Source organism: Silene latifolia, chromosome X (assembly GCF_048544455.1).
Source record: "Silene latifolia isolate original U9 population chromosome X, ASM4854445v1, whole genome shotgun sequence".
In the NCBI taxonomy this organism is placed as follows: domain Eukaryota; kingdom Viridiplantae; phylum Streptophyta; class Magnoliopsida; order Caryophyllales; family Caryophyllaceae; genus Silene; species Silene latifolia.
In genome coordinates, this window is record NC_133537.1 from 324,242,938 (window position 1) to 324,387,116 (window position 144,179).

The 144,179-nt window shown below is 36.6% G+C and overlaps 12 protein-coding genes and 1 pseudogene across 14 annotated transcripts; 4 read left to right on the top strand and 9 right to left on the bottom strand.

Annotated features, from left to right (window-relative positions):
• Nucleotides 1-7,496: 7,496 nt before the first annotated feature.
• On the top strand, nt 7,497-18,241 carry LOC141618169 (mitochondrial intermediate peptidase, mitochondrial). Of its 3 annotated transcripts, none has more exons than XM_074435275.1 (17): nt 7,497-7,830; nt 8,502-8,583; nt 8,665-8,717; nt 8,808-8,862; nt 10,125-10,263; nt 10,382-10,436; nt 11,231-11,438; nt 12,223-12,318; nt 12,581-12,700; nt 13,002-13,127; nt 13,285-13,440; nt 13,862-13,978; nt 14,835-14,960; nt 15,049-15,116; nt 15,508-15,643; nt 17,056-17,221; nt 17,669-18,241. In XM_074435275.1, the coding sequence occupies exons 1-17, from the start codon at nt 7,652-7,654 to the stop codon at nt 17,908-17,910; spliced, it is 2,124 nt and encodes a 707-aa protein (XP_074291376.1). In that variant the 5' UTR covers nt 7,497-7,651; the 3' UTR covers nt 17,911-18,241. The 3 variants fall into 3 exon arrangements, with proteins under 3 accessions (XP_074291376.1, XP_074291377.1, XP_074291378.1); XM_074435276.1 differs by lacking the exon at nt 17,669-18,241 and adding an exon at nt 17,420-17,574; XM_074435277.1 differs by having other exon boundaries at nt 7,563-7,830; nt 8,808-8,867.
• Nucleotides 18,242-18,811: 570 nt separating this feature from the next.
• LOC141622052 (putative carboxylesterase 1) lies at nt 18,812-20,483 on the top strand. Its single transcript, XM_074438120.1, has 2 exons — nt 18,812-19,440; nt 19,911-20,483. Exons 1-2 carry the CDS (start codon nt 18,909-18,911, stop codon nt 20,399-20,401), a joined length of 1,023 nt encoding a protein of 340 aa, XP_074294221.1. The 5' UTR covers nt 18,812-18,908; the 3' UTR covers nt 20,402-20,483.
• Nucleotides 20,484-35,718: 15,235 nt separating this feature from the next.
• LOC141618170 (putative carboxylesterase 12) lies at nt 35,719-38,104 on the top strand. Its single transcript, XM_074435278.1, has 2 exons — nt 35,719-36,329; nt 37,349-38,104. Exons 1-2 carry the CDS (start codon nt 35,846-35,848, stop codon nt 37,840-37,842), a joined length of 978 nt encoding a protein of 325 aa, XP_074291379.1. The 5' UTR covers nt 35,719-35,845; the 3' UTR covers nt 37,843-38,104.
• A 16,238-nt stretch (nt 38,105-54,342) lies between these two features.
• On the top strand, nt 54,343-55,596 carry LOC141620733 (putative acetyltransferase At3g50280). The gene has a single exon (XM_074437531.1). It carries the CDS (start codon nt 54,343-54,345, stop codon nt 55,594-55,596), a length of 1,254 nt encoding a protein of 417 aa, XP_074293632.1.
• A 325-nt stretch (nt 55,597-55,921) lies between these two features.
• On the bottom strand, nt 55,922-58,357 carry LOC141618173 (small ribosomal subunit protein uS10z/uS10x-like). Its single transcript, XM_074435281.1, has 4 exons — nt 58,245-58,357; nt 58,003-58,121; nt 57,147-57,260; nt 55,922-56,353 (listed from the first exon to the last, which is right to left on the bottom strand). The coding sequence occupies exons 2-4, from the start codon at nt 58,109-58,111 to the stop codon at nt 56,211-56,213; spliced, it is 366 nt and encodes a 121-aa protein (XP_074291382.1). The 5' UTR covers nt 58,112-58,121; nt 58,245-58,357; the 3' UTR covers nt 55,922-56,210.
• Nucleotides 58,358-61,587: 3,230 nt separating this feature from the next.
• Nucleotides 61,588-62,337, bottom strand: LOC141620734 (uncharacterized). The gene has a single exon (XM_074437532.1). The coding sequence runs from the start codon at nt 62,335-62,337 to the stop codon at nt 61,588-61,590; it is 750 nt and encodes a 249-aa protein (XP_074293633.1).
• Nucleotides 62,338-69,200: 6,863 nt separating this feature from the next.
• Nucleotides 69,201-72,844, bottom strand: LOC141618175 (chloride conductance regulatory protein ICln). The gene is made up of 7 exons (XM_074435282.1): nt 72,538-72,844; nt 72,309-72,432; nt 70,531-70,636; nt 70,373-70,438; nt 70,212-70,286; nt 70,060-70,127; nt 69,201-69,561 (listed from the first exon to the last, which is right to left on the bottom strand). Exons 1-7 carry the CDS (start codon nt 72,705-72,707, stop codon nt 69,490-69,492), a joined length of 681 nt encoding a protein of 226 aa, XP_074291383.1. The 5' UTR covers nt 72,708-72,844; the 3' UTR covers nt 69,201-69,489.
• A 648-nt stretch (nt 72,845-73,492) lies between these two features.
• On the bottom strand, nt 73,493-74,896 carry LOC141620736 (protein ANTAGONIST OF LIKE HETEROCHROMATIN PROTEIN 1-like; annotated as a pseudogene).
• Nucleotides 74,897-75,056: 160 nt separating this feature from the next.
• LOC141620737 (uncharacterized) lies at nt 75,057-76,185 on the bottom strand. Its single transcript, XM_074437533.1, has 2 exons — nt 75,841-76,185; nt 75,057-75,761 (listed from the first exon to the last, which is right to left on the bottom strand). The coding sequence occupies exons 1-2, from the start codon at nt 76,183-76,185 to the stop codon at nt 75,057-75,059; spliced, it is 1,050 nt and encodes a 349-aa protein (XP_074293634.1).
• Nucleotides 76,186-83,982: 7,797 nt separating this feature from the next.
• On the bottom strand, nt 83,983-87,681 carry LOC141618176 (putative calcium-binding protein CML13). The gene is made up of 2 exons (XM_074435283.1): nt 87,070-87,681; nt 83,983-84,289 (listed from the first exon to the last, which is right to left on the bottom strand). Exon 1 carries the CDS (start codon nt 87,530-87,532, stop codon nt 87,089-87,091), a length of 444 nt encoding a protein of 147 aa, XP_074291384.1. The 5' UTR covers nt 87,533-87,681; the 3' UTR covers nt 83,983-84,289; nt 87,070-87,088.
• Nucleotides 87,682-90,588: 2,907 nt separating this feature from the next.
• On the bottom strand, nt 90,589-93,093 carry LOC141620738 (uncharacterized). Its single transcript, XM_074437534.1, has 3 exons — nt 93,005-93,093; nt 91,285-92,191; nt 90,589-90,647 (listed from the first exon to the last, which is right to left on the bottom strand). The coding sequence occupies exons 2-3, from the start codon at nt 92,189-92,191 to the stop codon at nt 90,589-90,591; spliced, it is 966 nt and encodes a 321-aa protein (XP_074293635.1). The 5' UTR covers nt 93,005-93,093.
• Nucleotides 93,094-104,369: 11,276 nt separating this feature from the next.
• Nucleotides 104,370-105,561, bottom strand: LOC141618177 (uncharacterized). Its single transcript, XM_074435284.1, has 2 exons — nt 105,352-105,561; nt 104,370-105,146 (listed from the first exon to the last, which is right to left on the bottom strand). Exons 1-2 carry the CDS (start codon nt 105,406-105,408, stop codon nt 104,529-104,531), a joined length of 675 nt encoding a protein of 224 aa, XP_074291385.1. The 5' UTR covers nt 105,409-105,561; the 3' UTR covers nt 104,370-104,528.
• A 3,416-nt stretch (nt 105,562-108,977) lies between these two features.
• On the bottom strand, nt 108,978-114,254 carry LOC141618178 (hypersensitive-induced response protein 4). Its single transcript, XM_074435285.1, has 6 exons — nt 114,225-114,254; nt 113,423-113,765; nt 111,556-111,676; nt 111,378-111,469; nt 110,581-110,677; nt 108,978-109,749 (listed from the first exon to the last, which is right to left on the bottom strand). Exons 2-6 carry the CDS (start codon nt 113,615-113,617, stop codon nt 109,379-109,381), a joined length of 876 nt encoding a protein of 291 aa, XP_074291386.1. The 5' UTR covers nt 113,618-113,765; nt 114,225-114,254; the 3' UTR covers nt 108,978-109,378.
• Between the last annotated feature and the right edge of the window lie 29,925 nt (nt 114,255-144,179).

Here is a 144,179-nt window from a genome sequence, read left to right on the forward strand (position 1 = left end):
CTCAAAATTTTATGAATGAAAGAAAAATAAAAAAATATGGTACATAAATACGGAGTATATATAGTAATGATGAAAAAAAAGTTAAAAAGTCATTTCATTAAATAAAGAAAATAATGGTTAAATAAATAAGGCAAATAAATAAAAAAAATTATGAGAGGAGATCAATGGTTTACAATTTTTTTTTCTTTCTTTTTTTGTGTTATACCTTTTATTTTTAAATTTTTTTTACCTTTTATTTTTTAATTTTCTTAAATTGGTAATCCATATCACTTTTTTTTTTTAAAAGTTGTCACGTCACAATTAAACTTGCAATGTCACATTTTTTAAGTTAGCCTTTTAATAAGATTTTATAGATAGAAACTATTATAGGTTTTATAGCCATTATACAACCATAAATTCCAATATTTTAGTTTTATTTTTAATTTATTTTGTGGTATTATTTAATTAGATAATTGATTGCCGAGAAACTCAAGAGGTGAATTAAATAGGAAAAAATGTTAATGAAAATTATGGGTGTTAAGTGTTAACTGTTAAGTAATATAAAGAGTTTTAATCAATTTATTAACATATTATATTATAAAAATTAATTAAATAGGAATAAATTTTAATTAATTTGGTGGGTGTTAAGTATTATGAAGAGTTTTAATCAATTTATTTTCATGTTTAATTAAAAAAATGAATTAAATAGGAAAAAAATGTTAATAAAAATGGTGGGTGGTAAGTAATATGAAGAGTTTTAATTAATAAGTTTTAATTAATTTATTAACATATTTTATTACAAAAATTTCAATTTTAATTATAAATTATAAATTTTATTAACATGTTTTATCACAAAAATTTAAATTAAAATGTCAATATTAACTATAAATTATGAAATTTTGATGTAAATTTCTAAGGTTTACATAAATTTGGGAAAACAATATATTTAATATACAAAAATCATTTAAGAATATAGATAATATCTTTTAATATTATAGATAAGTGAACTAAATTAATTTATAGATAAATGAATTAAATTAATGCCATGTAATAATAAATTAATGCCGGTTAACGAAATGAACGGAAAAAGGGGAATTGTCGTTGTCGGTAGGAACATTGATGATAAGAGACGGAGTAATTGGGTATGAATGTGTGTGTGGCATTTGGGTTATGCGGCTGACGTGAGCTTCAAATGTCTGCGTGGCTTTTTTTATCCTACGTGGCATTGTCTACGTGGACTTAATTGGACATTTTAGGGTAGCCTTTTAATAGTATTTATAGATTTATAGATTATCATATAATAAAACTTGTAAGCAGGGAAGTAAACAAGATCGTGCCACTACTGCTACTCAAGTGTGAATTTAATGCTCTCTCAATCTCAAGAATTATTGATGGCAATTAGAAATTTCATAGCGCTATATACCATTGTCGTCAATTTCTTGCCTTTACGATTTGGTTTAGTTTGATTGCTTAGTGAAATGACACTAAATAGTGGGAACATATTTTAACAAGAATGCGTGTTGCAATCCAACAAACTACCCATGGTTATGGGTTTTGGAACTTGGGTAAAGATAGTCGTTAGCAAAATTGTTGCTACAAATATGGTCACTGAGTGATTGAGGAATTGCCCCAGCAAAAGATCTACTACTTTTCTAACGTATCGTGGCCTAAGTATTTCTGTTTCTTCTATTTGAGTATGTCGTTAGCGAGACCGTAATATGTGTAAGAAGGTGTGAAACTAACTATTGTTAAAAGATAATACTTATAACATGAAACTGGACGATTTTGTGCATAGAATACTCTCATAAAAATTTGTCCCTTTTTCTATGTATTCATGACATCATCTGATGTTTTGGCGATTTATCCGACCGTCTATATTGTTATGGTGGAGAATAGTAAAATAGTTTGCTACTGCATATATTTAAATTTTTAAGCAACACTTCTTAGGTGCAACTCTTAATGGGTTTGTTAACATAAAGGTAAAGGGGTAAAGTTGCGAACACTGGACATCCTTTATCATGCTATTTACAAGAGCTCATCTTGAGCGACTGAAGTAGGTAATATTTTGTGTATCGTAACCACAATACACTAAAGACTGAATGCTACATCGCCAGCAGACATGAAATAGCACCTGATAGTTCAATTTCAGATGACGACTGAACAACTACGAACATGACGGTATCAAAATAATAATGTTAATAGAACATAAAGAATACAATTATTGTATTATATATCCCGTGTCTGTTTACTGTGTACTTTGAAAAAGCATTTCAAATCATTTATGAGATACCGCGTGCTGCGCACGCGCATTTCCAGCTAGTTCATAACAAAATATAAATAATAAAAATCAAAGATTTGCTCCACAAAATATGGGTCCACCACTTTGACAAGTTTAATTGGATAGAAAAAGAGGTATTCTGCCTCAATTTGTCAGACTTGTCCACTTTACGCTCAACGTTTTCATCCGCGGAAATGCGTTGTGCGCTTTCTTCCTTGGTACACTGTTGCTCATTCCGCATTGTTGAACAACTTTACTTCCTCAAGTTTGCTCTTCCTCAATTTTTCGAGGAGTCAATTCCTTATGGTTGAGGATGGTCTAAGTGAAGTCTTTTGGTATAAATATGAGAAAAGCATGTATAATGTGTTAAATAATTTTTTGTAATGTAGAGTAGAGTAAAATAGAGTAAAGTTTGATATACGGAGTATTAACGAATATTATGGGACTTTTTTTTTTTTTAAATAAAAGATACCTTAGTTTAGTGGTTAAGACCAATGTACTAGAGTACGTCTTCTAATTAAAAGACGACCTCTTAATAAATTTTTTGAGATTAAACCCTATTCCACTTATATTGTACTTCGCCGTGTGCCTCCTTTAATTCATACATTAGAAAAAGGGAGATTTAAGTCGGTAGTTCTATTGATAAACTTTATGATTTTATACATCTGTCAATCACAATTGGTTTTTAGTTCGACCATGTTATCATATTATATTATGGAGTCATGGCGAGTTTATTTGTAACAGTTTTTGTAACACGTATTCAGTAGACACACGCTAATGATCTAAAAAATAAACATGTTTTGAAAAGTTTTCTTATTTGTATATTTGATTTTATTTTTGGTACTTAAGAGGGCACAACCCGAGAACTAAGGAATAAAGCGAGGGGTAGCTACACCCAATAAATCTTCATGAAGAATTGATCGAAGGGTGTGGGAGGGACGTCAATATAACTGACTAACTCCTTGGATGGCGAGCCAGTCGCTTCCCCTGTTAGCTTGCCAGAAAAACGTGTTATGCCTAGACCTCCCAACATGCATCTCAAATCAACTCTTTACACTGATGAACTAGGCAGCGAAGGCTATTACTAAGTTGCCCCTCCAAAAACAAGCTTAGCACAAGTCTCATTATCCATATGAACCAGAAGTTTGTCGATGTGTCGATGTGGAGTATCTTTGCTCTTTCGAAACCAGTGACCAACGCAAGCATTTCAGCGCGATCGAAGTGCAAAGCCCGCATGAAAAGAAATAAGTTGAAACGAAATCACTCTTATTGTCTCTAAAGATGCCGCCACAAGGCCCACAACTAGTTGGGCTCGAGTTCCCTTTAGATGCCTCATCCGTGTTTAGAAGATGTCAATTGTGGGAAGGAGGATGCCAAATTGTCAACAAATAAACACCTTTCCGTGTAAAGAATCGACAATAGGAATAAACTTTATCGAAAACACTCTTGAAGTTTTCTTATTTGTAAAAGTGATTTAATATTTATGTTTTTCATTATATTTTTCGATACGAATATTTTTGAATCGTTATTGTGTGCCTAATAAACATCCAATTGAAAACCTATTCTACAATAACATGTTTTTTTTCGCAACATACAACATATGAGATTAAGCTTTATAATTACCTAATATGTTCTTTTTTTGTGCTGATCAAGCGTTCTCTCCTACCAATAGTTAGATCAATCTTCTTCAGGTTACTGAAGACAATTGAATAGTACATGTTATATGCATAGTTCTATTTAAGTATTTATACAAGTTAGGTGAACTACTTAAAGAGATCACTTTATATTCTACATCATAATCTCCACATATTTATATTGCCAAAAAAAAAAAAAAAAAAATGTTCATCGGAACTCATCACCATTTTACCGTTCTACTATCTCTTTTATTTTATAAAGAAAACTTTTTAATACATAAATTCTCATTATAGACTTAAGATATCCGTTTATAGTTATAGACAGGCCAAATATTCACTCACTTTAAGCCTAAGATAAGCAGCAAGTTGCATGATTGGTCCAAAAATATTACTACTTTAAACATATTTGACCCTTCGGGCTCCGCTATAGTGAGACTAATTGTTAATGCACAAATTATTTGCAACAATCACGACACTTTCTTTAGCATTACAATCTAGGGAAAAAGGAACATACATCGGAGGTATTACCTCCAACTTTTTTGTTTTTGAGCATATATGTATAATTTTTGAGCTTATTACCTCAAACTTTATTTGTTTTTGAGCATACGTAGTTTTTTTTTAGCTTATTAAAATTTATAAGTTAGATTTTAATTTTTTTTTCCGTCAAAACTCAAATTTTACTTAACTTATATGTAATGTTTTTGAGTTTTATTGTAATTTTTTAGAGCTTAATGTTCAAGTGAATAAACTCAAAAACTTTATAGTAAAACTCAAAATTTTTAAAACAAAACTCAAATTTTTTATCCTAATGCTCAAAAACTATAGAATTGGTGGTAATACATCAGATGTATAATCCACCTACTGTTACAATCTACAAGGGAGAATTTTTCTTTTGTTTTGTTAACTAGTGTAGTTCCCGTGCTATAGCACAATACTTTTTAGATTTATTTTATATATAGATATTATCAATTAAATTATTTGCATAAATGAAGTATACTTTTAATTTAATGTTATAATCTACTAAATATAATATTAATAAGAGGCTAAAAAAAAAGTTTACTACCATAAGAAGACCTTTTAAGTTAAGTTATTTTTTTACTATTAAAAATAACACAATAATTTTATACCAATACATGCAACTAATTTATGACATTAATAGTACAATTATTAAGTTAGTTGTATAATTTTATTCGTATTGACCTTAAAACGAAAAGCAGTAAAAAATATTCCTCGCATCGAAAAAGACGATTTACAAATTATTAAAATAATGTTTTCACTTTTTTATTTCCGAATAGAAAATACATAAGTGTTTTTACATCCTTCAAAAAATAGTCCATATTACTAAGACAAAAATTTACATAATAAATAATTGATGATTTCTTACAAAAGAGGTAACATATAAATCAATACTATATATTAATTCTAGAAACCAAGAGACTTCAATGTAATTAAAGAAATTTATACAAATTAAATATATTATATAATTTTAAATCGATAGTACCGTGTGACGGACCTGGTAAAGGTACTTCAATGTAAATATTATATAGTTTTGGTTAAAAGTATAAATTTAGAGAACATCATAATATGGTGATTTTCCTTAAAATAAACATGTCACACTTATGGTATATTAGTATAAAGAGTATGTTAATTATTTAACATACACGAATATAATATAAGTATGTTATATTTTGGTAACTATTAAAAGGTAAATAAATCAAGCTAGATTTCCAAAAAAAATATAATATTTCATAATTATTTTGATTTGTAGTTTAATTGATAAATAATAATGATTCTTCTTAAATAATATTTTAATTTAATATTTCGGATGAATTTAAAAATATATAACTCTAATACAACTAGATAATCAACTAATATGATAGTAACTACCCATGTGATTAGTGAAAGCAACACTTATAGAAACGGGAGTAGTGAAAGTCATACTAACAGCAACGGGAGTAATAAAATTAACAATAATGAATACGGGAGTAGTGAAAGAAAAAATAATGACGGCGGGAGAAGTGAAAGTAATAGTAGTTACAACACATGTAATGAAAGTAACAGTAGAAACAACGGAGAGACTATGAAAAATTAACTAACAATTCGATTTTAGGAAAATATTAATTTATTTAAATATATGAGTTTGAGTAAATTAACGGGTTGACCGTAAAAATAGCAGGAGTAGTTAAAGAAACAACAGTAATCTGAAGAAGTATTGAACGTAATAGTATTAGCTGGGGATGTAGTGAAAGTAGTAATATTGTGGTAAACGTGTCTCATAAATTGTTATTAATTTTACATTTCATCAAAATTTCAAGATATAAATTTTAAATGTATGTGTTAACCAAATTTAAGGAATCATATTTCATAGAAAATAAAATTAAATGGTAAATAAAGATAGCTCAGGCGGCCCGGGCGTAGCCGGGCATCAAACCTAGTATAATATAAATTTAAATTTATACGAAATCAAGTTCACTCATCTATCTAATAATATGACATGTAGAGTCAAAAATTATGGGCTATTAATAACTTTTACTTTGATAGATGAGATAGAAAAAGTGGGCTATAAGGTTCACAATTTACAATCTATCAAATCTTGTTGTGTTTGTAGTATCCAGAAAAATAGGCCCAATTAAGAAGAAGTCTCTTTAGGCGGGAAAACCAAGAGAATTTTTATTCTCTTAGTAGTAGGGCATGATTGCAAGGCTTAATATCTGATTAGATTAATCTTTAGATAAGATTAAGACCCACAACCAAATACACTCCCTTTGACCAAAGTCCCCGATCACACCATTTAACGGGGAAGTGACAAATAAGCCCCAAACGTTTGTCCATATGTGCATTTTAGCCCCATCTCTTTCTTTAAGTGCAAATTCACCCCATTAGTTATCATTTATGTGCAATTAAGCCTAACACAATATTTTCATATCAATTTATCGCCGGAGAAGAGTGACATGACATCGGAAATATGACTAGGATCAAGTGAATTGGCTTAGGTAAGATAATTTAAAAAAAAAAAAACCAGGTCCGTTCTCACTTATCACCACCTATTGTCGTATATTTCAATTTTACATGCAATTTCCCATCTCTCTCTCTTCCAAGTTTTTAACAAATTAATGATCTCTCTCCATTTACACCTCAATTTTTCTTCAGTTTACAAACAAATTCCCATAAGTCCATCCCTATCTGGTAATTGAAAGTTTGCCCCAAGTACCAAAAGAAATTCCAAAGCAAAATTGGGGAAAAGCTACGTTGAGTTTTGTTAGTAGTTATACAAGAAAATTGTCTCTTGACTTGTGGCCTTGTGGGTAAACATGACTGCTAGAAAGGAATTATTCTGGAATTGAACTACTGATGGAATGAAATAATGACAAGTGTGGAGTAGATAAACGGACGCAAGAATGGATGGAAATACCTAGATTGTTGTAAAGAAAATAAACGACTTTGCCAGCTTACAATATTAAAATCATATTTTTTTTTAATTAGTTAACCTAGTCTTAATCATATTTCCTGCGCCATGTCAGTTTTCTCCGGCGAGAAATTGACATGAAAATCTTGTGTTGGGTTTAATTGCACATAAATGATAACTAATGGGGTGAATTTGCACTAAAAAAAGAAATGGGGTTAAAATGCACATATGAGCAAACGTTTGGGGCTTGTTTACTATTTCCCCGCACCATTTAACAAAACTACCAACACAACACTCACCTTCAGCCTTCATCTTCACAAATCTCTAAATTAACCTTCTTCAAAACCCTTAAAAATGGCGGCACTCCTCACATTTTCCAGAAAAATCTTCCACCATAAACATATTCATTATCGCGTTCAATTCTTCCGTACATCTGCTGCTGCAATTGATCCTAAACAAACCGGACTCTACGGTTTTTCTCACTTGAAAACTCCTCAAGGTTTTCAACGCTTTGTCGACGATGCAATCGCCAGGTTCATACATTCTTCCCTAATTATTTGATTATTTTCGTTATATTACTTTTTATTAATTTAAATAATACTGTCATCAATTTGTCCTTGATTTTTGCTACATGCTCAATCTATTTCTCTAATAATTTCGAAAATTACTTGTTTAATCTAATACTGTGATCAATTTGTTGCTGATTGATGTTAAGTTCATTCTATTTCTCGAATTGTTTTGTTATATACGTTGTTTAATGTAATACTGCGATCAATTTGTTACTGACTGATGTTAAGTTCATCGTATTTCTCTAATTATTTCGTTGTTTAATCGAACATTGTGATAAATTTGTTGTTGATTGATGTTATGTTCATTCTATTTCCTTAATTGTTTCGTTAATTACATTGTTTAATGTAATACTGTGATCAATTCGCTACTGATGATGTTATATGCTCATTCTATTTCTCTAATTATTTCGTTATATTACGTTGTTTAATGTAATGCTGTGAGCTAATATGTTACCGGTTGATGTTATATGGTCACACTATTTCTCTAATTATTTCGTTAATATGTTGTTTAATTTATTACTGTGATCAATTTGTTGCTGGTTGATGTTCTAAGTTCGTACATTTTCTCTAAAGATTTCGCTATTAGAACTCGTTTGATCTAAATTTGTGACTCTTCTTGATTGATGTTTCTGTAGGTCTGGTGAGCTAATTAATTACATTTCAAGTATGCCTTCTTCCGTCGAAGTTATTCGTGCTATGGACGAAATTTCCGACACCGTGAGTATTTTCGATGTAAATTAGGTTTCGTATGTGTTGTTTCGGTTAGTTTTTGATTAATTAGTATTTTTGATTGGCTAGGTGTGTTCAGTGGTAGATTCGGCTGAGTTATGCAGAAACACCCATCCTGACAGGTAAGTTGTGATTGTTTTTCGGTTATTTGATTTCGATTTTAGTTTGGTTGCAAATGAATGAGGATCTCGGTTGTATTTGAATGTTGTTAGGGAGTTTGTGGAGCAAGCTAATATGGCATCTATGAGAATGGATGAATATCTACATGTGAGGTGGCTTCTTACCTGCTTTTTGTACTTTTGCACTGTTCTTTTGTTTTCCATGGCTGCATTTGGATATGCATGGAGAGCTTCTGATTGTAGAACTCTGCGCGCGCGCGCGTGTGTGTGTGTGCGCGCGCGCGTGTGTTTGCGATTAGAAAATTATTCGATGTTCTAGTTTCATTTGAGTTTAGTGACTTCTAGTGAATATGCAAATAGTGAGAACGACAACAAAGCCCATTATGAGAAACCTGAAATAGAAGGAGGTAAATAGAGAATTGGAGAAAGAGCGAGACATAAAAGAGGACAGTTGAAAATATTTTAATCCTCTATATTGCTTGTTATCCGCAAATAATGTGAATGAGAAAAATATACGGAATACTCCGTCCGTCTCATTCATTTGCTTACCTTTTATTCTTTGTGATGACTTTAATCAAAGCTTCTGATGGAGGGAGTATAATATAACAAAGCCATGGGCTTGTTGAGGTGAGTTACGCATTGGCCTAGAAGCCTTCACCAAAGGGTGACTGACCAAGGCGACGATATTGTTTCTGATTTAGGGGAAGGACTGCAGGTGTGAACAATGCTAAAATGGCCTCACCGGTCCCAGAGGGCCAGAGTACTGGCTTGTGTCTAAATATAATTTGTGACTGAATTCTTGAATAATATTTCAAATTATAATAATATTCATTATTGCTTAGTGATCGGCTGATATGCATAATAGGTTAGCTTTTGGCCCTTTTTTTTGAAGATGGGGGTCTGACAATTTCTTGAATAAATCTTATAAAGCTCGTCTTTTTTGTAGTTATATACGGAGTAGAATTTTATCTTCATTACTATGCTTGTATGTTACTCTTTCTTGACTTCACTCTTTTATGGAAATTCAAATGATTCAGTTTCTAATCCTGCTCAGCTGCCACATACTCCTTCAGTTTCAAATTTTTGGCCTAATTTAATTAGGATTCACTATGAAGATAATGTGTTAAAGTGTTATTTGTACACTTTGGATAAGAGTAGTATGGGTAGAGAAACTAGGAAATAAGGGATACACAGTCATTACGAGGATAGTAGAGAAAATTGTAAATATAACATACTAAAACGGCGTAGTTTATTGACGTTGGAACATCACAAAGTGGAAATGAGGCCAATAAGTTGAAACAGAGTGAAGTAATATTTTCTTAGTTTCCTCAAAGTTTACCCGCTATTTTTTGCTGGATGTTTGAACCACGAGTGGGTTACTAATGTACTGTTATGTTTGATTGAAAATAGAATTTAAATACAAATTACAATCTTTATCAAGCTGTGATGAAAGCTGAACAAGAAGGTAACATCCTGAACAAAGAAGCTCAGAGGGCAGCTCATTTTCTACGTGTTGACTTTGAGAGAGGGGGCATCCATTTATGTGCCGGTAGTTACCCATCATCATCATCATCATCATCATCCCCATTTTCGCCTTTTCTTGTTTCTAGGCATTTTGTAATCTGTATATCTTCCTGACAGACTTGTTACTGGATTTACCTCTGCAGATAAACTGGAACGGATTAATCAGCTAAACATGGATATTGGTCAACTGTGTCGGAAGTAGGTATCTCTCTAGTACAGTCGTACATGTATATTGATCCCTCTATATTCATCCTTCTCTTGAATTTTAGTAGACCTTCAGCAATATTAGGTTGCCCATCGTAAAAATAGTAAAGTATTTCACAGCCTCAGTCGCAAAGCGTCCATGGTAACTACTAGAACACCCCCCCTCCCCCCGCCCCCTCTCCCCCTCCCCCCCTCCTTCGGTTGCTATCCACGCTTCTATCGTATACCCAAGTAACACATAATATTATGAATAACTTGTTTTATTAATCCGTATTAGTCCATAATGAGAAAAATGTTGACGGGATGTTTACAAACATCCAAGATGGCAACTGGAACAAAAAGTTAAGTACCTGCATTTGAAACAAAAAATGTCGGTAAAGTTCACCAGAAGATTTATAATGTAACGTCTATTGAGCGGACCTGTGTGGGAGATGTCCAGAGAGCGAATCTTCTAATTTTTTGATTGTGAGAGGCATATAGCCGAAGATTTCAAAATACATGAGGGTAATGAGTAAAGTTTATCTGGTGCCAGTATTGGCCGTCTATATCGGCCTTTTTCTCCTGTTTTTAACTCCTTATTTCTCAAGCATGGGTAGAGTTATCGAGTGACTGGCTTCTCTGTTTCTTCCTACAGTTGTATTGGATGTTTGCATATGAGTAAAGTTCGTCAGTTTTGAAGTACATACCCATGTTTCCAGGGGTATAAGTTCCAAACAGTTTGTCAGATCAGTTTTAGATTCATTCTTAATTGGGTTTTTGCTTCATGAGGCTAGACTGCATTCTTGCAGGTTCAATGCAAACATCGTGGATGAACCTGGCTATGTGGATATATATCCAGCTTACCGTATTCCTAAACGGTTGCACCATCTGGTTACACCCATATATCGCACTGGTGAGGCATCAAGAACGGGATTGGATATGAAAGAAAAAGGATACCGTATTGCTACAGACCCATTATCCCTATCTTCTGTTCTACAGTGTGTGTCAGATGCAGAGGTTAGACTCAACCCGTGTGTGGTTAAACAGTCTTTCTTCTAGCATTAAGCTTATTGTATGGAAATCAAATTTTAATAGCCTGCGGGGAGGGGCATAATTATTTCTTTTATTTACTGTACCACAGTTGTTCTTACATATAGTCCAATTTCGGCTTCTGTTAAGCCTCACATGTTCATTTGGCTTTAAACTCTTAATCGGCTTCCAAACCAATGAAGTTTTCATTCAGAACTACTACTGTTTTTTCTGGCGTCTTTATTAAAAGAGAGAAATAATTGTTGTCAATCTATTTGGATGAGAAGATAAACGATGTGTATATCATGTGCTATGCTAGCACTTCTATCGTGATTTGTGAAGCCTCTTATGACCCAGTTATAAAAATTATTCTTGCTAATATATACTCTGTATAATTTTTGTTGTTGTGAAGAATAATGTAGAGAGTTATTGTGTCTCTTTGAGGAGTACTGTTCTTTGGTCCATGTATATAATTAAGACAAATTGAGAATGAATTTCTACAATGCTTTTTATTTTCCATCCACTTCAATGTTGTACTAGCACTTTTCTGTGCATCGGGGAGAATTTGCAAAGTTTATGTAGGCCCTAGGTTTTATACGCTTTTCATGAACTGCTACCATATGCTATTGAATTAAGTATAAAATATGTTAATATCATATTTGAGTGCATTTAAAGAGGATTATATATATGATTTATCTATTTGCTGATGTGTTTTGGCCAGGACCAGATTAAGATTGATTTGATTCTGAATAATTTTATTACCTCCGCGTAGGTGAGGAAGCTTGCATACATCCGTGGGAACTCCATGCCTGATTCAAATCTTGGCGTTCTTGAGAAGCTAATTGCTGCTCGTGATGAACTTGCACAGGTCTCCTATCTCTATTTCTATCAATTGCCCCAGTAGTCTGATGTGACAGTTGTTGGAATCATTTATCTGTATAAGTCGTCAAAGTATGAAACTATGAATACTAATCTGAAACCTCTACTTTAGTGTTTCCTCTGCTGAAAATTAAAACCCTGTAAGTTTTAGATAAAGTAAGAAAAAAAGTAAGGAGTGGTGATGTAATATTGTTTGGTGCTGGGTAGATAGTGTTAGATTCTTCTAATAGTATGATTCTGTGCTGATGCAGATTATGGGATGTAAATCCTATGCTGAATTTGCGGTGCGCCCTAACATGGCAGCGTCATCAGATGTTGTGATGGCCTTTTTGCATGAGATGAGCAGCATGGTTAGGCCTAAAGCTGATGAGGTGTGACAATCATCATTCCAATTATTGGGATTATTAGTTGATAAAATTTGATATCCATATAAAATTCTGGAATTTGGCTTTGTGTTAGTGCGTATCTGACTGTATTACGAATCTGGTAACACTGATTGAGATTCACTTCGGTTTTCCGTTCTAACTCTTTCTCTATTGGAAGGACGGGACTCAAACTTAGCCAGAGAAAAATGACTAGACTGCGAGTATAATATCATTGAATACTATAGACCAAACTAAGCTTCTAAAGGAACTTTCTGCTGATTAATCAGTCACTTCTCTGATGTGTTAGGAATTTAGAAGACTCCGGGATTTTAAGAGAGGAAAGACTGGTCAAATGTTGGATGACCTAGAGCCTTGGGATGAGACATACTTCTCCGCGATGATTAAGGCTTCTAACTATGACTTGGATTCTTCAGTAAGTATTTTATTTTGCCCTTTCATTTAAATTCTACGAGCTACTGAATACTGATAAAATCATCTAATGTTTAATTTCTTCATATAACTATGTTGATTTCAATATTCAATTTTACTTGGTACTTGGTAGTAAGCAGATTCTTATGTCGTATGTACAGGTAATTTCTTCATATTTCCCATTGGTACAATGTATTGAAGGTTTGAAATTGCTGGTGGAATCTTTGTTTGGGGCTACCTTTCACAATATACCTCTTGCCCCAGGTGAATCATGGCACCCAGATGTGCTGAAAATGTCACTTCACCATCCTGAAGAGGTACATGCATGTATTTGATAGGAAATTTTGTTGGTCGTTGCATGTGTATGATAGCATTAGATATGAACCATAGGGTTCAGCATTGATCAACTATTCGTTGTTAAGTTTCGGAGTGATGTGATCTGTCATTCCAGGAAAGATAAATGAACTGAAGTTTTTAGGCAGGAAGGTGTAAACTGATCTAATGTTTTACCAGTCTTTGAAATTTGAATAACTGAGCTGACAGCTTGATCAGAGTATTTTTAAAACTTAATAAATGCAACTAGCAATGCATCTGTGTGATAGAATGCAGGGTATTTGTCAATGCTGCAATGTTTAGTCTAACAAGAGAACATGTACACCTTGAGTTAATATTCATTCTTAATTATCTTATTTTGTCGATGAATAATATCCTTAATGTTGATTTTCCATTTTGCTCCAGGGTGATTTGGGATACTTATATCTTGATTTATATTCAAGAAAGGACAAATACACTGGCTGTGCTCACTTTGCAATTAAAGGGGGTCGGCGCATTTCAGAATCAGAATACCAGCTTCCGGTTTGTAACTATATCTGGTATATCTTATACATTGTTCTCGGACCATGGCATTAGATATAAACCGCCGACATTGCAAAGCGACTCCTTTGGGAAATTTAAGATTACCACGACCATTTTCATGGGACAGCAATCAAGATCAAGGATTAAGTCTGAAACCGGTCTCTAGTACCATGTCATGGAGAGCTTTATCTGATCATGTTTAATAAAATAGATTTCGTGAGATTTAAATATAAATGAGATTCCTGTTTCTCATTCCGTAATATGGGGTCTATCCAAAGCACAGCCTTTCTTGCATGCAATTTGTCTTATTACACTAGGCAAAAGTAGTAATGACTTCCATTGTCAAGGCTCAAAAGTTAGAGTAGAGCATCAAGCGTCAACCAGTTTCCAGTTATTTAGCGCCTTTTGCATTCTTTTGATGTTTTGTTGTCTTGCTTTAATGCTTCAATTTGTTGTCCCTTTCTATATTTTATACAGGTAAATAGGAATAAGGCTCCACTTTGTTGCCTTGAGGTTCTGATTATCTTTGACTTTGTTAACCTGAAGGCTAATATCGACAAAATTCGGTCGTGATAGTACATGTATTTAAGCAAAATAAAAGCTGAATCAGGAGAATTTTCATTTAACATGTACTTTAATGTTTTTTTTTTCGAGCTTTATTGTGTCAAAAAACCATCATCAATTTAGACGAAATTTGTTGATGTTATGCATTAGATCACCAATAGGTGGAACTTGTGAAACCTCAAGGCTTAAAAGTGGAATTTGTTCAAACTTCAGGGCACCAAAGTCGAAATATTCCTAATAGTTATGCCTAGTTGTGTTCTTGTTTGTATTAAGCCTCTTTTTTGTTTGGCAGGCTGTGGCCCTTGTTTGCAATTTTTCCAATTCAAGCAATCCGTCGTCCACGAGGCTTAACCATGGGGAAGTGGAAACATTATTTCACGAGTTTGGACATGCTCTCCATTCTCTCTTGTCTAGGACGGTATGAGAGGAAGCTCTCTACACTTGTCTTTGGAAGGCTTTTTATGCGCATGGTTGTTAACGTTAAATTATTTTTAAAATTCTTGTAGGAGTATCAACATTTTTCAGGAACCAGGGTGGCACTTGATCTAGCTGAAACTCCTTCAAATCTTTTTGAGTGAGTGTAGCTTACGAGTAAATAATAACTATGTTGTCTTAACCATCCTCTGTCTTAATAAGATGATCTCAGGAGGTGTCATGGACGCCAAATAGATTTTGTTAGCTTGGTTGTTTGTTTCTTTGCTTTACACTCTAATTTTATCAGATTTTTTCTTTGCTAGTTTCACTAGGGGATGACTTCCTGGTTTGTGGCAAACACAATTTATAGCATTATCCGTGGATGACAATCATGAGATTATTTTTATCTTGTGTTGTTTATATTCTTTTATTCAGTGGTTTTTGCATCTCTAAGCTTTCATGTTGTGTACTTCCATATTTTGGCTTTATGCATTGTACACGTGTTAAAATGGTAGTGTACCAATAAGCAATCTGTGAATTTTTCTGTTCAGGTACTATGCTTGGGATTACCGATTTTTAAAGAAATTCGCTAGACATTATTCCACAGGCGAAGTCATTCCTGAAAAGTTGGTGAAGTCGATGCAAGGTGCAAGAACAATGTTCGCTGCTACTGAATTGCAACGTCAGGTAATGGCATATAGATTATTGAACTATCTCTATTGCTCCATCCCGAATTTATTGTGCCTTTTTGAATAGAGGCCAATTTTGACCATTCATTTCTCCAAACATTTATTTAAGATACTCTGGGAAAAATTTGTGAAATTGATTAAGCAAAACTAGTATTTACGTTCAATCAGTTTATATTAGGGTAAATTGATAACTTATACCTAATATAACCCAGTTTTTCAAGTCTTATACCTAACATAATTTTCTTTCAAAATTTATACCGAAAATCCTTGTTTTTTTCATACTCAATACCAAATCTCATGAATTGACCTTATTACCCTTACTTATTAACCATCACCACACTTATGCCCACCTTATTAACCCAAACCCACCACATTAACCAATTAACCACCACATACATCCCATCAAGCCACTACTCACTTTCTCCCTCCGCCAGTACCACTGCCGATGTCCGGCTGCCACTGCAAGTGACTTCCCGCCGGCATTGCTGCCCACATGTCCTCGTTCCCGACGACACCAATCTCAACATCACCCCATATTGTGTCAAATCGTTATACCTTAACCACCATCTCTCCTAAGAGAACCCTCCCCCACCATCAATAATCCGTCACTCACACTCAAAAACCCCCGATTTGGCGGAGGAGGTTTCGGTAATGGAGTAGTGTTTTTATATGGTGGGTAGTCGTGAGAAGAGTTTTAGGTAGGTGAGTTTCTGACGAAATGAAAAGACAGGTGAGGTGTGGATGAGGTGTAGGTGGGGGTTGTGGCGATGATGTGACGGCCGTCGAATAGTGTTCGTGGGGGTTGTGACGGCGGTGGAGTATGGTAGGTGGGCTGTGGGTGTTGTGAGCTTGGGTATGTGGGTTTGAGTTTGGGGAGATTGTGGGTTTGAGTTATAGGTGTTTAATTGGGAGACACTAGGATGGTTTGCCGGCAGGGGTGGTAGGGGGTTGCGGCGGTGGTTTCGGTAGGGGAGGAGGTGGGTCGTGGTGGTGGAGGAGTGTATCCGTGTATGTGGTGGATGAGAGATATTAAGGATTAATGGTGAGGAAAAAGGGTGGTGGTGAGTTGAATAGTAAGGGCAAAACCGTCAATTCTTGCCTTTTTTTGAGACTTGGTATTGAGTTTGTGAAAAAATAAGATTTTTGGTATAAGTTTTGAAAGAAAATTATGTTAGGTATAATATTTGAAAAAGTGTGTTATACTCGGTATAAGTTATCCATTTACCCTTTATATTATTAGAAAACATCAGTCGGAGTCTCATTTGGTCATCAAAGTCAAATGGTGACAGTTTATATATGGGAACATGGGATAGATTATGTCATTTATTATCCGTTCTTTTTCTTTATTTGAATTCATGTTCTGAAGTGAATCGATAAGAGTTAATTATTCCCCTGATTATTGTTATTCAGATATTTTATGCATTGATTGATCAAAAGCTTTTTGGGGAGCAAGACTGTCCCCTTAAAGACACTATTTCTGTTGTTGCGGATCTTAAAAGACAGCATACAAGTTATAAGCAAGTTGAAGGAACACACTGGCACACCCGATTCAGTCATTTGCTAAATTACGGTGGAGGTATGATTTTTTTTTTTTTTTTCGTTCACATAGTTTTTTCTGTATTCCCATTTACTTGTTTTCCCTTCTATTTAGCCTAAATATCACATGATGTTGGCCATCTTCTAAGGTACATATGACTCTATTGCATGTTCTCTTCACTTGTGGGAAACAATAGCCTTCTTGACCACTGAATACCTGCGTATGATTGATTTGTAGGTGGTATTTGTGATATGTCTTTTCTGTTGCAATGCTATACAAAATGTCACAACATCTGTTTTTATTAATGGTCTCTGTGCCTGGTGTCAATTCTTTCCAACTTCACACATCGTAGTTTGGAACTTTGGATCAAGATTCAAAGACATGTAATACTGCTGCTGATCTGATTTTAGTTTGCCAGATTGTTTGGCAATATACCCGCAATTCATCTAGATTCACAACATTTCCCTGTTTACCCAAATTATGTAGGTTACTATAGCTACTTATATGCCAAATGCTTTACTGCAACAATATGGGAAAAAGTGTGCCAGGACGATCCTCTGTCAGTAGACACGGGAACAGCACTTAGAACAAAGTTTTTGCAGCATGGGGGTGCAGTGGAGCCAGTTGATCTACTGACTGATTTGGCCGGGGCTGATAGTATTAAATACGTCAATGGTGGAGTAATTCCAGGCATAGAAGCTGTATGTAAAGAGTTGAAGCTAGGATGATGTTACAGAATCGATACAGCTTTACTTGATTACAACAGATGAGAACGGAGTCGATGGGGAGTAGAGTGACAGGTTGGCCGTCTCGGTTGAGGTTCTTTTTCTCTTCCACATGCTTTGACAAAGGTCTTTCTAAGTGATATGATCAAGTGAAGTGTCTCACTGCAGGAAATTGATTAGCCCATTACACATGGTTTCTCCACAGTAAAGAATTTCTTTGATTAATATTATTCTTGTGTATAGTTGTATCATGATCCAGCCTTTGAATTTTTTTGCAGTGCTGCATTGATCAATAAAAAGACTGCATGCCATTTTTTTTTTTTTCGTTTTCCAAGGAGATGTGTTATTATACTTGATATTTTTGGTGAAAATGTTGCTAATTTTGAGTCACGCTATGATCGGCGACCATAAAATAATTTACCCCTAAATTTTTTTGAGGACATCATTTTAAACGAAAAATACCCGACATTATCAAAGGGCCCCCATAAATTCACGGGCTGAATCTACTGGGACACGGGTTTTCTTTGTACATGGACAAGGTAAGTGGGCCCTACTATGGCCGCAAGAAAGAATATTAAGGGTAGAATTGTCAAGTTCAGTGTCTAGTACATTATATCCGTGTATTTATGGCTACCCTTATCAAAAGTTGCCTTCCCACCAAACCTCTTCCCATATTGTTGCTATGATGAGGCAAAATGAGTGTTACCCGTTATTATATACTCTTTTCATTTTAATCAATTGTTTATCTTTTATATTCAGAGCGAGGTGTATTATAATGAAAGGTAAACAAATGTTGTGAAGGAGGGAATAACTAATTAACAATATAAGTACAAATTATATACAGTATAATCTAGTCAGCAAGTCTCATTGAAGACGAGCATATCTGTCAGAAGCTGAAAACAGGTGAAATAATATCCAAGTGGGTAGATAAGACAAAAGTAAAATGTTGGTCTTCAATGAGAATTTGTGTAATCTAGTTGGGCATTACCTATCGAGCATTAATGAGCAATACCTCACTAATCCAATCATTAGTCAAAACAAACCACCAAATTATGGATTACAGCAATAAGGAGATGGAGATCCAATGGGATTACAAAGAAGAAGACATTTCCAAAAAGTTCCTTTTCTTCAACGTTCTCAAAGATGGTCGCATCCACGTCTTAGCTTCCTATGTACCTGATCATCTCAAAGTCCCTCCTACTGATGATCAAATCACTGGAGTCAAAATCAAGGATGTCAAGATCTCCCCTGCCGTTGCAGTCCGCATTTTCCTCCCGCTGCTGCAGTCGCCACAGCAGAAAGTGCCCGTAATGGTGTACGTGCATGGCGGAGGGTTTTGCATGAGGTCGGCTTTCTCAAAACGTTATACACGTTTGGTCGCAAACCATGTGGCCCAATGCAACATCATTGCAGTATCGGTCGAATATCGCAGGTTTCCAGATCATAGCATTTCTGCTTGCTATGATGACTCTTGGACTGCTTTACATTGGGTTGCTTCTCATTCTGATCCACATTCACTACTGTCTAACCAAGGTTTTGCTCTGCATTCACTATTAATGCCTTTGTTTTCTCACAGATTTTTATTTAAGACCGTTGTAAGCATTAAACGGATTATAGCAACTCATATACAGCCGGTTAATAATGAACATCAATTAATGTTAGAACTTACAAGTATGCAATTAGATTCGTTTTATGTTTACATTGGCCTTGAGGAAATTTTATTGTTGCTTTCATTTTTGGTCAACCACCATCTAAAGTTGACTTAATATTCTCATATGGGTTGGGTATAACCGTATAAATGAGGTTATTTGATTGCAGGTCAGGTCATTTAGCCTTGTGGAGTAGTTACTTTAAGCTAGGAAACCGGAAACCGAAATCTTTAAAAATGTTGGACAGGGATCGAACCGGTCCATTTTTTCGGTCCGGACCGGATTATGGCCGCCCCTAACTGATCACGTCACATATTAAAGCACAAATTGGAATTTTCTTGTTCATCAACGTAGGTCCATGTGAACCTTGGATACGCGACTTTGCGGATCTTAATCGTATCTTCATCGGAGGAAATTCAGCTGGAGCAAACATTTGCCATACCATGATGACAAATGTGAAGAACAAAGGCTTACCAGGGGACACAAAAATAGAAGGAATGATATTGGTGCACCCTTACTTTGGAGAGGATGACAAAATGTGGATGTACATGTGTCCTATAAATGACGGGCCGAGGGATCCAAGAATGAAGCCCACCGAGCACGATTTAGCCGGACTCCAGTGTGACCGAGTCCTGGTTATCGTGGCCGAGAATGATGGGTTGAAGGATGCAGGGGTGAGGTATGTAGATGAGCTTAAGAATAGTGGATGGAAAGGGAAGGTTGAATTCTTGGAGAATAAAGATAGAGGCCATAGCTTCCATACCTCTAATTATACGGATGATGAGGCTATTATCATCAATCAACGGATTAAATCATTTATCCATGATCACAAAGTCGAGGATTAGTTATTTTTGTTCATGTTTTGCAATCTTGTAAGCGTTTAAAAGTCGAATTTTGAATAAATATATTATAGAATTCGTGATTGAATCAAGATATCATTCTTTTAAAATATTTAATTTGTACAATCAATCATCTAACGAAGTCCGACACGTTTCTTTTTCTTTTAGACTTCCATTGGTTACAAAAAAAATAGGGTGCTGATTTAGGGTTTAATAAATTACGAAAAAATATATGAAAAACAGACTACAAGGGGTTAAGTTCTGAAATACCTTTTTTTTTGTTTTTTTTTTAAATAACATTAGCTGCATTAATAGGGATGTCAATCTCACCCGCACCCGCTAAATATCCATCCACCCGATTTAAATGGACGGACGAAAACCCGAAATAAATGGATGATGGATGGATGATGGATGAAATAAATGGATGACGGATGGATGATGGATGAAGCTAAATCCAACCCGTCATCCATCCGCCACCCGATATTCTTTCTTTTTTTTGAAAAAAAAAATACATATTTATATAAAACTTAAGCTAACCAATACTAATTTACTTACTTTTTATATGTTCAAACAAACATTATGTTACAAGATTTTTAAAGCACTTAGTCTAATACCAATTTACCTTACATATTTTTGGGTGAAATAAAATTCAATACGTTTTTAGGCTTATAAATATAATTAAATCATCACTCATTTATCACCCGATCCACCCGTTTCATCCGCGGATGATGGATGGACGGGTGATGGATGATAAGTTTCGCGGATGATGGATGGGTTGGATGAGGTTTTTAATGTGATGGATGGATGCGGGTGAAGCTTCACCCGACCGAACCCGAACCCGATCCATTGACATCCTTAGATGCATAACCAGTCATGTCTTACAAATAATTTTTTTTTTTTTGCTTAAATTTTGAAATAAGATCATTGTGTGTCATGCACCGACATTATACCAAGTTTTATCGATTGTTATTTATATGGTTAAATTACTATAGTTCGTTCGTTTTAAAATTACTGTGATGAGGCTCTTATCCTCAATCCACGGATTAAATCATTTATCCATGATCACGAAGTTGTGGACTAGTTATGTTTCTGCATGTTTTGCAATCTTGTAGACGTTTAAAAGTTGGAGTAACATTGGCTGCTTACTCAGTCACGTCTTACGTGTATTTATTTTACCTTAAATTTTGAAATAAGATCCTTGTACGTGACACTATAACAATATATATTTTATTGATTATTACTTATACTGTATAAAATACTTATACAATAGTTCGTTGATTTTTAAAGTCAACCCGATAATTTTTTTTTCACGATGCACAAAATAGAGGAAGAAATACTATTCTAGGTCAACAAATGGAAATGATAATGTTCTAGATTGTTAATTCCGGTCAACATTGTGCATTGTGAAGTCTATGGAAATTGATTGGATTTTAATAATGTGTTTTGACTTTAGTTTACTAATTAATGGTGTTCATCGTAAAATCGTGTAAATTGGGTAAAAGCCCTTACATTTGGCCCATAATCATTAAATGCTTTCATTCATATATAAATGATCGTAATTTCTTTTCAAGTTCTTTCAATGAAGCATTTCTTCAAAATCCTGGACCAGTTTACCTATTACTTCTATAGGACTTTTCCAATTGGCAATTGAGAGATGTACGTCATATCACATGTGATCAGTGGCACCAGAAATATTATCACTACCACAATTTACATTGCAAATAATTTTCACAATCATAAAAAAAACTTCTTAAATACTCCGTAATATTTAGCTATTTTGTTATTGTTATTGCTCCCATTAAGTCAAAAAAAATTATTACTTCGAAGTATTGTACATTTGTACAAGGTCTAGTAATAAAGATATGAATACAAGTGTAACGACCTCGGATATGCACCTTACTATCAGAGTTGATGAGTAATAATGTTAGTTCATCATTAAATCGTGAATGAAATGAAGAAGTGAAACGAGTTACAATAAAGGTATAAAGTGATGATTAAGTTTAGAACTATTTAACTCGAGTTAATACCATTAAATTTCAATGTGTCCTTTGTGTATGTAATCCATGATTCGAGTAAGATGGCTATTAGGGCCGGCCTTAGACATATGTAGTCTCGGGTCTCGTCTTGTATTTAAACTAATGATGATTAATGAAAAGCACACACAAATGATTAAACACAAAACATAACTTAACATGGTATCAGTGTCTTTGTTTTTCCTAAAACCCTAATCACTCTTCCGCCTCCTCATCTTTTCGATGACTAATCCCAATCAATCCGGTTATGGCACGAAGAACGAGGTGACAAAACTCGATCCTCTATCTCATTTCTCTCTTGCAAACCAAGAAGGGCCCGGTCAATCCATCACCCACATCCGTCTTCGCAGCGATAATTATGAAGAATGGAGTCGTTCTTGTTGGAGCTGGTGTCCTTCACAAATTAGTGTGATAACATTTGTAAATTTCTTACAGGTTCACAAGGGTATACTTCGTATATTTAATCAGTTGATTAACGTTTACCTAATAACGGTTGGCTTGCTAGAAAGTTTGACGTTATTATCATACAGATGGCGGTGATCAACTGGTCCCTAAAGGTCACACCTATAGAACGTATTTGAGAAATGTGGTTATAGAAATATAATTACATTGATGCCCAAAATGACTAAAAAGTTAGTCAATGTGTAGATGAGATAATTATTTAATGAAAATTAAATAATATTAAGTTGAGACGAATTAACTGTCAATTCGTAAATTAAATATAATAAGTTATATTTAATTAAATATATATAAGGTTAGTTTGAAAGAATTAATCTGGTAATTCGTAGTTAAATATAATCAGTTGTATTTAATATCAACAAGTTGAATGTGTCATAGTGGTAATAGTGAGGGTACACAAGCCAAGAGGTCATGGGTTCGATCCTCACTAGATGACAATTTAACACACTTTATATGACCATAGATCATCTTTATTATATCGTTATAATCCTTTATGTTAAAGGGATAAAAAAAATTATTAGGGTTTCGGCTGATATTTTTTTGTGCCGAGTGAATTTTTTTTTTCGGCCTGTTTTTTTTTCCTTTGTTGATGATTTATTTCCATTTGATTCATATGAATTATTGTTTTAATATGTTAAGATGATAATAAAATGAATTTGTAGATAGCTTGATTTAATTCGGATTAAATTAAATTGTTAATGGAATAATCATGTCGATGAGACAAGAACTTGTTTTTGCTATATAGTTTTAGCATATAAGATTAATCATGTTCATTAATTCACTTGCTAAATCACGTTCTATATGGCAACTGTAAACATTTTCTTCATCGGTTTTGTTTTAGGGCAATTCTTGCCGCAAGTTTTAATTTTGACGGCTGTTTTATTTATTTTTTGCCGTTGTTTTTTTTCGTTCGGTACTGTTCACGTGAACAGTGTTCTAAAAAAAAAAAAAAAAACTGTTTTTAGGTAATTTTTGATTTACCGAATCAGAAAAAGATTAGGAAAGTTTTTCGTGTTTTTCCTATTTACCTAATTTGAATAGGAAAAAGTTTTTTTTTTAAAAACTTTTCAGCCGTGCAGCTGAAACTTATAAAAAAAAAAAAATTTCGTTTTTTTTTTCCGTGACCAATTTAAAAAAAAAATATATTGGATTTTGTTTTTTGATTTATTTTGGCCAATTAGTTATTGTGAATCGGTTCACAATTTAATGATACCGAGCTATTTTAAAGCAGTTTAAAATTTTTGACGGATAGAATTCATATTACAAGTTTAATATGGATTATGTATGAAATTAATGTGATTAAATTGCGGAATTGTCACTTAATTCAATTTAAATAGGTGGTTTGGATAAATTAATCAATATAATTAATGAATTGTATTATGTATGTTTAATTTATTTTAGTTGATGCTTTTAATTATGTTGAATGAATCGAATGAATGAATTTTATTTACGTATTTAATTTTGCAATCGGTTGTAATTTGTAATACTTAGTGTGACCTTAGTCAATTATGTTTTCGTAATGAAGGAAACATGATTTTTATGTAATTATGAGATCTCGAATCTCCTTTATTTTAGTTTTGGGTTTTGAAATTAGAATGTAATTAATAGGTCAATTATGTAATTTTAATTATTGTAATTTCAAAGAAGACTAAAAGATGAAGATTCAAGCTCACTCCCGCTACATGGATCAAGATGGAACATCAAGACAAGCTTCTCGGGCCCAAGGATGGATTCCAAACTTGTATTTATTGTTCATTTTTGATAGGATAGGCCACACTAGGACTTTTACTGCTTTTTTTTTACGTTTTTCATTTTATTGCTTTTCATTCACATGCTAGTAATTGCATCATATTCCGCCTAAAACCAAACCACCTACTACTAAAATGCATGAAAATTGACTCATATAAGTTGTATGTTAGTTTTCATGGACATGCAGAAGTCACAGTCTTTAAGCCATCACCTTAGTTTAAATCATTCTCGCATGCTAGAAATTAGTTCACTTAAAAAATGAATTAATAAGTTGATGGGATCTTCCTCTAAAACGGAAATTGAGATTAGTCTTTATAAGGGCAAACATCTATGAATCCCTTCTTCGTCGGTAGGCCTAATATGACCCCTTATACGTTGGGTAAGTAGTTGTGTTGACTTAGTTTACCTCAACATCATAGTCCGAAGAGTTTCTCGTGATTATGATGGACTAAAGATAGTATTTACAGAAATTTATCGACCAAGAATTCTAACGGTAGAATTAGCTAAAAGGTTAGCGTATCAATTTACAGAAAATTGAGTCTTGGGGTCATTTATATAATTCTTGAGGGAGGTCAATTGTATAAATGTTTATGAGTCTTCGCGTTATGACATTAGCTCATTAGACTTAAAATTAAAACGATGCACATGCTTATTATTTTATTCTTCTTTCGCAGTGTAGAACACGTTTATTATCAATAATACTGTTACAACAAATGGCTGGAAATAACGAAATCCCAATGCCGAGTGTCACACTAGATCGTTCATCCTGGCTTAGAATGTTCATGGACCAAATGAATCAGTCCACACGACTGAAGAATGATGGGTCCAACTTTGCGGACTGGGAGGCGGCACTATGGAATGCTGCCATTGCTGACGGTAAGCTCAAGTACTTAACTGAGCCAATCCCGGTCAACCCAGGCCCAAATGCAGGAGCCAACGAGTCACTCGCTTATAGTGACTTCGTTATGGAAGCGGGTGCGATAAAGAACGTACTCATCTTTGCAATGGAAACCAATTTGCAGAGACGCTTCATTGCCCAAGGTGCAAACAAGATTTTCACCACGCTCACTAACGAGTTCTCAAAGGCACCGAGAATCGTTACATATGAGCATACCTGTCGCTTCTTTGATGCGAAACTCCAGAAGGGCCAACCGGTTAGCCCACATATTCTCCACATGATTGAGAATATCGAAAAACTGGAGGCAATGAATTGTAGAATCAGTGAGAGCATTATCATTGACTGAATGCTTCATTCTCTTCACGATGGTTTTGCCCTTTCGGGGCGAACTACTATATGAATGACTTGAAAAAGAGTCCTCATGAGCTACACTCCCTTCTCGTACAGACCGAGAAGGATATGAAATTGAGTGGGAGCGTGAAGCAGGATGTTCTCACGATTCACAACAAAGGTAAAGGTAAGGGCAAGGCTCATGGCGACCTAGCTGTAGGTAAGCCAAAGTTTAAAAAGCCAGGAAACGGTAAGAGTGCGCCTGGTGAGACTAGTGGCTCACAGGGCAAGACAAAGAGCAAGGGCGGTGACATAGAGTGCCACCATTGTCACAAGACTGGACATTGGAGGAGGAACTGTCCCGTCTACCGTGAGGACATCAAGGCAGCCGCGTCGTTCTGTTGGTATGTCATCTTATATTCATATGATTGAGATTAACCATGCAAGTTTCGGAACTTGGGTACTAGATACTGGTTGTGGTTCTCATCTGTGTAATCATTTGCAGGGCCTAAAGAACATCATACCTCTCGAAAAAGGTGATGTGGACCTGCGAGTCGGGAATGGAGCACGAGTAGCTGCTGTCTCGAAGGGAACATATTTAATACAACTCCCTAGTGGTTTTGAGTTATCTTTAAATAACTGTTACTATGTACCCAGTTTATCTAAGAATATTATTTCTGTTTCCGTACTTGCTAAAGACGGTTTTGCATTTTCAATAAAGGATAATAGTTGTATTTTCTCTTTTAATGAAATGATTTATGGCAAAGCAGTTTCCATGAATGGAATTTATATCTTAGATCAAACCACTGAAATATTACACATGAATAATAAGAAACAAAAGGTTGGTGACAAAGATCAAACCTATCTATGACATTGTCGAATGGGACACATAAATGAGAAACGCGTAAAGAAACTCGTCGATAATGGGACTATTCCCTCATTCGGATTTTCTGCATATGGCACGTGTGAATCATGTCTCATTGGCAAGATGACTCGAATTTCCTTCAAAGGTGTTAGAATGCGCGCTAGTGACCTATTAGGACTCATACATACGGACGTATGTGGGCCTATGTCAATTACCGCTAGAGATGGCTATAGATATTTTATCACTTTCACGGACGATTTGAGTAGATACGGATATGTCTACTTAATGAAGCATAAAAGTGAGTCCTTTGAGAAATTCAAGGAATACGAGAATAGGGTCTTTGAACCAACTGGGTAGAAAGATTAAAGCCCTTCGTTCAGATCGGGGTGGCGAGTATCTTTCAAATGAGTTTGATCAACACCTCAAAGACTGTGGAATTGCTCTACAGTTAACTCCACCTGGAACACCTCAATTGAATGGTGTGTCCGAACGGAGAAATCGAACCTTACTTGATATGGTTCGATCCATGATGAGTCACACAGTAGTGCCTGAATCATTATGGGGTTATGCTCTTTTCAAATTTGCTCTTATACTTAACCGAAGTCCGTCTAAAGCTGTCGACAAGACTCCATATGAAATGTGGAAGGGAACGGTACCCAACTTGTCCTTTATTCGGGTTTGGGGCTGCGAGGCTTATGTCAAGTGGAGACACGAGGATAAGCTCGGCCCGCGATCGGTCAAGACATACTTTATAGGTTATCCAAAAGGAACATTTGGTCATTACTTCTATTCGCCAACCGAACATCGAGTTTTTGTTGCGGCTAGTACGACGTTCTTAGAGAAAGAATTTCTCGAGAACAAGTCGAGTAATAGAACCTTCGAGCATCGGAGATTCCGGAACCAACAACCGAGTAACAGATGGAGGAAGCTGTACCTCCAACTGATGATACGGTTAATATTCCTGAGGAACCTAGGAGGTCGGGTAGAGACTCTCATCCTCCTGACAGATACATTGGTATGATCGAGGAGAATGACGTTTTACTTCTAGAAAGTAATGAACCCGCAACCTATAAAGGTGATATGGCCTGTTCCGACTCAAAGCTATGGCTCGAAGCCATGCAATCCGAAATGGACTCCATGTATGAGAATAACGTATGGGATCTAGTTGATTTACCTAATAAGGTAAAACCTCTACAGTGTAAATGGCTTTACAAATAAAGCGTTCTGTAGACGCGCAACCAGATATCTATAAGGCACGACTTGTGGCAAAAGGTTTCACTCAAGTGCAAGGATTGCATTATGATGAGATTTTTGCACCTGTAGTCATGCTACGTTCCATTCGGATAATCTTAGCGATTGCCGCATTTCATGATTATGAGATTTGGCAAATGGATGTAAAAACCGCCTTCTTAAACGGTTATTTGGAGGAAGAGTTGTACATGGTGCAACCCGAAGGTTTCATAGATCCTAAACATCCTAAGAAAGTATGCAAGCTTAAACGTTCCATTTATGGACTTAAGCAAGCTTCTCGGAGTTGGAATCATCGTTTCGACCAAGTGATAAAAGAGTATGGCTTCACTCGATCGGTCGAGGAACCATGCTTATATATCAAGTCGAGTGGGAGTAAGATTGTATTCTTGATATTGTATGTCGATGACATACTCCTGATTGGGAATGACATTCCTCTCCTATCTTCGGTTAAAGGATGGTTGAAGAACCATTTCCAGATGAAAGATCTGGGTGAGGCACATCGTATTTTGGGAATCCGTATCTACCGAGATAGATCACGACGGACGTTATCACTTAGTCAGGAGTCTTATCTAGATAAGGTTCTTGAGAGGTTCAGCATGACCAACTCCAAGAAAGGGAACCTTCCTATGACGACGGGATGCGTTGAGCAAGTCTCGATCACCCACGACGCCTGAAGGTATTGAGCGCATGAGTCGTGTTCCTTATGCTTCTGCAATAGGATCGATCATGTATGCCATGATATGCACACGTCCAGACGTGGCATATGCATTGAGTATGACGAGTCGGTACCAAAAGACTCCAGGTGAAACACACTGGATAGCAGTCAAAAATATCCTCAAATACCTACGGAGGACTAAGGATTGGGTATTGACTTATGGAGGCGATACTAAGCTATGCGCAACCGGTTACGCAGATGCTAGCTTCCAAACGGATCGAGATGATTCAAAATCTCAGTCCGGGTTCGTCTTCACTCTTAATGGTGTCTGCGGTCAGTGGAGGAGTTCCAAACAGTGTTGTAGCAGATTCTACTATCTGAATCCGAGTACTATGCCGCTTCGGAGGCAGCAAAGGAAGCGATATGGATGCGTCAATTCTTACAAGGACTTTCTGTAGTTCCTAGTTCGAATGACCCGATCACCATCTATTGTGACAATAGAGGTGCCATCTTCCAGGCTAAGGAGCCAAAGTCTAGCAACAAATCTAGACATGTACTTCGGAAGGCTCACCTGATCCGTGATTACGTGGAGCAAGAAGAGATAGTGATTGACAAGATTGCGACGGATGATAACATCGCGGATCCTCTCACCAAACCGTTGAATTATGATAAGCATGTAGGGCATGTTAATTCCATGGGAATTAAACATGTTCCAAAGTTGTAGTACTTGATTATGGATTTGATACATTATCTTTTTCATAATACTATTTATAACTTCATCGTAATATATATAATATTTTGTTTTTCATGTGGATTGTACTGACAACATTGAACACCACAAAGTGAACTGAATTACATTATATTTGTTTTGGTCCGTAATCGCCAATGTGAGCTGATAACTCCGGCTATTATATTGTGCAGTCGATTGATGGTGGGTTCAACGAGCCATAAGTTAAACGGTTGACTAATCGATCACAGATACGAGATTATGACGATACCTCGTAGGACAATTTTTATTTGTGACAACGTAATGGAGTCCTAAATGTTCTATAACATTCGGTTCCAGGTCGTGGTTAGGACATCTATTGTGTACCTAGAGTCGATTCTTTTGACTATCAACTGTCTCTTGAGATTAAGGCAGTTTTTGGGTGACTTTGGTTTCTTTCTCACGGTCTACCGTAACTGGGGCTAAGTAGATTTTTTCTGGGTCATTTCATACTGTGCTTACACCTGCAAGATTTGAGTTGAGGAAAATATCCATTCCTTATCAGGTATAGTTATTTCTCAGGGCCACTCGAGGAGTTGTAACTGAAATGCATGGCCATGCTCGAATGTTGATTCGTTTATCAATTAAGTTACTCTCTAGTCGGGAAAACCACTCTTGATACTGATTGCTTGTAAAATACGACCTTTGTGAATTCAGATTTGCAAATTGTTTTACATTGAGTGGGAGAAATTTATAGGATATGAGAATCGGTTATCGCACATACACTTGTGAGGACAAGTGGGAGTTTGTTGGAGCTGGTGTCCTCCACAAATTAGTGTGATAACATTTGTAAATCTCTTACAGGTTCACAAGGGTATACTTCTTATATTTAATCAGTTGATTAACGTTTACCTAATAACGGTTGGCTTGCTAGAAAGCTTGACGTTATTATCATACAGATGGCGGTGATCAACTGGTCCCTAAAGGTCACACCTATAGGACGTATTTGAGAAATGTGGTTATAGAAATATAATTACATTGATGCCCAAAATGACTAAAAAGTTAGTCAATGTGTAGATGAGATAGTTATTTAATGAAAATTAAATAATATTAAGTTGAGACGAATTAACTGTCAATTCGTAAATTAAATATAATAAGTTATATTTAATTAAATATATATAAGGTTAGTTTGAAAGAATTAATCTGTTAATTCGTAGTTAAATATAATCAGTTGTATTTAATATCAACAAGTTGAATGTGTAATAGTGGTAATAGTGAGGGTACACAAGCCAAGAGGTCATGAGTTCGATCCTCACTAGATGACAATTTAACACACTTTATATATTTTTGGAAAGACCAAAAATTAGGAAATTCTATTCCTTATTTCGGTTGGTTCAGTTGGCCGAAATTAGGGAGGCCTTTTCTTTCCTAATTGATTTCGGATTTTGGTCTATATAAAAGATAGGTAGAGAATTATTTCTGACCTAATTCTTTTTCTGACCTTGCCTCCTCTTTCTCATCACAAGAACACAAAGACACTAAAATTTACAAAAATTTTAGATTGATTTCTAGCATAATCAAAGGGTATATCTTAGATCGTCTTGGGTGCAACTAATAGGTAAATATCAATTTTGATATTGTTCTTAGGCCAATTTTGCAAGGACCCGAGGTTAATTCTAAATCTTTTTACTTATGCTTATGTATTTTATTTTATGACCATAGATCATCTTTATTATATCGTTATAATCCTTTATGTTAAAGGGAAGTATACAGATTATTTCCCACGGTTCTATGCGTACTTCCCACAAATCACGCCGCAAATTCGGATTTTGCGATGGTACGATCACACAACCTAAAGACGATGATTTTCTTTTCCAACAATGGGAGGTCGTACACTGTACGATCGTGCAATGGATCATGAATTCCATTGATTATTCGGTTAAAAATTTCGTCTCTTATACCGAAGATGCTCGTGATTTGTGGCTCGATCTTGAGGAGCGTTTCTTTGTTGTCGATGGGTCTCGATTCACGCGCTCAAGGCAAAACTCCATGACTGCCGCCAAACTAAAGGTATGACCGTAACCACCTACTTTGGCGACTTAAAGGTTTTATGGGATGCTATTGCTAATTACGAACCACCATTCGCTTGCAAATGCGGTGGTTATAAATGTAACATCTCTAAAAGTGCTTTGGCTCGTCAAGATTCGGAGAGAATTCATAAATTTTTAATGGGATTAGATGATACCCTTTACAAAACAATCCGCTCGCAACAACTTGCTCTTGACCCGTTGCCATCTTTGAATCGCGTCTATCATTCTGTGCTGCAAGAGGAACGTCTTGTCTCCTCACCCCTATTGTCGTAGAGCCCACGGATGTCATGGCTTTTGCAGTCCGCCATGACCCGTCGTCCTCTACCTCGGCTGGTTCGACTCCGGACTTGCGTGTTTTGCGAGATGCTGAGCGGCAGGAACGGCGAAAGTTGTTTTGTACCTACTATCAGGCTAACGGGCATGAGGCTACATCATGCTTCATTCGTACTCAAAAGTTCCCGGATTGGTGGGGTGATAGACCTAAGACTCTTGAGGAATTAAAGGCCAAGCGCGCTGCTTCAACACGCACTCCTGCTCGTGCAAATTTTCTAGGCGGTTCAACTTCAATTCCGTAATCTGATCGTCTTAGTGGTATGTCTCCTAATTGGATAATTGATACAAGAGCCTCACACCAAGTAACCGGTGATGCGACATGGCTGGCTGAGCCACACCCGATCTCTTCTTACCCGGTTACACTTCCTAATGGCAGAGTGTGTCGGCTATTATAGCCGGATCGGTCCGCTTGAATGAGTTTCTCGTTTTACGCAATGTTTTATACGTCTCTAGTCTTACCTGCAATCTCCTATCCGTTTCTCAATTAATTGCGGTTACCGACTGTGTTATTAGTTTCACTAACTCATCTTGTCATATTCAGGACCGGTCTTTGAGGACGAGGATTGGAGTCGGTGAACAACGGGACGGTCTCTATTTGCTGCGTGTGGTGGTCAAGCCAACAATCCATCGGGGGAGCGCTGATTCCTTTGAGTTGTGGCATCGACGCCTTGGCCATCCCTCTAATAAAGTAGTTAAACTTTTGCCTTGTGTTAGTAATTCCCGTTCCCATTCGGATATTATTTGCGATATTTGTCATGAAGCTAAACATAGCCGCAGTTCTTTTGATTTGAATGAGAATAAGGCCTCAACTATTTTTGAGTTAATTCATTGTGATTTATGGGGCCCTTATCGGTCTCCGTCTACTTGTGGGGCTAAGTATTTTCCCACGATTGTTGATGATTTTTCCCGTACTGTTTGGGTTTATTTGCTTCTCGATAAGCGTGAAGTCACAGACATGTTTTTGAGTTTTTTTGTATTAGTTAAAACTCAATTTAATGTTGTTGTCAAAACTGTTCAATCGGATAATGGGATGGAGTTCTTTAATATGGCCGAGTTTTTCACTAAAAATGGTGTGTTATTTCGCACGTCATGCGTCGGGACACCTCAGCAAAATGGTCGTGTCGAGCGAAAGCATCGACATATTCTTAATGTTGCTCGGGCTTTAATGTTTCAAGCTAATTTACCGGTCTCTTTTTGGGGTGAATGCATCTTAACAGCAGCTTATTTAACTAATCGTACCCCGTCTCATTTATTGCATGATAAAACACCCTATGAACTTTTATTTGGATCGGCGCCTAATGATACTCATATCCGCACCTTTGGATGTCTCTGCTTTGCTCATAATTTACATACCAAAGGTGATAAATTTGCTAAAAGGAGTCGCAAATGCTTGTTTATTGGGTACCCACACAATAAAAAGTGTTGGAAGGTATTTGATCTTGATACTCGAGAAATTTTTATAAGTCGGGATGTGTATTTTTATGAGGATAGCTTCCGTTATATCACGGACACTCCTTCGTCTTCCAGTCCTAGTTTGACTCCTGCCGGTAACAGTGACCCCTTGGACTCGCCTGATTCCTTTGAAGCCACGGATTCTTTGGATAGTTCGCCTAATGACACGGGTTCCGGGGCTGGGTCGAGTACTGATACAGGTTTCTCCTCGGACACGGGTCCTCCTATTGACAATCCAGGTGCGCCCGGTTCAAGGTCGGATACCACCCATGACGATGTTGGACATACTTCTCCTCGTGTTGAGTTGGGCCGTGGTAAGCAAGACAAAATACCATCAACCCGTCTTCGTGGATATGTTGTTGGCACCGCATGCACTTCTTCTGACTCCGACTCACCTCCTAACTCACCTCGTTCCTCAGGTACTCCTTATGCTCTAGCTAACTATGTTCCGTGTAACAAATTTTCTTCGAAAGATCGAGCTTTTCTTGCAGCTATCACCTCGGGTGTCGAGCCCCCAAATTTTCGTGCTGCTCTTGCGAATCCAACTTGGTGCAAGGCAATGTCAGATGAAATTGCAGCTCTCGAACATAATGCCACCTGGGAATTATCCGATCTTCCAGCAGGCAAAAAGGCGCTTGGTTGTCGTTGGGTTTTCAAAATTAAATATAACTCCGACGGTAGCATTGAACGGTATAAGGCTCGATTGGTAATCTTGGGCAATCATCAGGTGGAGGGTATTGACTATAGAAAAACTTTCGCACCTGTGGTAAAAATGGTTACTATTCGTTCCTTTCTAGCTATTGCCGCTGTGAAGAACTGGGAGCTCCATCAAATGGATGTGCACAATGCTTTTTTGCACGGCGATCTTGACGAGGAGGTTTATATGAAGCTTCCCCCGGGATTTGGCAGCGGAAAGGAGGGTAAGGTCTGTCGGTTATGCAAATCTTTGTACGGCCTACGCCAGGCTCCTCGTTGTTGGTTCGCCAAATTAGCCTCAACCTTGCGACGGTATGGTTTTACTCAGTCTTATTCTGACTATTCGTTGTTTAGCTATACACAAAACACGGTCTGCCTCCATGTCTTAGTTTACGTGGATGATCTTGTTGTTGCTGGTAATGATTCTTTGGCCATTTCGAAATTTAAGAAATATCTTGGTGACTCCTTCCATATGAAAGACTTGGGAGTTTTGAAATATTTTTTGGGTATTGAGGTTGCACAAAATTCTGAGGGTATTTTCTTGAGTCAGCGAAAGTATGCTCTTGACGTAATTACTGAGACCGGATTGTTGGGTATTGACGGGCGATTTCCTTGATGATATTGAGTCCTATCGACGACTTGTTGGCCGTCTTGTGTATTTGGCTGTGACACGGCCTGACCTCTCGTATGCTGCCCATATCTTGTCTCGTTACTTGAGTAAACCACGCAAGGAACATTATGATGCTGCTCTTCGCGTTGTCCGCTATCTTAAAGGTAGTCCGGGACAGGGAATTTTATTTCGCTCTGATAGTGAGCTTGTTGTAACCGGTTGGTGCGACTCCGACTGGGGAAGTGATCCCTCTACTCGTCGCTCTGTTTCTGGGTGGATCGTTTTCCTTGGCGATTCCCCTATTTCTTGGAAGACTAAGAAGCAACAAACGGTTTCCTTGTCATCCGCTGAGGCCGAGTACAGAGCCATGGCCGCTCTCCTTTGCGAATTGAAATGGGTCAAAGGGTTGCTTCTGAGCCTTGCGGTGTCTTTTTCGTCTCCTATTGATGTCTACTCCGACAGTCAGTCTGCGATTCAGCTTGCTCAAAATCCAGTTTTTCACGAGCGAACAAAACCTATCGAGATTGATTGCCACTTTATTCGTGACGCGATTACTGATCGTTTGATTAAACCTTCTCATGTATCGACTAAGGACCAACTAGCTGATATTTTTACAAAGGCCTTAGCATCGTATCAATTTGTCTTTCTCCTTCGCAAACTGGGCATTCTTAATCTTCATGCTCCAGTTTGAGGGGGTATTAGGGCCGGCCTTAGACATATGTAGTCTCGGGTGTCGTCTTGTATTTAAACTAATGATGATTAATGAGAAGCACACACAAATGAGTAAACACAAAACATAACTTAACAATGGCATACTTTACATCACTAAAGTAAGTATTATCTCACATTTCTTGTGTCCGTGTTAAAATTCATGGGGAGGTCGTTTAGGAGGAGTGTTCGTGTTATTTAACCCACAAATGTTCATCTCCTGTCCTTAGTTTTTGTGTCAAAATCAAACGTAAATAAATAACCGGTAACGGATGTAGTAAGTTTTTCATTAGACTTTGGAAATCATCACAGTACAAACTCTCACTTTGCAACAATAACTCGGTCAACTTGATTGTATCATCAATTAATCATCGACTAGTTAGTGGTTGCATTATTATAGAATATCACCATCAAATACGTAGCATCAATAACACCTTCATACAAGCCAAGTTATTAACTTTACAACAATAATCTCGGTCAACATAAAGCACCCACATTCATACTATTACAGCCAAGAATTCACCTATATATACCCATCTCCTAATCCTTCGTTAATTCCATTACACTTAAATTACCACCTTTTAATTAATCCTTACCTTCAAAAAACCAACAATCATGGATTACTCAAATGACAACATAGTTGAATGGAACTACACAGAAGATGACATTGCTGAAAAATACCATTTTTTCAACGAACTCAAAGACGGTAGGATTCATATCCTAGACCCTCGTGGACCAGGCAGCATGAAAATCCCACCTGCCGACGATCCCGAAACCGGGGTTAAAATCAGGGATGTAATGATAACCGACAAGGTAGCTGCCCGTCTGTATCTGCCTCCGTCTGTGGAGGCAGATACCGCGGGACAGAAGCTGCCCCTTCTGTTTTATGCTCATGGTGGAGCGTTTTGTATGTACTCTCCTTTCTCCGTGGACTACACGCGTTTAGTTACTAAGTATGTTGCTGAATTTAATGTCGTGGCTGTCGCGCCTACGTATGGTCTTTTTCCGGACCGTCCTGGTGCTTATTATGAGGATTCGTGGGTCGCGTTAAAGTGGGTCGCGGAGCATGCTGATCCGGGTTCTGATGTTTTCAAGCTTGGTATGCTACTTAAGCTGTCTTGTTTGACTTTTATTAATTTCATACTTTGAACAACTTTTTTAAGCTAATAATTGGTGATGGCCTAATAGTAGTTGACTAATAAACCGTGGTGGAGCGAAGGGGTTAGTAAGGGCGCTCGCCTCTGCCTCTATTGACGGTTGCAAATTTTGAAATTTTGGTTAAAATTTTCAACTTTTTTTTTTTCAAGGTTATCCAATATCGTTACTCGTTTATCCCTGCTGAAAATTTTCGTTCCGGCCCCGCTGACTTTAAATCATGGCTCTGCCACGGTTAATAAAACATCATATTTGCATTTAATAACACTACTCTTTGTTAAATTGTTTTAGATTATGTTTCGAAAATCCACTACCCTAATTATGATTCTAATTGGTCTATTTGTTAGGGTATACATGATATTTTGTACTCCCTCCTATTCTCAATAATTCTCCCTATTTATGGAGGGCACGAGAATTAAGGGAGGGAGTATTATATGGTAAAATATTGTAGTGGGGTTAGGAGATTGGAGAGAGGGAATATATTGTGTGATTAAAATAAGTATTGTTGTCGGGTCGGGTGATTAAAATTAAGTATTGTTGTGGGGTAAGGTGATTAAAATAAGATAAAGTATGAGTATTGTGGGGTATTGTTGTTGGGTGGGGTGATTAAAATAAGTATAAAAGTTTGCCAAATAAGGAAATAGGGAGAGTATTGTGAATAGACGAAAAAGGAAATAGGGAGAGTTATTGAGAATAGGAGGGAATATTGTTCCGGTCATTTGTTATCATTTTCTATTTTGGGTGTCTCCGTCATTTGTTGTCTTTTTATTTTAAGAATGAATTTTATGAGTAATTTGATCATTCATAGTCAATTATTCCATTTGTCAATTAGTAATTGACTTCCTCCCCTTTCTTGGTTTTTGTGCCAACCAAAGGACAATAAATGACCGAGACAGAACAATATTCTAATGGTCATTGGTAATTATGAAATTGATAGATATGACTTTTTCTTGATCAATATAGGTACAAGTGACCCATGGATAAGCAACTACGCGGACCTAAACCGTATCTTCATCGGAGGGGATTCAGGAGGTGCAAACATAACCCATGCCATGATGCGTAACATCCGAAAAGAAGGGCTACCCGGGAATAATGCCAAAGTAGAAGGGATTATAATGGTGCACCCTTACTTTGGTGACAATTGCAAGCAATGGTTGCGTATGAATCCCATAAATGAAGGTCCACAGGACCCTAGGATGAAACCGGCCACCGAGGATTTAGCCAATCTCAAGTGCGACCGCGTTTTGGTGTTCTTGGCCGAGATCGATCCCTTAAGGCCTGCAGGGGACAACTACGTCGAGGCGATTAAGAAGAGTGGATGGAAGGGTGGTCTTGAAGTTGTGGACAATAAGGGTAGAATGCATAATTTTCATATCACTAATTATACAGATGAGGAGACTATTATCATTGATGAACGGATTAAAGCATTTATCAACAAGGGAAAGGGCGAGAATTAGTTGCCATGTACTTCCTCCGTCACAATCATTACCTACCTTTTTTTATTCTTTGAAAGAAGTATTTTATTTAAAGGTAAATAAATAATTTAAACGGAGGGAGTAATATTTTAAAGAGTATGTATTTCTTATTTGTTCTTATAATCATGTACTAAAAATTTGATCTAAATAAGGTTTGGGTTGTATTAAACACAAACAATATTGATACATATATTGTACTTACTAGAAAAATTATGAAAAATAATGAGTATGTATTTTTGTATGATTTTGTTCCTTGAGTTAAGGTTTAACAGATTTTTACTAGTTTTTGTGTAAGACTATTTTGTGGTAAATTAGCGTAAAATTTACTTTATGTTTTACCTAAATAATCTCACTAGCTTCTTTATTAATTACTTGTGTTTTAGTGAGTCATATAGGAGTATATGTCTAATTAATTTCGGGTAATACCATTAAAACAAACTCCTAAAATACGGAGTATGAAACAATGAATTGTAGAGATCCTAGCGTAGTGATAAAGATTAACGCATTATGTAAAACAAGGAAAATATAAATTGTTGAAGAGTTGAAGCCTATAAAACAGCTCTCATCATTAAAAAATATTTCTTCCATTTACCATTTATGACTGATTAAAATACCTCTTCCAAAGAAGAAGAAGAAGAAAGGTAGCTAAACGACGGACATTATTTTTTTTTATTTTTTTTACCATACTCAGTACTTTAAATGATTTTTAAATTTTATAATCCGTCACTAGGGTTAGTTCAACAGTCAACACCCTTTCCCTTGTTGGCTTTTACCTACGTGCCCCATCTCCGCATGTTACCGTGATCTGGATAGGAGGTGCATCTTCCATAGTCTCTCGTGTTCATGAAAATGAAAATTTTTAAGAAGGACGTTATTTATAGGGTACCCTTATTTATATAGGGATAGTAAGATTCAAAAAATATCATTACCATTTTTAAGTTTAATTGAATTTCTCCGATTATATAAAAGTGGGACAGACGATTTTTATTGAATTTTAATTTAATATTTTATCATTATCGATGTTCGATTGTTGGATTAGAGTTAAGATGAGAGAATCTGGTCAAGAAAATCAAGGTCAATTATATGAATTAACTATTACATCAGGACAACTTTAAAACATTTTTAAGATATTGTAATGAAAGATGCAGAGGACATCTAATGTTGAGCTTGGGATGGAGTCCACACAATTGTTAGGTTCTGTTGACGGTGGTGACTAGTGAGTATATTTGTAGTTAGGGTCGTCCCGGTCGTTTTGTGGGCCCTGTGCGAAATCTTATAGAGGGGGCCCGGTACCATTTTTATCAAAAGAATAATTGAAAAAACGTATGTTAACTATTTTGAGTAATTTTTATATGGCTAGTTTATTTCTCAATTTTTAGAAGCAATATAATACATAAATATATTTCTTTTCCATTCTTCAACAACAATTAATTAGCATGGTGGTTAGTTGGATGATAAAGAAGAACACAAATTCTCATTGAAGACATAACATATCCGTCACAAGCTGAAGACGGATACCATTTTATCTCACAATGTACCCACTTTTTCTCTCTCTGCAACACTATTCATGTGGTCCCCTTTCTCCACTAACCCATTTTGTTACCATTTTATCTCACAAAATATAAAATCACAAATGAAATCGTCACATCATGAGGAGACCAATTGAAAGAAGAGATGCCACCCTAGTTCGATTCCCCATGGCCTTATTTTTCTAAAAAATGAACAACACATTGTTTAAAAATTGGGTTATTTGATAGTAATAATCCAAACTATGACGGCCCTTCTCAAAATAATCCAAACTATTGTTTAACTCAAAATAATCTGAATTTACACATCATTTATCTTCCATTACTTCCGTCTTATTAGTGACTTGTTATCCCCGGTTAATTAAACAATTTTGTAGGTTACCTTCATTTTCTTACACTAAGCTTCTTCTTCTTCCTCCACTAATTTTCTATTTTCTTCGTCTATTTATATCTTCATTCATTTTTTTCCCAAATCTGCTCTTCCAAACCCTCTCCATTTTCTTCCTCCACTGATAAAGGCTATGTTGCCTTCTTCATGTTCTTCAAATTTCAATTCTGGTTTAGATGAACAACAAGATTTAGTGATTTACTAAAGCATTTTCCAGCCTTTAAACATCCACTCCAACAATAATGACTACCCCATTTTCTTCTTTTCTTCATTTCTTCATACTTGAAACCAATTACCAATCCCTTAAAAGTAATCCCCCAATTTCTAGGGTTTCATCTGAAAAACCCCTTAATTTATTCCCTCCCAAAATGCACATTAAAGAGGTCTGCTTGGAAGGTTTCAAATCCTATGCAACCCGAATAGTTATCCCCAGTTTCGATCCCTTCTTTAATGCCATTATCGGCTTAAATGGTTCTGGCAAGCCCAACCTTCTAGACTAATCTACTTTGTTCTTGGCATTGCTAATTTGAAGCAAGTTTGCGCTTCCAATCTCCAGGAACTCGCCTACAAGCAAGGCCGGACTAACATTACCAAGGCCGCCTTGTCCATTATTTTTGATAATTCCGATCATAATAGGAGCCTCCTTGGTTATGAGGATTGTCGGAGATTACTGTCACTAGTCAGTTTTGTTTTGGGGATTTGGGTTTGATTGTGATTTCTAAAGTTTGGGTTTTCCGGTACATTTATTACTAAAATGGCGACCAAGCAAGATGATGATAAAAAAATTAATGGATATGATGAAGATTGGTGGATCAGTAATGGGGGTGGGTAAATGACGATGAAGAAAAACAAAACTAATGGAGATGAAACAATTAGGAAATGGAATAGAGAAATGGGTAAATCTATACAATATAGTTAAAAGGCTAGATTAAAGCATTTAATTTAATTCCACATGGCATTAACATTTAATATTTTATATCCCATTAATTTCTATTAATTTTTATTAATTATTTAATTATTTATTAATTGTTATTAGATTATTGGTTATTTGATATAATTTTTTTAAAAAAATGAATGATTACTAAAAGTCCATACAAAAATGTCATAACTCATTTATCAAGTTCTTTTATAATGATTCATATTTTTTTTTTTTGAAGAAATAATGATTCATATTTTTAGTTTATCTTGAAACTTTTGATGATATTATAACTTTTTAATTACTACTTTTTTTTTCTTGAGATGATAATGTCTATTCCATGAGCACAACAATAGACATGCATTTTTATTATAATATTTTATCAGCCTATAACTCATTCGTTTTTCTCATGTTCTCTTTTCCAATATAAGATTTTACTATATTGGTCAAACTCATTTGATAATATTTTAAATATACTAGGTATATCTTATGCAATTTTGTATTTCGTGTACAATTAATTTTGGCATAATACTAATTTATACGTACAATTGATTGAATTTTCAGGAGCATAACATACTTGGAGATCAATACGTGCAAATGATAATCGACAAGTATGTGGATTTTTTAAGAAGTAGCATGACGTTTTTCATTTTTTTCCTTGGATTTTTTTTGGGAGATTTTTCTATTTTAATTATTAATACAAAACTCATTTGATAATATTTTACATATACTCGGTATATCTTATGCAATTTTTTATTTCTTGTACAATTGAATTTGCCATAATACTAATTTTTACAATTGATTGAATGTTTCAGGAGCATGACATACTTGGATATTAATACGTTCAAATGACAATAGACAAGTATATGGATTTTTTAAGAGGTAGCATGATGTTTCTCATTTTTTTCTTGGAATTTCCTTTTTTGGAGAGATTTTCTTATTTTAATTACTAATATATGACAATCGGTGAGTACATAACACAATTTAAGAATTATCAATTGTTTCATTTCAGATATTATTTCAACATCAGTTAACACGATATTTGATGTTGGAGGATGTGTTCAGATGGATGATCAAATCTGAAGCTCTTGAAAGGAGTAATCACCATATTGAGGATGTGTTTTTATGTCGTCGATCATTTTAATTGATATTAGCCTATCTATTTTTGTTCCAATAATTATGCTAAGGTTTTTAGCCTATTAGTTATTCGTGGCCTTTTAGTTGTAGCGATAGTATCGACACAACATTGACGGATAAATCTTACAAGAAAAAAAAACATCAAATGATAATTAAATTTGAAATGGAGAGACACGTATTCAATTACTATATTAGTCTTACTTCATTCACTTTGTTAGGCTATTTTTCTTTTACTTATTGAAGGAGAAAAACTTGACCGCCTTTGGTAAATTGGCGGTAGAGAAACTCCTCAATTTCCGGAGCACCAATATCTTGAAGTTACATAATACATAACCCATGTATAAGTATTAATCATTGATTTCTATATAAACAAATTATGTCTATATAAATATAATTAGACTATTTAATTTGAGTATGATGAATTGAGAATGCAAATCATTCTTTTGAATTTACGAGTTAGCATAAATCATGAATCATCATAGCAATGAGCAACGTCATCAGTTCACCATATACATTCAAAAAAAAACTCTCTATTAAATGCCTAAATCCCATTAATTTACTAGGTTGTTAATAGAGGAGAATAAAAGTTATTCATGATTAGATTTTTTTTGTATCTCTTACAAAGACCCACATTTTAACGACAAATATAGTGCCTCTATTCGGCTATTCTCCACTAATCTCATATTATTATTATTATTATTATTATTATTATTGTTTATATTACCGTGTTATTATGTTCAATCTCATAATTTTCATCCTATTTTATCGTCTGCAATGTTTCCAAATCAAAATTTGTTTTATACAAGTAGTATTAACAGAAAAGGAAAATTTGTATAGGACCCGTGATTTTCCACGGGTTTCAAAACTAGTTGAAGGTTTAAACCGACTTAAGGGGAAAGAGTGACCTGTTGAACAGGTTGCCCTTCACTTGAGGTAATAAAAGATAAATGACGACATAAGCTGGATTATTCTGGGATAATGAATAGTTAAGATTATTTTAAGCAGAACAGTCATAGTTTGGATTATTCTTATCAATTAACCCTTAAAAATTTAACAAAATTGAACTTGAAGTAGCAATTGAACACAAGATCATTGGCAATATATACCATTAATCTTACCACTGAGTCAAGCTAATTATTATGCTAAAAATACGCGCTAAATTAATTATTAACTAACGCAGATATTTCTTACGATTGGGACCCCTTTAAGTCGGGGGCCTGTGCGGCCGCACCGCTTGCACGGCCCTGTTTGTAGTCACGATGACGTTTTTATTATTAAAGAAACAATTCCTTCTTAAAATGATAAAGGATTTTTTTGTCAAATACAACCTTTAAAGAAAAAGTTTTTCAAAACACTACCTTTAAAAAAAAAGTTCAAGCACGTAGACGCCAATAAGCAAAGAGCACGGTCTTAGAATGCAAAGGGAGAAGAGAAGGGCGGACACTCGCGTGAGAAATATGAGGAACGAAGGTCCCTATTTATACTAATCACACGGAGGAATTAGGGTTTCGGTAAAACTTTGGAAACAAATCTCGAAAAGATCATAAAATACGCAGAAAGAAGCTGGGGAAGAGGCGTTGTAACACTACGGATCTTCTTTGGAGCCTACTCGACCGAGTAGAGCCTACTCGGCCGAGTAGTGCTCTTAGTGTGTGTTATTTCGGTTCTGCCGAGGAATACTCGGCCGAGTATAGTGAATACTCGACCGAGTATTGGACACTCGGCCGAGTGTAGTTGCACTCGACCGAGTGTCCGGTTTGGCGAAGTTATATTTCGACGGTTTGATTAAGAAGTGATTAGGGTATTTTATATTTCCGCGTCAGTTTCTAATATCACTTTTCACAGCGTTATCAATTCTACGTTACCCTAATCATACCCAAATCATTCTCTAATCATTCCTTTGAGCATTTCGTAACATCTTTGTGTGGATAATTGCGGTGATTCTTGCGTATAAGTTCTTGTTGCACTGTTGGTAAGTACATCTTTGTAATTATTGCATCGTTTCGGGTTGCTATACATTTATATGGAAGGGGATGTTGGGAATTGTACAAAGTGTAATTGTGTTGTATGATCATTGTATAGGAGAAGACTTCGTAGAGGAGCCTTTTTGATTGTCCGTGTTTGCTTACTGCTTTGTGATTGCTAAGGTAGGGTTTCCTACTCGGTTTTGTGCTTTACATGACATGTTGTTGTATTTATCGTTGTCTGTTGATCATCGTAATATGGAGATTGTTTGTGAGTGTTGGTGTGAAGGGATTGAGATGACGGTAATGTCATGTGATTGTGATTATGGTGGAGTCACTTGCGGGAGTGGCTTCACACCTAGTTCGCCCTCCGTGGAACCCGCCACGGGAGGGGATGTGCACATTAAGGGACAGGGATAGTTGTCGCTCGTGAGGAGCTGGACTAGGTGGGATCGGCTGCGGTCACCCCCGCTGCGGCGAGGATTACTGTTGCGATGGGTAATCTGGCGGGGCTACACACTTTAGTGTGTAGTCGGATACTATGTGAGACAGGGTGATTGGGAGTTGATGATGATCGGACGAGTATTGCATTTGTTTGTCTTGTTTGTTGCATAATCCGACCCCGTTGTTGTTTGTGGAATGCGGTGATCCATTCGGGGATGGTGAGCAGGCTTGACAGGTTTTGCTAGTGAGAGCTTGGGGATTATCTTGGGAGATTTGCCACCATGAGTCATAGCATCACCGTCGGAGTCTTAGCGAGTTTCTTTTATTATTAAGACTTCGAAGTTGTATTTCATTAGACGGTATTTGGTTTTGGACGTTGTAAACTTTGTTAATTACATTACTTTAATAAATGTGCTCAGTTCAGACGCTTTTGATATGTACTAACCTCGGGCAACCGAGATGGTAACGCATTCTCATGGTAGGGTGGTCCTGGTAAGGCACCTTGGTATGAGGGGGTGTTACAAAGTGGTATCAGAGCCGAAGATTCCGGCACCTAAACAAATGAATTTAATGAACCTAGGGAGTCTAAATAAAATGAACCCGGGGAGAGTTGTTTGGAGCTACCGCAAAGACTCGGGAGACGTCCCGGAGTCGCACATTGGCCCTTACTAACTCGAGCCGGTAACATGGGGGAAAGTGTGATGAGGACTAGGCTTTGTATGTGCACTTATGTGAAGATACATGTTGGTAAAAGTCGATAGTTGCATATATGTGTGATGAAGTTCTTAACTGATGTGATGGGATAAGTAATTGATGAAACGGGTTGTGATTTCGGTGTTGGATTTAGCATATGTGCAAATTGGATGTTGATATGATTACAATATGATGTTAAAGTTTAATATATGCATTACATGCTGACGTGATTTTAACGTGGTTTTAAAATCCTTAAGTATTTGCTGCGGGAACAGTGAGCATGATAGGGGAATCGTAAATCTTTTTATGGCGTAACTCGGCCGAGCAGGGAAGGCACTCGACCGAGTATGGGGTACTCGGCCGAGTAGCCAAAACTCGACCGAGTGTTGTTTGATAAGAAGTAGCGATTTTTCTTTGTTTGTGATTACTCGACCGAGTATGAGAGTATACTCGACCGAGTATAGGCCACTCGGCCGAGTGTTGTTACACTCGACCGAGTGTTCTTTTTGGTGTTTTGGCGTTTGTCTCTGGAGTCGATACTCGACCGAGTATCTACAAAGGTACTAGACCGAGTTATCAGTACTCGATCGAGTATGATGTACACTCGGCCGAGTGTTCTTATGGCGGAGGGAAGTTAAATTTTGAGCATGTGTTTACGTTTCTTTCTTTCTTATCAGCTCAAAATGCCGCCCAAAAGAACTCCCGCACAGATCCAAGCTTCGGAGATGTCTATTGATGAGGTTGCTCGCATGATTGAGCAACAAGAGGCTCTCCTTGAAGCTCTCAAAAATGTGGGAAAAGGAAACGAGAAGACGATGGATGCAACCCAGCTTAGCATCAACATTGCTCGTTTCCACCCTCCCACATATGACGGGGTAGGCGAACCAAAGCTGCTAGAGAAGTGGCACCGTGAGATTGAAGCTCTCATGGAAATGGTTAAGTGCCCCGAGGATATGATTGTTGAACAGGTTGTGTACTACCTAAGGGGAGAAGCTGCGAGTTTGGTGGCGAACGTCAAGGAGGATGCTAGAGCTTACTACTAGGAGGAAGGGGCTATTCCGTGGTGCAGGTTGAAGAGTGCTATGAGAGAGAGCGATTTGTCCGGAGCATATCCGACACAAGATGAGATCCGACTTTGAATCTTTCACTATGTCTGAGGAGATGACGGTCACTGATTACTATCATCGATTTATGGAGCTATCTCGTTATGTGGAAGATTTGACTCGGGCAAAGAGGTTTGGCTCTCCGTTTTGAGAGGGGTTTGTCTGCTAAGATCGTGAGTCGTATGCCGGCTGGGGTTGCTACTGACCTCAAGGAAGTGTATCTGAGAGCGGGTCAAGCTGAGAGAATGGTGGATCTCTCAAGGGAGATCGAGGAGAGGATGCTACGAGAAAGAGGAAGGTGATAGTGGGAACAACAATCACCAACCAACAAGAAAGGAAATTTCAACCATGCTAAAGCTTTCTCTAGTGGAGCTGGTTTCTCTGGAGGTTCTCGTGGCTGGGGAAAGAATGGAGGTCGGGCTGTAAGTGACAACACCAACCTTACGTGCTTCAACTGTGGTGGTATAGGCCACAAAAGGCGGGAATGCACGAGCTACAAGCCCGCAATGGTTCGGGAGCTCGATCGGAAATTTCTCTCGGGGGCCGACTCGAGTTTTGCTAGTAGCCGACCGGGAGGTTCATGGGGCAACAGAGGTGGACGGGGTAACCAGGGCGGTTACAACCGCGGTGGTGGTGGATCTTACCTGCGCGGAATAACGGTGTCACCCGAGATTCGGCGGCTAAGCCTAGTACCTCCAATGCTTGATTCGGGGTGGAGGACGAGAAGAATAGTGGAAAGCTCTTCATGATGGATAAGCGGAAGCACAGGATGATGCTCATGTAGTTACCGGTACCTTTCTTGTTAATAATGTACCGTCCTTTGTTTTGTTTGATTGGGGCTACACATTCTTTTGTGTCTAAAAGTCATGTTGTGTCTATGGGTTTGGGCAATTTTGAGGTTGTAAAAGATGATGTGTTCATACCTTTGGGAGTCGTGTCGTGTCTCAAGTTATATAAGGGTATATCTATGGTGATTGGAGGGTAGATTTACCAAGAAACTGTTAGAGTTTCCTAAGGATGGGTTTGAGGTGATTTTCGGGATGGATTGGCTAGGTAGGTATGATGCCAGGATAGATTGTAGACAGAAGAGAGTGTCTTTAAAGAGTCCCAAGGGTGTTAAGGTGTCCTATAGAGGGTTTGTGGTAAAGCCTAAGTGTAGGTTTATAGCGGTTATGACTTTAAAGTCATGTTTAAGGAAGAAGTGCCCCTTAATCCTTTGTCATGTGAGAGATCACCGAGTAGAGCCGCCGACAACACGAGATTTCCGTGGTGAAAGAATTTGAAGATGTATTTTCGAGGAAATCGAGTCCCTCCCAAGAGGGATGTCGATTTCAGCGTGGAGCTTAAGCAGGGAACGGGTCCTATATCTAAAGCACCTTATCGTATGGCACCTAAAGAGTTGGCTGAGTTGAAGAAGCAGTTACATGAGTTGTTAGACAAGGGTTATATCAGGCCTAGCGTGTCACCGTGGGGAGCTCCAGTTCTTTTTGTAAAGAAGAAAGATGGGAGTATGAGATTGTGCATTGACTACAGAGAGCTCAATCGGGTTCTGATGAAGAACAAGTATCCGTTGCCGAGGATTGATGATTTGTTCGATCAGTTAAGTGGAGCTGGTGTATTCTCTAAGATTGATCTCAGGTCGGGGTATCATCAGCTGAGGATAGCAGACGAAGATATTCCTAAAACAGCGTTCCGATCTCGTTATGGTCACTACGAGTATGTAGTGATGCCTTTTGGGTTGACCAATGCGCCAGCAGCTTTTATGGATTTGATGAACCGGATCTTCACACCGTTTTTGGATAGATTTGTGGTTGTTTTCATCGACGATATCCTAGTTTATTCCAAGACCAAGGAAGAGCACGAAGAGCATTTGAGGATAGTCTTGCAGACTTTGAGAGAAAATCAGCTCTATGCCAAGTTATCCAAGTGTGAGTTCTGGTTAGAGGAAGTGGCTTTTCTAGGCCATGTCATATCCAAGAAGGGGGTATCTGTGGATCCTAGTAAGATTGAGGCCGTTACCAAGTGGGAATCGCCGAAGAATGTTGCTGAGATCCGGAGTTTCTTAGGCCTTGCCGGCTACTACCGGAGATTTGTGAAGGATTTCTCTACCATAGCACGGCCTATGACGTCCTTGATGAGGAAAGAAGTCAGATTTGTTTGGGATGAGAGTTGTGAAACGGCGTTTCAGACCTTAAAAGAACGCTTGACCACAGCTCCTATCCTAGCCTTGCCAGAGGGTTGTGAGAACTTTGAGGTCTATACCGACGCTTCAAAGAACGGTTTGGGTTGTGTCTTGATGCGGGAGGAAAGTGATAGCTTATGCTTCGAGGCAGTTGAAGCAATATGAGGAGAACTACCCTACTCATGATTTGGAGCTGGGTGCAGTTGTGTTCGCTCTTAAAATCTGGAGGCACTACCTTTATGGCGCAACTTTTAAGGTGTTCTCTGATCATAAGAGTCTAAAGTATATCCACACTCAGAAGGAGCTTAACATGCGACAGAGGCGGTGGATGGAGCTGATTGGAGATTATGATATGGAGATCATCTATCACGAGGGTAAAGCTAATGTGGTCGCTGATGCTTTGAGTAGGAAGAGCGTTCATTCGCTATGTACAGCTATGTCCTTGCTGAAGTTGAGAGATGAGATGTCTGGAATGGGGATCTTTATGATTCGAGAGGGGAAGACGTAGCTGAGTTTGTGGCTAGATGTTTGACCTGTCAAAGGGTCAAGGGTGAACAAAGGAGACCTCGAGGTAAGATTCGATCTACAAAGTGCACGAGTGGAAGTGGGAGTCGATCTCCATGGACTTTATTGTGGGGTTACCTAGGTCACAGCAAGGTAACAACATGATTTGGGTGATTGTGGATCGGCTAACCAAATCAGCCCATTTCGTCCCCATGAAGGATACTTGGTCTAAGATGCAGCTTGCATTGGGTTACCGAAAGCATGTGGTTCGGTTGCATGGTATTCCGAAAGATATTGTTTCCGATCGTGATGCGAGGTTCATATCAAAGTTTTGGCAAGAACTGCAAGAGTTGATGGGTACAACTTTGAAGATGAGTACTGACTTTTCATCCGCAACCGATGGTCGACGTAACGGACCATCAAGACCTTAGAAGACATGCTAAGGGCATGTGTTATGGACTTTGGAGGCAGTTGGGAAGACAGACTTGATTTGATCGAGTTTTCATACAATAATAGTTATCATACAAGTATTGGGATGGCACCTTTTGAAGCTTTGTATGGCCGGAAATGCCAAAGTCCAGTTTGTTGGGATGATAGTTCCGAGACGGTGGTTTTAGGGCCACAATTGGTTCAAGATATGGTTGAGCAAATCCAGTTGATTCGCCAAAAGATGAGAGCAGCTCAAGATCGTCAGAAGAGCTACGCCGACTTACACCGCAGGGACATTGAGTTCGCGGTAGGTGACAAGGTGCTTTTGAAAGTGTCACCTATGCGAGGTGTTATGAGCTTTGGGAAGAAGGGTAAGTTAAGCCAAAAGTTTATAGGCCCTTACGAAATTCTGGACCGTGTTGGCGAGGTAGCCTACGGAGTTAGCTTTACCACCACTTTGGATAGAGTGCACAATGTTTTTCATGTGTCTCAACTCCGGAAATATGTGAGTGATCCGTCGCACATCCTCGAGATGGAGAACATCGAACTTGATGAATCCTTGTCCTATCTTTGAGATTCCTAAGGAGATTCTTGATCGCAAGGTTCGTAAGACCCGGAATGGTGAGACGGTCTTACTCAATGTCCTTTGGTCTAATCATAATGTGGAGGAAGCCACATGGGAACCCGAGGAAGCTATGCGAGACCGCTTTCCTAACCTTTTTGATCAGGTATGTTTGGTTACGGGGACGTAACCGTTGTCTTTTTAGGGGGGTAGGAGATGGTCGCGATAGTGTTTTGTGTTTTCTTTGCTTTGTTTGATTCGTGTCGGGAGATGCGTTTTGGGTAACTTGTTGTGATGCTTGTGTAGTTCCTTGGAGTTGTCTCATGTGATTGTTAGAGTCTTGTGTCGTGGTGTTGTGCTTGTGTGTAGTAGAGTGTGAACTTCGGGACGAAGTTCTTTTTAGGGGGAAAGATTGTAACACTACGGATCTTCTTTGGAGCCTACTCGACCGAATAGAGCCTACTCGGCCGAGTAGTGCTCTTAGTGTGTGTTATTTCGGTTCTGCCGAGGAATACTCGGCCGAGTATAGTGAATACTCGACCGAGTATTGGACACTCGGCCGAGTGTAGTTGCACTCGACCGAGTGTCCGGTTTGGCGAAGTTATATTTCGACGGTTTGATTAAGGAGTGATTAGGGTATTTTATATTTCCGCGTCAGTTTCTAATATCACTTTTCACAGCGTTATCAATTCTACGTTACCCTAATCATACCCAAATCATTCCCTAATCATTCCTTTGAGCATTTCGTAGCATCTTTGTGTGGATAATTGCGGTGATTCTTGCGTATAAGTTCTTGTTGCACTGTTGGTAAGTACATCTTTGTAATTATTGCATCGTTTCGGGTTGCTATACATTTATATGGAAGGGGATGTTGGGAATTGTACAAAGTGTAATTGTGTTGTATGATCATTGTATAGGAGAAGACTTCGTAGAGGAGCCTTTTTTATTGTCCGTGTTGCTTACTGCTGTGATTGCTAAGGTAGGGTTTCCCTACTCAGTTTACTGTGCTTTACATGACATGTTGTTGTATTTATCGTTGTCTGTTGATCATCGTAATATGGAGATTGTTGTGACAGTGTTGGTGTGAGGGGATTGAGATGACAGTAATGTCATGTGATTGTGATTATGGTGGAGTCACTTGCGGGAGTGGCTTCACACCCTAGTTCGCCCTCCGTGGAACCCGCCACGGGAGGGGATGTGCACATTAAGGGACAGGGATAGTTGTCGCTCGTGAGGAGCCGGACTAGGTGGGATCGGCCTGCGGTCACCCATCGGCGGCGAGGATTACCTGTTGCGATGGGTAATGCAGCGGGGCTACACACTTTAGTGTGTAGTCGGATACTATGTGAGACTGGGTGATTGGGAGTTGATGATGATCAGACGAGTATTGCATTTGTTTGTCTTGTTTGTTGCATAATCCGACCCCGTTGTTGTTTGTGGAATCTGCGGTGATCCATTCGGGGATGGTGAGCAGGCTTGACAGGTTTTGCTAGTGAGAGCTTGGGGATTATCTTGGGAGATTTGCCACCATGAGTCATAGCATCACCGTCGGAGTCTTAGCGAGTTTCTTTTATTATTAAGACTTCGAAGTTGTATTTCATTAGACGGTATTTGGTTTTGGACGTTGTAAACTTTGTTAATTACATTACTTTAATAAATGTGCTCAGTTCAGACGCTTTTGATATGTACTAACCTCGGGCAACCGAGATGGTAACGCATTCTCATGGTAGGGTGGTCCTGGTAAGGCACCTTGGTATGAGGGGGTGTTACAGGCGTAGCAACCACTGCGGCTCTTGGAAGAGGCGCAGCAGGTGCTGCGTCCTTTCCCCAGAAGTTTCCTCCTGCGGAAGAAAGATTTTCCGCGTTTCTGTTATGGAATTGCGGTAGATCTCAACTTCCTTATTATTTAAAATATAATTTCGGAATATATTTTGTCAAAAGATTAAAAGATTGAAATATAGAATAGAAATATCCGGAACATTCCAGAATATTCTGACTCGACATTTTAAACGGTTATTAGAAAATGAAGACGGTTTTTGACCCAGACTCCAAATGAACTCTAATTACTGTCAAAACGACCGTAACGGCGCGTAGATGACGACCAAGGGGTAGATACAAGTATTTGAGCTATCACTTGACGTTAAACTTACGAATTGTCATAAATCGTTCTGCGTACCAAACATGCGGCCCAATCATCACCGGGTGGCTTGCGGGAGGTGCAGAAATGAGGTATTTACACTCAAACATCGACTGAAAGTCACCTCATTGCAAGTGTTCAAACTCTAGCCAAAATATCGTGTTTAACAATAAAAAAATTATTAAAGGTTGTGTTTCACAAACTTTTTTTTAAAAGGTTGTGTTTGACAAAAAAACCCTAAAAATTCACTATGATTACGAAATAGAGAGAGTATATAATCTAGTTCGTATTATTTATATGTATTTGCGTATTTTTACAAATAACCCCCATGTATTTCTATTTTTACTAATAACTCCAAACTTTCACGTATACTCCCCAATCACCACCGTATATTTGAATCGAGACTCGTTTTTCATATTTTCCGACTCGTTAATGAAAGATTTAAGGAAATACCCATATTACCCTCACCTACTTACATTCACAGACTTTACCCAAACCAATCACATTCAATCTTGTTTTCCCAAATTCCCCCAAATCAATTTATACCTTTAAACCCTAAATCCCAAAATCCCCAAAATCAATTGATTATATTATTCCCCCTAATCAATTTATATTTTTCATACTTTTCTGCTACATTTATTCCTACACGTTCATACTTTCCATATCATACTTTCATTACTCAATTATCTTATTTGGGTTCATGCAATTTTTGTATAACAATCAATATTTGTAGCAAATAGGGTTGATTTTGGTGGATAAACAAATCCTGTATCCTTCGGATTATATTGTATGCAGTAATGTAATGGCGCAAATTAGACAATGGGAACTTGTGTTAGCTACCTTCAGTGTCCATTAATGCTGCTATCTATGCAAATTTCAAACGTTTTGATGACATATCCTCTGCATTGTTTATGCTCCTTTGTTGCTATTGCTTGATTTACCAAGTTAAACTAAATTTGTGTTGCTCATTACAATTTGCAAGTATAAATTAATTTGGGGTTATAGGGGAAAATGATATTGAATATGTTAGGGCATCAACAATAGAGGTTTGTCAACAAAGGTTTGTGTACTTTTTAGAGGTTTGTTGACAAACCTCTCTATTGTTGGGAATGGGGGTTGAGGTTCATAAATGAGAATGGTTACAATTTTGTATACATGTTTGTGCTTTTGGTTGTGAGTGATAGTGGACCTCATGTAGTATACTTTTATGAGGTTTGTTTATATTTAAGATGTTTTTCTATTGTTGTATTGAGGTTTGTTGTTAGAGAGGTTTGTGTGTTGAATGATGTGGCATTAGACAAATCTCATTTGGAGTTTGTCTATTGCTAATGCCCTTATGTTTGGGTAAACTAATGAAGCTATGAAGGTAAGTGGGGGTAATATGGGTATTTCGCGTAAATATTTCATTAGCGAGTCGGAAAATATGAAAAACGAGTCTCGGTTCAAATATACGGTGGTGATTGTGAAGTATACGTAAAAGTCTGGGGGTTATTTGTAAAAATAGAAATAAAAATACGCAAATATATGATAGTTATTTGTAATTTTTCCTAATTATATACTCCCTCCGGCTTTTAATTTTCTTCTCGTTTCTCTAATATATATGAGGAGTATTGTAATGAAGTGGGAAGAAAACAGCAAGTCAAAGGAAGTACTCCCTCCATTCAACTCCACTTTACATGTATTCCATTTCCGTCCATTCAACTCCACTTTACAGGTTTCCTTATTTGGCTAAAAAAATGACAATTCTATCCTTATTGAAAATCTTTATTTACAAAAAATGTCACCCATACCCCACACTAACCCACCATAAAACCCCACCTTTATGTTTTTTTAATATTTTTAACCTCTTTTTTCTCTTTCCCCATGTACTTTTAATACTTTTTTTAATCCGCTCCTTAATATCCGTGTAAAAAGCAAAGTTGCAAAGTGGAGTTGAATGAAGGGAGTATATATTACCGTCGTTAGTTATAAGAGTGATAAAAAGTCGTCTAAATATTGAAACTTTGAATTTCGAAAAACGAATCAAATAAAATAAGACTCCGTAGTATAGAGATCAGTTAAAAGACTATTTCACGTGGTGACAACAGATAAAAATGTCGTGTGCATTTGCATTTTAGCATGTGCCATCAATTATTGTCCAGCGAAACAATATGTAGTACACAAATTCTCATTATAGACGGACACTATCCGTCTATACGTATAGACGGATACCATTTTCCCTCACAAAATATTCATTTGCCATAAAGTGGAAAGCACATGGAGGGTGCCCCACCTTGTCCCCCCTACCCATTTTATTAGAGGTCTTTACCCGTCTGTTCGCTCCACCCGTCTATACCAAGACCTATTGTATGTAGTAAACATTAAACAACACAGTATGATTTAACCAATAATTGTATGGGTGCAATTTCCAATAATGAAGGATTGATTATTATTTGCATAATATTCTCACCCATAAAAGCATAATATTTGCACAACCAAATGAACCAAGAAAACAAAAATGGAGCTAATCTCAGAATACTTTGTAAAACCAAAGCATCAAGTATTAGCAGCAAAACAACCTATTTATTTAACCCCTCTTGAAATAAGTATGTTAGCAATGCATCCTATACAAAGAGGTCTCCTTTACAATTACACCCTTCATCAATCAACTCCTTCCACAAATACAATCCTTAATATTATCGATACCCTAAAAGAATCCCTTTCAATCGCCCTTGTCCATTTCTACTCGTTAGCTGGTCGCCTTGTCACCAAGACTTTCCTAGATGAACATGCTTGCAGCGTGTTTATTGATAGTAATAAGGGTCCTGGGGCAAGGCTAACACATGTAACTGCCCCAGGTCTTACGAAATTGGATATCCTTTCACCGGACTATGTGCCAGTTATTGTTAAAAAATTCTTCGAGTTAGGGGAAGAAATTTTGAATTATGACTGTCACACTAGACCTTTATTATCCATCCAAGTTACGGAACTTGTAGATGGGGTTTTCATCGGGTTTACAATGAGTCATAGTGTTATTGATGGTACGTCTTCTATGCATTTTATGACCATGTTATCTGAAATATTTTGTTCGAACAATGCAAGTGAAAAAATGTGTGATATTTCGCGAGTTCCCGTGTATGAGCACAGTCCATGTATTAAGTTGCCACGTTTTAGGCTTGAGGAAATCATGACTAGACGTGGGAAGACTAGCCCGTTAAGGGATCGGGTTTTCCACTTTTCAGCGGCATCAATGGCAATGATCAAGGCCAAGGCCAACAAAGAAGGGTCCATCTCGAATGTGTCTTCGTTCCAAGGTTTATCTTCGCTTATATGGAGATCAATTACTAAGGCTCGAAACCTATCAACTGACCAAAAAACGGCTTGTTGCATGGTGATAAATGCACGCCCTCGACTTGACCCATCTTTATCCGATAATTATTTTGGGAATTACGTATCACAGGTTAAGATAATCAGCAAGGTGGATGAGTTGTTGGGCCATGACATTGACTGGGCTGCGATGCAGTTAAATGATGGCGTAAAAGCCCAAGATGATAAGTCTATCCGAAGTACTTTGAAATGGTTTGCAGAACAACTTTCTTTGGGAGATTCAAGTTCAGAAGAAGACATTCAAGGCCCAAACGGAGTGGTGATAGGTGGATCAGCAAGGTTCGATATTTATGGGCTTGAATTTGGACTCGGCAAGGCGGTAGCAGTCCGAATGGGGCTCGGAAATAAGTCTGTGGGGGAAGGTAACTGCTCACCCTGGTTGTGAAGGGGGTGGAAGTGTGGATTTAGAAGTATCCCTCAAAGAAGAGCACATGACCTCCCTTGAAATGGACCATGAGTTCATGTTTTTTGTCTCTTAAAGGCTTTAACCTTTTTTTAAGGTGTTTTTCGTATTTCTTTACCTTTATCTTTTGCCACGTTTATACTTGCTATTTTGTACTCAGATAATTTACACAATTTGATCAATAATTATTAGTATAGGAAGAAAATATAGGACACATGAAAATGACTCGTGCGACTATTAACACCCAACATCATTAATATCCGTATGGAACAAGAAATCGACAGAAAATTACCAAGGAGACGAGTAATTATGCAATCGGGAAATAATTCGTGCAACAATATTCCTATTCCATAAAAAGATGGACTAGTTCAAAGAACCAAGACATCGGTTACATAGGTGTTCTGTTGTTCAACATTAAAAGGCAATGCAATGCAAGTCCAAAATCTTCAAAAGCAGACCGATAATAACAATTAAGCTAAACGAGAAAATATCTCAAACAAGCACATTTTAGCATTCTCCAAAATTCCCATAGAATAAAAACTCCACTATATAGAACAACTACAACTGCCCTATTAGCCGGCCATGAGAAGGCACATTTAAGAGTCGGCTATTGTGACCTCAACCTCGACACCAGGTTCAATGGTGATTGAAGTGATCTGCTTGACAACATCAGGTGAGCTGAATAGGTCGATCACTCTCTTGTGAACACGCAACTCGAATCTATCGAAGGTGTTGGTTCCTGTATAACAGTATAAATGAATATGTTTCTAATTAGTGAAACCATAGTAGTGAACCACAAATCCATACTAAGAGTCTTAGGCAAGCAAATAAGCATAAACGCAAAATGATATTGTACGATCTCCACACAAGAAATACCAAACTACCATCATTACTCTTTAGACAGCAAAATGAAGTCTTCAAAGTTGAACTAAAAGGAATATAGTCTTTAAAAGTTAAAACCCGAAGTTGAAAGCAAGGTTGTGTGAGTACACATTATGAAGACACCACAACCAATACCACAAACGCTCCTATGGACTGCTAATTATAAACAAATTTCGAATATGAGCTACGGTAGAACACATGGCAAACTGCTGGGGTCTCTAGAGTCCAGAAATACAGGTTGGAAGTATAGGTTTTAAAGCTAAGTTGAACTCATAAAACTATAGAGGACAGCCTCAACACAAACACAGGGAGAAGACTATTATCTACAAGGACTACAAGTATACAACCAATACCGACATCAAATGCATGTTTTCAGCAACTAAAAAACACGACTTACAAAAAGTGACACTGCTACAAACGGTATTATATCTGATAATATTCAAATCATTAACTATACGTCAATCCTATACAGGTTTCATAACTTACGGCACCAGCATTTGGAAGTACCATAGAAATAGATGCAGCCATGACACATGACCAGGTTGAGGCAACAGGCTATGATAACAGTCAAAACGACAACTCTACTGTCACCAACAGCAACTTTAACACTTTTTGAACATGAATAAAAGTAAAGAGGCTTGATAAATTACCTTCACCACAGGGAGACTTCCTTGTTGTGATCTTCAGAACCTTGGTGGGAATTCTGACCGGTCCCTTAACCCTAAGTTGCTTATCCTTGGCACCACGGATAAGATCAGAACACACTATACATAAAAAAGATTGAACAACAAAATTAATAATATAGTCAAATAACACCCTCAATACCAATGTCTAATTAGACTGAACCAATGACACCTAACACAGACGAAGGTCGCTTACGCTAAGTTCGTTGAAGAAATTTATTTAGGCTTGCAAGGGCAAAATGAACGAAAATAGTTTCGCTTGCTTTCCCTCACGTCACTCCCTCCATCCAAATAAGGGCCAATGCTTAACCACTACATGGAAATCAAATAAAAGGGCCATTTACCAAAAATTGCCACCCCTTTATACACGATATAAAGGATAAATATGAACTTTTCGAAACCAACCCCTCTTCTAAAACAACCAAGTAATCCAACTAATTGATTGCTGACTACCCTCTGCTAGTTCATTTGCACAAAATATACAGTCTGGACCGCTACTCGATATTCGCCACATAACTAACCAACATTACATGTACACCCTCGTCTCAATCATTTATTCGTCACTACATGGAAATCAAATAAAAGGGTAAATAAATGATTGAGACGGAGGGAGTAATAATTTGCTCGTAAAGTATACTAGCAAATGTTCTCAATTCTACAGCACGTCAGAATTAAATTGATAAAAATAGCAAGTATAAGATCAATCCACCTCTAATTACAACCAAACCCAACAATACAATAACTTTTAAACAAAGGAAATGAAGATTATTATACTAACAAAAATTAAGAAAGAAATTAAATGTTAGTAAAAAAATGTATTCACCTTTCTCAAGATTCTTGACATCCTTGGAAGAAAGCGTGATTCTAATCTTATGAATCTGCTCTGCTGATTCCTCCAATCCTGCTTTCGCTGGCTTCATTGCATACGCCATCTTTTTCTTGCTACAATTACCCAAATTAAAAAAAAAATTGATTTAAGAAAAACCCAGAAAAAAAGTATGATTCTAAATGTTGTGGTATTGTGATTAAGTACAAGAAAATAATGGGATTGAGAGATTAAAGTACCTGAGATTACGAGGAGGGTGGGAGAGACTGAGTAAAATGCTACGGCGGCTTCAAGCAGTTCGCAAAATGGAGTATAGATTTGGGAATTTTGGTTTTTTATACGAGGAGTTAATTCATAGGGCTAGGGTTTTAGGATTTGGGCTTTTCTTTTGTGTGTTATATGCTTGTTGGGTTGGATTTCGTGGCTTCATAAAACATGTTTGTCCCTTATATTTTCGGTTCTCGGTCAATTCTTTACGTTTGTTGTAAATAAAAATTGAGATATGAAAACAAATCACTAGTGTATAATATTTCTCTTATACTTTTTGTAGGATCCACTTATAGTAGGGGTGTTTGTTGGTCTGGAACCAGGCCATATCGGTCAACTAAAAACCTAGAAATCCTGAAAGACCGGTACAAAATGGCAACTGATTTATGGTTGTAAAAAGTGTTTTCAAGGACGGACGGGAAACCAAGTGTCCAGAAAATTAGGACCGGGAAAGCGGAATGCATGGTAGATTGGCAGCTGATACAGGGTGCGACCCTGCTTTTGAATAACCCTACTTGAACATGAGTTGGGTTATGTTTAGAGGTGGGCAGTGGGCCGGATCGGTGCAGTCCGAGCTGGGTCGGATGCGGGTTAGTGTGGGATGGGGCGGGTTGGTGGGGAGGGAGCTCGATCCCACACCACGGACTAGTGGGTGTGCGGGCAGGGCGCGACCCGGGCTAGGGGAGTGACAACCCTGAATCGGCCCAGTTGGTCAAAAATGGGCAAAAAATAATGAGGGCTAGGTGGGCTGGACTGTGTGGGGCGGGGAGGAGGGAGCCCGGGACCAGCCGTGCTTGGGGAGCGGGTTGGACGGACCATGGGAGCGGGCTAGCGAGCAGAGGATTTGTGGGTCCGGTGAGGAGGTCGGGCTAGAGCTAGGGATGTCAATAGATCGGGTTCGGGTCAGGTGAAGCCTCATCCGTCATCCATCCGTCCTTTTAAAATCTCATCCAACCCGTCCGTCATCCGTGAAACATATCATCCATCATCCATCCATCCATCATCCATGGATGAAACGGGTGGACCTGATGCGAAACGGCGGAAGCGGATTAATAGAAAAATAAAACAAAAGGGTATTTGCCTTGAATTCATGGGTAGAATTCAAGTCAATGGGATATTTACTCGGTGCTAGACCTATAACACGAGTAATGGTGAGAATACTCAAGACCTATTGAATATTACTCGGGCTAAAGCTTGACCGCGTCAAACTCCAACATTTTTTAATCGAACGCATCGATCTTTTTTTTTTTGTCATCTCAATTCTCTCTTCCATTTGAAAATCGACCAAATAATAACTTGGTTGATTTTGAAACTCAATGGGATCAATGATGCACTTGTTTTGCTCAGAAATCAGGCCAAACCCAACACCAAAATCCAACGAGTAAAAAGATATCTCAGAATCAGCAACTACCACTTTCTCATTACCATAATCGTCAAAATTTGGAGGTCGATTGAAATCAATGTAAGACCCGACATTATAAACATCATGTTCCCCATCCTTATACAACAACGGTTCGTCATAATCATCAAAGAGCGGAGGTAAATCAAGATTTAAGAAATAACCAGCCTCCTCATGAATTTCTTCATAAAAGCATACACCTTTTGTGTGGTTGAAAATGTTTAAAGACTCCATCTTTTTTTTTTCGGATGAACGGTAACTTATCCGTGAACAGTAGTTTTTTTTTTTTTTTTTTTTTTTTTTAATAATTTGATAATTTTGAAATCAAGACCCGAGGATCCTCTCAATTTAGGAAAATCAAGAGCCGAAGCTCTGATACAACTTATGATACGAATTCTATTCAAAGGAATAAAACTCGCAATAGTGCAGCGGAATTAGCGAAACTGAACAGATCCTGGAACTGTCTGATTTACGAATTTGTATGATTTGAACGGTTTCTTGAACTGTCTGATTGCAAATTTGAAACAGGTAATTTTTATGGGTTTTTGATATTGTAACAAAACAAGAAAACAAAAGGGATATTTGACCGATCTAGACCTATAGATCGTTCAATGGTGATCAATTTCGCAAGACCTATTGCTAGTTGATCGAGTTAATGTTTGAAAACGCGTCAAACAAGAACTAAGGTTGGATCGAACGCATCAATCCGAACCAGCAAATTGCACACAGCAAAAATACTAACAACTTGGTTTTTTTTCTCAAAATCATTCACTACTATGTAAAGAAACAACCAGGCCTTATATAGCCTAATCAAACGCCTATTGTAACCGAAAAAGCATCTAAAAGGTCTAAAATAAGTGCCACACTTATTAGACATTAAAGCCCCTACTAATTAGACTTAAAGCCTCTTAATTACTAAGATTAATAGGTTATTAACTACTATAATTATTGCTGAAATAGTAAACTAATTATTTTGAAATAATATTACTTCTAAATCATAAAACTAATTTACTAGGATATGACTTCTTTTAGGAAAGAAGTCTCGACACCACTTCCTTGGACGCCAAGTAATTGCGTGATCTACTGCTTTTCTTGGGCTTTCAACTGAACAGACACGGCGACTGTTCATTACGATAACTTCCTGCATCATTTTCGTATCATCAAGAGAAGAAGATGTAGTTGAGGATAGGGCGATTTCATCAAGAGAAGAAGCAAGCCAAAATTATGATTCTTTCCTTGAACATAAGTTTGCCAGCAATGAATTTACAAGTAATTACAAATCTCCATTAGAATCCTTTATAGACAAGTTCTTATACGGTGATATTCGTAATGGTGCTAATATCTTTACTTGGGTGTTAATGGGGAAATTTGAAGATAAAGGTAATATTTGTGGATTGAAATTTGTTTTTAATAATTTCATGCATGGAGGGTTGAAGGGTCATTGGCACGAGAGCACCTTGAAATCAAACAAGATAGATGAGCTTCAAGTCTACATCGAGGATGATGAATTAAAGGATGATTCAACACAATGTTCAAATTCATTGCTAATGTTTATCATTGATTTTGGATTTAAATTTGTGAGGTTCGTATTTGATCCCGGAGGGTTTAAGCATCATGAATTGAGGACAATTCCTTTCAAAGGGGGAGGGGATGATACGAAAATGATGCAGGAAGTTATCGTAATGAACAGTCGCCGCGTCTGTTCAGTTGAAAGCCCAGAAAAAGCAGTAGATCACGCAATTACTTGGCGTCCAAGGAAGTGGTGTCGAGACTTCTTTCCTAAAAGAAGTCATATCCTAGTAAATTAGTTTTATGATTTAGAAGTAATATTATTTCAAAATAATTAGTTTACTATTTCAGCAATAATTATAGTAGTTTTTTTTTTTTTGAGGAGAAAACCCGTAGGCTTTACTATATTAACGATAAATCAAACGAACAGCATTGTTCGCGATCGGTGGTAGAACATCCGACCACATAACTCTTCCCACGACTCTAGGACTAACATGGGCTAAAGCATGAGCTACACTATTGTTTACTCGACTCGTATAAGACCAAAAAACGGACTCAAAACAATTGCAAACATGTAAAATATCCTCTAAAACTAAAAACAACACACTCCTTCCTTTCGACTTCCGTCTCAACGCTTCAATAACTTGTAAGCAGTCACTTTCCACTATGATCCGCGAATGCCCCTTCCTTGCCGCTTCTTGCACCCCTTCAAGGACCGCCACTGCTTCCGCCATCTGCACCTCCCATACATGTTCCTGCACACAAGAAAGACCCCACAAAACACGGCCACTTCCGTCCCTGCACACCACCCCCAAGCTCACTCCCTCTCCCTCCTTAACACCGGCATCGACATTGACCTTTACAAACCCCTCCTGTGGCGCCTTCCATCCCGTGATGCTCTCCTTAACCACCCCGTGTTCACCTCCACCCCGCCCTTTCCCACTAGCCACACCACCTCCATCAATCTCGTCCAAGACATCCAACGCCCTCTTGATGACACCATGCGGGTCCGTCTCACGCAAGTCAAAGACAACCTTATTTCTATGCTCCCACAACGCCCAACACCCCACCATAAATCTAGCTTGCTCCCACAACCCATACTCTCTCCACCTCGCTTCCACCCAATCCCTAATTCCCCCTCCTTCGTCCTCCTCCATGTCAAGTCCAAGACCCTCCCACACCCTTTTAGCTATACAACAATCTCTAAACAAATGGGTACTTGTTTCATAAGAAAAGGAACATAAAGAACAGAGAGAGACCTCACCTCGAACTCGAGAAGCGATATTCGCTCTAGTCGCCAAAGCTTCGCTGCACAGCTGCTAGAAGAAAAGCTTCACTCGTGGCCACACCGGGACGTTCCACAGCCTATTCCATAACCATTTCTCCCGTTCCCAATCCGACGCTCCTCCCCATTCTAGCACGTCCTTCTTCCCTGCCAACGCCCTATATGCCGACTTGACCGAATATACACCATCCTTCTCCCTACTCCAGTACCAATCATCCCTGGGCCTATTCGCGCTAAGCCGGACACCACGAATCCTCTCCCTTTCGAAGGGCAAGAACAAAGCAGTAAGCATGTCCTCCCTCCACCCGTGGCCATCCAACAAATCTGCTACCACTAAGTGTTCACGCCCAGGACTACAAGGGGAAAGCACCCGCCCAGATGGAGTCCCCGGTATCCAAGCCTCAGTCCATATCTGTGTCGTGAGCCCATCCCCAATTCTCCTCCGTAACCCACTCTCAACAGCAGCTCGGGCCTCGATAAAACCCCTCCAAGTATAACTCGGGTTATACCCCAGACAAGCAGATGAGAACACCCCATTAGGATAGTAGCGAGCACGCATAATCCTAGCCCACAGCCCTTCAGTTTCAGTAGTCAAACGCCAGACTTGCTTCCCTAGTAACGCCAGATTGAACAAGTGGAAATCACGAAAACCCAAACCCCCATGCCCTTTGGTAAACACAATCGCCTCCAAGCAACCCAACTAATGCCCCTCTTGCCTTCCTCATGCCCCCACCAGAAGCGAGAAATCAAAGATCGAAGCTCATCGCAGAAATTGACGGGAATTTTAAAAATACTCATCACATAGGTAGGGAGTGAATTGGCCACATCCTTTATAAGAACCTCCTTACCAGCCCTAGACAACATTTTCCCTCGCCAACCGCTTAGCCTCTTACTAAGTTTATCTCGCAATATATCCGTAAGGCACTTTTTTGATCTTCCGACCACCGTGGGGAGACCCAAATAGCGGGTATGTTCCGCCACCTCGGTAACACACAACCGGGTTGCAAGATTACTCCTCTGTTGAAGCGGCACTCCTTTGCTGAAAGACACTGTTGTTTTATCAAGACTAACCAACTGACCTGACGCTGCTTCATAACTGCGTAAGATAGAGTTAATAGTATCAGCTTCCCCCAAATTCGCTCTAGCAAAAAAGATACTATCATCAGCGAACAAGAGGTGCGAAATTGAGGGCGCACCCTGAGCAATGCGGATACCATGTAGACTCCCATTCTCCACCGCTCTCCTCATAAGGCCTGACAGAACTTCCGCACACAGGATAAAAAGGTATGGTGAGAGAAGGTCACCTTGCCTTAATCCTCTAGAAGGTCGAAAGCTGCGAGAAGGGCTACCATTGATGAGTACCGCGAACGATACCGTCGTCACACAATCCATGACCCGAGCAACCCAATTCCCGTCGAAGCCCAGCTTGGTTAAAACCTTTTCCAGAAAACTCCATTCAATCCTATCGTACGCCTTAGCCATATCCAATTTCATCGCCATAAACCCCTCCCTGTGTTTCGAACTTTTCATAAAGTGGAAAAGTTCAAAAGCAATAAGCACATTATCCGAAATAAATCTCCCTGGGGTAAACGCACTCTGATTTTCCGAGACAATATCACCAAGAAAAATCTTCAGACGATTAGCCAGCACTTTAGAGACCAATTTATATATCACATTACAAAGGCTTATTGGTCGAAAATCACTCACTTTATCCGGGGCTTTCTTCTTTGGAATTAGTACAATATTGGTTGTGTTGAACTCCGTTGGCCTTTTGTTCCCACGCAGAATATCAAGAACAGTGCTTACAACCACCGAACCCACCGAACCCCAATATGTTTGAAAGAATAGGCCATTCATCCCGTCCGGTCCAGGAGCTTTTAACGGGTGCATCTGGTTCAGGGCCTCAATAACTTCCTCCTCACTATAGTCCATAGCCAAAACGTTATTCATGTCAGCTGAAACCCGCTGCTCTAATACCTCCAACACTTCGAAATTCCGCGGGTTAGAGGACTCAAAAAGCGACTGAAAATACGCCATAGCCACCCCCGCAATTTCCTCCTCCCCCGTATGAATCTGCCCATTGTCATCCACAAGCTTGTGTATAGTATTTTTCCTTTTCCGTTCTCCATCTCGAGTATGAAAAAATTTCGTGTTACGGTCCCCTTCCTTGAGCCAAAGAGCACGAGATCTCTGACGCCAATATTGTTCTTCTTTTCGTCGCAACTCAGCCAATTCCGCAACCAGTTTCCTTCTTCGTCTAACATTGTCTTCCGTCCTCACCTCCTCATTTACTCTAGCCAATTGCTTACATTTTCGCCCTATATCCCTCCCAATGTCAGAAATCCTCATCCCCTTCCACTTCCCCAACTCCCGCGCACATTCAGCCAAAACCCGAGCTGCATCTTGTCCTCCTCTTTCAACCCCACGGTCCACGGCCTCCCTACACCCTTCTTCACCCACCCACGCCTGCTCGAACCTGAACTTGCGTGAAGGAGACCCATGCACCTCCCTCCTATTCAAATAAAGCTTGATCGGCGCATGGTCCGACCACTCTCTATCTAAATAAACAAGTCTTGCATAAGGGAACGTATCAATCCATTGCGTCGAACACATAGCCCTGTCAAGCATACTTTGTCTGTTGGCCTCTCCCGCCTGACCATTGTCCCATGAGAAATTATACCCCTCCCACGGTACATCACGAAGACCACAATCATCAATAGCATTCCGGAAATTGTTCATTTGCCACTGTTGTCTATGCCCTCCTTTCATTTCGGTGGAAAAGAGAACTTCATTAAAGTCCCCAATGCATACCCACGGCATCGAAGACTGCGCCCCAAGTAAGCGCAACAGCTCCCATGATAGATGACGGTCGGCCACATTTGGCCAGCCGTAGAACCCCGTGAGCCTCCATTCCCCCCCTTCACTTCGAACAACACAATCCAAATGGTGAAGAGACGATGACCTGAAGGTGCAGTCAACATCTTTCTTCCACAACAACGCTAAACCACCCGCTCTACCTGCACTATCCACTTCCAGCCCGTAGTATCCATCCAACCGCTCCCTCACCCTCCTCATCTCACGACCACTAAGCTTTGTTTCACACAAGAACATAATGGTCGGGGCCTCCCTCCGTACCAACGCACGGAGCGCAAGAACCGTGTCGGGGTTGCCCAAGCCCCGACAGTTGATGCTTAAGATATTCATTGGGCCCGGCGGGGTTGACCTCCGTCAACCTCCGCCTCAGGTATTAAGACGCCCCCGTCTAACGTGACTTTCAACCTCTTCTGCCCCTCAACTGAACCAACATCCTCCCTCCCACGTTTCTCTCCTAATCCCTACCCTACACACTCCCCTGAACTATCAGCCACTCCCTCATCTGTCCGTAAAAGTCTCCTCCAACTCCCACTCCCCTCACCTCCTCCAACCGCTCTTCCTCTTCCCTCTCCCCCAGTATCCTCCCTGCTCCCAATCTCCTCACCCTCTTTATCAAGCTCCATAATCTGGACCCAGCTCCTCTTCTCTGTAAACTCCCCCTCCTCAACAAATTCACCCCCCTTCTGCTGTAAGTCCCGCTCTCCCACATACTCCCCTCCCTTTCTTGAAACAGTAGCAGTCACCTCACCCTCCCCTTCCATCTCCATCTGTTTTTTCGCCTCCGCATTCCTTTGTTTTAGGCCAATAGAGATAGCTTGCAGTTTGTTTATCATAGCAACAATCGCCCCTTCCGAGTCAGTCGTGCTCTCAGCTTCAGCATCGAAACTTGGTCGTAAATCGCGGGCCGCTTTCCCCACTCCCTCCTTAACAGTCTTGATCACTTTCCAAGGCGACGCTCGCAGCCATTCCCCAAAAATCAAGTCCTCATCCTCATATGGCCCCTCCTCGCAATCTTTCTCTCCGTGCCCAATAAGACCGCATCCATAACAATACGTCGGTAATCTTTCATATTTAACTGAGAAATGTACGGTTTTCCCATTCTTCATACGCACAGGAATCGAAACTTTAAGGGGCACATTGATGTCATATAACACACGAACCCTAATGGCCCTATCGAGCGCAGCATTTGGACCATGTTCGAACCCTATGAACTTCCCTAAACAATTCCCTAATCGTTGCGCATTCGTCAAACTTGTTCGACCCACTATAGGCAAATCGTAAATTCTCGTCCAAATAGGAAAACGAGACAAAGGGACATCTGTGATTTTACCTGAAGAATTAAGTTCGTTAAAGCACCACATGAATTTTTCAAAGTGCCATGGCTGGCCCTCTAAAACCCTAGCCTTGTCTCGTGCTGCCCCAAAACGAAAAACGAAGGTCTTCTCTTTTGCATCAACAACATTCCCCATCATAGCCTTCGTCGGGTTCCATAATTTGATCATGGTATCGATAGCAGCCTTGACGTTGATTGCTCTCGATGCCCACAATTTTCCCACAAGAATTAGATCATTCACCCCCGTCGTTTCCTCTCCATCCTCATCCCATTCCACCGAGTCCACTTCTTCCCCTATAGGCTGCTTCCCTTCCCGATGGTGGCCCATAGATCCACTTGACATCTGACACCTGCACAAGAAACAAAAACGAAAAGAAAAAACGAGAATCGAAAACAAATCCTACGACAAAAATCGTGAGATAAGCCCCGAGCGAGAGGAGAGATCGAAGAAATTTAGACAGGAGCCCTAGGAAACCCTAGACTTTTTTTTTCACTTCTTATCATTTTTATTCCGATCGCAATAATTATAGTAGTTAATAACCTATTAATCTTAGTAATTAAGAGGCTTTAAGTCTAATTAGTAGGGGCTTTAATGTCTAATAAGTGTGGCACTTATTTTAGACCTTTTAGATGCTTTTTCGGTTACAATAGGCGTTTAATTAGGCTATATAAGGCCTGGTTGTTTCTTTACATAGTAGTGAATGATTTTGAGAAAAAAAAACCAAGTTGTTAGTATTTTTGCTGTGTGCAATTTGCTGATTCGGATTGATGCGTTCGATCCAACCTTAGTTCTTGTTTGACGCGTTTTCAAACATTAACTCGATCAACTAGCAATAGGTCTTGCGAAATTGATCAGCATTGAACGATCTATAGGTCTAGATCGGTCAAATATCTCTTTTGTTTTATTGTTTTGTTACAATATCAAAAACCCATAAAAATTACCTGTTTCAAATTTGCAATCAGACAGTTCAAGAAACCGTTCAAATCATACAAATTCGTAAATCAGACAGTTCCAGGATCTGTTCAGTTTCGCTAATTCCGCTGCACTATTGCGAGTTTTATTCCTTTGAATAGAATTCGTATCAGGACCGGGTGATGAACTGGTGTTATATATTTATATGTTTCAAGTTAATAAAAATGATGAGTTTTTTATTGTCTATAAAAATAAAGTTAGATTATTATTTTAGTTTAACTTTTTAGTGGGTAGCTTCACAAAATAGTTATATTGAGAGTATAAAAATATGAAAAAATTGAATATTTTATATCTTAATAATGTGTTATATATAAAAAACATTAAATAAAAAGTAATAAAATTGGGTGATGGATGGATGTCGGGTGAAATTTCTTCATCCAACCCATCCGTCATCCGTCATCCGTCATCCGTTTCATCCGTCATCCATCTATCATCCATTTAAGTAGGGTTTTCATCAATATTTTAGAATCGAGTGAATCAAATTTTGATAGATGCAGGTGAAATTGACATCCCTAGCTAGAGCCGGTCATGCCAACTAAGGAAATACTCTAACAGTGCGAGTTTGGCCAATCACGGAGTAATGTATAAGTATTTATTTAGTGCGCCAAATGAATATTCTTAACTGTTATCGTTACGAAAAGCGTACTCTTACACATTTTTCTATATTTAATTTGTTCACCCTCAGACACATACCCAGCGGTATTAACAATTTCTTCGTGGCATTAACTCAACCCTTCATTTAGCATGCTAAAGAAAGAAATGTACAAGTATTTATTTAGTGCGCCGATCATAAATAATTAATAACCAATTAAAATTAGATTAATGTTTTTTTCAACTAAACTAGAATAATTTAAATTGAATAAAATCAAATTGTAATCCTCTTGTTGAAAGGAGCTTTTACCACTGTTGAAGAGTTCAATTTACTTATTTAGGTGCTGTTTGGCCTTGATTATGTAAAATAGCTTTTTCTTTTTAAAATGAGTTTATTCACAAGTTACTTTTCGTAAAAAATTTGGTTGTTTGGCCAAACTTTTATAAAAACGTTTTTTTGATAAATATTTATGTTTGGCCTAACTAATTTTTTGGGTTTTTAGGCAATAGAGTGAAAAGTAGAAGTAGAAGTAACAATTTTCTACTTCTACTTTTAGGGGTTAGTTATCAACTTTTGGCTTTTTAAAAACGCTTTTAATCCTCCTTAACTTATAGTGTTTGGCCTAGTTTCTACTTTTTCAATTGCAAAAGCACTTTTAAAGCTAGGCCAAACACCACCTTACCCATGCCATCCCAAAAAAAAAAAAGCAGATCATTATTTATTTCCCGAGTTACCCGTGCCAATATGCCTTGTATGGTTTTTAGGACTCACTTTTGTTCCTCCAAGCTAAAGAGTAAGGACTAATACAAGCTCTCAACCCCTTACAAGATTCTTGTAGACAAATTACATGTGCAGATGTGCTAGATCGCGTCGAAAAGAACTGGTTTTCATTAATGACAAAAAAAAAAAAAAAAAAAAAAAATCGACAAAAAATTGAAATGTGATTGAAGTCGAAAGAGCAATGGGAGTGTCAAACTTTCAATGTCATTACCATTCATCACATGACCCAACCTAGTGAATTACTAATACCATTCATAACATCTTCCACTTATACTCTCACCTTCCCGTCTCAACTAACTCTCGAAAATAAAAATAAAAATAAGCCATCAAGAAGAAGATTACGCAGAGATGCAACAAATCGAGCCTTGCCAATCACGGAGTACTATTCTCTGACTAAGAATCTAAGATTACATCATGAGCATGCTAAATGAACGATAACTAAACTTTTGAACAAGTTTTAGTACAAGAACAATCACTGAGGTCTGCTGCTTGTTTCATCCTCCATTTCATCCGCATCTTCAAATTGTTGGTCATTAATTTGCAGCTGAAACAAGCATAAAAGGATCAACTTCAAAAATCTAGCTTCCAGAGAGCTTTAACCATAATTTACAGTCCATCAGACCATCACCATGTCATTTTAAGTCTTCATTCCTATTTCAATAATATTATTCAACAGTAGTCCCTTCCCCTTGCATGGTCACAAGTATCTCTCTCATGCTCCATTTTTCACATCTATTTCTTAAACATACTTGGAGACATCACAACCCATTAAGGAAGGCATACAGAGCTATAAACTATACGCATGTATTGCCCCTATCGGTCGAGTCAGTTGGTCAATAAATGTAAAAATAGTTCAGGAGTCTTAGGTTGACACCCTTACGAGAATAACTGGCCGTAAGATTATGCATTATTAAGTCTCGTAAAAAAATGGTTGTCATAGTGTATGTGATTTGAAGGCTATCAAGTAGGTCTGCAGATTTACCATTATCCACAAGGAAAAATAAATACATGCATGTATTTCAATGCTTTGTGTGTTTTATACCTGTAAAACAGTATGTGCCAGATCATGATCACCATTAGAATGACCTATTGCTTCAATAAAATCTTCATCTATCATAAAAGCAATGTCAGGGCCAAGATAATAATACGGCAATTAAAATGGTCAAGCAGATTGCAAAGAATATTATTACTCACCAATACCATTTCCAAAAGTGTCCGAATTGAGTTGGTCAGCGCTGAAAATCCAATTATGCTCCTCCTCATCTCCACCTATATGTTACAGTGCAATTAAGGTAAGAACACAAGCAAACAAATGGCATAACCTAGAAATTCTGACATCATTTGCTATTACACACCTTCCATAGCCGTAGGTTCAGGATTCAGTTCAGCACCCTCACAGAACACGTTGAACAAAGTCTCTACTGTGATATAGAAGAACAAGGACAAAAATTAGAAGAATAAAGCACATGAAGCAACAGGAATCAAACAGAAACATTCCAGAAGAAAACATTACATTGATTAGGATCAGATGGAACAAGCCTCATCTCTTTAGCTTTTGATATTTCAAAAGGCCCTTCTTCATCATCATCCTCGTCGTCCTCATCATCTCCAGTCTCAATCTGCAAACGAAGTCAACAGTCGTCAGTCACATATATTGGTCCAGTTGTAAACATTGGATTACAAAAAGGCAAGTTCCATCAATAGTACTTGACCAAAACTAAACCCTCAAATGAAAGGAGTCGAAGGACTAAAACCAAATTAAACCCATAAAAGAAAATCGTTCACCATTGCTTAAATAGGTCCCATCTAGTCATCTATCAAGGGGGGGTACTGGGTATAACTTTAAGAGTGATCATTATTCAAAAGCATGCTTCATTAACATTAACAGTCGATTTGCTATGCAAATCCCTCTTTTGCCAATGCTCTTTTGGGAAACAGAATTCCATTACATATCCAAATTAACTGAATTGCTTTGCTTGCCACAGGTATTTCAATTTGGTCAAAATATTTCTATTTACTTGCAAATTCAAAAATATACCAATGCTATATTCCAATTGCCCCATACGGCATACCCAAATGTGGGTACTCCTGGTAGCTATAAAGCATTGATTGCTATTTAAATAAAGTAATGCACAACATGCAGATTCCAAATGCTACTTCATTGAAAACATGAATACACAATTTCCTGATCAGCACTCTATAGTCTACGCTTTACATGCAAATCACCCTTCCAAGAACACCGTTGCTGGGAGGTAGAATTGCAGTACAGATCCTTAATCAAGTCAAATACATTCTTTTTGGAAAGAGTTGGGATCTAGCTAAAATCTTTCTTCCTAGGGAAATCAAATATCCGAGATCATATTTCAACTACCCCATCATATGTAAATTCTGGTCTCTCTCATAAGCTTATGCATAAGTGATGGAACTATCTGGCTTCGACATTTACAACAAAAAATTGCACGCGTGCTGAACTACCAAATTCAACTATCTAATATCTTCCTCCTCTCCCATCACCATTCAGGTGGCCAATCAAGTGAGGGAATAACCCTTCATTGGTTATTGTAGACTCCACCTAACTAGGATATTGTACCAAATACTCATCTCCCCCCAACTAGGATAATGTATTTTATATAGCGCCTAATCATCACCCTTTATTGGTTCCCCCATTCCAACCAAAACCTTCAACACAAACAACCATGGTCCTTCGTATTTTCTACACTGAGGTACAGGGAGTTTTTGTGCAGTTCAAACGGATATATCCACGTCACTCTGTATAGAGAACACAGGAATTCACAGCTGCTTCCATGTTTTTACCTACATAGTCGTGTCAGGGAATTTCCATATTTCCAGAAGGAAACTTTATTTTTCCAGTTTTTTCGCATCACAGGAAATTAATACATTTCACTTGTGTCTTCCTCCAAAATGGAGCTGGTGATCGACATTACCATCTGTATGTTCCTTGTAATCAAGTATATTGTGATCAAAATGACGAGCAAAGTTGTTCCATTTATGGTGAAAGTGTAGCATAACTACGGCGACATTTAGTACAAACTCACATAAAACACCGCTATTGAGCATATAACTAGAACTCTACATTGAAAACACTTAAGAACAACACCAAAAAAACCAGCATTTCCAAGATCATAACTTTTAGCACGATTACGTCTAAAACAACATGGTACCAACTCATCAACCCACCTAAACAATGCCTCATAACCTCCAATTTCACAAAACAATAATCAACATAATAACATGTAAGAATTTATCAAAACACAAACCTTAATTACATACCTGAGTATAAATACAAGGAGAAGGATACCCTTCAGGGTCTCTGGAAATAGCATGAAGCGTTATCGACACGAAATCGACAGCGTAACCTTTGCTCACATCAACATCGCTCAACCAAATCACTTGCCTAAAATCACAATTCAAACAAATCATTCACAATCTCCAACCACAAATAACAGAAAACACAGAAAAGAGATAAAAAAAGAGGAAAGAGAAAGAAAAGTGAAATTACTTGGAGGTGATGTAGAGAGTACCAGGAGCTTCAGCGGGTCGAGCACCGAGAACAATGGAGACGCCTTCCTGAGAGTGCATTAGTACTTCGCCATTGTTGTCGTCAAGAATTGGTGCTCCGACGTTATCATTGGTTCTTGCTGTGAAGAATCGTAGACCTGTTGTCGCCATTGTTGAATGCTTAATAAACCCTAATTTCACTAATCGATAAGAGAGATTGGGGGTTTCTGACTTTCTGTAGGGTTTAAGACAAAAATTTGTATCAACGTTTCTTTTGGAGGATAATGTTTTTTAATGTTTCGGTCGGTATTGCTAATTCGTATAGACTAAATCTTTCAAACGGGTCAATCTAGTTGGGTTTGGGTTGGGTTGATTTGGTCAGGTTATTTCGGATCCAGTTTATTTTCGGGATAATTATTATCAAGTTATTTGTGGATGATATTAGTCTGCAACAATAAACATTCAAGTCGGATTATATTGGGTCGGGTTAATTCGAGTTCGAGTCTTGAATTTGGATTATTCAAATCGGGTCAATTTTACCAGATCTAGTCTTGACCCAACTTGAGGAATCGTGGTAATAGGTTATTGGGAACGGGTTCGAATCCCCCCCCCCCCCCTGCATATTGTAATGGCCTTGCACGTTTGCGTTTCGGCGAACCTCAATTAAGAAAGAAAGTAGTGAGTACTTTCTTAAATTCAGACAATATTGAATAAGAATTTGGCCCTGTTTGGTAAACAGCAGATTGATATTAGCAGAAGCAGATTGTAAAAGCAGATTATAATTAGCATATTTTGTTGACAGATTTGACTAGCATATTCAATTAGCAGATTTTATTAAAGGTGTTTGGTAATTAGCATATTCAAACTAGCAGATTATCTCAATCCTTTGTAAAATGACAAATAAGGACATGGATAATTAATTGACTAATATTTGCCAAATACATCACACAAACAATTTAATGACGTCGATTTCTTCTACTAGCCATCAAACTAGAAGTAATGTTATCGCGAACAATTGACATTTCTTTAGTTCCCGAAGACTCGGTGGCAGGTTGCGAGCAATGATTAGCCACATCTTACAATACATCTGGAGGTATAAAATCTGGGTGTTCGTCAATGATTCTAAAAGCTTCATCTCTAATTGTGTTTCTTCTTATATAATTATGTAATGCAAAAGCTCCACAAATAATCCTATTTTGATCTTGTAGGGAGTATTGAGGCATCTTTCCTAAGATTTTCCATCGCGCTTTGAGAACTCCAAATGCCCTCTCAATACAATTTCTTAATGAAGAATGAGCCATGTTAAAAATTTCCTTAGAACCCCTCGGAGGAGCTCCTCTAAACTCATTTTCATGATACTTTACTTTTGGGTACGGCGTCAAGTACCCTACTCTTTCTGGATAACCTTTATCAGCCAAATAATATTTGCCTAATACAAGAAATTGAAATGTTAATAATTATCAACTTTAAATTGTATTGACTGAAAAAAAAACAATCTTAATAAAATCAAAGTATTATTTACCTCGTGGTGGGTAAGGAAATTTCAAACTTGGATTACCAACTGCATCGAGGAATATACGAGAATCATGTGCCGAACCTTCCCATCCAGGCAAAACATATGTAAATAATAGATCAAAGTCGCATGCTGCCAATACATTTGTAGTTGGTATGCCCTTTCTTCCTCTATATCGTAATTGGTCTTCTTCAGGGACAACTACACTTATGTGTGTACCATCTATGGCGCCGATACAATCCTAATATATATCATATTATTGTTTATTAAATATGTATATATACATCGGTAAATATGCGAAATAACGTATATTCAAGTAATCATACATAATTACCTTAAAATAGGGCATATATCGATCATCATGTGCAATTTTTGAAGGAATTTCTTTGAATTCTGGATCTCTTGGCCTAAGTATATCTCTTACCAGACCATCCATTGCATCTAAGACTTCTTTAAAAACTCTACTCACGGTTTCACCAGATCGTTGAAATCTCTCTTGGTCATCTCTATTGGATGCACCCTTACTTAAAGTGTACACATATAAACCCACTTTTTCGATGACTGACATCCTATGTGAACTACATAGCCCATACTCGGTTTCCAAGTCATTGCATAGTTGTTGAAATACATCTGGGTTCATCCGTAGCATATTAAAACAACGTCTTTCATTTCCACTTAACAACTCATTCATCCATCTTTCACCAGTTAGAAAAGATGTCATACATAGCTCCTTATGTATGTACATAACATAATAAAGAGCAATATAACTAGTTGCACAAGCAACTAAATCCCAAAAGTCGTCATCTTCATCATCAATTATAGTGCTTTGCTGAGTTTGATTATTCATTCCTACATAATAATAAAAGAAATGTAACATACAAATGCATTTTATCCTTCAACCAAATAACAATCATCAAAAATAAAAATTACAAAGTCTGATAAAACATCAAAATCTAGTTCGCAAAGTTCAAGAATTCCACTTAACATAGTAGAAAAAAGAAAAACATTTATTGATTTTTTCGCTCGCTAAACAAGAATTTGATCCAAGCTATAGCTGCATCATTGTCTGGCATACGAGATAAGATTATTCTATTTGTTGAATCCGACATTAATGAACAAGCAAAGCTGAAAAGATCTGTTCCAGGTTTCAAGCCAGGTAGATTAAATACCTTTGTCAAAGCATCCCCAACACCGTCACTTGATTCATTCACTTTTTTTTCGTTCCTTTCAACAATTGATTGTCGCAAGAACTCTATATTCTCAAGAATTAATGTAGCAGTTCCCCTCTTTTTTGCAGAACTATAATTTATCTTAGCACTCTTGTTATTTTCCGAGATATCATATTCCATAGGCCTTTTCCCCAAGCTACCGCCACTTTCATTTACTGAGTTTAACATTGGACTTGGAATAGGTACTGGACTGCGAATTGGACTTGAGTTACTTTCTGTCCAAAATTCCTCCCATGCACCACTTCCATTATCACCTACATCTTCATGTTCGTTATATGGTGGGAGATTGTTAATATTCAAACTATGAGGTGGAGAAGGAACATAAGGAGTAACATCAAGTTCATCTATTCCACTTGAGTTAGTTTCAAAAGGATTGTGCTTATTAGCTCCAGAAGCTACTGAAACCCCAAATAATTGATCCATTTTATACTCAAGATCTTGTTCAATCCCTTCATCTCGAAATGCACCAAATTTGGGATTTTCCTATGAACAAAAAAAAATTATATATATATTTGCTCTTTATAATGTTTAAATGATAAAAATAAGGTATAAGAACATCTACCTGAATCTTTTGATTCCACCACTCATCACTAGCACTTATAGTCCCTTTTTCATGATCCCAACCTAATCCGGTTTCTGTGCCCTTTAATTGCTTCCAAAGTGACCATCGACTTTTCATCCAATCTAACTTGCTCTTAAGTTTGACCTTATCGTAGTGTAAATTTGTCTTCTTTCGAAATTGTGACTCTACTGCCTTCCATGGCACCCTTTGGGATGTTATTGCCCCTTTTTTCCCCTTACTTCTTTGCATTTGCGCATTACAGATATAAAAAAACTCATACAAAGTATCTTTTGACCAGCTAGCTCTTTCTTTCCCCCCTTGACTTTCTCCATTGTTCGCTGACATCTATGAGCATTAATATAACATAATTATAATATTACATTGTTTTATCTATAGCATTACTAAATGAAGTTTCAGGAGTTAACCCAAAGAAAAGGACCTATACTATCAATTTTTTTTTTCAAGTAAGGACTTGAACTCCATAACTTTACAGTTAAGGGACTTTAGACTAACACTGTTTCTTTTTCCGTTAACATTGCACATTAATGGAAAAAAGAACAGATAAATGGAATATATAGCATGGCACTGGTTGTATGAAATTTGTGTAGTTTGTATAATCAAAATACACAATTCTTTCTCGTCTCTTTCCATCTCAATCTATCCTTTAGTATCTACTACTCGTATATATAGCAAAAACGGGTGGACGTAGTACAAAGTGAGCTCATCTATGGTGAAATTGGTTAGTTTAAAACTGGCTCTTATTTGAATATGTATATTGAAATTATGGCCAAATTCGTATAAAAACCCGATAGCGGAATTCACATAACATTTTACCTTCACAAACTAGCACATTCTAAATTTCCTTGTCATTTGAAAAACTCTTTTCGAAAGAAGTACGGTTGCCCCTCAATCTAGAATTTCTTTACATTTGCTTGAGATTTTGTACTTTTGTACCAATCTGACATACAGTCAATTTTTTGCTTAATAACTTAATATACATTAACTTGACTTCGTCAATTTCTTATACTACAAGGTATTACGATCTGCAATAATTGATATTTCCATACAATTACCGCTTTTCGCCTCTGTCATATAATTAATTACGCACGGTAGCGTCTACAATAGGAACGGTCAATTCATCTACATCTACCGTCACATACTTTACTCTAAATTGTCATAAATCATTCATAATTTACGCTAATATAGACAACAAGAGAAAAAATGAGCCAATTAATCCAACAAACAATTCCGAGTTCAGAAAATTGAAAGCATAATAAAGAGAAGAATTGAAAACAACAAGAGAAAACAAAATAAAGAACTTACCTTTTTTTTTTCCAGAGAAGGAGAATGTATGGGAGACTCTAGAATAAAAGTAGGGTTAATATTTTTTAAGGGGTAAAAGGGTGAACATATATTTTTTCCAATCTACTGATAGAATATGCTGGTGGGAGCAGCATATTGTAAAATAGTAGATTCGACCCCAATCTACTATTTCAATATGTTGTTTACCAAACACCCCAAATAGCATATTGACTAGTCAAACATGCTAAAACCCCCAAATATGCTATTTTTTGAGCAATCTACTGTTTACCAAACACCCCCTTGTGCGGAATTGGGAATTGCAGAGTAAAATAATAAATGCGGTAAATAAATTTTATTTCGAATATTTCAATATTCCATTATTTATTTTAACTTGTTTAATTAAAATATTTCTCACTTCTTGTACTCGAGTACGGAAATAAAATAATCGGATGAAGGGAGTAAAATGCTACCAAACCGATAACAAGAAATGATTTCAAACCATTTCTAGGGAGGGAATGTTTTGCCTTTTAAAAAATATACCATAGATTTCATTTTTTTATTACAGGATTGTGTTGGACTTTTGATCGCAAAATAATATAAATCGAATTTCTTTATTGGCTTTGTAATCAATACATATATATAAAGCAGAAACTTTTCGAGCGATATTAGAGAGTCCAATTTTTTTAGAAATCCTATAATTTAAAGAAAAATTTAATAAATTATCCTAATAAGAGTAGATTTCTAAAAAAATATTAAATTTATAAAATTATCCTAATAATAAAATTTTAATAAATTATCCTAATAAGAGTAGATTTCTAAAAAAAAATATTGAATTTATAAAATTATCCTAATAAGACTAGATTTCTTAAAAAAGAAAATTTATTTAATTTTATATCCTAATATAAGTAGATTGAATTTATTAAATCACACACATATATGTAAATTTTAGTGATTATAAATTTATATGTAATTGTGAGTAACAACTTCTCATTTTATCTAAGTTAAAAATGAACTAAAATGTCATTCAATGTATCCTAATAAAAGTAGATTTATAAAAAAAAAACAAAAAAAAAAAAATTATCCTTATAAAAGTAAATTTCTTAAGAACAAAGCAAATATTATTTAATTTGATCCTAATATAAGTAGAAAACAAATTTCATTTAATTTTATCATTATATAAGTAGATTAAATTTATTAAATCGCACGCATATATATATAGAGTTTAGTAAGTATAAAGTTATAAGTAATGGTAACTTTAACTTCTTTTTCTATCTTAAGTTGAAAATGAACTAAAGTGTTATAGGAGGCAGTTTAGTATTTTATATTCCACGAGTATTTGTGATATTGGCATAGTGTTTTCCAAGTGAATTTCTTTTGCAGGAGAAAATAATATATGGAGAGGATTTGTATGATTAACAATATTGAAAACACCTTTAAATTTTGAGTTTCTAAAACGTTTAATAAGAGTAGATTTCTAAAAAAATATTAAATTTATAAAATTATCCTAATAATAAAATTTTAATAAATTATCCTAATAAGAGTAGATTTCTAAAAAAAATATTAAATTTATAAAATTATCCAAATAAGACTAGATTTCTTAAAAAAAAAAAATATTTAATTTTATATCCTAATATAAGTAGATTGAATATATTAATTAAATCACACACATATATGTAGATTTTAGTGATTATAAATATATATGTAATTGTGAGTAACAACTTCTCTTTTTATCTTAAGTTGAAAATGAACTAAAATGCCATTCAATGTATCCTAATAAAAGTAGATTTATAAAAAAAAAAAAAAAAAAAAAAAAAAATTATCCTTATAAAAGTAAATTTCTTAAGAACAAAGCAAATATTATTTAATTTTATCCTAATATAAGTAGCAAACAAATTTCATTTAATTTTATCCTTATATAAGTAGATTAAATTTGTTCACCCATGGACGGTTCGAAAAGATGATTCATGTCAGCCGACCCCAAATCATTTTGGGATTAAGGCTCTGATGTTGTTGTTGTTGTTGTTGTTGTTGTTGTTGTTGTATAAGTAGATTAAATTTATTAAATCGTACACATATAAATATAGAGTTTAGTGAGTATAAAGTTATAAGTAATGGTAACTTTAACTTCTTTTTCTATCTTAAATTGAAAATGAACTAAAGTGTTATAGGAGGCAGTTTAGTACTTTATATTCCACGAGTATTTGTGATATTGGCATAGTGTTTTCCAAGTGAATTTCTTTTGTAGGAGAAAATAATACAGTATATGGAGAGGATTTGTATGATTAAAATTATTGAAAACACCTTTAAATTTTGAGTTTCTAAAACGTTTATTTGACTACTCTACGTTGTTTTATGTTAAGACTGGTAAAGCAAGGACCAGTTGTTGTATCAATAGGACCCACATTATCATTATCATATACGGAGTACTATAAAATGCAATTGTTCCTTCAAAGTACCAAATATATATTGATGAAACAAGTGTGTAAATGAGTAATAATGTATGCCGACAATTGTTCTTATTTAGAGTCTACAAAAATGAGTATTAGCTTGAAATAATTTTGTATATCTAGGTTATAGGTACAAGATTCATGTTAATAATTACATACTAAAGTTTAGTTCATTTTAAAAATTACACAAATTCTCAATTAAGATAGACACTATTCATCTTAAGCTTAAAACGGGTCAAATATATACCAAATCACATGACAAATTGCCTAGAAAATGTCAAATTTTTTGTCTTTATTACCACTATGTGGTAGTCTTTGACCCGTTTTAAGATTTAAGACGGATATTCCATCTCAAACAAGACGTACTTTTTCAATCTTAAATATTCTGTAAGTAATCGTACGGTGACACAAATTTTTATCTGGTCTTGAACTACTATAATATGATGGCTTGAGCTTCAAAATTAATTTTCACTAGAACGTCCAAAGAAAATCAAATAGTTACCTTATCTAAGCATTAAAAAATTAGAGTATACTTAGTGTAAGATAATAGTTTATTCATTCCATTTTTATTGTTTTATTTTCATTTTCAAAAATTTAAGAAATATAGGTGATATTACTACTCTATCCCTTAATTAAGAAGAAGGGGGAGAATGTCATTTTAATAGAATGAGTAATAGTATAAGATTGGTGGTAATAGTAATAGTTCATCGATTTTATCATTATCAGAGGATGGTTGATTTGGGATAAATTTTGGAGAAAAAAGGTCAATAAAAATAGAATGAGTGGATTATTTAATGCTCCATAGTCCATATGAGACTATAGTGACGTTTATGTGCATAACATCCCACTTTTGCCGACCATTTTCGAGTTATGTTAGCAAATCCAATATCTGCAAACTACTTAAACATAAATGACAGTATAAAACTATAAATAAATACCCCGTATATGAGTTTTGGGTAGAGGTATGATTTTGAAGTGCCCTAACCATGTTAGACGTTGATCTGATCCTACTACTAAGTCAGGACTTATTACTACTATGTATATAATTTAGTTTAAGTGGACTATAATACAAATTTGACTCCTAATTCTATAAATAATCTTTTATTACATTATTAATGTATACCAGCAATAAGGTAATTATATTAGTGCATTGAAATAGTATACCAAATGCACAATTCGCTTAAAATTTCAAAAGATAAACTATTAAGTACGGTGTATATAATAGAAGAGGAGAACCAGAGTGAGTTCTAATGTTTAAAAGAATTGATACGATTCGATAATTTTCGGCCAACCTTAAATTTGTAACCAAAAATAATATATTCAGCAAGTCACAGGAAAAAAAACCAGCATTTGGCAGGGTATAACAAATTTTGGTAAATAATTAAGATAGTAGGGGAAAAAATGTTTAAATACGAAGTACTTTAGTTTATTGGAAACGAGAGAAATGTTTAATAATTTTTGACAAAAAACGATTATAAAAGCAAAGTCAAAATCAAAACCAATTAGACACTGTATATTTTCTAAAAAAAGGGCATATAGCCAAACAGAGCTGTATAATTATGGTGGTAAATATTATTATTAGATCAGTACAGAGGAACATATGTATATACTCCATAATTATGATGAATATAATAAATAAGCAATTGGTTCATAATAAATGTTGGTAAATATAAGAATAGTTAACACTACAATAAGAAAATCACTTTTATTAGAAAGCAAACTCTATTAAAAGTGTTCAATTATATCAGTGCATTTGTTTTGGTTGGAGTGAATGTAAATGGCGATTTATTAGGCCGGTATTAAATGGTACATCATGTCAACTATGGGCGTTAAGATATACATAAAGCTAATATTTACATCTTTATAACTCTTGAGGCAGTTATGGTTTCCACCATCGTGCATGCCCCTTCTCTATGTGACATCCTTGCTTTTAAATGAGTCATTTTTTACTTTCATTATGCGCGACTTTGACTAGGTATTTGAGTTGGACTCGGCAAGACGAAATTTGCTCTTGAAAATTTCACAATAAAGTGCATACACAATGAAGTTAATATAAATTATATTGCCGGTTAACTAATCCTATAATCAAATTTTTTAATAAAACTAATATAGATATAATCGGATTTACAAGTAATACCTACTATCTATCCTAAACTCTAAAAAATTAAACATTTACACTATCCCTTTTTTAGTGTTTCAGTCAATAGTTTACGTTTCTGTTTTGGGTATGTTTTATACTCTCTACTTTATCTTTTAAAAATATAAAATCAATTCCCCTCTCTTTGTAACTTGGTCTTTATGTATATATTTCCTTCGTCCCGATCAATAGTTATCTATTACTTTTGACACAAAGATTAAGGAAATAAATATGAGTGAATTTGGACCACATGCACATGAGCCACAAAAGGTTGCCAAAAATGGAAATAGATAACTATTCAATGATAGACCAAAAAATTGAAATAGATAACTATTGACCGGGACGGAGAGAGTATATGAAGCATATGTAAACATCTATATAATAGACATGCAACTTTAATGACTCATATCTTCATAGATGTACACGGGGATAATGATGGGTTCTCAGATACAAAAATATATTTCGTGGTTAACCGGAGACAATATCCATTGAGGTCATGCTACGCCATGACGATAAATAGTGGCAAGGGGCAGTCACTTAATCATGTTGAAATTTATATGAGCTCAGATTTTAGTCATGGTTAGCTTTAAGTAACAACGTAAAAAAACAACATCACCAAGGGATGAATGCTCTACATTGATGATATGGAACAAGTATACCAATGTCACACGAAAGATATTATTTACATGAAGTTCATAGGAAATAATCAGTCTTAATTGTAAATTATGAAAACAAATTCTATTGGTTAAAGATATAACAAATTCTCCAAACATGCTACATATATGATCGAGATACCCATTTGTTTGCGTACCCTCATTCAGCTTTTACACCGTCTTATGCTTACAGAGTCGAATATATGGGTAGATATTGTAGGTTAACCTAATTTGCGAAGCACATAAAGGTTAGCTTCAATTATCACATGTTTATTTTGGTAGAATTAAACCACATTTTGCAATACCGTTTTATGTTAACTAAAAACTGATGGTGCCTACAACAATAAAAATAGGTAACTACATAATTGAATAATACAACTGTCTCTTTGGATGTTATACAACTGATATAATTAATACCAAAGAGAGTAACTTTTACGTTATGGATCAAGATCCAAGCAGTAATCAACTAAATCAACCAGAAGTTTTGTGCGTTCCAATTTTTAACATATTTGGACTTTTTTTTATATTTAGTTTTGTTGACTTCTGCTACCAAACATGACAATGTAAACCAACGTTTACAATATGTTGTTCACCAAATTCTTGGAACATTCAACATGCCCATTGTTAAAGATAATCCTAATTGGAGCCCCGTGCATCGCACGGGCTTTCCAACTAGTTGTATATAAATTTGGGTGTTGCTTTTTCACATACGGACTTTACTCTTTCACATACATTTTTTTCATAAAGTTTCCATACTACACCCTTTTCCTAAATCTAAACAAATTAGGTTTTACATATACTTTCTCCCTAAAATTAAATCAAAATTGTTCTAGAAACATAACAATGAATTACATTTCTTCAATTAGTGAAGTAATTAATTATTTTGTTTGCAATTACTAAAAACTTGTTTACGAGTATTAATTATTTTGAATCATAATTAGGGTTTATAATTCTTCAAGTTCTTCAATTAGGTTAATGGCGGAGGGCATGAAGGTTTGATTGTTGGCAGTGGTGATCGGAGCAAGGAGGTGGCTGCTGATGATTTAGTGGATGAAGGGAGAAAAAAAAATTACTTGTAAAAGATGAAAAATGACAAGGTTAAAGTTGTAATTGACGTATGTGAAAGAGTAATATTCGTATGTGAAAAAGCAATACCGATAAATTCAAGTAGATGGATTTATAGTTTTACAATGTTGGTATTTACAGTGATTTTGAGACAAAAATTGTGATATCGAGTTCGTGACGATGTCAATTGTTTGAATCCCTCTTCCTCCTATATGGTACTTGCTCGTGTGGCTTATGTCGCTTAGTTTTCACAGGCAAAATATCTCGGGAGTTTGTAACAGAACAGTGAAACCACTACAACAGTTCAGCACTACATGAATTGGAACTTCCATTATTGAGGTTCTGAGGTCATGAGATATTGAGATTGGCACACAGTTACTCAGAGTTTCCAATGGATCTTTTATGCAGGCTTTATATCGAAATAATTTTCCATTATGGAGGTTGATGACTTGAGGAACTAATCAGCATAAATTCAGTACCACGGATGGAATAATCCATCAGTTCCCAAGTTTACAAGGAAAAGGAAAACATCGGAAAATTAGGGACAACACATGACGATAATTCTGGTAACGCAGCAAGATTACAGGCATACAATATCGTTGAACTACATGAGTTAATAGGCCATTAGGAAAATGATCAATGTCGAATTAAGACAAACACATACACACCCGAACTCAAATTAACAGAAGGTTTCAAAAGGAAACAAATAAATTTGACATAGTAAGTGTTTAGAAGAGGCACAACTACAACTTTCGTCACTAAAACCGAGTTGAAGAAACCACACCAGGCAAGAATATCTATTGCTTGAACTTCTTGCAATAAAAAACCTTACGTTCAAGAGTTACCTGCATGATCAAGATAGTCTCTGTCAGCAAGTGCTATACACTGTATCTTATAAGAAAATATTACTGCAACTTTGAAAAATGGTTAAATCAGTATTCAACGAAGTTCTCAATAGAAGCATAATAATTTACACAAAAGCACCTTACAATAGCTACCTAGATTGAACCACTGAAATTTGAAAACACACCCTGGAAAGTCGGCCTATAGTAGATCAGGCAAAACAACTGAAAACAAAAAATCAACCCAAAGGAGACCCAAACCCAATCTCATCTAAACTAAAACAAGCCGACTTAAAACTTAACCTTTCAAAAATGCCATGAGAATGGTTCAAAATGACTGATTGAAGAAGAAAAAAAAAAGCTTAATACCTATGACCTTGAAACAATCCGGAGTTCGAAATGACCTTTTCATAAAACGCAAGCTACCCCAAACTTGTATTGACCCATTAGCCATGTCTAACAACATGGGAAGTCACTTCAAAAAAAAAACTACGCCTCAAATTCAAAACAACAATTTGCAACAAAGGAAGAACATTACAACTCTAAAAGTTAAGAGTGGCCAACTAAGCTGCAAAACCCGAACTTTTTTCCCTTTTAGTTTAATACACGTGTCAGCTTTTTGGTGGATTCCTTCCATTTTTTTGGTAGAATAAATCCCTTGGCTAATAAGCCAGTTTTCTATAATATTTACAGCTCTCCTCCCATCTTCTAGCAGAGTTCTACTCCTACATTTCTTGGCATAGAGGAACTTTTTAACTCCACAAAACAAACAAATGAAAACACATTTCATAGAAAAATCATAACCTGACCTCAAACCTCATCTTGTTGCACATTTTCAGACAAGAAAGGTTCCCAGCGTCTCAAAACTCTACTCACAACGTTCAAACAGTAGGCGATATTGCGGTAACCATAAAACTACAGTTTTCCAAAAGCAAAAATGTGTTCTTTGGCATGTAAAGGAAAATATAACCACGACTCTCAAATATTGATAGAATAAATGCCCAAATACACAACACAACAGCCCCAACCGACCATTATTTACACGCTTCTACGCTCCCCCTACCCTCGAACAACCAAATTCATCACCTCAAACATGTTACTTGAAACCAAAACTTAGCCATCATTTCTACCATGGATAATACAACAAAATTCATAGACAAATTGACAATCTCAATGTACAGGTTTTCAAACATTACAACAGAATAATTTTCTAAGAAATAAAAGCTGTAGATTTTCTTGAAGTGAATAATTTTCTAAGCACAAAATTGTAAGTTTCCTTCTCTTCTATGAGGACACCTATTCCTGATGCCATTCAATTGATTTCAATTCGACAATTTCAATACAAAACGTTAAACCTCCCTTAGTTTTCCACCACCTCCCTAGTTTCTACTCCTCCCTTGCACAAAACCTTTCTTTAGAGAAGTGAAGTCACCTATATAACAGTGAGTACATTACTTTATAACGATATGTCAATTGCACGATACTGCGAGAGTGCTTGTGTTAGAAATCACTTCACATGTTGAGCCATGTGATTATATTTTCAGGGTATCCAATGGAAAAGTTAGCTCAAGTGTGAGCCCAGTGCAGTTTTCGCATTCAAGCGACCCAATGAGAGACTCTAACAGTCTCTCCCGCCCACAAGAGGGTATGATAATATTTCAATTTCCACCTATGGCCTCTTTCCCTCTTCCCACTCGTTAACATCACGCCCTTTCCCTAAAATACAAGACAGGTTTGCTAATTTTACCACTCTCTAACCATCTTGTACCAGAATTCTACATCTAGATTTCTTGGCACAGGGGATACCTCCATAAAAAAACCAAACAAAAGAAAACACATTTCATAACCAATTATTTCCTCAAAGCTCATCTTGTTGCACATTGTCGTATAGGGAAGTTCCCAGAGTCTCTAACTCCACTCTACAACAGTCAGCCAGTAACTATAAAAGTACAGCATTCCAAAATAAAAAAAGGTGTTCACTTGGTGTCCAAAAATAAAAATATAACCGTGACTCTCAGTCTCTCACACATAGATACAAAAAACTACCCATGTACACTACAAACAGCTTAATAGATCATTATGTACAGTCTTCCACTCTCCCCCTACCCCCGAACAACCAAATTCGCCACCCCAAACATTCAACCCTAAACCAAAACTTAGCAATCACTACTACTGTGGATAATAAATCAATCAATGGTTCCAGTTTTCAATAATTACAACACAATTCCCCGCTTATCATGTGAGATGTCTTTCATTAACATTATTGAAAGTCTGTCTCACATGAGAATTAGTGTTACTAAATTCCCCAATATCCCCCTTTCTCATCTTACCAGTTCCTCAGAGAAATGAAGCCACTACTTATATAACAGTGATGCACGAACCTATACTGCTATCAACATTCAATCATACTGTAACTTGCTATCAACTGAAGCACCAAAAAAAAATCCCATCTTTTAAACATCAAATACACACACCCACAAAATACTTCTAGATACCCAATTCAACAAACTAAACAGTAAAAAAAAAAACACAATTCAGTCCCAAACACGCACATTATAACTCCAAATGCCCAATTCAATAAACTAATCTTAAAATACACCCACATATACCAAATTTACGAAACCGAAAAAAATACTGAAATCAATAAACCAAATTTAAAACACATCCAACAGCATCATAGCCTTAATCTCAAAATGATTTGGGATCGGCCAACATCAATCATTAAAACCGTAACGGACAACACAAACAGGCTATTTCCGAATAACCCAAGATAAAAATTGTACCTTAAAAAAACGAGGGAAATCACTTGGCAACCATACGAGCAATAAAATCCTCATACTTAATCCTTCCATCAGATCCAACATCAACTTCCCTGATCCACTCATCAAACTCATCCGGTTCAAGTTTCTCCCCAATATTAGTCAATATATGCCTAAGATCCGCCACCGCCACGAACCCGGTTCCTTCCTTATCAAGCACCTTAAATGCATCCCTTAGCTGCCGGTCAAACGGCTCCGGTTTGAGGTGGGTCGACATGAGATCGATGAACCGGTTGAAATCAAACGGGCCGGTTAGATTCTCTTGTTGGACGATCTGTTTGAGTTGGGCTTGGGTCGGGTTACCGCCTAAAGATCGCATTAGGATACCGAGTTCAGATGGTGCGATCTTGCCATCGTTGTCTGTGTCGAATAGTGTGAAGGCTTCTTTCATTGATGAGATTTGATCTTCGCTTAGATCTTTCCCCATTTTTGTTGTTTGTTTGATTTGATTTGTTTTTCTGGGTTTTCTTCTATTGTTTGATGAAGGTGGTGTGGAAATGAAGTTTTGTTTGGTTGTATGTGAATTGTTTTTTTTTCTTTTTTTTTTTTTGAGGTTTGAAATGTATTTTGGAGTGGTGATTGTTAGCCCATGACCATTGGGCTTCAATTTGGGTCCTGCTATACGTCGTCGACAAATTACTAAATATCGTCGACAATTAACGTAAATTTCCAAGTTTGCCCTCCATATCATAACTCCATATCCGTCTCACCAAAATGCAATTTCCGTCTCAAAACAAAAATGCAATTTCCGTCTCACTAAAACACAAGTCACCGTCTCACTAAAATATTTCAAACAAAAAAAAAAGTCGGGTTTTGTAATTAACAACATGAACAGGAACGATTTTAACAACGATTCCAACAATGAAGCTAGTAACGAGGTTAGTTTACGATTTAGTTTTGTTAAAAATTTATGTTTTATTATCGTTTGAATCCCGAATTAGGATAGATGCCATGAATGTGAGATGAATTATGATAGAATTTGTGACGGATTTATTTGAAAATGCAATTGAAAAAAAAAAAAAAAAAAAAAAAAAACGCCCGGGCCTGGACGAAGAACTTTTTCGTCGGACACTGGTTTTGGACGAAAAAACCCTTCGTCCATAATGGGCCTTGGACGAAGGATTTTTTCGTCAAAACCAGGCCCGGACGAAAAATCCTTCGTCAAGGCCCATTATGGACGAAGGGTTTTTTAAGTCTGGGCCTGGTTTTGGACGAAATAATCCTTCGTCCAAGGCCCAAACCGTGTTTTTTTTTTTTTTTTTTTTTTTTTTTGTTTCCGACTCGTTTTGTATAAAACATTTAAAATAATTTATTTCCGTCTTTTTTTGTATAAAACATTTAAAATAATTAAATACCGTCTTTATATTATAAAACAATTTATCTTTAATATTTCCGACTTGTTTTGTATAAAATAACTAATTACCGTCTTTGTATTATTTTTATATTATTTTTTATTTACTCCGACTCGTTCCGTAGCTAATAATTAATTAATAACTAAATTATCGAAATGCGTGCGCAGGTGATTAACGATGGAGACGGTATTGATTACTCAGATCATTTTAAGACTAGCTTGTTCTTTGCATCCAAAGATTGAAGCGTTTAATTGGGCATATGAGATCGGGCTCCGACTCGGGTTTGGTATAAAAAGAGCAAGCAACAAGAAAGTTGGTCGTAACACGAATTTGAGACAACGTTATTTTGTTTGTCGGATGGGTGGAAAAGGTCCCGTAAATAAGGATGTCGATTCTTTAATGAGGGGTAACACGGCTACCGCGTGGTGCAATTGCAAATTTTCAATGAAAGTTGTTGAATTAGAAGAGAATAAGTGGCAGCTTGTGATGAGATCCGAGTTTCATAATCATGGTTTAACGTTGTATTGTGACGGCGGCGAGATACTTTGCAAAGTTTGATGACGAGGAGTTGGCTTATATCGATGCCCAAGTTAGAGCTCACGTTAGGACCGCAATTATTAGTGCGGGTTTGCATCGGCGGAATCCGGAAAAGTCAAGACCTAATCGGCGACAAATCTACAATCGTTCTCGAAAGTAAGGGCCGAGGAAAGAGATGGGAGAAACCCCGACAATGAGATGTTAGCACTTGCGGTTCAAAGATAAGTACGTTCATTATTGGGTCACCGATCGAGACCGATGAGCTAACCCACGTGTTCATGGCTCATCCGGAAGCCGTTAAGATGTTTCGATCATAATATTATGTGGTACAGATCGATTCCACGTACAAGACAAATGAATACCGTCTTCCGCTTGTTGAGATGGTTGGAGTCACACCCGTCGAGAAGAGCTTTGTCATCGCGTATGCTCTTGTGACGCATGAGTCCGAGGAGAAATATCTGTGGGTACTACGGAAACTGAAGGCCCTACTCAATGATGTCGTTCAACCTAATGCTATTGTTACTGATTGCGAGGGTGGTTTGTTGAACGCGATTCCCATTGTTTTTCCAGATTCGTCTCACTTGCTATGTCTTTGGCATATATATTCTAACGTGGAGACGAAAGCACTTGATATCACGAAACAGAAATATCTGTGGGTACTACGGAAACTGAAGGCCCTACTCAATGAAATTCGGAATGCAGATCCGAGTATGAGATCATCCATGTTCGATGCCCTTTACTCTCAGATACATCCGGAACAGGAGGATGTAAACGAGCCTCGGGTCAACGAGAACCCTAGAGGACGTCCGAGTAGGGGAACTCGTAGAGATCCGTCCGCCGTTGAGCATGCACGGGTTCGGGTTCGAGTAGGTACTCCGTCTTCCCAACGTACTCCGTCTAGTACCCCCCGTTCTACTCCGACGGTTCCTGTTACTCCGTCGTCTACTCCCCGTTCTACTCCGACGGTTCGTTTTACTCCGTATAGTACCCCCCGATCCACTCAAACGGGCCCCGATACACCGTCTACCACTGCTACCACGAGTACGGGGAGTTTTGGCACAACGTATTGCGCACCTCTTGAGGTCGACTACACCATTGGTGATTTGAGGTATTTTCCTTATCGTGACTTCCTGCCTTCATTTTTTCACGAGTATGTAGAAGCATGGTTTAATCCTTACGGAGACGGTCATTGTGGTTTTCGAGTTATCTCACATGCTGTTCGGGGTGACCAATCTCATTTCACGATGGCTAGAACAGATTTACTTAGGGAAATTTGTAGTCCCGTTTACCGTGATCATATCTATGGCCCAGCGAGATTGATGCGGAGGTAGCTAGAATTACATTTATGGATCAGATACCGTGTGGCTCGGGTCATTGGATGGACGGTTTCGATCTATATGGTTATGCTACGATGTACAATTGGGTGATATGTTGTATTTCTGCATTTGACGATCGAGAAAGTCAGCGACATTGGAATGGTAGTTTTACTTATTTGCCTTTACGAACCCCCCCGGAGTACGTACCCCATATGGTGTCTTATGGGTATTACATGCGGGAAACCACTATTTGCGGCTCCGGGTACGCCCCTTGTCACCTATGCCTCCAGTAGCCCCTTGTTGGGTACATGATGCAAGCGTAGCTCATTATAATGGCCTGTATCGACATCAGTTTCGTGTATGGCGCGATTTCGCGAGTTCATCTTAGCTTTTATTTGTCCGATTATTGTATCTTTTATATTATATATCCGAATATTGTACCTTATATTTTATTTTATTTATCCGATTATTGTAGTTTATTATCTTCTGCATCCGATTAAATGACTTAAAACGTAATTTAATTAAAACAATCCTTAAAACACAATTTGACATATTTTAATTAAAACATTCCTTAAAACGCGTTTTGACATAATTAAAACATAAACCAATAAAAACATAATTAAAACATATCATACCCTAAATACCAAACCCTAAATAGCAAACCCTAAACCCTAAACCCCAAACCCCAAACCCCAAATCCCAAACCCTAAACCCTAAACCCCAAACCCCAAACCCCAAACCCCGAACTTAATTATCTTCCGATGATGAAGATGACGATTCCTTATCTTCTTCATGATCTTGAATCTCAATTTCTTCAGGTTGGGTAGACATATATTGAGTCAACAAATCATTCAAGTAGAGATAAAGAATTCCTTGCCCCGACACTCTACTAGCACATAAGTCTGATAGTCTTGGGTAATCGATCACGGTGAGAATGCGCTCAAAATATGTAAAGATATCACTTTTCAACCTACGAAACTCCCACATCTTCTCGTTTAGTACTTCATCAGAAACAACCACAGCCAAAAACCCCTGAGCAAAAACAACATCACAATTAGCTCTCGCCGTTTCACAAACTGCATCTACCAATATACCCCCACTCTTGTAAATAGGGACCTTCTTCTTAGAGTTTAACGGCAACCTCAACTGCTCTGATGAAATCCCAAAAAAGCCACAAACATACATAAGGGGATCCGCCAACGTCTCGTCATTACTCTCCACCTTACAACAGTTACCATCAACCCGAACGCCTAAGATCTGCGCAACATCGTGAAGGAGTATGGACATCTCCCCAAAAGGCATGTGAAAACTGTTGGTGTCGGGTTGCCATCTCTCAACAAAAGCAGAAATAAGGGGCATGTTATAATTCTCGGCCATGGAATCTAATAGGTGAGAAAGACCAGTACCGTCATAAATAGTCTTAACGGCCGGAGGGAGTTGCCAACAACTCAACAACCTCGTCTTACCAAACCGGTGGTAACCCGTCAAAACTGGTCGACCGACCTCATTAGGAGTCGACCATAAGGTGTTGGCAATGTGGCCCCCAAAGCTAGGAATCACGTGGGGAAAGTCAGGACCACCAGGAACACGATGATCGATCAACCAAGAGACATCCTTACCCGACTTCTTCTTCGGAGCCACCACACTACTAGAACTACCATCCGACCTCCGCTGGAAACGCCCCTCCTCATTCCGTCTACGTGGCACCCTACGCACTCGCTCAATACCCGCCTCCTCCTCACCTATCACATCACCAGACCGAACCAGCTCCTCCTCCACCCGCTCATCAGTCCACGAATCGGTACTACCATCTCCAACCTCAGACTCAAACTGGAGCCCCTTTCGAGCTCGAACGTGACGGTCATTTCCTCCACCGGCCATCTATTCAAAAAATAAAACAAAGAATTTATAAATATAAGTTTAAGTAAATTAAAAATTAAAAAAAAAAACAAAATAACCCGGAACGGGGTTTAGTAATAATAATTAATTAATATTTTACGTAAACTAAACGAGACGCAACAAAAATATATTTACAACAACTTGATTACTTAAATTAATAAAATAAAGAATTTATAAATATAAGTTTATGTAAATTAAAAAATAAATAAAAAAACAAAATATCCCCAAAAGAAGTTTATTAGTAATAATTAATTTATATTTTACATCGACAAAACGAGACGGAAAAAATATATATTTACAACGACTTCGCCACGAACGACAATTATTATTAATAATTTATTACTTTATAACGATAACAAAACAAGACGGAAAAAAATTTATTTAAAAAAAAAAAAAAAAAAAAGTAACGAGAAATTCTAAAACAAAAAGAAAAAAAAAAAAAAACAGAGTAATGGGCCATACGAAGAATTCCTTCGTCCAACACCAAGCCCAGACGAAGGAATCCTTCGTCCAAAGGCCATATGAGACGAACAGATCCTTCGTCTGGCCTGGGTCTGGGACGAAGAAACCCATCGTCTCAGCCCAGATTCGCTTCTTCCTTTTTTTTTTTTTTTTTTTTTTTGCGATTAATTGTTTCGATTATTCCGTTTGATTTTGGCGTAACACGACTAAATCCGATTGAAATCAAAGCATCTATCCTAATTCCGTCACTAATTTGGCATTTATCCTAATTCCGTCACACATTTACAAACTAAGCAAAATACTACAAAAAAATTTTAATCTCGAATCACATACCTTGTTGAATGTTTGAATTCGTGACGGAAATGATGCGGTCGATACGTTTGTGTCGGGTTTTTTTTCTTCAAAATCTGAGTCGGGTTTTTTTTTTCAAAATTTGGAATGTGATAGGTAGTTTTTGAATAAAAAGGAAAATATTAGGGGGAGTGTGAGGGAGGGGCAAATTTGGAAGTTCATTAAAATTGTCGACGATATTTAGTAATTTGTCGACGACCTTTAGCAGCCAGGTTCAATTTTATGTGTTTTTTTGGGAGATCTGAAAAACGGACCGACCCGATTTACCTGACAAAAACAGGTTAACCTGAGATTCGAAAGTTACCCTAATTATAACATCTGACAATTAGTCTTGCTGAAAACGGGTCGGAGCAAGTGACGGATAATGTCACTCACAAAACGAATAAGGAGGACAAGGTGGGGGCACCCCCATGTGCTTCCCTCTCTCCTCTATTTGGGTCATTTGTGAGGGAAAATGGTATCCGTCACTCCAGAGTGACTGATACGTCCCGTCACAAATGAGATTTTGTGAACATCTGAATGTGATCCGAAATTTGAATTGACTCGACTAGGTCCGAACATGACCCGAGCTTTGTTAAGCCACCCGAAATGACTCGATCTAAAACCACCCAACCCGAAATGATATGACAAAACATAACTCTAATTGAATAAAAAGACCTGAAATGATTAATTTAAATACACATTTTGTATTACTTACGTTAAAATAAATAATAAATCATCAAAACTAAACTAAATATATAAGTAATAATGCTAAATGTACTTTTATCTCCCTCAATCATTGACTTGAAAATGATCCGAAATAATCCAACCCGCTTGGCCCGATAATGACCAACCAACATATCGGAACACACCTGAAATCCGAAATTACCCGACTTAACCTGAAAATGTGATGCACCTGAACAGGCTCGACCCAACCTGTCTAACCCGTTTGCCTGGTATTTAGGATCCTCTTGATTTTCTAAAACAAACATAAACGGTTATTGTTTCTTTTAATTTCGTTTAGTATGGAGTATTAAGATCGTTAGGCTACATTGGAATATGATTTGAAGTGTTGACGAGAAAATGGAGAGGACCTTTAGTAGAGTAGAGTTTTACAGATCACAATCACCGTCCTCGTTAGCTTTGGGCCAAGTAATCACCAACTTTATTTGATGATGTTCTTAGGATTCATGATGAAATAAATAGTTACTGGAGCATTATGCATCAAACATCAAATTGGGTTCATCATGAAAAGCTTTGAAAATTACCACTATTAATCTTACCCCAAATTCTTGTTACTTAAAACGGATCAAGCAAAATAGATATTGTGTAAGATAACAGAATGTTTGGAGTTAGTGAAAAGCTTGACCCACCTATTCAAGTGGAACATTGTTTAACTCGTTTTAATTTTAAAGTAGATATGATTGGTTTAAGAAAGACCAGTTATATACTTACAATGTACCTAAGCTTTAATCTGATCTAGTCAAATGTTGTCATGGACTTACCAAGGCTTTAAGTGTCAAGTTTATTTAGTTTAAAAGATCACTAATCTTTCTTAATTAGTGAGTATGGGAGATTTTATCTTTGGTGGGGGGGAGAACTTGAGAAAGGAAGCCCGTTATGCCACCCATATCTTAGGTAGCACCGAAACGGAGATGGATACGTGATACGATACCCCATGAAATTTACCCAACTCAATGTACTTTTTGTGTAATCAAAAGAGCAATTAAAGTAATAGTGCAATTAACAAACATGTATGTAAATCAAAAGGGGGCTTTTTGGTTTGGTTTTCAAGTAACAAATTGAAATTCAAATAAGAGTAACAAGCAAGCAAGTAATTGAAGGTAATTATCAAATATTAGAGAAAACTTAACCAAACCCAATTAGTGAACCACTTTGATCGATCCTAGACACAGTCAATCCCTTTTATATATTATCACCTTATTGTGAAGATTACTCTCCTAAATCTCCTTAATAGTGGTTAATGACAAGGAAATCACACTTAATCAATTAACCCAACTTATCAAACCTCCAAGTAGAAATTCACATGCATTGGTTAAATTAATAAGAAGATAAAAGCCTGAGAGATTTAATAGGGGTAATTAGACATAATAAAAACACAATTAATGTATAATTACAAGTTAATCCTTTACTTGATGATTAAACCATAAAGAAATCACATTAATTAGCATAATAACAAGGTGTTGCAGAGATGAGATTACAAGGAAATCACACTTAATAATCCCAACAACAATAAATTAAGGAACTTGATTTAATTAAGTAACAAGAAAATCACACATAATTACTATAATCAAACAAGGATTTCAAACTTTAAACAATAAACACAAAGGATTAACAATAATAATAACAATTAGGGAAAGATTAGAGTGTCTTACAACCAAAGTTTACACCTTTTGGATTGGATGAAGTAAGGAGATTAGTTCTCCATAGATCTATTCCACAATAATGATAAAGATGATGGAAACCTAATGACATCCATCTATATATAGTCCTAAGATAAGAAGGATTAATGGGCCTTAAGCTAGGTGCAAGCCCGTAATCAAAATTTGCGGAAACCCAAAAAATTCGGACGGTGCGAGTTCTCTGCTGAACTCCGCCTTCAATTCTTCCTTTGCTTGCTTCTTGAAAGGCTTCTTCAATGTCACTTTGATGCGTGTTCTTTGCCTTCCTTTGGTGCTTTTCTTGACCCTTAAGTACCTTCAAATCCTCATTGAAATTCCTCGTTAAATGTAGTAACACTTGGGATTGGCTAAAGAGCTTTAAAATGCCCAAAAACCGCTTTAAAATACCACTAGTTGAGCTCCAAATGCAACGAAATGTAGGTAGAAATGGGAGCTCATCGCACCTGGTCCAAAAAATTGAAATCTTTGGGGAAAATAGCCATATCCGATACTCTGACACCGTGTCGTGACCAACACTTGCAGCTGAGTCTGAGTAACATACTAGCATAGCTCTAAGATTGTCAAAGAGTTTGATAGCCATAAAAATTGAAAAATTAAAAAAAATTGCTCTTTAATAAGTGATTGAATTAAGTATATATAAATGTGGAAATGTAGAATGCATGATGCACATTAAAAGTTTATGGTAATGTAATACCAAAATTAATGCAAACATTAGAAGTTTATGGTAAATGTAATACCAAATTAATTTATAAATTATTAATCTAGTGAACTTGATATTCATTACATTTATATTAGGAGTATTTTTTTTGTGTGTGTGTGTTATTTGCAGTGCTGCAGGCTGCATCTATGCTACAATCAGTTGACAGGAAGTATACCAACACAATTTGGGTCTCTGAAGAAACTAAAAGTTATTGCATTACAGTCTAATCACTTAACAGGAGCAATCCCTGCTAGTGTAGGGGGTTTAGAAGCTCTGATGAGGTTGGATTTGAGTTTCAATCACCTCTTCGGTTCAATACCAACACCTGTTGCTGAAGCTCCTTTGCTCCAGTCATTTGATATCCGAAACAATACTCTTTCTGGGAGTGCTACTCAATACTTCTCACAAGTCACAATCACACTTGTTAGGTAAGAGTGGGATCGGATGTCAGCTGTGTATAGGGGTGTCTTAAGAGATGGTCACTTGTTGCTGTGAGAAGGCAAATCCGAAGAGTCTGAGTTTCTGAACGGACTGAATCTCCTAACCTCTTTGAGGCATGGAAATTTGGTGAGATTAAGGGTGTGTTTGGATTGAGTGATTTGGAGGGAAAAGAAAGGGAGGGAGAGTATGGGATTTAAACTCCCTTGTTTGGATAGCAAATAAAGGTGGAGGGAAATGGAGGGGGAGAGATTTGGAGGGATACATTTTCCCTCCTCCAAGGCATATCAAAATCTCTCCACAATAGGCAAGATTTGGAAGGAAATTGTATCCAAACACCCACTCCCCATTTGCCCTCCCCTTCCCTTACCTCCCTTTCTCTTCCCTCATTTCCCCTCCCCTCCCTTTCCCTCCACTTTTGCTATCCAAACACACCCTAAGAGGTTTTTGCTGTTCTAGGGGATATTCAGGTCATTTTCAGGTCAATATCGGATCTCTTTTCTTCAGACCAACTACTGGTGGATTGGCAATTCTGGTTTCAGTCATTTTTTGAATATTTTGTTCGCGTCTAACTGGGGTGTCGAGTCAAGTATCTCAGGCTGGATCATTTGGGTTTGGTCGATTTTGTTTCGAATGCACGCAGTGAACTCAGGTTAACGTATTTTTGGTGATCTCTTCTATTTGCAGGAATACAGTATTTGCACAGCAATAAAACGAACAAACCTCCTCTACTTCACCAAAACATTTCAGCCAACAAGGTTCTACTAGACCAGAAATTCAACCCTATGATCACGGATTCCGGCCTCCACAAACGACTCAGTTTTCTCAGCACTTAAAGACAGCGCATCAGGCAGGTTCACCGAAAAGAGTGATGTCTATGCATTCGGGATGCTGGTCTTCCAAATCATCTCGGGAAAGAGTCAAATAACCAACTCCATAAGGCTCGGTGCTGAGTCATCTCGATCACAGGAATATATCGATCCAATTATACATGGCAAGTTTTCGGAGTACGAGGCCGCAAAACTTGCTAAGATTGCCCTAAACTGTACCCATGATTTGCCTTCTGAAAGGCCTTGTATGGATGAAATTATCTTAGAATTGGCTAATTGTACTAACTGCTGTCCATCTCCGTGACCTAAGAACATAGATTTGATTCTCGACCTCTATGTAGTTTGAAGGTTTAGGAACTACTTAATTATGTGTATTAACTTGGTATTTAGGGAGGAGATTGTATTAACTACGGAGTACTTAACTAGCTACTGTTATAGACCATATTGTCAGATGATATAACTCATGAATATCTAGTGAGTAGCAATCTATTTTGTCTTTATCTATCCACGTGGATAGTACTTGACCAGTCTCAAGCTTGTGTTATAGACCATATTGTCAGATGATATAACTCATGATAGCAAGTCTCACTTGTGACGGACATATCGTCACAAGCTTGAGACTGGTCAAGACTATCCACGTGGATAGATAAAGACAAAACAGATTGCTACTCACTAGATATTCTGCTTTTATCTTATTTACCCATACATGAATAGTACTAACCCGTAGCAAACTTGCGATGGATATGCCCATCACAAATGAGAATTTGCGAACTCATGAAAATTGCAGCCCACTAACAACTGGGTTATTGTGTTTTGGTCAAGACACACACACTGGATTGAGCCTTTTTTTTTTTTTTATGAAAATACAATGTCCGTCCGGACCAGTTTCTTTTGTTGGCCAGATCAAACCAAATCGTCCCATACACCCATCTATACACAACTACGACCAAACCTATGTCAAATGTCGTACCGGTACCATAAAGGTAGCCACTAAGTTCTCGATTAGTATCCATGGTCTAAGTGACTAAGCCCGATAAGTAGGATTGTTCATGGTTCTCCCGTTCATTAAATCTGATTTGTCCGGCCCATAAAATCAAGGGTACAGATTAGGCATTTTTAAAAATTCACGAAAGTGTGCTCCACTAATCCATCTTAAACCCGCTCACTCACTTCTTCATGAGTCAAAATTAACGTAATTCCAGTTCAAACTCACACTTAATCACCTCTATCTATGTGACAAAACTCAGCCTTAGCTCATATTTTGGGCCTAGGCTGGCTAATGTCCTGAGGGAACGCTTTTGAGCCCAATTTCCTAGTTCTCATATCTAGTAAGAAAGACTAAATCTGGCAAATGGGTCATTTGGTTTCAAATGGGGTTAAACCAGTTCGATTTAAATCGGTTTGACCTTATTTTCGATTTCAGCTCGATTATTACAATCGAGTTCATTTCGGTTAGCCACTTTAATTGGTTTGTTCTATTTCGAGTCAAGTGTGGTTCGCGTCAGGTGACTCAGGTCAATGTCAGTTCAGTTGAGTTTCGAGTTATAATTTTCTTGAGTTAAAGTTCAACAAATGAGCTTTAATGTACCATAAAATTTTCAATTTGATTATAAATAATCCATAATACCATTAATGAAAAAACACCTAAAAACAAACGTTTTTATGAGCAAAAAATATTTATAATTTAGGCCTATTAGTTCCGTTCTTATCTATCTGTGCCAGGCCCAATAATGCAATGACTTCAGCCTTTTGGTAGGGGGGTGGTGGTGGTGGTGGTGGTGGTGGTGGTGGTGGGGGATGTAAGCATGCTTATTTACGGGTCATGTTTTCTTGAGATAATTTAACCCTAAAGATTTTATTAAATAATTAACTTTTTAATTTGCATTCATAACCAAGGTTCGATTAGGGGAAAAAAGTTGCACTCCGTACATTTTCTAAAGTTTTACTGAAAATTTGTTATGTTACACTTCTATGATTTAAGGGTAATAATCTAATACTTACCATTAAAATTTTAAATTATTGGTTTAGAGTTTTATTAAAATCGTAGAGGGGGAAAGGCATAGAGGTAATAGTAGTATTATTGATAGTTCGTTGTCGTCACAATTACAATAAGAGATTAGACGATTTATATAGCATTCAAAATAACCTAAATCTCGACCTAGAATCTCCTAAAGTAGGCAACTGAAGATATTCATTACGATATAATACCCTATATTCTCCAACAAGGTTTAATCAATTCTTTACGTTTGGTAAAATGATTATCTCTCGTGTATGAGTTTCAATACTGATCGAGTCTAAAGCCGTATTCAAAGGTAATTTAAAATTTGTAATTGAGAGTTGAGATGATTCGCTCACACTAACCCATCTTGATTTCGAACCTAAATAACATGGCTAGGAGCCTAGGACAAAGCATAGTCGTAAGACTCGTAACTAGTAAGGAGTTAGGAAAAAGCTAGAGTAGACGACAGACGTCAGACGACCTAATTTAATCGATCAATTTCCCCATGCAAGTCCTCTTCCAATATTATCTCTCGTGTATGAGTTTCAATACGACGAATACTGACTTTGCACCATTTCCCCATGCAAGTCCTCTTCCAATATTAGCTGTAATGTTCTTCTATACTTAGACAATCTTGATTACGGAGTACATTAATTAAACTCTAATTATCAGACACAATTACTATTATATTTATAATTTCTACTTACATTAAGTAGTGTATAATTAAGGGGACAATTAGTATCATGGTAGGTGCCATGTTTAGCTCTTGCTCAAAGTTCTGCATCCCTTGACTAACTTGTTGCTGAAATCTTAAGCTTGGAGGATCATGATTGTTTAGTTTATTAACGATGTACTTAATTCTTGACGCGAAAATGATTAAAACTGTGTACTAAATTCTCTGTACTCATGTACGACATGTTTTTCAACAGATTTGGGCGGTGATGTACTGATTATGTCTGTGATTTACTCAATAATTCACTAACTTTTTAGTTACCCTTTCTTCTATCAGTAGTGCTTTAGAAATCATTTGTAGAAAGTACAGTGAAAATGTATGTGTAAGACAACTTAATGAATTCTGTTGAACGCATTCTTGTTTAAATAAGGCGACAATATTCATAAATAAACTTATTAAAGAGTAAGTATGGTAGATGAGACAAAAGAAAAATGTCTAGGAACTAACAAAATGTTAAATGGGAGCATATTTATCCTGTTTTGACTTAACTAGATATTACCGTTTTAAAAGAGACTACTGTTTTTTGAATGTTGAAAAATTTGATCATTCTTTGTTAGTATCAACCTCAATGTGACCCAAACCTACAATAAACTGATTAATGATTAGTGATTAGGGAATAAGGATTTGGTTAGATATTTCATATGATATAAACCGGATACATGATGATCCAATTAGAAATGAGTCAACATATAATCCAATGGAGATGAATTAGATGAATAACTTAAAATAATGAAAAGTGAGATGGAATCAATGGAGGTACTCAATCTTTGTATCATCATTTTACATCCATCAGCATATACTAACTATTAAAATGATGAAGCCTACATAAAGTAGAAGTATAATAAAGAGTTGATTGACCAAACTCAAACTCGATTGACGTGACCCTATCTGAATTGACTCAACAATAACACCTAAGAAACATGTCCAAGTTCGATTAACTCAACTAGAACCAAAGTGAGCGTAATGCAACAAACATAACTGGTTATAACTCCATCGTCTATGCTCAATCTAAATAACTTGCTTGCCGGGACTACAATCGACATTGATGTACCCAATTCATATGTTATTAGAATGACCCGACGAACTACTTCTTCCAAGATATGTAACACTTGGGGTCCCCAACTCTTACTACTCATATTACTTTCATTTTCATCACGACATGAAAAATGTATGGAGACACTTGCATAGGCTAATAAGCCTAATAAACATGGTACCACACGAGCACACCTTATCTTTTGGGGAAGGAAGCCATTTGAATCTATAAGAAGCAATGAGAGTGACCTTTGCATGAACAAATTCAAACTCCCATACTTTGGTCTATTGCTCACTGTTTAGTACTCCCTCTGTTCCGGTCATTTGTTGTCCTTTTTCATTTTTGAGCAATTTGATCATTCTCACTCAATTTGTTTCACTTGTCATTTAGTAATTGGTTCTCTCTTCTTTCCTTGGTCTTTGTGCCGAGGATAACAATTGACCGGGACGGAGGGAGTATATGATCCTTGTAACTTTGCTCAATGCTTAGTACTGTATCAACCCCAAATTTTACTCGAGACTCTAAATCAACCGGTTAGTGGTTTGTCGTATATTAGAATTATGTTCGATGTACTTTTGAGTAGATATTAAATAACCCACTCAAAATGACTTATTGGAAATTACATTACATGTAAATATGAGTGCGGGTAATTCAGATTAATTAATCGCCACAACTCACGTATACAAAACATATCCAAATCCAATTGACCCAACCTGATACAATATTATTGCACACAACATATATAATCCGTCTATCCAAATCTATACCCAATCTGAATTAACCCGGTTGCTAGACCGATCATCGACATTGAGGCACCCAATCCATGTATTGTCATTAGAATGATCTGACAAACTTCTTCCATGAATGGAACACTTGGGTCCCCAAATCTTACTACTCATATTACATTCGTTTTCGACACATGAAAAAAGTATGGAGACCCTTAGATAGGCAAATAATCCTAATACACATTGCACCTATACCTTATCTTTTGGGGCTACCCATTTTAAATCTATAAGAAGCAATGAGAGTGACCTTTGCTTGAAGGGATTCAAACTCCCATACTTTGGTCTATTAATCTTTATCTCAACTCTCCATCACTCCACTCTATTGTCTCCATGCATGCATGTTGAACCAACGATCTTCATTGTCTCCATGCATGCATGTTGATGCAATGTACGTGTATCAGATAATAATATCCTTCATTTCCAAATTTGTTGAAAACATGTCAATATGATTTCTGACAGAAATTAAATTGAAAACTACCTGTTTGTAGCTACTTTCCCATAACATTATCTTGTACTTTCCTTCGCCCCATGTTTACGTTTACGTTTTGATACGCACAGACGAAAGGAAAGCGTTATAGGATGTCAAGTGGACCAAAGCGTTATAGGATGTCAAGTGGACCAAAGTGAGGTAAATAAATGAAGGAGACACCAAAAATAGAATAGGTAAACAAATGACGGCATGTAGGGAGTATGTACATTTTTTTAAAAAATAAGATTTTATGTTGGCAGAGATGGTCTTTGATTTGCCTCCTAAACACACCACACAGATCTGTTCTTGCTAATTTGCCTACTTTATCAATTCTCTAACACCATTTTAATTAATTGCATGTCTCATTGTCTCTTGCATCTTAGTTTAAGATATTGATCTTTTTGCACAAGTATTGAAAATCATTGATATTGACCAAATTTATATATAATCCGATATTGTTACTGTGACTGAAATCGAGATTTAATGTACCATGTCCGTGATAGTCTCCCTTATTCCACCACTATATATGACTCTATGTAAATGATCATTTAGAAAAGCCTCTAATTTAAAGATGTTTACATAATTACATGTTGAGGGCAAATTTAAGGAACTTAAAAAAATGAAGATGGATTCAAAAGGGAACAATTTATGGGTGAATGCAATATAATGAAATGGCATGTTCATAGGAAACCTCTGAGTACAGAAAACTCAAGACCTTTCTCACCAATTATTTGGTCAACATTATATACATACGTGCACCGTCTTCCTGTACTAAAGATTATCTAGAGTTAAATAAATAAATGAGATTTCCTCAGTTGTATCTACTAACTATTGAGTTTTGTAAGGTTCTATTTTTCTCTTGTGCAAAAATAATTTGAATTCTCATAATTTTGAAATTAAACTAGAAAACTGTAATTTCTTTTACGATATTTTCGATTTGAAAAAAAAAAATTGATTGAATGCGAGGCCAGTCGGAAAAAAGATTACGCATCTGATTGTATAATCTCAGGCCCTTTTAGATTTTGAACATACATTCATTTTTTATAACCTTTTAAAGTTTATAAGTTATACTTGAATTTTTTTATATCAAAATTCAAAATTACTTGAATATATATGTATAGTTTTTGAGCAATATTATATTTCTTTAGCTTAATGTTAAGTGAACGAACTCGAAATCTTTATAGTAAAACTCATAATATTTAAACAAAATTTAAATTTTTTATTATAAAACTCAGAAACTGTTTTGGTCAATCAGTTTATTTATCAAATTAACAACAAATTTAGAAAGGGGATATTCACCGTCTTTATGACATCTCTAGTTTTAACAAAAAGTCACTATATGTGAAACTACACAAGTTCTCGTTTACAGTTTTTGTAAGTACAAATTACAATATTAATGGTAGTGCAAAACTTATTTAAACCAATGTTTTTTTTGGGGTAATGATGCATATCAGTATATCACCCATCCGTTATAAGTTACAACGGCGGTTATAAGTAAGACTTACTGCTGGAACTAATGTTAAAGATGCTAATCACATAAAATTGACTGATATGATCATTAGACTAGCAACCCACTTGAACTCTGTATGGGTTTGTTTCGTGGTACAGATCGCAATTAGTCTGATCATAACCAATAGCAACTCATAATTGATTTGTATGATTGATGATACAAATTATTGGCCTAACTGCCTACCATGTCTCTAATAATCTTATACAGATTATATAACAGCTAATATTCCTTAAACTAAAAAAATACACTCAAGAAAAGCCGAAAACTGTTGCTAGGTCGGTCCATAAGCCAGTAAGCCAGGCAATCCGACATAAATGTGCTCTAATTAAGGGATAAGACTGCGTGCATCTGACTCTCATTCCGCCATAGTCGGGAGCGTTTATATGCATTTCGACAACTTTTTTTTGTAGTGTTTCAAGTTTAAGAAAAGGGTAGTAACACAATTTCATGTAAGAGAACATTGATGTCACTCTATTTATAATATAAACATACACTAATTACAATTACAATTGATCTATATTGGCCCTAATGAAAATTTGAAGTGGAAATTAACCACTTACAAAATGATCAAACACTAATTAACTTGAAAAAATTACAGACTGATTAATTAAACAGCAGCTTGTAATTTCCTCTGAGATGATCTAACTCTAAATACATGCTCTTCACCAGTACACTTATCAACCTTAACAATCCAATTACTCTTCTTAACACCACCTTTTTTATGAAGATCCTTGGACAAATTCCTGTCAATTCTTGTAACCAACAACCCATCACCAATTGGGAGTAAATGGGTTCGTAGCCCGCTCCATTGCCATGTTGATCCCTTACAAAATGCATTAAATCCGACTACAACACCGCCTTTTTTAACCTCCCTTGTTTCTTGGATCTGTCTCATTATCTGCTCATAGTCCTGAATGTTACAGTCAATTAGCAGGAAATCCGCGTCTTTGTAATTGTGTTGAGCTAGTACTTGACTAGCATTGCCAACTATGAAGTTAACAAATTTGGCATCGGATTTAAGGTCATGTTTGGCTGATTGTAAATTGTCACTGCTAGGGAGAATGCAGGTTACAGAACCACCAGTTTGATGTGCTGCTGCAACTAAGGCTAGAATGTTATTTATGACTAATTTTTCGGCACAGGCGATAACCATTACTTGTGCATTGTTTCCTGCTGCTAGAGCTGATATGAATTCGGCACTGTTTGGTTCATTCTCTTTTCTTTCCTGTTAAAATATCAGAAATCATAAACATCAGTATACATTACAGTACAGGATATTACGGCTAAAAGTTCGTCTGATACAACCACGCAGTCTTACATGTGAGATCAACCCATTTAACCTGTTTGGGTTGGTTTCACATGTGAGACAGTCTCATACAGGACTCGCTAATAGTTCAACTGGTAAACGATACACAAGAATAAAAGCGTACCATTTTAAGAGTACTGATATACGCTTTAGTAGCATTTTCGGGTGACCAGGAAGCCATTTTATCTGTATTGGAAGTTTAGATGAGAAGATTGAAGATTTAGTTGATAGAAAAGTGAAATGAAATGAGGTTATATATATAGAGAAGGCAAAAAGAAATGCATTATGGGACAGACCTAAGTCATGACAGTCTGGCTTGTCTGATAACATGGGTGTAGCATAACTGAACTTTAAGATGAATTAATAAAATTGTCAATTTGGTAAAAATGTGGATTTTCTAACTTTGGATAAAAATTTCTCAAACTCTTTGGACGATCGATATAAAACCGATCATGTGACTTCGATTATTAGCTTAAGTTTTTGGTTTAGATGGTTTCTTGACATGGTATCAAAGTCGGTGTGACTAACAGGTCACGGGTTGACGCTATTACAATTACTCTTTCATCATACAAGTTACATATGCAGGATGGGTCAGGATTAAGGCTGCTAATGAGACGAGACAGCTCGCGAGCAACTCGAGCTCGGCTCGGGCTCGGGCTCGACTCGAGAGCTTAACGAGTCAAGCCGAGTTAACGTTGGCTCGGCTGGAAAAGCTCTTGAGCAGCTCGAATTTGTCTAATTAGATAAGATATAACTCATATTTTATAAAAAAAATATTTTGTCATTGATTATATATTTGTATCATACATATAAAAAATGTCTCATTGATTTTCCAATATTTGTATATAAAACTTTCTTATTGAAAATATCGAGAGAGAAAAAACGAAAATTCAACAATTGTATATAGGCTCGAGTTAAGCTCGAGTTTGACTCGAGCTCGCGTTAAAACTCGCAAGCTTAATAACGAGCACAATTTTTTCAAGCTCGGGTAAGCTCGAGATCAGCTCGAGCTCGAGTTTTACTTTATGAGCACAAGCCGAGCAAGGCCAAGCTTGGGCTCAACTCGCCTCGTTAACACCCCTAGTCAGGATGAGTCAGCTCCGAAGTTTTACTCAAAAAATTCAGAAAATCGAAATGGAAAAGGTAGAAAATTCGTCGATAATTTTGCTAAATATTTTTGAAGTTATGCATAATCATAGTGCTAATTACGAATTGTTGAGTTATAAGCAAAGTTACTTAAAAGTCTAGTTATACATGATTATAGTACTAATTATTCACCAGAACATTAGCTTCCAGGATCTTTCATTCTTTCAACAATCTAATCAAAACATTAGTCGTAGCATAACACTAATATCGTTCTAGCTCCATGAATTAAAAAACAATTAGGAATTTTAATCATTGATTAGTTGTAATGTCGTCACACTAGAGTGCATACGTAGATTTGAAACACAAAAGGAAACATTAATTTATTTAATTTTTTTTGGCAACAAGAAAAAGCAAGAACAATACATTCACTACAAATGTATCTACATTTTTTTTATAATCCATTGTTTACGGAATACTAATAATGAAATAGTATACGAAGGCAAATACATAGTACCGTACATGTACCCAGCTGTTTGAAAATCATTAGGATCTACGGAATTACTTAAATACATACGGAGTACATCATTAAATTTTACAATCTAACTTAAGATTCTAACTTAAAATCTCAATTGAGTACCACTGGATTAAATAATAGAGATGTTTTTTTTTTTTTTTTTTTGGCAGCAATAATAGAGATGTTGGTTACTCGATTTTCTAGTTTTTGAGTTAGGCCTTGTTCTTTTGAACTTAATTTCAGCTATATTCACTTTATTTCAACTTCATTCAGTTTAGACTAGTCCAGTTTCATTCAATTCAATATCGCTTATTTCTTTACAAATTAACTCTTATTTCCGTTGGTTCAGTTCAGCTCCATTAAATTTAGTTTTGCTCTTTTGAGCCGAAAAGAACAGGGCATAAGTCTTGCCTAAAGCTAACTCAAGTTACAATAAAAACATCATATTCTTTATCTAGTATTAAATGAACCACATAACATGAATTAGATGTCTTAGATACAATAGTAAGTCCTAAGGAGTATTTGAATTTGTGCATATTAATTTGGTGTACCCAATATTTCTTAGCTTGCATGTATTTGGCCAGGAAATAATAATACAAGACATACAACTATAAAAGTGATATCCTTTTGAATGGAAGCCAATTTTTGATGGCTCTACCAAAATGAAAATTTTGTGAAGACACAAAGTACAACACTTTTACTATGCATGTGAGTGACCTTATTGGAGTATTATTATTTGTACGAAATTAATAATAATGTGTTTGATAATTAAGAATATGAGCTGTGGAATCACATCCATATAGCTTGAGAAGGTTGTACATTGGACCCAACTTCCAAAACAGTAGAGAAAACTATGACTAAGATTTTCAACAAGTGGTTCATGTTATGTCAATTTCCTTGCTCCTTGGAGTTGCATGTTTTTATTTTGTAACTTATTGAGTAATTGTTAAGTTTTTTAATAAACGAAAAATATCGGAGTCAAAAAAAAATTAGACTATGAAAATGACAAAAATACGGGAATATCGATATATTATTAACTTTCTTAGCTGCACTCCAAAAATATCAAGTGAGGCGTTCATCAACCAGCAAATGTCCGATCAATAAAAGATAACGAATACAAACCTAGAAACACGTTTTTAACAAGTCCGATTTTCTTCAGATAGTTAGATCAACCGAGTAAGTGAAAGATCAATTTATAACTCACACGAAGTGAAAAGACCAGAGTTTCTTCAAAATTGTCCGATCAACCGAATTTACGAGTGAAAGATAACCTTATAACTCGAATGAAAAAACCAAAGTAGAACAAATTGTACTTGCCAATAATTGTCGATTGATACACTAATGCAATACAAGAAGACTCTATAAGGGCACAGTAAAAGCGAGAAATATGGATTTGTGGGTCTAAAGCACATCACATTGAATATCATCAAATAAGAGAGAAACAAAGTTCACATGGTACCAGTATGGTATCTTCCATATTTCATACTTCTCATTGGTTCAAATTCTGAAGGACCCAATATATTCCTTAGCAGCAAGGGAAACAAAGTTTACAAGACTTGATTGCTTATCTTTTCACTGTTCTTGGAGACATTATTAAACAGTAACGGCCCTTGTAATTTAAACCCGCGGTCCCAACTCCCCAAACGTAGTAATCGGCCTCGTAATCCACGCCCGTCACCTCAATTATTTGTTTTGTTTTAATTGAAATACCTCTCATTAAAAAAAAAATAACAGAATTGAATGAAAGGAGTAAACTATGTAATGGCAAATCAAAAAGTTGATGAAAGACAACTTAAAAAAATCAAAATTTGTAAAAATGTTGCAGTTATACGCGACTAAATTTTTAAGATTGTCGAATGTTAGTGAAAACCATAACCTGCAGTATTTGTATACGAGTATATACAACCAAGAGTTTTGGGTCAGTCTAGGTGAATAACATACTTCATGTTCCCAAAGATGTGTCATCTACCTTAGTCGGTAAAGTCATCAAGAGGGGTTATCCGTGGCCAAACCTCATCATCACCAAACCGTCATTATTCTCCCCTTTACAAGATATAATCGCATCAAATTTGAGACAGCTACTGTATAACATTTCAAGAACAGTTATACGGAGTGTAAGATTAAAAGAAACCAGCATAGAAACATGGAAGTAAAGTAAATCCTTAATGCTATATGTTGATGTCAAAGAAATCGTATAATATAGTCTGATATACCAAGTGTGATTACTTACACTCCTACAGTCCTACAGCCCTCGTCGACAGATGAACAACTAGACTGACTCTTTTCCAAATGTCCCCTGCTTCATTACAAGGAAACTATTTATCAGCAAGGGTTTTGTGAGAGGGTCCAACGGTAGGCGGGGTATGTTTTTATGGTTTCGTATGAATCCTCAGTTTCGAACTTAATATACACCCCAAAGCCTTAAAAACATATCTCGTCCTACCGTTAAGATTGTCTCACCCAACGGTCCAACTGTCTTATTATGCACACCAAAAAAAAAACATGAAATAGTCTCATCTGTTTTATAACCGTAAAGAGGAATAGTAAGATACTAATTCCCCTCTATATTTGCGCAGGACGACTCCATAAGCCCATTTCGGATCTGGTCACTGATGTCTCGGATATGACCAGGCCCATGGGGTATGAACACGGTGGTATTCTTGGAGGAGTTCCCGAGGTCCTTTATAGTATCAAAGTACTGAGTCACCATTATAAGGTCCATTATCTCTTTGGCTGAGGTTCCTTCAACCTTGCCAGAGAAGTTGAGAATATTCTCTCTCAACCCGTCGGTGATGGCCTGCCTTTGTCTTGCTACTCCGACTCCACCGAGATACTTGGACTCGGCTTCTGCCTCCGCCTTTTTAATTAGAAGAATCTTCTCTGCTTCTCCTTTGTACACACTTGCTAGCTGAAGCCGTTGTGCTGAAAATCAGTAGATGCATAAATCATCATTTAAGGTCACAGAAAAAAGGTCAAAACAGTATAATTTTAAACAATATTTCTGCCTCCGCCTTTTTAATTTGGAGAATCTTCTCTGCTTCTCCTTTGTACACACTTACTTCTACTATGATAAGAAAAATAGTTATCTCGACAAATCAAATGTGGGAATTATTAACATTTTGGTAATATGGTTTGGGAAAACACTGATTGTAGTAGCCATCGTATGAAACCAAAATCAAATGGCAGCAACATAAATGGGACGAATTCATAAAATCATGGTTAAGGCTTGACCTCAGAATCGGTCATCGTGGTCTGATTCCGGCTATTACGCCAAAAAAAAGATGGCATACTTGCACAAATCACAAATGTGATTGTCTTCATGACTTTTATAGATGCGTCATGATGCGGTGCCGTGGGCCAGATTTAATACCATGGATGGGGGTAATATACCGTCAAATAATGAGATAACATGATAAGGAGGCTACTTCTATTAACCTTTACATAATAGATGACAAAATAAATAAATAAATAAATAAACAAACAGCTGTTATTGCCCCCAACAGCCTTACACATTGTGTATGGCATAAGTATATTTTTGGTAACCCTGCATGTCATGGAGGGATATTCAGGTTTCAACTTTCAGCAACTCTAGACAATTAGACATCATGGCATAAACAGTAGTGAGTTGCAAGAATGCCTATCCATGTTCTAAAGAGCATTTTTGGATATCCGGCACAAGAAATAATAAAACAATGATAGCAAAAAGAAGACTAGAAGAGAGAATGTTTGCAAAAAAAGAGAGGAGAGCCGAACCTGCATTAATCTCGTTCATAGCTTTGCGAACTGCTGGATCAGGTATTATGTCAATCATCAGCATATGCTCTATACTATATCCATATGTCCCCATAACCTGTTTAATGTTATAAAGATAAAGATAACTCGTTACATAGTAAAATATCATCCAGTATTCAGAAACAGCTGGAAACTTATTTACAGTTCAGAATTTAAATGATAGGATGAGTAGACCAATTTCAGCTTCTGACCATAATGTTTGACAGGTCAAAACTAGATAATTAACTCACCCATTTCATGTTGATTTAGAAACACAGAAGTACGCACATTTTTTTAATTTGTGTAAAGGGAGCCTTGAAGGCGTTTTGATGCCTATGGGATTTAAAGTTTAATCCAGGTCATGAGTACCACCCTCAAGACTTGACCATGCTTAGCTGGCATCTGTGCAATTTTAGTGTAAAGTTCGAGCAATTTTGTCATGCTACACTTGTCACCATTCATGATGGACAAAACTTCTTTTTCTAGTCCAATATTAAATAGCGTTCACTGTTACCAGAAAGGCACATCCGCATATGCGTAGACAATTTTGGAAGCGAAGAGGAGGGAGAATGCAAGCAATGGCTATTTTTCTTCCAAAATTTCCCTATGCTGGAAGAACCTTAATTTCCCCCCATTTCCTTCCCGCCAACTTATAAAACAAACCACGACAATTGGCACTACCCTTTCCGTTCCCTCCACATCCCTTAAGGTATCTTCACTACCATATAGCTTGAAAATTATCTTAAAAAATATATGGGAGTATGGGACAAATGAATTACCTTTTCAAGCTCCTCTAGGACAGATTTAGCAACTTCACCTTTTTGTTCAAACAGCTCATCTAAGTTCATCCTTGGAACAAGAGCGCGAACCACTAGAACGGGACAAACAATCAGCTAATAGAAAAGGGAGAATATCAGCACTTAAGATACTCCTAGATCACAAAGGTTAGTAAGTTACCGTCAAAAACATAAGCCTGAATTTGTTCACTAGGATTTTGCAGTTCATAAAATGCGTCATCAGCATTTTCTTTCACAACACGGTATTGGATGGAGCATAAGATTTGCACAAACACATTATCCTGCAAAAAAAAAAAAAATTGCTATAATGGATAAAGATGGTCCAATAAAAAAATTCTACTCTAGAAAGGTGTATGAACTGAAATTTTGAAAATACAAGGCTCTTCAAGGTTAGAGGAAATTTGTAATAGACAAAAAAACTTGGATATGAATTCCAGCACTGATTAATTAATAGAATGAATAAGATGGTCTCATGGTCACCAGCATAGTGCCTCGAGAGTCTATTCTAAAGGTCGTCGTATGAACAATAACACAAGGAATAAAATCATAACCACCAGAATGACCAATAGATATACTACAGAAATGTGACCGGAAAATTGCATATTAAGTTATTAACTCAAAAACAAACAACACCAAACTTACACTAGGAACAACCCTATCCTTTCCATACCCCAACATCCCAAGGCCCCGTCTCCATGGTAGTCATCAAAAACAGAAATACTCGACAATTCCATCACCAACAAGAACATTACGAATGCCTGCAAGGATTGACGTCACACAACCGGTTCTTAGTCATTGATGCATCGTGCACAAAGCCACAAATCAACTTTCTGCTGCCTAAAAAAAGAGGGCCAGGACATCATCCTAATAATAGTTACGCGCTGTTGCTCTATGGACAAATAATTTTTTCCAAGCAAGGGGAAGGCTGCCTGCATCCAACCCTATAGCCTGTCATTTTCAGGAGCCCTTGAAGCTATAGGAATGTTCTTAGCACTATTTAGTATTTACCCATTCCAAGCAGGTCAATAGAAACACCAATTAAAGTGTAATGTGAAAGGAAGATTTTTAACATATTCCACTCAGTGACAAAACAGTAAGGGGGCGTGTTGGGGGTTTACAGGAAAGGGGAATGGAATCAAACCCCCCACTCCCTTTCTTGTGGTTTGTTTCACCATTTTTCCCATTACCTTTCCTCTCTTCATTCATCCCCATACCCCCAAAACCCTCTACTTCAATTCGTCTACTGTAGGGGCGCCGCCGCTTGTGGTGGTTGTAACTTGTAGTGGATGTTAGTGGATTTTCATGGCAGGGGTGGTGTTTGAATGGTGGTTATTGGGTTTTCATGGTGGATTATCATTCTCTATTGTATTCTAAACTAAACAAGCCTTTTGATCAAAGGGGATTCAATTCCTTTCCCCTCGTTTCCCTTTCTTAATCTCTGTCCCTCTCTCCGCTACGAACCAAACACCCCCTAAGGTGTAAGTCCTGTCCCAATATTTTCGAACAAAAATAAAATTAACTATACCCTGAAAGCCTAAAATCTCACTGAAACAGAAGGGCATCCAATGGTTTCACAGAACACAAAGCAAATAAATTTATTTCCCTAACACTCATTACAAACTCAACCCACAAAAGTAATCAGCCAATTCATGTATTAAGCACAGAAGATCATCTATTTCATGGCAAAATCATTAAATAAAATCCAACCATGTCAAATTGCAGAAAAATAATAAAAATAAAAAACAAGCTTTCATAGATGGGATCAAACATAAACTGAAAATTTGATCATCCATGACAAAATCAAACACCCACCAATCAAAATTCAAACAATCAATCCTTTATAAACTCATAATTCGTCGGCCGACATGAATCATCCTTCGAAACCGTCACATATTCCAATAGAACATGATAATATGAAGAAACTCAATAATTCAAGACAAAATCACACAACCCATGATGCAAAATCTTAAGAATATTCCAAAACAAAGAACCCTAACTCGAAAAAAAAGAAGGAATAAGGAAAAAACCTTGGTTTTGGTCTCAATTTTGACATCAAGAGAAGAGATGCGAGTAGAAAGAAGAGCAACAAGACATTGACCAGCAAAAGGGTTAAAAAAGTGAAGACCAGGTTCAGCAAGTCTCTCAAAACGACCCCATTTCTCAATTACACCTACACTTGCTTGGTCTATACACCCACATAATCCACACCATGTATTTCCCATCTCTTTTTTGTTCTTGAGAATTTGATTTTTTATCAAGAGTTGTAGAAAACGATGAAAAGTAGAAGAAGAGAATTGAGGAGTTTGTTTTTGTTTGCTATTTGGGGGTTTGGGAGTTTGGGACGTGTAACTTGGTACAGCGCGGATATCTCTAAGGGGGCGTTTGTTTCGTGCACGGGTATGGGGTTGGAATGAGGAATCATACCCGGGTGGTATGGGTTTGGAACTTGATTCCTCATACCTTGTGTTTGGTTCATTTTTGAGTGGTATGGGTCTGAACATCAATTAAGGTTAAAATGCGTAAATTAAAGTATTATAAATAATAATTTTCAATATTATAAAATTATGAAAATGATTAGTTAATCAAATAAGTATATAAAAAATTGGATTTACAATATGCTATAATTTGTTTTTTCATATTTTTGATCAATTTAGTTTGATACCCATGGGTTTCAAACTCATACCCACCCCCTCCTTGGGTATGAGAAACCCATACCTCATGGGTTTGAGGTATGGGTATGAAACCCTTGTATTTGCCAAACAAACACTTGGTATGGGTTTGGCTCATTCCAAACCCATACCTCATACCTTTTTTGGGTGAACCAAACACCCCCTAAGATATTAGTAATAGAGATTTGTTAATCTAGTATGTTTATCTGTCTATTTATATTATTAAAGAAAGTTTTAATATAAGAGTTTGGTGAAAATTTTAAAAATGGGGTTGAATTTCACTTTTGGTGAAACTTAAGGTGTTTGATTGCTTCAATTGAAACTTATAGGGCCTAATTTCACAATTGAACAAAGTTAAGGGGCTTAACTATCACTTTCGCGTATTTGCAAGTGGTCGTTGTAGCTAACATGGGATTAAAGTTGAATATTTGGGCGCAAACAAACAATTTGTTGCATCCAGTTTTACAAGTTTTATTTCGTAGTTCTTGGATAATTGAGTTTGTAGCAAGCACCAGTTAGTTTTCAAAGCTATACAGGGAAATTAGGACGACCGTGGGGTAAAGATTCCGTCCATATAGATATATGGGTTCAATTCTGATCATATATTTCATTTGTCTCGATTATTTATTTACCTTTAATTAAAATTATCTTTAATGAACCCTTCAAAAAAAAAAATTATCTTTAATGAAAGTAAACAAATAATTAGGAGAGAGACATTACAGACACAACCGTCCCTTAGTATAGTTTCGCGACTGCTCATGAACTGAGATGCCTTAAATGAGTGTTATACAGAATAAAATTGCAATTGAATCTAGATATATGACCTTTCATTTTTCTATTATTATTACACAGCAAGTCTTTCTTATGATGGGTATATCCGTCACAAGCTTGCGATGGATCAAGTACTATTCATGTTGGATAGATAAGACAAAATAGTTTGGTATTCTTTATGTACTTTGCTTTTGTTTTATCTACCGCACATAGATAGTACTTGACCCATCGCAAACTTATGACGGGTAACAAACTAGAATTTGTAACTATTACATTGTTGGTATTGTATTCTACGAAGTATGTAGCAATAGACTCAGGCCCCACGTGTTTGTTTATGGTAACTCTGAAACTCATGTTTTGAAAGTGTGTTGATTTCTGCTTTCAATTTGAGTCCTTTTAAGAATTGTTATGCTTAAATTCTCTCCCTCTCAAAGATGCTAGGAATATACGGGATTTACAAGGCTTTTGTACACTGACTAGTAATAATGGGATACATGGCAAAACCAATAAAAATTATATTTTTTGTTTGGAGGGAAACTAGGAGGGAAAATTTTACTCTATTGAAGGAAAAATTTTGGTTAGGACGGAAAGTAAGAGGGAAACTTTTATTGAGAATATAAAAATTATTTATGTTAAAATATCGTACTATGTAATATATAAAATATTATATACAAAAATGAGTTTTATTATATTTTATCATTATATTATACCACAATTTATATAATACCCCAACCATAAAATTGATAAAAGAGATCAAAAAATATCTCCGTTTTATTCCTCCCACCAATAAACACCTCCGAGCACCGACCACATCCCACCGATCATCGACTACTGACCACTGACCACTAATATCCGATCTCCGACCTCAGCCCACCGATCATCGACTACTGACTGTCAACCTACGTAAATCCCTTGATTAGGGTTTGTATTTCATTAGCAATATATACTAAGTGTACAACCTAACTTAGCTAATTACATTCCTAAATTAGAGGATATGACTAACTAAATATGGTTACATAATATAAAGATAATATCTATTAGAATATTTACAATATACTAGTTTGACTAACACGCCCCCGCAGTTGGAGCGGTAGGAGAGCGAAAGCTCAAACTGGAACGAAACCGAGTGAAAAGATGCCGAGAAAGACCTTTAGTAAAAATGTCAGCGTATTGGTACTCGGATGGAACATGTAACACACGGACTTCCCCTAATTTGACTTTCTCCCGAACAAAATGAATATCAAGTTCGACATGTTTAGTTCGTTGATGCTGAACCGGGCTGCTGGATAAATAGACAAGCAGAAATATTATCGCAAAAAACAATAGTGGACCGCTGGAGAGAGATACCGAGCTCAAGTAATAAGTTTCGAATCCAGCAAGTCTCGGCAACCATATTGGCAACGCCTCTGTATTCGGCTTCAGCGCTGGAACGGGAGATAGTGGCTTGCCTTTTGGAGGACCAGGATACAAGATTGTCACCTAGAAACACGCAATATCCTGAGGTAGACCTCCGGGAATCAGGACACCCGCCCCAATCTCCATCAGAATAAGATGTTAAATTCAGGGACCGAGAAGGACGGATAGTAATGCCATGAGCTGCCGTGCCTTGAATGTAGCATAAGATACGCTTTAAAAATTGCAAATGCGGGGCTCGGGGATCATGCATAAAGAGGCAAACCTGTTGAACAGCATACGAGATATCTGGCCGAGTAAAAGTAAGATATTGAAGAGCACCCGTTAAGCTACGATATAAGGACGGATCATCAACGGGTGGGCCAGAGGCCGCACTTAATTTGGAGCATGGATCCACGGGTGTAGTACTCGGTTTACAAGAGCTCATATTAGCTCGTTTAATAATATCACGAGCATAACCTTCCTGGGAGAGGAATAAACCAGCTTTGGACCGTGTTACTTTAATGCCGAGGAAATGATGAAGAGGGCCTAAATCAGTCATTGCAAACTCACGAGACAAAAGACCAATAAGAGACGTGATTAAGGCATTAGTAGACGCTGTTAGCATAATATCGTCGACATAAATTAATAAATATGCGGTTGCAGTCGGTGTTTTATAAATAAATAGAGATGGGTCCACAAACACTACTGACAAACCCTTGAGATAAAATGAAGGTCGCAAAGCGATGATACCATGCCCGAGGTGCCTGTTTAAGACCATATAAAGACTTACGTAATTTGCACACATGAGTCGGGACATATGGATCAACGAACCCAGGCGGTTGGTGCATATAAACGGTTTCCTCTAAATCACCATGTAAAAAAGCATTTTTAACGTTCAATTGATGAAGAGGCCAAGATTTTGAGACGGCTAAACTGACAACGGTGCGAATAGTCGTTGGCTTCACAACAGGGCTAAATGTCTCATCACAATCAATACCAATCTGTTGTGTCTTACCATTAACAACAAGTCGTGCTTTATAACGTTGAAGTGTACCGTCTGCATGAAATTTGTGACGAAACAACCATAGAGAACGAATAATAGAAGCATCATGAGGTCTCGGAACCAAATCCCACGTGTGATTGTCTTTTAACGCGGCAAATTCGTCGGTCATAGCACGACGCCAATTTGGGTCATCAAGTGCGAGTTTGGGAGATTTGGGTATGGGTGATATGGCAGAGGATGCGGTTAACGCTTTGGGTTTAAAGATCCCGTTCATAGCACGGGTGGACATGGAGTGGGTTGGCCGAGGGGGAGGGGAAGGTGGGGGAGGTGGCGGTGAGGGGGAAGGAGAGGCAGAGGGAGGTGTGGTCTGTTGCGTAACAGGGGAAGAGGGGGGTGTCTGATTTGTAGCAGAGGTAGTGGCGGTGTTTGAGGTGTCGTGGGTTCGGGGTTGGGCTGGGTGTGAGGTGTGGCGGGGTTGGTGGGTTCGTCTGTCACAGGGGGTGGTGGGGGTTGGGTCAGAGTGGAGCGGAGTAGAGGGTTGAGGGAGTCATCTATAGGGTATAAAAAGGAGTAGGAGGGAGGTGTCGGGTTGGGGTTTTCTGCAAAGGAGAAAACGATTTCAGCGAAAGTGACATGACGGGATATGAGAACTCGACCAGAAGACACGTCTGACATCGATAACCGTGTTGGTTAGGAGGGTAACCAAGAAAGACACATTGGAGAGACTTTGGGGCTAATTTGTGAGGACGAGTGGAGGATATGTTAGGGTAGCACGCGCACCTAAAGACACGGAGATGGTCATATGATAGTTGTTTTAAGTAGAGCATGGAGGTGGGAGTGCGGAAATTGAGGGTCGATGTGGGAAGGATATTATGGAGATGTGTGGCTGCGTGAAGGGCATCAACCCAAAAATGTGGTGGGAGGGAGGCATGTTGGAGGAGGACAAGAACGATATCATTTAGGCGGCGAATCATTCGTTCGGACTTGCCATTTTGAGGGGATGTTTGTGGACACGAAAAACTAGGCCATTTTTGTGAGAAAATTCGGTGAAGGCATTATTGTCAAACTCACGACCCATATCGCATTGAAATGATTTAATTTTCGTGTGAAACTTGGTGTAGACAAAATTAGCAAATTGAGTGAATTTATCAAACACTTGGGACTTAAACTTGAGAGGATATAACCAGACAAATTGAGTAAATTTATCAATAAGGACCATATAATATTTGAAGCCACTTTTACTCAATATAGGTGACGTACACAAATCACAATGCACAGTATCAAAAGGAGCAAGAGTTTTAGAATTTGAATCATAAAAGGGAAGGCGCTTGTGTTTACCAATTTTACAAGACGGACACAAGTTCGTAGTATGTGCTTTATTACAAGAAATACGACGCTGAGAATGTAATAAACTTAAGATAGAGGACCCTAGATGGCCGAGACGGGAATGCCATACGTCTTGACCGTGAACAAGAAGAGCTTGGGGCGACATGGACTGACTCGGGTTGGGGCTTGTAGACACGGGGTAGAGTTCTCCGTCACTGTCACTCCACAAAATCATTTTCCCAGTCGGTATATCCTTCACAGAAAAGCCAAACGGGTCAAATTCAACGTTAACATTATTGTCTTTTGTAAATTGACGAACGGATATTAGATTTTTAATAATGTTAGGGGTGTGAAGAATATGTTGTAATTGAAGGGAACGAGAATTTTTTTGTGTGCGCGATGTACCTGAGCCCAAAACTGGTATGCTATTACCGTTACCTACATAAATGGATCGAATTTTACTCGTATTAAAAGGAGAAGCAATCATACCTGGGTCGAAAGTGAGATTTGATGACGCTCCTGTATCCATGTACCATGGGTCAAACTGATTTTGCACCGATAAGGCCTGGAACGCTTGACTCAAATCTGTCGGTTGAGGAGTCTCCGTCTCAAGCATATATGCCTGCCCTTGTCTCGATTGCTGTCCACGGTTGAACTGAGACCGTGGAGGCTGTGACGGCCAGGGGACCCAGCCGGGGTAAGATGGGTACGGGCAAGGTGGGGGTGTCCAGGGTGCAGGCCAGGTCGGTGGTGGACCCCATTGGGTGGGTATTTGGGCTTGATTAGGAAAAGAGGCAGAGGCATGTTGTTGTTGCCTGTTGCCTTGTGAATTACTATTTCGATTATTACTATTATTATTGGAATGGCGATAGTAACGATTATTATTATTGTTGTTACGGTTATTATTGTTGTTACTATAAGACTGAGATGGCGGACTCGAGGTGGCCTTGGGTGCGGGTTCGGTCCACTGTTCAGGTGGGGGGGGGGGGGCAAGCCGGTGTGGCGAGAGCCGTAGCAGGCTCATCATGGCCCGATTTACGATGCAATTCTAATTCTAACATGCTATGAGCAGTTTCAAAACTAGGGGTAGTCTGATTAATATACGATGCGACGGTGTCATATTCACTAGGTAGGCCACGTACCAGTTGAATGACAAGGCGGCGGTCAGAGACGGCGGCGTCGACATCCTTGAGCATCCCGGCCAATTCACGGAGGCGTTGACAGTATGCCTCGAGTGATGGCAAATTTGCGAGACGGAGTGCATTGAACTCGGCCTCAAGAGTAGTAGCACGAGCCCCTTTATTGTTGTTGAAGATGTTCTCCACCCGTAGCCAAGCTTCGCGAGCAGTAGATTCGTCTTCTAACACACGTGGTAGGAGTTCGTCGCTGAGGGTACCGTATATCCATTGGAGCATATGTGCATCAATCTTCACCCACGAGGCATAAGACTCATGAGTTTTGGCGGGAGCAGCGGTTCCGTCTATGTGAGACAAAACATCGTGACCCAAAGCATGGAGCTTGAAGAGGCGAACCCAAGATGCGTATGTGACTTTCGTGCCGTCGATAACACGAACCTTATTTTGGATATTGGTGACTGTATACACGGGATGAAGGGGAGTTTTTGAGGAGGAGGAAGTTGTGCTATCCTCTTTAGACATGATTATGAGAGTATTTTCGAAAAAATACAAGGCACAGGAATCGAAGAGAAGAAGATCGAAAAATCGACTTCAATAGCCTCATACCATGTCAACCTACGTAAATCCCTTGATTAGGGTTTGTATTTTATTAGCAACTAGTTTTGTACCCGTGAAATCACGGGTTATCTCTAGGAAAATTAAAAATTTAGATACTTGATGTTTTTTTTTTTAATATCAAATGAAATCGACTTTATTTCATCATTGATACATATTCCTATTCTTTAATTTTGATCGTCATATAATAAAAATTCATCAATTTTAGAATTTCATTATGTACGAATTAGAAAATTTTAAAACCTAATTGAAATATTGAAGTTGTTAGTTCTATAAAAAGTGAATTTACATGTGGGGTGTGCATGGCATCAAGAGTTAGACGTTAACCATACGACTTCACCACAAGGTTTTCCTTTCGTATCGCCTACAAAACAAAAGTACAACAAAAAACAATAAACAAATTAGTAATTTGTCATTCCAAATTCAAGTTAAAGAAAATACTGCAAATTTTTACCACCCTCAAATGATTGTTCTAGAGGAAAACAAATGAGACGTCTTAATTAGAAGAGGTTAAATAATGCTAATTTGGAAGTTAAATGATGTACACTAAAATTAGTGTCACAAACTTTAAATGACATAAATATTAAATAGGAATAAAAAAAGCATTCAAAGGGTTGTATATAATGGGTTGCTTTACATTATCTTTATGGTGGTAGGAATTATTACGAAATTAGTATGAGAGTTAAATGGAGTAACGGTTACACTAGGGTAGAGAATTAGAAGAGACTTGTGAGAAAACTCGCCAATGCCTTTAAGAAAATCATTGGACTTATGTCAAAATTATCGTGGGTTGAACTTAAATAATGGTTGAATATAAAATGTCATAATTTTACGTTTAAGAATATTATTAAGCTACTCATTTGTTTTTCTTTTCAAGTTTGTGTGATTTTAAATAAATAAATAAATGTATAACTTTTATGAGCTATATTACTATGAAAAATGTTAATCGATTCACTAACATTTTTTTTATTGTAAAATGGAAATTTTAATTGTAAATTAAGAAATTTTGATGTGAATTTTGGTAAGTTACGTCTTCTTTTTTTTCGAACTTTTTAATTCAACCATGAAATATAGTTTGTAATTTGGAAGTTCATGAGTAATAGTTATTAAATGGAGTATTAGTGAATGGAAACTATTGTAAGTTTAATAACCATTATAAACTATTGATTCCCATCTTTTAATTTGTCTTTTCATTTATTTTTGAGTTATGAGTATTATTAAATAAGATAATTCATTAGTGAGGAGCTCAAGAGGTAAAACAAATAGGAAAAAAATGTTAATGAAAATTACTATTATTATTAATGATCTTAAATAGTGGTTGAAATAAAATGTCATACCTTTACTTTTAAAAATATTATTAAACTTCACAATTATTTTATTTTTAATTAAAAGGGTTTGTATAATGATCTTAAATAAATAGATCAACAAGTCTTGCTGAAGACGGGTCAGAGTAAGTAACGGGTAATGTCACTCACAAAACGGATAGGGGACAAGGTGGGGGCACTCCCATGTGCTTCCCTCTCTCCTCTATTTGGGCCATTTGTGAGAGGAAATGGTATCCGTCACTCGAAAAAGACGGATACGTGCCGTCTTCAATGAGATTTTGTGTAAATAGATATAGGTGCAAATTTTAAGTGGTACAATTTCAGGAAGTTAAGTGTAACTTTTTACCAAAAAAAAATATACAACATTTCAACCAATATTTCATCATATGAAAATAATTTTTTAAAAAAAAATTATGAAAAACTTTAATCAATTCATTAACATGTTTTATTACAAAACATTCAATTAAAATGTTAATTTTATAAGTTAATGTTATGTTGTCAATTGTCATTAATCAAGTAAGCAATATAAATTAAAATTAATTAATATTAACCAATTAAATGGTATAAGTAGCCTTTTAACTATATAGTATAGATGTCTGCGTGGAGAATGGTTGGGTAGGCATGTGTCAATCTTAACCAAGGTGGCAATGTAAATGTCTATGTGGCTTTTCCATCATCATACGTGGCTTTGTCTAATTGACATTTTTTAGGATGCCTTTTAATAGTATTTTATAGATATATACTAAGTGTTAAAGTGTACAACCTAACTTAGCTAATTACAATCCTAAATTAGAGGATATGACTAACTAAATATGGTTACATAATATAAAGATAATATCTACTAGAATATTTACAATATACTAGTTTGACTAACACTGACCACCAACCTCCGACATCTATCTCTTCCACCTCCATCATCCTCGTTGCATCTCACCGGCACCATTAAAAATTTCTCCGTCTTATTCCTCCCACCAATAAAAATTTCTCCGTCTTATTTCAAGCTTGGCAATCAACTGATTATATCGATGACAAGGTGGTAAGAATGGTGCGTTGATCAAATGTCGAGTTCGTGATTGACGGTGGTGAATTTGGTGGGTGATGATCTATGGAATAAATATATATGGTTGATGGTGATGGAGGAGTGAATTGAACAGGTGAGATGCAGGGGACGAGCAGTTACAGGCTGTTGCGTCGGAGCAGAGAAGACGAACATGAATGAATGGTGATGACGGAGGACGATGATGTCCATTAATGGTGCCGGTGAGATGCAACGAGGATGATGGAGGTTGAATTGTTCATTGTTGATGACAGGATTGATGCGAATTGGTGATGAGGAGTGGGGCGGATTTGGTGGATGACGGGTTTGTGATTGTAGTCGTGGAGAGGAGCGGATGGTGGTTCGTTGGTGTTGTTGCTTCTGCCGGTGATGGAGATTGCTTGAGCAGGCCGTATGTGAATGGAGGGTGATGACATTCGTCTGGTAAACGACGGGGTTGTGGCTGATGGGTGGTTTAAGGATGGAGGCTCTCTTTTCTGGGTTAAAATGAAGGCTAAATATGTCGAGTTCATCAATCTTTACACTTCCAACTATCTTACTAATTTGAATTAGATTAAAAACATGTAAACACATAAATTATATGACGATGGGGAGTGAGTAAACTCGCCAATCATGATCTATTTCTTAATATTTGATTCATAACTTTGTATCAGATTTCATTTTTTTAGTCTCACAACCCGGTTTTCAATGAAAACTAGACGATATATATATTTTAAGACATAATATCCTTATGTTATTACTAAATAATTTAAACTACAATTAGAGTGATTTAAATAGACTTAAATATGTGTATGAGATAATAGTGTCACTTATAATCTACGGTTAACTTAAATTAACTAGTTTTAAACCCGTGCAAAATTGCACGGGTATGTATTTGGGCCAATATTAATGTTTTTTTATGTATATTTGTTTTTGCATTTCTATTGTACTTATCTAATTGGTCTAAATCAACGATGTACATAATTAATGTTTAAATTTGTTACAAACATGTGTTCACATGCACTGGTTTATAAGAAAATAACGTAATCAACTCTTGTAAATAAAAATTGCATACATAAAAAACTTTACATTCGGATAAAAGAAATATAATCTAATAATCAACTTTAACATATGCAAGTTATTCTAAAAATTGAAAAAATTCATGATACACTACATTAGTAGTCGTAGTAGAAGTACGCATATCTGAGTCACAAATTAAAATTTTCAAGCCTTCTTTTCGGGTGACCCTGGAAAGTGCGACATAAAGCTGGCCATGACTAAACACTGGTCTTGGAAAATAGATGCTGACCTGAGATAAAAATTGCCCTTGACTCTTGTTTATCGTCATTGCAAAACAAACAACGATGGGGAATTGTCTTCTACTGAAACGTACCGGAAATCTACTGGTGTCCGATGGAGTAAGTGTTAGTCGAGCAATATGCACTCTATCACCTTTATGACTACCAGTTAAGACAGTACATCTTATCACGCGTGCGAGACTGTCATTGTCATCTTCCGAATTCGGAGTGCGAGACTGATAGTAAAATTGCCAGAATTTTTGCTCCAAGTACATAAATCCTCGGTGATGAAAGACTTTCTATACAGATCTGAGAGGATTATTTTTCCTAAAAAAAACATATTTTAAAGTTTTTCGACTTTTACCTTATTGTGTTGTTATTATTTAAACAATATTTGTTATAACAATTGTGAATTTTTTATTAAATAAATTATTAAAAAAGATTTATTAAAAATTTTTTAATCACTTGTAAATTAAAATAAAATTTATTTATTTGTTTTTTTAGAATAAAAAAAAATTAAAAATAGCTTTAAATGCTTGTTGAAGACTATATTAACTCGGTTTCCTATCAATGTCACCTACCAATTTCGGTGTGCGCGGCTGATAGTTAAGATGCCGAGTTTATATTCCAAGTAAATATTCCGTCATGATTGATTTTTTGAAAAAAAAAATTTGTACCCTGTAGTTTTAAAAAATTATGTTGTGATTTTGTTGCTGCATGGTACAATAATAATAACAAAAATACATTTAATTCATTTTTGTAATTCATTTCCGTTTTATGTTCGATCCCGTATATAAGTGTAATTCATTCCTGAAATTATGTAATTTTGTTTTAAAAATTATGTAATTCAATTACATTTACTCGTATTTGTAATTACTTCTTCGTATATGTTATTAATTTTATTTATACGGAATGTATAAAATTTTATCATAATATTAATTCGAAGAATATTTTCATAATATGATTTTATATAATTTGTTGCAAGACGGAATTTATCGCATGTTTGAAAAGATGGATATCTGAATAATTAAATACATTGCACACTCATGGGTCCCACCGTAACATGGATTTTCAAATAAAAAAAAATGCATTAATGAGGTGGCGCGCTGTGCACTGAGTATTGTCTTCTGAATTTATATAGATAAGATTAGAGTTAACTTCATAAATTTTCATTAATCAACAAATATTTAAAGTTAAATTTATTAAATTTAATTTGTTTGAAATTGAGTTAATTAAATACTCCTACTAAACTAAAGTAATTTTGATAAACATATTTAAAATAAACTTGACAAATGTTAACTTTACTTATACTAAGTTAAAATATGACAAATGACAAAGAAGGTAATAATTAATAACAATTAAATTAAGATTAGTTAAACTTAATTTAACTCGATTAAATTTAAACTTAATCAAGCATAACTTGATTATGGTTAGCTTAAATAAAGTTAAGTGAACTTAACTTAACTAAAATTAACTTAGCTAAATTAAAATAGCTAACATGGCTAAATTTAAGTAAAGTTAACTTGACTATAATTAAATTTTATTAAACTTTACATAACTTAGTTGATCTTATCTTATTGTAACTAAATTAAAAATAACTAACTAAGATAAATTTGGCTTAACTTAATTTAACGTAACAATAACAACGATTATATTAAAAGTAGTAGCGGGAACAATGAATGTATTTCATAATTTAGCTGACAATTTTCCACAACTTTAAAAAATATTATACAAAAATGTATCATAAGCGGTAAATGAATGAATTAGACAAGTAAGATTTTGATAAAAAAAATATAAATATATGTAATTCAAACCGAATATCAAAACTACTTTTCATTAAACAAAATAAAACTAATTAAAATAATGTTGTTATCAAATGGGTGGAAGGGGAGGTGTGGACTGATGATATGGCCTACTACTAATGGGTGAAATAAGATGGTGTGGATTGATGATGGGGTGGTCTATTAATGGGTGAAATGGGAAGGTGTGGATTGATAATTAAATCTAGCTATACTTAAATTAACTAAGGTTAATACTATTGGGCGAAAGGTGGAGGTGTGGATTAATGACGTCGTGGAATTCTAGTGGAGGAAAGGCGATAGCGCGGATTAACGACATGGCAGGCTCTATGTAGTGATACAAATTTTATGGGTATGATAGGAGAGAATAATATATGATACTAATTTAATCAATATGATAACAAACAACTATCTGTATAACACTAATTAAACATAACTTAACATAAATAAACTTAATTGAGCCTAACTTCGGACTTTTACGATCATTCTATCGATCTTATACGATTATGTACGATAAATATGTTAGACTAAGTTCAACTGAATTAAGCTGATCAATACGAGAAGTAGTAGAAGGAGTTATACTGAATTGAACTGAATGAACCTGAACTGAGCTCAACTAAATGAAGTTGAACTGAACTGAACAGAACCGAAATGAGCTGAACTTAGGTTCGAAGAGTTTGATTAAGTTAATTAAAACTCATCTCTACACAAATTAACTCTTACTTTAGTTCAACTTCATTGAGTTCAATCCAGTTCAACTTTATTAAGACTCTGTGTTTTTGGATATAAAATACAGCTTATTTTGGTTTAGCTCAGTTCAGCTTCATTCAGTTGAGCTCAGTTCAGGTTCATTCAATTCAATTCGGTCTAACTCATGCTACTACTTCTCTTATCGATCAACCTAGTTAAGTTAACTTTAGTAAATTCGAGAACAACCAAGTTCAATGTTGTTTTAACGCGATCTAGATCGTAAAATTGTACGACCTATGATCCAAAAAGTGTAAAACGATATAAGTCATCGTAGGATCGTTTTGGTGGAAAGATCGGATAGGATCACATATTGATCATACAGAATTGTATACGATCGATGGTAGGATCGTCCAGGATCGTAAAAGTCTTATTTATTTGTGTTCTAATTTTGTGAGGTTGTCGTTTCTTTGTACTTACAACTCTAATTTAAAAGGATATGTAATAATTAATATATAAGATGTAAGTTATATTAACTTAAATCATACACTTATATTAATATATGAGTACTCATGTTTAATTAGTATCATACACATCATTGTTCCTTATCATATTGATTAAATTAGTATCATAAATTCGTCTCTCGTATTATGTACATTAAGTTGGAGGTGTGAATTAATGACGTGGCGGACTTGAGTTACATTAAGTTTAATTATGTTTAATTAGTATTACGCAAATAACTGTTTGTTATCATATTGATTTAATTAGTATCACATATTATTCTCTCGTATCATGCCCATAAAAATTGTATCACTACAAGTGCCCGCCACGTCATTAATCCGCGTCATCGCCTTTCCTCCATTAGAAGTCCTCCACGTCATTAATTCACACCTCTACTTTTCGCTCAATAGCATTAATCTTAGTTAATTAAAGCATAGTTAGATTTAATTATCAATCCACACCTTCTCATTTCACCCATTAATAGCCCACCACATCATCAATCAATACCATCTCATTTCACCCATTAGTAATAGGCTATATCATCAATCCACACTTCCACTTCCACCCATTTCAGGGTTTTACTGTTTTTAGTGTTGGTTTATTTTAGGGTTGGTTGTTTTTAGGGTTGGTTGTTTTAAGAGTTTGTTTTAATGTTTCTATATTTGGTTTATTTTAGGATTGAATATTTTTTGGATTGTAGTGTTTTTAGGTTTGGTTTATTTTAGGGTTGGTTGTTTTTAGGGTTTGTTTTAGTGTTTCTATATTTGGTTTATTTTAGGGTTGGTTGTTTTTAAGGTTTTAGTATTTTTAGGTTTGGTTTATTTTAGGGTATATACTTAACTAAACTATAGTTACTAATAAGAACAACTACGCCAGACTCGTCAGTCTAATTCCATTTCCAACTTTCTATGTTTGGTTTATTTTAGGACTGACGTAGTTGCTCGTAGTTTAATTCAGTTTAGTTAAACTAACTATAGTTAAGCTACGTTAAGTTATTTTTATTTAACTTTAATGAAGATAAATTTTACTCAAATTAACTATATTTAAAGTAAGTTTAATCAACTTTAGATAAATAATACTAGTGAGTTGACCCCTCAGACTTGAACCTTATACATCAGGAATATGAGGCCAGTGTGAAACTAAGGGAGATGCAACGTGCTAGGGATAGTTTTTTGCTCCAAAAAGCAAAGAGTGAATGGCTTAAGGAGGGTGATACCAATTCAGCTTACTTCCATAGCATCATTAAGAAGAGGAGAAACAGGAATAAGGTTTTTGTGATTGAGAATATGAGTGGGAATGTTTGTGACTCTAGTGATCAGGTCCAGGCTGCGTTTCTGGAGTTTTATGAACATCTGCTGGGAACTAACCAGGCTACCAAACCTGTACATAAAAGTGTCATTGCTCAGGGGAAGAAGTGCACTAGGGAACATCAAGCTCAATTGCTTAGGCCAGTTACAGGAGAGGAAATCAAAGAAGCTATGTTTAGCATTCCTGACATCAAGGCCCCTGGCCCTGATGGATACACTAGTGGTTTCTTTAGAGATGCATGGGGAGAGATTGGCCAAGAGGTAATTGTTGCAGTAAAGGATTTTTTCTTGAATGGACAGTTATTGAAACAGTTTAATGCTACAACCTTGACACTCATTCCCAAATGTGAGAGACCTAAGGATGTCACTCAATTCCGTCCTATTGCATGCTGTAATGTTGTCTACAAGGTTATTTCAAAGCTGCTTTGTGCAAGACTAGCATCTGTCCTACCTGATATAGTTCACATGAATCAGGGTGCCTTTATTCAGAGTAGGAGCATTCAGGAGAACATATTAATATGTCAGGACCTCATTAGGCTTTATGAGAGGCCTTCTGTGTCTCCTAGGTGTATGCTAAAAATTGACTTACAGAAGGCATATGATTCTGTGGAGTGGAGGTTTGTTGAGCAGTTGATGGATCTTCTAGAATTTCCTACTGGATTTAAAGAAAGAATTCTACAGTGTGTCACTACTCCCACTTTCACATTAGCACTGAATGGAGAAAGCTTTGGGTACTTCCCAGCTAAGAGGGGTTTGAGGCAGGGAGATCCTTTGTCTCCCTTGCTGTTTACTCTGTGTATGGACTATTTGACACGAATGCTGAAGTATGCTGCAGAGAAATACCAGTTCAGGTATCATCCCTTATGCAAGGAGTTGAAGATTACCAATCTTATGTTTGCAGATGATGTTTTAATGTTCATTAATGGGGATGCTGGGTCTATGATGCTGCTTCTGAAATCCTTCTCAACCTTCTCAAAAACTTCAGGACTTAAAGTGAGTCCTAGTAAATCCAATGCATATTTTAATGGAGTGACTGATGAGCTCAAAAGTGATTTCCTGAGTGTGTCTGGATTCAAGGAAGGTAAATTACCGTTTAGGTATCTAGGGATGCCTATTCAGACTACGAGGCTTATGAAGAAGGACTGTGATTGCTTGGTGGATAAAATTTGTAGTAGAATCCATAGCTATGGTGCCAGGAAGTTTTCATATGCAGGAAGGCTCACTTTGGTTCAGCATGTCCTGAATTCTTTACATTCCTATTGGGCTTCTTTGTTTGTTCTCCCTAAAGGTGTTATACAAAGAATAGAAGCTACTTGCAGGAATTTTTTGTGGGATGGCAGTGCTGATTATAGAAGGAGTCCATTAGTTGCCTGGGAAACTATATGTAGGCCAAAACAGGAAGGAGGATTAGGGCTAAAGAATCAAGAATTGTGGAATGTTGCTATGGTTGGGAGACTTGTTGATTGGGTTGCAACCAAGAAGGACTCTTTATGGGTCCATTGGGTGAATGCAAACTACTTAAAGGGGACCTCGTGGCAGCATTACACACCTACGAGTAACTCCAGTTGGGTGTGGAGAAGGATTTGCAGGGTGAAGGAGCTGATTGCAAATGGCTATAATCAGGGGGTGTGGCAGGTGCAGCAGACTGGTTACACCCCTGCTGGGTGCTATGAATGGCTCAGAGGAGCCAGGACTACTGTGGACTGGCACAAGGCAATTTGGGACAGTTGGATTTTACCTAAACATAGGTTCATGGCTTGGCTTATAGCTCATCACGCACTGCATACCAATAGCAGACTGAATAGAATTGGGTTGAATGTGGATGGTATGTGTTTCTTATGTGGACAGGAAGAAGAGACACAGGAGCATTTATTTTTTGAATGCTCTTTTAGCAGACGGGTGATACAAGAACTGCAGCATACTTCTGGTCTTACATTTCCTACAAGTGATGTCCTGCACTGGTGCATCAGTAACAGTGGCCTGAAAACGCAGAGGAGGGTTAAGAATGCTATGGTATTGAGTGCTATGTATCATGTGTGGCAGCAGAGGAATAAATGTCGTATAGAGCAGATGGTCATCAGGCCTGGTTGTATTGCATTGCTGATATGTGATGACATGAAGAGGAGGGTAAGAGAAAGGGATAAGAGGAAGCTGAATACTCAAGAGTTAGCTTGGTTAGAGAGCTTGAAGTTTCTCTAGTTTATGGAAAGGTTTTGGCCTTTGTTTTGTAATTGAGACATTCCTATGATATATATAATACTCACATTTTACCAAAAAAAAAAAAAGATAAATAATACTCCCTCTATTTTTTTATATATGACTTTCTCACATTTCGAGACACTCCCTTCTCTCTTCAATATCTCTTAAAATATAAGACTAAATATTATGATATGTATACTCATATGAAATAGTTTTTCGTAAGGAATTTAATGGTACCATTTTTATATTTTTTGAACAAATATATTTTTGTAAATATTAAAGTCAAAGGCTTACCTCGTAAATGCAAAACGTCATATATAAAAACATGGAGGGAGTATTTAATTAAGTTTAATGAAGTTCATTTCAAACAAATATATGTTAGTTGAGTTAGTTTTAAAATTAAATAACTTTAATTTAGTCAAGTTAACTCTAGTAATGTAGTATTTAATAAAGTTTAATTAAGTTAATTTCAAACAAATTAACTTTAGGTAAATTAGTTAAAATAACTTTAGCTTAGTTAAATCAATTTTTGTTTAGGTAAGTCTAATTAAGTTTAAGAAGCTAAATTTTGTTTAACTAAGTCTAACTAAGTTTAATTAAGTTCAAATTAAAGTTAGTTATGTTAACTTTAGTCTAGTTAAGTATAACTACGTATCTTAGTTACTTTTTTTTTTTTTTTTTTTTTTTTTTTTTTTTTTTTTTTGATTTAGTTTAACTTTAGTTAAGTACATTTTAGTATATGTTTATCGTGTAAACTCGTATTAAGTAATTTATTTATGTCTCAAATGTATATCGTCTAAACTCATATTAACTTAAATATGAAATGTATGAATGATGACGTTATGTTAGCACTTTACATATTCAAGTCAATTAAATCACTCTTATAGTATAATATATTATGGTGATGGTATTATTTTCAACTAATCGTAATGTATGAATGATGACGATATGTTAACACCCCGTCCGTATTATCATTACACTTTAAAGTTATTATTATATCGATAAAATTTGTATTATTTTCAATTAATCGTCCATGTCATGTCGATAATATTATATTCCTTACATATGGTCAGTTTGTATCGTCTAATAAAGTTGTGTCTAATTACGTTAAGTTTACCTTAATTAAGTGAACTTTAGCTAAGTCATGTTCTATTAAACTTTAATTAAGCTACCTTTAATTAAATTATACTCCATGAGATTAATTATAATTAATTTGATATCATGTCATTAATCGTTAATTATATTCATAATAAAATAAAATTATTTAACAACGTTTTAAAAATAAATATGAACATAATAATTAAATAATAGGGATATTTCATGGGAATAATCTAACCTAAGCCTCATCTTCTCATATTAATCCATGCTAGTATTTAACTGAGAAAAATCTCATCTTTAACTTCATTTAACTTGCACTGATCTTTTGGAAGGGAAACCTGTAGAACCGGTTACCTTTTCTTTTAAAATCTTTCATTTTAATGAGAAACAAAATAGTCATTCAACATCTTCATCCCCTTGAATCAATCAAAAGCCTAAATTATTTTCCCCAAATTAATTTTCCCCCAAATTGATTTTTCCCCTAAATTATTTCCCCTAAATTTTAATCCAAAGAGTGATGTTTGTCTAAACTTACTCTGTCCTAGCTATCTCTCACTGCAATATTCATGCAAAGACGATACAAGAAATCTAAGGGAGGAAATGAGGCCTTCCTAATTATTTAGTGGCCAACCTGCATAGATGGCTGAGCAAGCAATAAAAAAGAAAAACAAAGGTAGCATACGACTATTCCTGAAACGAAAGGAGGTTGGCCAACTTGTGTACTAATATGTAATATCCCTTTTTCCAGTTGAAAATTTTGACCTCTTTCTAGGCAGAATTAGATTTATACGATGAACAATCATTGGAATATTCTATAGGCGAACATTGAGGTTGAATGGAGTCACACTATTGCGAGCAAGTAGAGCAAAACAAACAAAAATTACATAGAAATCTTGAATGCAATTTCTATTTAAAATCAACTTTTCTATTCCGACCTATGAGTCTATGACAGCTTATAGCAACAACATTTTGTAACATCACTTAACAACCTTCAATTGGATTTGTTATAGAGTTGTTGATTTGATGAGAAAAATGAAGAAGAAGAAGAGATAAAGAATGATTAAGGAGAAATGAAGAAATTGGGAGAAGGAATGAAGGATGAAGAAACAGAAGATAAGAAAGAAAGGATAGAGAAGGAACCATGAAACAACAACAACAAAAAAAACAAAGAATTGGTGACCTGTTGGAAAACCGGCATTAAGAGGTCAATTATGGTCTGAATTCAATACAAGTTAAATGGTGCCAAAGATGAGATTTTTTTCGGTTAAACACTAGAATGAATTAATATGAGAAGAGAGGGCTTAGGTTGGATTATTCCCTTGAAATAACCCTAAATAATATTAATTAGTATTAGTAACAACTTTATTAAACAATCTCTGACAAAAAAATAAATAAACTTTATTAAACAGTGGACAATACGGAGTAGTTTTCCCGACGTCCTCCAACCACCACTTTCCGACGAAAGCAGTAGTACCACACATGATTTTTTCTCTCTGACCTTCTCCCTCACCAACCCTATAATCGTTGGCATCACCTCATGACCATCGTGTCATACTCGCGACGACCGAATTGCGGCCAAGCACCACAAGTCCACAATATCAACACAACTTCTGCATAAACATCACGAAAACTACGATAAGGACCCCACACTTCCAACGAGTAAACAAAACCCGTTTTGGCTGCCCAGATCCGGTAGTGTTAGTGGCGGCGGCTTGGGGTATTGGGCGGTTAGAGGTCGCGCGTGAGGAGCGAAGGGATGTAAGGATGTTGGAGTGATGATGGTAGGTGGTGATGGTTGGTTGACGGGAGATGTTGGGTACAGTGGTGGGCGGGTAGGTGGTTGGCTGAAGGCTGGTGGTGGAGAGTGACGCGAGTTAATGAGTAGGAGTAGAATGAGAGCATGTATTAGGTAAAATAAGATAGAAAAATATTATAAAGTATAATAAAATAATAACAAATATATTTGTAGAAAATAAAAAGACTATTAAAAATAAATGACTCACCAACTTCTTCAAATTTGAATTTCAAATTCAAAATATTTCAATTTAGGTAGGAAATTAACCATTGAAAAAGATTCCATATGGTCCCTATCACTTTCCACGTGGCACAATACTACAGGCATGTGTACAAAAGGCCTTTATACTCCCCGTGTACATATAGCCTTTTCGTTCTCCCTCTCTTTGTTATTTTGCCCTTGCCATTTGCGAAATATTCTGAAATCATTGTTATCTTATAATCTGGGCCCTCTCAAAGTTTGTCTTATTATGGGTAAGTTGGACAGTCTTAGGGTGAGATTATCAATCAGACTCTCTCAAGTCTTAAAACTCTACCACATCAGCTTTCCACTAACTTTTATTATTTCTTTATTATTCAGACCCATCTCAGATTCACCTCAGACTTTATACATTATTTGTCAGACTCACCTCAGACTCTATTTTTCCACTCCACTTTTTTTTTAACAAAAAGAAATGACACATGTTGCCCACTCATTATTGGACAATTTTTCTTTAAGGTGGGGTCAAGACTCACCTAAAGTCTTAAGTTGAGTCTTGGATTTCCAAGACTCAACTTAAGACTTTGTCAAGACTAGGGTAGATTATTGGTAGTGTTGATTGAATCTTGTTTTAAGACTTACCAAAGTCTTGTCTCAAGACTACCAATAATCTTACCCTTACTTTCCGGCAATGGGAGAGAAAGAGATGGAATATGGATTTAGGAGTGTTAATATATTACGTGTACCATGTACTTTCTCCTATTCTATATGATCTTTAACATTAGTTTTAGTTCAATATTTAGGAGAGTCTCAGTAAGTTTTGGTCCAATATTTAGTGGAGTAGTAATATGTGGAGGAAAATAAAAGTAGAAGAGAGAATGTGGGGTTAGATATTATATTAACCGCAAATTATAGACAAAAAAGGAAAGTAGAAGATCTTTGTGAATTTTCCGTTTTAGGAAATATAGAAGATCTTAGTGAATAGGAGGGAGTAATATTTTTTTTGGACGAAAAGAATACACATTATATTAAAAAATTAGTTTTCGAATAATGGCGAGCGTCCGGAGAAAGAGGCGTAATCACCCACATAAAGTCCAAAGTACAAGTACGAATTATAAAAGATGGAGCATAATCCCAATCAAAACAACCATTAAGAAAACTATTGTATATGATGTATTCATGTACTATTTAATTTACTTACATATTATTTCATAGCTTATAGCAAGTTTTTACCCAAACACTATGCGTGTAAAAATCAATATTATATAATTGTAAAATTGATTGTTGTTTTAATTAACTACACATGTTAAGAAGGTTTACTAATTATTTTTACGTGGTTTTTTTTAGCTTAACAAATAAATTTGTTATAAAACTGTCCTATAAGAAACCTAGCTATTTTATATAGATCTATTTTTTTCGGGGATGATTCGGAATAGTACAATCTAAAATCATTGCATGTACATGCAAAAGGTTAAGTGCACCCGAAACTCCATAGAACATTCATATTTTACATGTAATTTTGTTATTTGTAGGAGTGTCTTTAAGAAAAAGGATAAATACAAAAATTATTAAAGAATGCTCATCTAATCCTTAATCAATCAATCAATCAATGTATATATATAAAAGAAGGTTTTTTCAGGCACTGTGAGAGACTCCAACTATTTTAAAACACTAGAAAAAAAATAGTAAATAAAAAATCCAAGAAAGAAAAAAATAATAATAAAACAAGTATATACGGGGTATGAGTTTGAGTGGGACGATAACTCGAAAAGGAGATAAATAATATACGTTCAAACTTCAAAACCAACTCAAATACTATGCCGTGATTCTATATATACATTCCATATACAGGCATACAGCCTACCTATCTTCAAAAAAAAATCAAGGTACACCGTTTACACTTTACATATCTTTTCTTATTTTGGTTGTTGCTTTTTATTTTATTTTATTACATAACATAACAGTGATTCTATTTTTTTATTCGTTGTTAATTGAAATCTTTCTTTATGTTTCTAAAGATACAGTGATAGGGAGAGTTAACTACTCTTCAAAGTTCAACATTGTACATAGCCTAAGCACGTCACAATGTCATATTACACGGGGTAATAGGCAAGTGGCTTAATTCGCTTAATGTATTATACAACCGGTTGTATATACAACTTATTCAATGTTGTCGAGCTTTGTTACAAAGTTGTCGAACTCTGTTAATAAAATTATCGAGTTATGATACAAAGTTGTTGAGCTTAACAGAATAATTACTAAGCTCAATAACTTCGTAAAATAGCTCAATAACTTGTAAAATAACTCAACAAATTTGTGTGAGAGCTCGATAACTTTGACGCGGTTGTATATAGCTCTTATAAAACCAGTTGTAGGATAATATTTGTGGACTTAATTAGCGTATTTGTGTTCTCAGTAATGGAGGTTTTTATTGTGTTTTTTGTATGCATAATTGACATCGCTTGAAATGATATGTTTTGTTTTGTTTTGCAGATTATTATAGATGTAGAATGTTGTCGTAGAAATATTTAGCAGAGGCTATGAGTATCTTAAGATATTGATTTAATTAACGCAAACATCTTTTTGTGTATTTTCTTTCCCGTGAAATGAGAGGGGGTATTACTCTAACATCGCTAATAATCTTATTATAAATCAAGTTTGAAACGAATTCGTTGCCGTAGTCGTTGCTATCAAAATAAAGACCGATGACCATACAATCAAGTTTGAAACAACTCCCAAACAACTTATTGGCTAATTCTAATTGGTTACGTAATTTTTTTTTGGTACATTTTTCCTCATTCCATACTCTTTGCTTCAAAAAACATATAGCAATCGCAAGAAAATTAAAGTTGAGTTTTAATGTCAAAGTTTGTGAAATACTAAAAATATAGCTCATGAATAGCGTGAAAGAGAATAATATTAAAAACGGTATCAAAAGTAATAAAAATGTTACAATGACGATGTAAAATGGTTCACCATAACGCAATGCGCATGCTTATTAGGAAATTATTAAAATAAAACTCATCATAGGTTACAAATATACGATCAACAACAAATGTATTACGAGAATAATTTAATATGAGACCGTCTCAACCAAGTATTTATACTATTGATAAACTCAATACTAGCATTTCATTGTTTTACGCCTCTACTTATGTGGCGAAACTCTAATCTCTAAATGCAAAAATCGTTTATGAATAGGTTGGTAAAAGAGTCCAACACCTGCAAGTCTACGATTATGGATCAAAAATAGTGGTTAACTAGGAATTTAACTTTTATCCTTTAATGTTTAGAATAGTGGAGAATGTAGCTTCTATCTATATCATCCTCATTGACAGTAGTACAAATTCCACAGATTAATACATTAGTGCTAATTAATTTTTTTCTATATTATGTAAGACGGTTTTACACTAATATAAAGTGTAACCAATTCATATACAATCCTCTTAATAAACCTATTTTGCAGTAAAATTGTATAAGACTGTCTTCTATAAGCATTTGTGTTACATGGGAATATGTATTTGTAACTACTTAACTACTCCGTATTTATCTCTAAGCTTACACAAATATTACATTCGAATTGAATTACATCATTATAATCCTAAAAGTAATGGACTCTTATAATTTTTAGTGCGATGATAACGTCACTACACTTTTATTTAATGTCACTCAAATATAAGTTATGGTAGTTGATTTATCAAACCCTATTTTTAAGATGAAGAAACTAAACCAATAAAAAATAAACTTTTAAATGTCACTCTTAGTAAACTATTATATTTAGAATATTTTAGAGATCCGTGCAACCGCACGGGTATGAAATCTAGTATATAGGAATATGACGATTTGTATACGAAGTAAACTTGAGAATTACCGATTCATAGATAGAGTCAATATGTTCGATGGCTTCAAAGTTCAAACAGTATACTTCTAAGTTCTAACCCTACTTTTTTAGTTATTGATCGAGCTTATTTGAGACACATATTGATTGGTCAAGAATAAGTATTCATCAACCATTCTTATCTTAATGCACTTCAACTTAAGCCATATATTCCCCCTTTCGGTCAATTCTTATCCTTTAGTTTTAGTAAATGATCAAGGGAAGAGGAGGAGACCAATTATAAGATGACAAGTTAACCAAATTGAGTGTGAAAGATCAAATTGCTCATCAAATGCAATCCTAATATAAAAGGACAACAATTGACTGAGACATCCAAAATGGAATGGACACGACAACAAATAACTAGGATGATGGAGGGAGTACTTTTTAATTATTAAAAAAAAGTCGTTCATGAAGGTGAGCTAATCAATACTCCCTCCTATTCTATATTTTCTTCCCCTTTTATTTTTGCACAAGAAATAACAAAGTGAATTTGGACCACACAAAAGATACTACCCCACATGTCATTGAATTTGGACCACACAAACCATCCCAGAAAAGGAAATAGGGAAGAAAACCAGAATAACCGAATAAGGAAATAGGGAAGAAAAATATAGAATATGAGGGAGTAACATTTTTAACATAATTAAAAATAATCCAAAAGACTCTACCGAATAGCTCAATTTATAACTTTCTATAATTTAAGTTATAAGTTCAGCTCAGCTTCTATAAGTTCGATTCAGAGAAAGTAAGCTCTTATAAGTTCAACTCATCTTCTATATGTTCAACTCAGCAAAACTAAATGCAAGAGAACAGAGGCTTAGAATATTATTAGATTATAATCATAGATTATTACAAGTTGGCAGAGCCTTAGAATATTATTATATCATAATCATAAATTATTACAAGTTGGCCCGTGCATCGCCCGAACATTAAATCTAGTCTATTAATCTATCTATATTAATAAAGGAAGTTTTTTCGAGTAATTACAAAAACTCCACCTTTTGCCAAATACTAAAAATAATAAAATAATATATACGTATACTTAACCGTACATAATAATGATGTATATAGCTCAGCAAGAATCTTTTATTGAGTCATCCTCTCATATACTTTACCAATTACTTAAAGTCAAACTCTATCATAATTCTATCAATACTAAGTATTGCTATTTCTTTATTGGTTAGATAGAGTTGGCAGGAGGAAACCTAATTGTATTCATATACGTACACTTGACAAACTAATGCAAACACTATTACTTCATGCACAGTTGGATATAAATACAAGGCGACTTATTTAACCACTTTATGAAATATATACAAATGCATTTTAGTTTTGTCTATATGTAGTTTTTCGCTTTGTTCTTCCGTAAAGTTTGTTATTTAATGTTGCATTGTTGTGTTTGCACTATTAAATTTCATAATTAAAATTTTGTTCTTTTACTAGTGTAGATACCTCATTTCTGCACCTCCCGCATGTTTGGTACACGGAACGATTTATGACAGTTCGTAAGTTTATCGTCAAGTGATATCTCAAATACTTGTGTCTACCCCTTGGTCGTCATCTACGCGCCGTTACGGTCGTTTTGACAGTAATTAGAGTATATTTAGAGTCCGGGTCAAAAATCGTCTTCATTTTCTAATAATCGTTTAAAATGCCGAGTCAGAATGTTCTGGAATGTTCCGGATATTTCTATTCCATATTTTCAATTTTTTAATCTTTTGGCAAAGTATTTTCCGGAATTATATTATAAATAATAAGGAAATTAAGATCAAACCGCAATTCCATAATAGAAACGCGGAAATCTTTCTTCCGCAGGAGGAAACCCTTGGGGAAAGGACGCAGCAGGTGTTGCGCCTCTTCCAAGAGACGTAGTGGCTGCTGCACCTCTTCCCCAGCTCCTTTCTGCGTATTTTCAAATCTTTTCGAGATTTACTTCCAAAGTTTCTCCGAAACCCTAATTCCTTCGTGTGATTAGTATAAATAGGGACCTTCGTTCCTCATATTTCTCACGCGAGTGTCCGCCCTACTCTTCTCCCTTTGCATTCTAGACCACGCTCTTACTTTTTGGCGTCTACGTGCTTGAACTTTCGACCACGTAAACTCGGATCTTTCTGAGTACCAACCTCGTTTTGCATGACCGACCAATTTGACCAACTCCACATCAATCAACTTAATCAATCTTGTTTAATTTCCTCTTAGAGGGCACTTTGGTCGTACATTCGAGTCGAGCATCACTAAACGTTAACTTAGTTAATCTTGTTTCGTCAAACATGTAAGTCTGAGGGTGTAAATCCCATCTTTTATTATTGTACTTTATTTTTGTAATCATTATTGTAAGGTTTACGTCGAAAATATATTCAAAACCGATTTATAAAACCTTTATTCAAAACCTTTTTACGGATTAACGGCAGACATATGTCGAGAAGGAACGCAGCAACTGCCGCGCCTCTTCGAAGGGACGCAGCACCTGCTGCACCTCTTCCTGAGGCTGCCGCAGTTCCTGCTTTCCTTCTTCTTCCATCGTCTTTGGTTTAATTCGTCTGTTTTTGTTTCGTCTTCGATTGTTCTTATTTCATTAACACGATAATTTTAGTATGACAATTTTAGCATACAAATCATTAATAATTTCTCATCATTAAATTCCCGACTTAAATCCCTTATAATTCATATTTGCGGGTTTTCGTCATTAAAATCAATCCGGGTTTTAGAAATTCGATTCATCAATATCAAGTCTCTAAAATTCATCCTTTGATAGATTTCCACCTGTTATTTATCATCATTGTCATTAGTTCATCATTAATAAACCTAATTAACCTATTTAATTTGATTCATTATTAATCTTGTTATTAATCTTGTATTTATCTTGTTCTAATTAGTTTTATCTCATGTTTTATCGTTTTTATGACCAATTCACATGTAAATAATATGCTAAATCACTTCTATCCGAGTCAAATATCAATAATCGAGTATTAAATTCACCAATGAATATTATCAATTTGCGATTCCGGCTTCACAGCCAGAATTCACCTCAGGAACAGACGCAGTGAGCACTGCGCCTCTTCCAAAGGACGCAAAGATCTTCGCTTTGTTCGGTTGAATTCTGTCTCTGAATTTCCGTTGTTGCTTTGACCTAGTTTATTAGTTTACATATTAGTTAACTATTACTCGTTTTATCACCTAATAAACATTCGTTAATTTATTTTCCCTTTCTTTTCTAAAACCACCCGTTTTAAGTGTATTTTCGACGTAAATCAATTAACCCGTTGTAATTATTGTAATTTTAATTATTGTATTTTATTGTATTCCTTTAGCATATTGTTTGTATGTCTTCACATGTAATTAACCTAAGTTTCTATCTCGACATTAATACATGTTAAATTACATGCTCACCGACTTAGTATTAATTCACATGCTAGGATTAATCTAATGGATGTTGCATTGCATGCATATAACCTTCAACATATCGAGTATAGACGATTTTCCCTAATCATTATTAGAGGTCGCTATCGAGGCGGGCGGGATTAGGTGTTCGATCAAAAGAACTTTCTAATACGTACCCTCACCCCTGACTCCAGATCTCTGTGAACATCCGTGTTCATTGGCATCCACGAGAGTCATTTTAGACATAGAATGCTAAGGGTAACGAGTTCTTGGTGTTCATGTCACTACTTTGTGTCTTGACATGGCATGAAGTATTCGAACGGTTTCCAATTTTCCACAATAAATTGGTGTCGACTAAACAAATGCAAAAGCTTGCTCGCTTTTCTCCCGAGCGACCCCCGTGGGGCCGCGTCCACAGTTTGGCGACTCCGCTGGGGATTAATACACTTACGTGTAGCCAAGGGTGAAACTTGAACAAGGTTAGAGAATAGTTTGCACGAGACAGTTGTTGGTTTTCATAACTCGGTCTTCCTAGACCGTTTATTCGGCCTTCCTAAGGCCCAACCCAACCCATTCGAACAATCGTCTCGTCTAGACGGTCCAAATTCTTATTTGGGCCTAAGGATGAATAGCGATTGACGTCAACCATACCATGATGCTTACTCCTGTTTGTATCAAGGGCTTTCACTACTCGAGGAAATGGACTAGGAATCGGCCTTACTCCTGTTTGGTACGAGCCTCTCCACAGACCCCGGGTTTGATTGTTCGGTATGGCAACCCACCTTTTAAACCAAAACCCTTTTATATACACTCAGCATCCCGTTATAATGCCTGTATAAATGCTTGTATTATATGTGATCACCATTTCTAAACAAAACCATGAAGAATTTTGTAAAAATCAAAACCTCTTTTAAAATGTAAAATTTTCGAAAAAGCTAAATTTAGCGCAAAACTAGTCGAAACTCTGTCCAATTGTCGAGTCAAAATTCGGGCCTCAAAAGCCCATTTCAAAAACTCACTTCGAGTCCACTCCTACAACTTCACTATAGTTGAATAGGACCAACATTTCAAAGCTTTGTCATTTCCAAACCTCACTTGACACGAGTGGCACACTCCCACCTCACAAGTCGAGTCTTTTCTTTGAGTAAGTGTGCTAGAATGGTCGACCGTGTTTTGATTCATCGTCGGTCTCTTATCCAGTTTCCAAGATGCCTGACACTAGCACCACAAGCAACAGTCAACCCCAGAATGGTAATGATCAAATCCTAGCCGCGCTCGCTTGTCTCCAAACTAGCCAACACCAAGTACACGACGAAAAGTGGTAGGACTAGTTAACCTTACCATAGCCACAGGGTCAATTGAACGAAAGGTTAACTTCCAAATAGTGGACATTGAAGCATCCTTCAACATACTTCTGGGAAAACCTTGGATTCACGCTTCCAAAGCGGTAACATCCACTCTCCACCAGAAAATCAAGATCCCACTAGATGGTAATGGTGACGATCACTTCGTCACCCATCAAGGCGGTAATAGAAAAGAGGTCAAGCAACCAAGTACTTGCCGATCCGGTATATGAACTTGAAGGCTTCTATTACATAAACCTTGTAGAGAGTGAGTTGACACCTTTATACTTCGATCCCTACTCTAACTTAGTGGTCAACCACATGCTCAAATCTCAGGGGTACTTCCCGGGAATGCCATTGAATCCTGTCCAAAGGAATACCTTTGCACCTTACAAAGAAGGCAACTCACAAAGGATACCACTCGGATTAGGGTACAAATCCACCAAGGAAGAAGCTCTAGAAATGCTCACTCAATTCCAAAACCGCAAGAACGTGGGAATCCAAATGCGACCCTACTTCCCTACCCTAAATGGATACTTCGTTAGAAAAGGGAGTCAAGAACTCTTTCATGGGTTTCCCGAACCTTGGCATTATATAGGAAAGCAACTACCTGGAATCGAGATCTTTCATGATTGCTACTTTATTCCCACAGAAACGGTTCCTACCGTCAAGACTCGTCAAGCACCTTGCTTAGACGAACAAGCTGTTAGCTTATTATTTAGAGAAGATCGATTTGTTAGAGCCGCGCAGGACGAGATGATTACCATGATACTTCAAGACGATCACTTCAACCCTACCGCATTGATCACAGAAACCAGTTCGAATCAGCAGAAAGGATGGAGAAAGTCGATCAAATGGACGAACAACCAAGGAAGACTCTCCAAGCTCACCACTGGAGAAGGAGAGATGTTCAAAGGAGAACCAGAAGACGATGAATTCGGGTAAGAGTCAGAGTCGGAATCTAGAGAAGTCCTTAGAGAGTCTCCTCCTGTCGTCATTCCCACTCCCCTTGTTTCTCCTAGCTTAGTATCAAGTAGTAACAATAGTTTGGGAAATGTCCCAACAACTGTCCCTTTACCGCCACTGACTACTGAACATATGGGTTCTTTGTTTCAACTCTTTTCAAATTTTAATATGAATAAATCAGGTCTGCTTATTCTTTGTGTTATTCTGAATGCAATTCTGTTTACGATGATAATGAGGATGACTCAGACCCAGACTCAATCGAAATACCTCCCTACATAGCTAAAGAAATACTACAAGAAGGGGAAGGGGGACTAGTAATAGAAAACACCAAACCCATCAACGTAGGAACCGAACTAGAACCCCAAAAACTTAGGATAGGGACGACCTTGAGCCCCGCCGAAGGGGCCAGTTTTATAGACCTCCTACACGAGTTCAAAGACGTCTTTGCTTGGTCCTACAAAGACATGTCAGAGATCGACATGGATATCACAGAGCACATAATCACAATCAAACCAGGTTTCAAACCTGTATAACAGAAGCTTCGCCGAATGAGGACAGGATGGGCTCTTAAGATCAAAGAAGAAGTTGATAAGCAATTCAAAGCCGGGTTCATCAAAGTATCCGAGTACTCAGACTGGGTAGCCAACATAGTACCCGTACACAAAAATTATGGGAGAATCCGTGTTTGTGTTGATTTGAGAGACTTAAACAAAGCGAGTCCCAAGGATGACTTTCCTCTACCACATATCGACATATTGGTGGATAATACAACAAATCACGCGTTATTGTCCTTCATGGATGAATACGCGGGATATAACCAAATCAAGATGGCCATAGAAGACATGCACAAGACCACCTTCGTCACTCAATGGGGTACCTATTGCTACACGGTTATGCCGTTTGGGTTAATCAATGTCGGAGCTACGTATCAATGCACCGCAACCACACTACTACATGACATGATGCATAAAGAAGTTGAAGTATACATAGATGATATGATTGTGAAGTCCAAAGATAGAGAGGGGCACATTGCGAACTTTCGCAAATTCTTCTCCA

Excerpts from the sequence above, each read along its gene's own strand:
- LOC141618169 (XM_074435275.1), top strand. The coding sequence starts at position 7,652 with ATGGCGGCACTCCTCACATTTTCCAGAAAAATCTTCCACCATAAACAT. Across the intron at positions 10,264-10,381 it reads GGGCATCCATTTATGTGCCG|ATAAACTGGAACGGATTAAT; the intron begins GTAGTTACCCAT and ends TTACCTCTGCAG. Across the intron at positions 10,437-11,230 it reads ATTGGTCAACTGTGTCGGAA|GTTCAATGCAAACATCGTGG; the intron begins GTAGGTATCTCT and ends GCATTCTTGCAG.
- LOC141622052 (XM_074438120.1), top strand. The coding sequence starts at position 18,909 with ATGAGCAATACCTCACTAATCCAATCATTAGTCAAAACAAACCACCAA. Across the intron at positions 19,441-19,910 it reads TTCACTACTGTCTAACCAAG|GTCCATGTGAACCTTGGATA; the intron begins GTTTTGCTCTGC and ends TCATCAACGTAG.
- LOC141618170 (XM_074435278.1), top strand. The coding sequence starts at position 35,846 with ATGGATTACTCAAATGACAACATAGTTGAATGGAACTACACAGAAGAT. Across the intron at positions 36,330-37,348 it reads TTCTGATGTTTTCAAGCTTG|GTACAAGTGACCCATGGATA; the intron begins GTATGCTACTTA and ends TGATCAATATAG.
- LOC141620733 (XM_074437531.1), top strand. The coding sequence starts at position 54,343 with ATGGAGCTAATCTCAGAATACTTTGTAAAACCAAAGCATCAAGTATTA.
- LOC141618173 (XM_074435281.1), bottom strand. The coding sequence starts at position 58,111 with ATGGCGTATGCAATGAAGCCAGCGAAAGCAGGATTGGAGGAATCAGCA. Across the intron at positions 57,261-58,002 it reads TGTCAAGAATCTTGAGAAAG|TGTGTTCTGATCTTATCCGT; the intron begins GTGAATACATTT and ends TTTTATGTATAG. Across the intron at positions 56,354-57,146 it reads GAAGTCTCCCTGTGGTGAAG|GAACCAACACCTTCGATAGA; the intron begins GTAATTTATCAA and ends ACTGTTATACAG.
- LOC141620734 (XM_074437532.1), bottom strand. The coding sequence starts at position 62,337 with ATGGAGGAGGACGAAGGAGGGGGAATTAGGGATTGGGTGGAAGCGAGG.
- LOC141618175 (XM_074435282.1), bottom strand. The coding sequence starts at position 72,707 with ATGGCGACAACAGGTCTACGATTCTTCACAGCAAGAACCAATGATAAC. Across the intron at positions 72,433-72,537 it reads ACTCTCTACATCACCTCCAA|GCAAGTGATTTGGTTGAGCG; the intron begins GTAATTTCACTT and ends TTGTGATTTTAG. Across the intron at positions 70,637-72,308 it reads CTCCTTGTATTTATACTCAG|ATTGAGACTGGAGATGATGA; the intron begins GTATGTAATTAA and ends CTTCGTTTGCAG.
- LOC141620737 (XM_074437533.1), bottom strand. The coding sequence starts at position 76,185 with ATGTCAGCGAACAATGGAGAAAGTCAAGGGGGGAAAGAAAGAGCTAGC. Across the intron at positions 75,762-75,840 it reads GGTGGAATCAAAAGATTCAG|GAAAATCCCAAATTTGGTGC; the intron begins GTAGATGTTCTT and ends TTTTGTTCATAG.
- LOC141618176 (XM_074435283.1), bottom strand. The coding sequence starts at position 87,532 with ATGGGGAAAGATCTAAGCGAAGATCAAATCTCATCAATGAAAGAAGCC.
- LOC141620738 (XM_074437534.1), bottom strand. The coding sequence starts at position 92,191 with ATGGCCGGTGGAGGAAATGACCGTCACGTTCGAGCTCGAAAGGGGCTC. Across the intron at positions 90,648-91,284 it reads CGAGAAGATGTGGGAGTTTC|GCCATTATAATGAGCTACGC; the intron begins GTAGGTTGAAAA and ends ATGTCGATACAG.
- LOC141618177 (XM_074435284.1), bottom strand. The coding sequence starts at position 105,408 with ATGGCTTCCTGGTCACCCGAAAATGCTACTAAAGCGTATATCAGTACT. Across the intron at positions 105,147-105,351 it reads ATATCAGTACTCTTAAAATG|GAAAGAAAAGAGAATGAACC; the intron begins GTACGCTTTTAT and ends ATATTTTAACAG.
- LOC141618178 (XM_074435285.1), bottom strand. The coding sequence starts at position 113,617 with ATGGGAAATACATGGTGTGGATTATGTGGGTGTATAGACCAAGCAAGT. Across the intron at positions 111,677-113,422 it reads AAATTGAGACCAAAACCAAG|GATAATGTGTTTGTGCAAAT; the intron begins GTTTTTTCCTTA and ends TTTTTTTTGCAG. Across the intron at positions 111,470-111,555 it reads TCAGGCTTATGTTTTTGACG|TGGTTCGCGCTCTTGTTCCA; the intron begins GTAACTTACTAA and ends GTCCCGTTCTAG.